Source organism: Heterodontus francisci, chromosome 3 (genome assembly GCF_036365525.1).
Source record: "Heterodontus francisci isolate sHetFra1 chromosome 3, sHetFra1.hap1, whole genome shotgun sequence".
In the NCBI taxonomy this organism is placed as follows: domain Eukaryota; kingdom Metazoa; phylum Chordata; class Chondrichthyes; order Heterodontiformes; family Heterodontidae; genus Heterodontus; species Heterodontus francisci.
In genome coordinates this window covers 81,068,750-81,212,928 of record NC_090373.1, presented here as the reverse complement: position 1 = coordinate 81,212,928, position 144,179 = coordinate 81,068,750, and the positions used below count along the sequence as shown (strand labels likewise).

Genomic DNA, 144,179 nt, shown 5'->3' with positions numbered 1-144,179 from the left:
ACCTTTCCCTTTTGAAATTTACTGTTTAATCTGTTTCCACCACCCTTTCAGGTAGTGTATTACAGATCATAATAGCTCGTTATGTAAAAGAGATTTCTCCTAGTTTTCTCCCAATTTATTTGCCAATTATTTGAAATCTATCTCCTTTAGTTACTGACCCTCCTGCCAGTAGAAACAGTTTATCCCTATCTACCAAAACCCTTCATAATTTCAACACCTCAACCAATGTCTCCTCAACCTATTTAAAGTCCCTCAACCTGGTATTCTGATAAATCTCCTCTGCACCCTCTCCAAGGCTTTAACATCCTTCCTGAAGTGTGCTGCCCAGAGCTGGATACAGTACTCTAGCTGAGGTCTAACTAGTGATTTATAAAGGTTTGCCATAACTTCCTTGCTTTTGTACTCTATGCCTCTATAAAGGCAAGGATCCAATGTGCTTTTTTGACAGGCTTATCAACTTGTCCTGCCACCTTAAAAGATTTGTGTATGTGAACCCCCAGGTCTCTCTGTTCCTGCACCCCCTTTAAAATTATACCATTTAATTTATAAATTGCAACTTCTCATTTTTCCTTTCAAAATCCATCATTTCACACTTCTCTGCGTGAAATTTCATCAGCCATATCTCTATCCATTTCATCTGTCTATGTCCTCCTAAAGTCCGCTACTAATCACCTCACTGTTTACTAGATTTAATACATTATGTCATCTGCAAACTTTGAAATTATGCCCTCTATATTCAAGGCTAGGTCCTTATATATCAAAATAAGCAGTGGTTATAAGATCGACCCCTGGATGACACCACAATTACATCATCACAGCCTGATGAACAACCATTCACCACCACATTCTGCTTTCTGTCTCTTAGTCAATTTTGAATCCACTCTGCCACTATCTATTTTCTACCATGGGCTTTAAATTTGCTAATAACTATGATACTTATCAAATACCTTCTGAAAGTTCATATATACATCAATTGCACCACCTTCATCAACCCTCTCCATTATTTCATTGAAGAACTCAATAAAGTTAGTTGGACATGATTTGCTTTTAACAAATCCATGTAGGATGTCATTTATTAACTCTTCTTCTTCCAGGTGACAATTTTGTCCCAGATTATGGTCCCTAGAAGTTTCCCCACCAGTTATGTTCAGCTGACTGGCCTATAGTTACCTGGTTTATCTCTTTTCCTTTTTTGAACAGTGGCGTACCATTTGCAACCCTCCCAGATCCAATACTACCACTGAGTTAACTCTGACACGTTTATATTGGCCTGACTACATAAATCTGTCACAGCATCATTACAGTCTGTTTCAAGTACTGGCACTGCACCATTTTTGTCGTGCTTCTCAGTATTCTCAGTATAATTTTCCAACATTTAAGTGAGCAGCTAAAACTGTCACAGGCCCAGTCATGCCTGCAGTTCCAGGCTATACAGCAGGTGGTGCTGTAAAGCCTTCCTGTCAACCCCACAGCCACGTCAGGTCAGCACAACTTCATCCAATCAAGCCAAATCTAGAGGGGAAACAACAAAAGATTTGAAAGATTCAGAGGAAATATGAAGCAAAACGAGCAGATAACATCAGTGAAATAGTAAAGAATACTATCAACACATAAGTTTAATAAAAAGTTTTAAAAAGGTAGGACTGATTACACAGAAATATAGAAAGATTTATGGCACAGAAGGAGACCATTCAGCCTACTGTGTCCATGCTGGCTGGAAAAAATATATCCAGTCTAATCCTACCTTCCAGCTCTTGGTCTGTAGCCCTGTAGGTTGTATCTTAAGTGCATTTAAGTATTTATTTTTTTAATGCAATTTCACCCATTAGGGCAGTACGTTCCAGATCCCCATCACCCTCTGGGTAAAAGAAAATCCTCAACTCCCCTCTAATTCTTATACCAATTACTTATAATCTATGCCCCATGGTTGGCTAACGGAAATTATCTGTTGGCTAACGGAAATAGATCCTTCCCATCCACTCTATCTAGCTTCTTCATGATTTTATGTACCTCAATTAAATCTCCTCTTAGCCTCCTCTGTTTCAAAGAAAACAAACCCAGCCTATCCAGTCTTTCCTCATAGCTAAAATTCTCCTTTCCTGGCAACATTCTCATTAATCTATTCTGTACCCTCTCTAGTGCAATCACATCCTGTAATGTGGCAAGCAGAACTGCAGTACTCTAGTTGCAGTCTAACTCGTGTTTTATATAGTTCTAGCATAACCTCCCTGCTCTAATACTCTAGACCTCGGCCAATAAAGGAAAAGTATCTCAAATTCCTTCTTGACCACCTTATCCACGCTGCTAACTTTATATACTCCAAGGTCCTTCTGTTCTTCTACACTTCTCAGAGTCCTATAATTTATTGTGTATTCTCTTGCTTTGTCTGTCCTCTTCAAATGCATTACCTTAAACTTCTCCAAATTGAAATCCATTTGCCACTTTTTTGCCCACCTGACCAGTCCATTGATAGCTTCCTGCAGTGTACAGCTTTCTTCCTCACTCTCAACCACATGGCCAATTTTCATATCATCTGCAAACTTCTTAATCATATCCTCTACATTTAAGTGTAAATCATTGGTACATACCACAAACAGCAACTTAAAGATGAAAAAGGAATTAATCTTGCAGAGAATGAAGAAATGGCATAGAGCCCTGAGACTTGAGCACATATCTCAGCTGAACACCCCAGTGCAGTACTGAGGAAGGACTGCACAGTCAGAGGTGCAGTTTTTCAGATAAGATGTTAAACTGAGGCCCCATCTTTCCCCGTTAGGTCATTCCACTGGCAGGAGGGTTAGGAACCAAAGGACACAGGTTTAAAATAATTAGCAAATAAATCCAAAACAAAAGATCTGATGGCACTCTTTCAAAGAAGAGTAGGGATGTTCTCGTGGTGTTCTGGCCAATATTTATCCCTCAACCAACATTATTATATTACATATTACTAAAACAGATTTGGATCATTATCTCATTGCTGTTTGTTTGTGCTCAAATAGGCTGCTGCATTTCCCACAGTACAACAGTGACTACACTTCAAGATTCAAGACTGATGTACTACAGGTTCTAATGTTGCTAGATGAATCTTGCTTGTTATTATTTTCTGTAATAACTCTATGTGCTGAAACCTGATAAACCTAATGATCAGTTTTAACTTGGGAAAGGAGCAGGGTTTTGGGAGCCGAAGTAGGCTGCGATTCATCCAGCTCCATGGAGCGTGAGGCCTCATTGCATGCCATGACAAGGACTCACCCATAGCCTGTCAGAATGACGAGAGAGCCGGCAAGTGAGAAGGAAAAGTTCTAGGTGTCAGGCCACTGCTTGGGACGCAGGGAACACTGATGGAAGGAAGGACCTGGGGAAAGGAGACCCAAGGGATCCTTGTGGGGGCAGGAGGAAGACCCACAAAGAACCTTTAAAGAGTAAGAAAAAAATAAATTTACCTGGGCCTTTTGTGGCCACAATACACAATACCGCCTACCATTTGCTTTCCCTGGTGCCTCTGAGAGTCTGCGAACCTAAGTTGGCCTGCAATTAAAATTGCATGCATGTCCAAATTATGTCACCAAACAACAACTTCACCATTTAAGTTAGGCCCCTGCTTCTCTGGGCTGGCCTCCCATGCCTGATGTAAGGTAAGTGACAAAGGTGGAAACTTGGCATGACCACCCCACTATATTAACCCCTCACCTGCATCATTCCTACAGATGCAGCAGGAGGAAGAGGTGAAGTATTTAAAATCAGAACTCCAGTTTGTATGAATGTATCCATCATAGAATGGCAAACAGAGGTGTGGAAGATAATCACAGGAATTCCAACATTAGTCAATGATAATTTGGTAGTTCTTGTAAGATCCCAGTGATAGACAGTGAAAATCTTTTCTGAAGTCAAATTGTTCCAGTAATCTGCCTGATATATTAAAACGAATAATTCTCACGACTGAAAAGGTCCATGTCTCCAATAATAAGGAAATATTTTAACTTCCCTAATATTGACTGGGACTGCCTTAGTGCTAAGGGATCAGATGGGGAAGAATTTGTTAAGTGTGTCCAGGATAGTTTTCTGAAGCAGCATGTGGATGGCTCTACTAGAGAAGGGGCTACACTCGACCTCCTCTTAGGAAATGAGGATGGGCAGGTGGTTGATGTGTCAGTGGGGGAGCACTTTGGGACCAGTGACCATAACTCTATGAGCTTCAAGATAGTTATGGAAAAGGATAGGACTGGTCCTCAGGTTGAAGTCCTAAATTGGGGGAAGGCTAATTTTGATGGCATCAGACAGGAACCGTCAGAAGTTGAATGTGAGATTCTGTTTACAGGTAAAGGGACGTCTGGCAAGTGGGAGGCTTTTAAAAGTGAGATAGGAAGAGTTCAGGGCCGGCATGTTCCTGTTAGATTGAAAGGCAAGGCTGGCAAGTTTAGGGAACTTTGGTTGACGAGGGACATTGAGGGTCTGGTCAGGACAAAGAAAGAGGCATTTGTCAGGTATAGGCAGCTGGGATCAAGCAAGTCCCTCGAAGAGTATAGGGGATGTAGGAGTACACTTAAGAAGGAAATTGGGAGGGCAAAAAAGGGCCATGAGATTTCCCTGGCAGATAAGATAAAGGAAAATCCTAAAAGATTCTATAAGTATATTAAGAGTAGCTAGGGAGAGAGTAGGTCCCCTTAAGGATCAGTGTGGCAATCTATGTGTGGAGCCATGGGAAATGGGCGAGATCTTAAATGATACTTCTCGTCCGTATTTACTGTGGAGAAGATCGTGGAAGCTAGTAAGTTCAAGGGAGGGAACAGCGATATCCTGGAGCTTATCAACATTGCAAAGGAGGAGCTGTTGGAGGTTTTGAAGCTCATTAAGGTGACTAAATCCCCAGGGCCTGACCAGGTGTATCCAAGGATGCTATGGGAAGCAAGGGAGGAGATTGCTGGGGCCCTGGCAGAGATTGTTGTATCATTGTTAGCCTCGGGTGAGGAACCGGAAGACTGGAGGATAGCTTATGTTGTGCCTTTATTTAAGAAGGGCAGCAGGGATAAGCCAGGAAACTCCAGGCCGGTGAGCCTTACATCAGTGGTGGGAAACTTATTGGAAGGGATTCTGAGAGACAGGGGATTTATATGTATTTGGAAAGGCAAGGTCTGATTAGGGATAGTCAGCATGGCTTTGTGCGTGGGAAATCATGTCTCTCGAATTTGACTGAGTTTTTCGAGGAGGTGACCAAGAGGATTGGCGAGGGCAGGGCGATGGACGTTGTCTACGTGGACTTTAGCATGGTCTTTGACAAGGTCCCGCATGGTAGACTGGTCCAGAAGGTTTGAACACATGGGATCCAGGGTGAGCTAGCAAATTGGATACAAAATTGGCTTGGTGATAGGAGGCAGAGGGTGGTAGTGGAGGGTTGTTTTTCAGATTGGAGGCCGGTGACCAGTGGTGTGCCGCAGGGATCAGTGCTGGGCCCTCTGTTGTTTGTCATATATATTAATGACTTGGATGAGAATGTAGGGGGCATGATTAGTACATTTGCAGATGACACCAAAATTGGTGGTATAGTGGACAGTGAAGAAGGTTGTCTAAGGTAACAACAGGATATAGATAAACTGGGAAAGTGGGCAAGGGATTGGCAAATGGAATTTAACACAGACCAAGTGCGAAGTGATGCATTTTGGGAAGCTAAACCAGGGCAGGACATATACAGTGAATGGCAGGCCCCTGGGGAGTGTTGTTGAGCAGAGAGACCTTGGGGTGCGAGTTCATAGTTTCCTGAAAGTGGCAACACAGGGAGACAGGGTAGTGAAGAAGGCGTATGGCATGCTTGCCTTTATCGGCCGAGGAATTGAGTACAAGAGTTGGGACGTCATGTTACAGTTGTACATAACGTTGAATAGGCCGCATTTGGAGTACTGTGTGCAGTTCTGGTTGTCACACTACAGGAAAGATGTGATTAAGCTCGAGAGGGTGAAGAAAATATTCACAAGGATGTTGCCTGGTTTGGAGGGCTTGAGTTATAAAGAGAGATTGGATAGGCTGGGTCTGTTTTCCCTGGAGCGAAGGAGGCTGAGACAGGACATGATAGAGGTATATAAAATTATGAGAGGCAGAGATAGGGTAGATAGCCAGAGTCTGTTTCCCATGGTAGGGGTGACTAAAACTAGAGGGCATAGATTTAAGGTGAAAGGGAGGGAGGAAGTTTAAAGGGGATCAAAGGGGTAAATTTTTCACACAAAGAAGAGTGGGTATCTGGAATGAGCTGCCTGAGAAAGTGGTGGAGGCAGAAACAGTAGCGACATTTAAGAGGCATCTGGATAGGTACTTGAATGAGCAAGGCATAGAGGGATATGGTATTAATGCAGGCAGGTGGGATTAGTATAGATAGGCATTATGGTCGGCATGGATGCGGTGGGCCAAAGGGCGTGTTTCTATGCTGTGACTCTATGACGCTAAAAAGCTAGTCTAATGATGGCCATGAAACCATTGGCGATTGTTGTAAAAACCCATCTGGTTCACTAATGTCCTTTAGGGAAGGAAATCTGCTGTCCTTACCTGGTCTGGCCTACATGTGACTCCAGACCCACAGCAATGTGGTTAACTCTTACATGCCCTCTGAAATGGCCTATCAAGCCACTCAGTTGTATCTAACTGCTATGAAGTCAATAAAAAGGAATGAAACTGGACGGACCATCTGGCATCGACCTAGGCACTGGAAATGACAACGGCAAACCCAGCCCTATCGACCCTGCAAAGTCCTCCTTACTAACATCTGGGGGCTTGTGCCAAAGTTGGGAGAGCTGTCCCACAGACTAGTCAAGCAACAGCCTGACATAGTCATACTCATGGAATCATACCTCACAGACAATGTCCCAGACTCCGCCATCACCATCCCCGGGTATGTCCTATCCCACCGGCAGGACAGACCCAGCAGAGGTGGCGGCACAGTGGTATACAGTAGAGAGGGAGTTGCCCTAGGAGTCCTCAACATCGACTCTGGACCCCATGAAGTCTCATGGCATCAGGTCAAACATGGACAAGGAAACCTCCTGCTGATTACCACCTACTGTCCTCCCTCAGCTGATGAGCCAGTACTCCTCCATGTTGAACAGCACTTGGAGGAAGCACTGAGGGTAGCAAGGGCACAGAATGTATTCTGGGTGGGGTCTTGAATGTCCATCACCAAGAGTGGCTCGGTAGCACCACTGCTGACCAAGCTGGCCGAGTCCGAAAGGACATGTCTGCTAGACAATATACTTGACCTCGTCCTCACCAATCTGCCTGCCGCAACTGCATCTGTCCATGGCAATATTGGTAGGAGTGACCACCACACAGTCGTTGCGGGATTTCATCTCCACCTTCACATTGAGGATACCCTCCTTCGTGTTGTGTGGCACTACCACCGTGCTAAATGGGATAGATTTCGAACAGATCTAGCAATGCAAAACTGGGCATCCATGAGGCGCTGTGGGCCATCAGCAGCAGCAGAATTGTTCTCAACCACAATCTGTAACCTCATGGCCCGGCATATCCCCCACTCTACCATAACCATCAATCCAGGAGACCAACCCTGGTTCAGTGACGAGTGCAGGAGGGCATGCCAGGAATAGCACCAGGCATACCTCAAAATGAGGTGTCAACCTGATGAAGCTACACCACAGGACTATCACCGTGCCAAACTGTGTAAGCAGCATGCAATAAACAGAGCTAAGCGATCCCATAACCAACAGATCAGATCTAAGCTCTGCAGTCCTGCCACATCCAGCCGTGAATGGTGGTGGACAATTAAACAACTAACTGGAGGAGGTGGCTCCACAAATATCCCCATCCTCAATGATGGGGGAGCCCAGCACATCAGTGCGAAAGAGAAGGCTGAAGCATCTGCAACAATCTTCAGCCAGAAGTGCCGAAGTGATGATCCATCTCGGCCTCCTCCTGAAGTCCCCAGCATCACAGATGCCAGACTTCAGCCAATTCGATTCACTCCGCGTGATATCAAGAAACAGCTGAAGGCACTGGATACTACAAAGGCAATGGGCCCTGACAATATTCCGGCAATGGTACTGAAGACGTGCTCCAGAACTTGCCGCACCCCTAGCCAAGCTGTTCCAGTACAGCTACAACACTGGCATCTACCCGGCAATGTGGAAAATTGCCCAGGTATGTCCCTTACACAAAAAGCAAGACAAGTCCAACCCGGCCAATTACCACCCCATCAGCCTACTCTCAATTATCAGTAAAGTGATGGAAGGTGTCATCAACAGTGCCATCAAGCAGCACTTGCTTGGCAATAGCCTGCTCAGTGACACTCATTTTGGGTCCCGCCAGGGCCACTCAGCTCCTGACCTCATTACAGCCTTGGTTCAAACATGGACAAAAGAGCTGAACTCAAGAGGTGAGGTGAGAGTGACTGCCCTTGACATCAAGGCAGCATTTGACCGAGTATGACATCAAGGAGCCCCAGCAAAACTGAGGTCAATGGGAATCAGGGGGAAAACCCTCCCCTGGTTGGACTCATCCCTCGCGCAAAGGTAGATGGTTGTGGTTGTGGGAGGTCAATCATCTGAGCTTCAGGACATCACTGCAGGAGTTCCTCAGGGTAGTGTCCTAGGCCCAACCATCTTCAGCTGCTTCATCAATTACCTTCCTTCAATCATAAGGTCAGAAGTGGGGATGTTCACTGATGATTGCACAATGTTTAGCACCATTCGCGACGACTCAGATACTGAAGCAGTCCGTGTAGAAATGCAGCAAGACCTGGACAATATCCAGGCTTAGGCTGATAAGTGGCAAGTAACATTCGCGCCACACAAGTGCCAGGCAATGACCATCTCCAACAGGAGAGAATCTAACCATCTCCCCTTGACATTCAATGGCATTGCCATCGCTGAATCTCCCACTGTCAACATCCTAGGGGCTCCCATTGACAAGAAACTGAACTGCAGTAACCTTCTAAATACTGTGGCTACAAGAGCAGGTCAGAAGCTAGGAATCCTGAGGCGAGTAACTCACCTCCTGACACCCTAAAGCCTGTCCACCATCTACAAGGCACAAGTCAGGAGTATGATGGAATACTCTCCACTTGCCTGGATGGGTGCAGCTCCAACAACACTCAAGAAGCTCGACACCATCCAGGACAAAGCAGCCCGCTTGATTGGCCCCCCATCCACAAACATTCACTCCCATCACCACCGCTGCACAGTGGCAACAGTGTGTACCATCTACAAGATGCACTGCAGCAAGGCACCAAGGCTTCTTCGACAGCACCTTCCAAACCCACAACCCCTACCAACTAGAAGGACAAGGGCAGCAAATGTATGGGAACATCACCACCTCCAAGTTCCCCTCCAAGTCACTTGGAACTATATCACCGTTCCTTCACTGTTGGTGGGTCAAAATCCTGGAACTCCCTTCCTAACAGCACTGTGGGTGTACCTAACCCACATGGACTGCAGTTGTTCAAGAAGGCAGCTCACTATCACCTTCTCAAGGGCAATTAGGGATGGGCAATAAATGCTGGCCTAGCCAGCGACGCCCACATCCCATGAATGAATTTTTAAAAAAGGGAAAAAAAAGATGCGGTCTCACTAATGCCATGTACAGTTGCAGCAACATTTCCCTACTTTTATATTCTATTCCTTCAGCAATAAATGTCAAAATTCCATTTTCCTTCCTTATTACCTGCTGTACCTGCATACCAGTTTTCTGCGATTCATGCACGAGAACACCCAGATCCCTCTGCACCGAAGCATTCTGAAGTTTATCTCCATTTAGATAATAATCTGCCTTTCTATTCCTCCGACCAAAATGGATAACCTCACACTTATGTACCAAATCCATCTGCCAAATTTTGGTTTATTCACCTAACCGATCCATATCCATTCGTAAATTTCTTATTTCCTTATTGTAACTTACTATCCCGCCTATTTTAGAGCTATAGTACCTTCTATCCCTGCATCCAAGTCATTAATATAGATTGTAAATAGTTGGGGCCCGAGGACCAAACCCTGTAGCACCCCACTAGTTACATCTTGCCAACCAGAAAAGTTACATCTTGCCAACAAGAAAAAGCCCCATTTATCCCAACTCTCTGTTTAGTTTAGGAGTTTCTAAAGTGGATAATTGCAGGAGAAAACTAAGCAACAGCCATTACTGTCTGACGCACCACATTTTTATTAAAAAACTGTTACGACCAGGTGAGGGGGGTCTAGGGGTTCCCTCTCAGCCTCTGCCTAATTTAACCGTAACAGGGTTTATTTTAAAAAACACCGTGTTTTAGCTTCCCCCTTAGTGAATCCTTGTTCACCGCTTTCCAATTGTAAGGCAAAGAAATCAATTCAGACAGGTTTTCATAGATTTTAAACAAGAAAGCTGGAAGTTTATTAATCTTAAAATCTAATCCAATTACCGACTACGAATATGCGATGCGACCACGCTAGCATGCATCAGCGATAAACACACACGCAGATAGAGACAGAAAAGTCGAAAAGAATAAAGGGGAAAAGTTTGAGGCAATAGATGGCTTTCTATTTTACTGTCTTTTGAGTTTGCAGTGAAGTCTTTGTTTGCCGGTCAGACTTTTAATTCGTTGGAGCCCAGTGCACACTTAAACTTGTTTCGAGGTCGGAGTCTTTTCTCTCTTGAGGTTTACGTATCTTCCGTGGGTCCGGTGGTTTGGGAGAAAGCGAGAGAGAGAGAGAGGGAGGCTTCCTTGTTCCAGCCTCCAGTTCAAACAGCCTTCTGCCTTACTCTGTGACACAATTCAAACAAAACCCAGGTTGCCCAGCAGGTTAGTTATGTGACTAGCTGGTTTGACCACTTCTGTTTGTGGATTCTGCCATCTTAGCAGTCATCCTGGAATGTGAGTGTCATCAGCTTCAATGTCTGGTGATCACAGCCCATTTTGGGTTAAGTGGACTAGGGAATAGTCCTTTGTCTCTCCAAGCACTGTCTGTAAGTATGCAAATGTTTTTCCAGCCAAATGTCTGGTGATTTTTTTTTTTAACAAGTCCTTTTGTCACTCCAGCAACAGTTTAAAATCAATGTTCATATGACAAAATTAATATGCCTCATTCTTGGCAGGTGGGGATCTGCATAACAAAACATTTAGTGGTATTGTCACTTTGACATCTTATAAAATATTTTTTAGATCCCCCATACCATTTCTCATAGTAAGTCTCTCTTATCTATCTCTACTGAGTCTGTGTTGCTACTTTTCTTTTTATCTTTCACATTCTGATTTGCAGTGTCACTCTTTTCTACTTATTTCTGTTTCTTCTCTCAGTTCTTTTGTTTGGGGTGGAAGTTGGTGGGGGGAGTCGGGGGTGGGGGAGGGCGGTAAGGGAGCTGTTGAGGGCTGCGGGTCAGATTTACCATTGGTCAGTATGGGAAGAATGGAGCTTTTTCTTCATTATTCATTCATGTATGTGGGCATCACTTGCAAAGCCAGCATTCATTGCTTCATACTTAATTGCCCTTGAGAAGGTGGTGGTGAGCCACCTTAAACAGCTGTAGACTGTGTGGTGAATGTACTCCCACACTACTGCTGTTAGGTAGCAAGTTCAAGGATTTTGACCCAAGACAATGAAGGAATGGCAATATAGTTCCAAGTCAGGATGGTATGTAATTTGGAGGGGAATTTGAAGGTGGTGGTGTCCCCATGCGTCTGCTGCCCTTGTCCTTCTAGGTGGTACAGATTGCGGGTTTGGGAGGTGCTTCTGAAAAAACCTTGGTGAGTTTCTGCCATGCATCTTATAGATGGTACACGCCGCTGCCACTGTGCATCGGTGGTGAAGGGAATGAATGTTTAAGGTGGCGGATGGGGAGACAATCAAGTGGGCTGCTTGGTCCTGGATGGTATTGAGTTTCTCAAACGTTGTTGGAGCCACACTCATTCATGCAAGTGGAGAGTATTCCATAACACCCCTGACTTGTGCCTTGTAGATGGTGGCTAGGCTTTGGAGAGTAAGGAGGTGAGTTACTTGCCACTGAATACACAGCCTCTGACCTGCTCTTGTAACCACAGTATTTATGTGGCTGTTCCTGTTAAGTTTCTGGTTAATGGTAAACCCCAGATGTTGATGGTGGGGCTTTTGACGATGGTCATGCCACTGAACGTCAAAGGGAGATAGATTCTCTTTTGTTGGAGATGGTCATTGCATGGCACTTGTGTGGTGCAAATGTTACATGCCACTTATCAGCCTAAGCCCAAACATTGTCCAGATCTTGCTGCATGCGGGCACAGACCTCTTTTGTATTTGAGGAATCACAAATGGTACTGACCACTGTGCAATCATTAGCGAACGTCCCCACTTCTGACATTATGGTGGAGGGAAGATCATTGATGAAGTAGCTGAAAATGGTTGGGCCTAGGGCATTACCCTGAGGAACTCCTGCAGTGATGTCCTGGGGCTGAGATGTTTAGTCTCCAACAACCACAACCGTCTTCCTTTGTGCTAGGTATGACTCCAAACAGAGGATAGTTTTCCCCCGATTCCCTTTGACTTCCAATTTTGCTAGAGCTCATTGATGCCATATTCAAGTCAAATGCTGCCTTGATGTCAAGGGCAGTCACTCTCGCCTCATTTCTGGAATTCAGCTCTTTTGTCCATGTTTGGACCAAGGCTGTAATGAGGTCAGGAGCTGAGTGGCCCTGGCAGAACCCAAACTGAGCACCAGCTAGCAGGTTATTGCTGAACAAGTGCCGCTTCATAGCACTGTCAATGATACCTTCCATCACTTTACTGATGATTAAGAGTAGACCGATGGGGTGGTAATTGGCCGGATTGAATTTGTCCTGCTTTTTGTGGACAGGATATACCTGGGCAATTTTCCACATTGTCGGGTAGAAGCCACGTGCAGCTGTATTGGGACTGCTTGGTCAGGGGTTCGCCTAGCTCTGGAGCATAAGTCTTCAGTACTATTACCACAATGTTGTCAGGGCCCATAACCTTTGCAGTATCCAGTGCCTTCAGTCGTTTCTTGATATCATGCGGAGTGAATCGAATTGGCTGAACACTGCATCTGTGATGCTGGAGGGCCTCAGGAGGAGGCTGAGATGGATCATCCACTCGGCACTTCTGGCTGAAGATGATTGCAAATGCTTCAGCCTTGTCTTTTGTACTGATGTGCTGGCCTCCCCCATCATTGAGGATGAGGATGTTTGTGGCGTCTCTTCCTCCAGATATTTATTTAATTGTCCACCCCCATTAACAACTGGATGTGGCAGGACTACAGAGTTTAGATCTGATCTGTTGGTTGTGGGATCACATTGCTCAGCTTATTGCATGCTGCTTCTGCTGTTTGGCATGCATGTAGTCCTCTGTTGCAGCTTCACCAGCTTGGCACCTCATTTTTAGGTATGACTGGTGCTGCTCCTGGCATGCTTTCCTGCACTCATTGAACCTGGGTTCGTCCCCAGGCTTAATGGTAATGGTAGAGTGGGGGATATGCCAGGCCATGAGGTTACAGATTGTGGTGGAAAACAATTCTGGTGTTGCTGATGGCCCACAGCGCCTCATGGATGTCCAGTTTTGAGCTGCTAGATCTGTTCTGAATCTATCCCATTTAGCACAGTGCCACACAACACAATGGACAGCGTAAAGATGGATCTTTGTCTCCACAAGGACTGTGCAGTGGTCACTCCTACCAATACTGTCATGAACAGATGCATCTGCGGCAGGTAGATTGGTGGGGGTGAGGTCTAGTAGGATTTTCCCTCTTGTTAGTTCCCTCACCACCTGCCGCAGGCCCAGTCTGGGAGATATGTCCTTCAGGACTCGGCCAGCCCGATCAGTAATGGCACTACAGAACCACTCTTGTTGATGGACATAGAGGTTCCCCCACCCAGAGTACATTCTGTGCCATTGCTACCCTCAGTGCTTCTTCCAAGTGGTATTCACCGTGGAGGGAGGGCGGTGGGTGGTAATCAGCAAGAGGTTTCCTTGTCCATGTTTGACTTAATGCCATGAGACTGCATGGGATCCGGAGTCAATGTTGAGGACTCCCAGGGCCACTCCCTCCCCAGTGTATACCACTGTGCTGCCATCTCTGGTGAGTCTGTCCTGCAGGTGGGACGGAACATACCCAGAGATTGAGATGCAGGAGTCTGGGACATCGGCTGTAAGGTATGATTAGGTGAATGTGAATATGCCAGGCTGTTGCTTGATTAGTCTGTGGGACAGCTCTCCCAATCTTAGCATGAGCTGCCAGATGTTAATGAGGAGGATTTTGCAGGATTGACTGGGCAAGGTGTGACGTGTTGTTTCCGGTGCCTGGGTCGTTGCCGGGTGGTCCGTTCCATTTTATTTTTATTCAACTCTCTGTAGCGGTTTTGATACAACTGAGTGGCTTGCTAGGCCATTTCAGAGGGCAGTTAAAAGTCAACCACATTGCTGTGGGTCTGGAGTCACATGTAGGCCAGATTGGGTAAGGACAGCAGATTTCCTCTCCTAAAGGACATTAGTGAACTTGACTACTGTTCTTAGAGCCACTTGGACCTCATAGATGTCCCGGTTACCTCCCTCCTGAGGGGGATAGTCATGAGTCAAGAGATATTGTAGAAAAACTCCCAGATTTCAAACTCCATCCCCTACTCCTTAATCCTCCTCCCTCATTGCATCACCTAACATATTGTATAACTCCTGCACACTATTATTCGTACAACGACAATCAAAAGATAATTTTCCATTTGCATCTTAGTCAACACAATTTATACCAGTTACAAGTTTGCAAGTTTTATAACTCTTGACATGCAGATCCCCCCAACTGCCACGAATGAGGCATATTCATTTTTTCATATGAACATTGATTTTGAACTGTCGCTGGAGTGAAGAAAGGACTTGTTAAAAAGAAAATCACCAGGCACTTTTGGCTGGAAAAATATTTGCATACTAACAGACAGTGCTTGGAGAGACAAAGGACTATTCCCTGGTCCACTTAACCCAAAATTGACTGTGATCACCAGACATTGAAGGTGAGGACACTCACATTCCAGGATGACTGCTAAGATGGCAGAATCCACAAACAGAATTGATCAAACCAGCTAGTCACATGACTAACCTGCTGGGCAACCTGGGTTTTTTTTAAATTGTGTCATAGAGTAAGGCAGAAGGCTGTTTGAACTGGAAGCTGGAGCAAGGAAGCCTCTCTCTCTCGCTTTCTGCCAAGCCACCAGACCCAGGGAAGATGCGTAAACCTCAAGAGAGAAAAGACTCTGACTGCGAAACAAGTTGAAGCATGCATTGGGCCCCAACGAATTGCAAGTCTGACCGGCAACCAAAGACTTCACAGCAAACTCAAAAGACAGTAAAATAGAAAGCCATCTATTGCCTCAAATTTTTCCCCTTTATTCTTTTCTACTTTTCTATCTCTTTCTGCGTGTGTGTTTATCATGTGTGCATGCTAGCGTGGTCGTGTCGCTTATTATTCGAGTTTCAGATGAATAAACTTCTACCTTTCTTGTTTAAAATCTAAGATAATTTGATGTCTGATTTGATTTCTTTGCCTTACAATTGGAAAGCGGTGAACAAGGATTCACTAAGGGGAAGCTAAAAACACCATGTTTTTAAATTAAACCCTGTTACGGCTAAACCAGGCAAAGGCTGAGAGGGAACCCCCTAGACTCCTTCTCATCTGGTCATAACAGAAATTTGGGGGCTGGAGTCCTGGATTTGACCCACAGACAAATAAGGAAATTGGAAGTGGGAAGCCAAATTGTAACCAATCAAAAAAGAGAAAAGATTTCAATACAGGTTTTATTGTGGTTGTGTGTTCTAGAATACTAACATGTCTGCAACTGAAGCTAGTAGCTCCCCAAACCAGGATGAAATAACTTGGGATAAGTTAAAAGCATTGTCTATGGAGGAGTTAAGAAAAATGGCTGAGCAGTGTGGGATCATTGTACATGGCAAGGCTAGGAAGTCTGAACTCATAAGGCTAGTGGCCAACTATTTTTCCCTTGAATCTGAAGAAGCAAAAACTGGGTTAGAAGCAGACTCCGACAGGGTATTGCTAGCAAAGATACAATTGGAACAGAGGAAACTTGAATTTGAGGAAAGGGAAAAAGAAAGAGAGACAGGAGAGAGAAAAAGAAAGAGTCTTCCAGAAGGAATGTGAAGAAAGAGAGAGGGAGGAGAGAGAAAGAGAAAGAACCTTCCAGAAAAAATGCCAAGAGAGCTGAAGTGGCTTGAGTTAACTAGAGGGCGACAGAGTAACCCCAGTGAAAGCATAGCCAATATGGAGGACCGTAATTCAGGGCTGGGTACAGAATTGTTAAAACTTTCCCAACTGATCCCAAGATTCAATGAGGGAGACGTGGAAGCATTTTTTGTGTCTTTTGAAAAACTGGCAAGGCAGTTAAAGTGGCCAGCTGAGGATTGGACTCTGCTGTTACAGAGCAAATTAACCAGAAAAGCCCATGAGGTTTATTCCATGTTGCCAGATGAGAGTTCAACAAATTATGAACTGACAACAAGTGCTATCCTCGGGGCATATGAGTTAGTACCTGAAGCCTATCACCAAAAGTTTAGAACCCTTAAGTAGCAAGCTGATCAAACTTATCTGGAGTTTGAGAGAAATAAGCAGCTGGCTTTTGACCAGTGGCTGAGGGCTGTTAAAGTACAGCTCAGCTATGAAAATCTCAGAGAAGCAATTTTGCTATAGGAATTTAAAAACCCTCTCCTACTCTCCATAAAGACGCATGTAGAGGAACTGAAGGCTCATCGAGCCCGGCAAGTTGCAGTTCTGGCTGATGAGTTTGCTTTCATTTATAAGTCGGTTTCCCAGGGGAAAACCTTTCCTAATCACCCCCACAAATCCGAAAAGGACAGAGGGTGGGAAGGTGATAGAAGCCTAAGCAGTCCTGGGAGAGAAGGAAAAGGAGGAGACAGAGGGGACTCTCCTCCAGCCAAAAAGGAAGGTGCTGTGAGTAGGAGTGAGACCCGGTGACCTGTGTGCTTCCATTGTAATAAAGCAGGGCATTTAAGAGCTGACTGCTGGAAACTAAAGGGAAAACCTGGAGGGTTAATCAGGGCACACCCACTCAGTGAAGATGGGACCCTGATGGAAAGTACAGCAGAACAAGCTATGGCTTTAACTGCAGTAAGAGTGAGACCCAGGAAGCTTACGGCTGCAAGTGCCGGAAAACTTAATAGGATTCCTGAAGGTTATCAAGGTTTTGTGTCTGAAGGGAGAGTACCTCTCAAGTTGGGTAAGCAAGCCCATAGTAATCCTCAGGGACACAGAGGCCACCAGATCCCTTTTACTGGGAAAAGGCTTGACCTTTTCCCCCAGAGAGTGCAATAAACTCCTGAATGGTATTGGAGGGCAGCGTATGCCTTTACCTTTACACAAGGTGCACTTGGAGTGCGACCTAGTTTCGGGACCGGATTTTCCCTAATTTGCCTGTGGACGGGGTTGACCTGCTCCTAGGAAATGATCTAGTGGGGATGAAGGTGGTAGCCCCCCCCCAGTAGAGAAAGAGAGACTGCAGGAGGTCAGAGAAACAGGGCAGTGGCAGGAGACAGTCCCCTGCAGTTTCTCTGAATGTGTAGTGGATCAAACCAGCTCCCCCAGAGGAGACTGAATTGGCACTGCAGGCAGATGACCATGAGGTCTGTCTGTCTGAGACTTTCTTTGGAAAGTTAGAAGATCCAGGGAATGAGTTAAATAGATCTTCTCTAGCTGAGGCTCAGCAAGCTGACCCAGTATCGTGAGAGTTAGCACAAGCTGCCCAGTCTGAAAGTGAAGCAGAGGGAGTCCCTGATTGCTACTATCTAAAGAATGAGGTACTGATGAGGAAATGGAGTTCTCCTCACAGACCTTAGGGCAAAGAGTGGACAGTGGTTAACCAGTTAGTGGTGCCGCAGAGGTACCGAAGAGAAATAGTAAGAATGGCCCATGAGATTGCAGTGGCTGTACATGTCGGTATACGAGAAACCAAAGACTGCATAAGACAGCAGTTTGACTGGCCAAAACTCCACAAAGATGTGGTGGAATACTGTAGGAGTTTCCACATGTGCCAGGTTGAGGGGAAACCCCAAACTACAGTAAAATCTGCACCCCTAAGTCCTGTATCGGTGTTTGGAGAGCCCTCCAGAAGAGGGCTGGTGAACTGTAAGGGACTCCTGCCGAGAACAAAAGGGGATAGGCAGGCACCAGGCTGGCAACAGGTTAGAAAGGAACATGGAAAAAGGGACCAAGAAGGCAGGTTAAAGGAAGTCTGGAAATAATCCTGAATGAAATCCCCTACTGTCCGGTCAGCCAACCCCGAAATGTTTGAAAAAATAGACCCCACATCCTCCTATGTAAATGCAGACGCTAGAAGCACCCCACCAGAGTTGCTAACAGCATTTACAGGCACCTGCAGAGACAAAGAATGTCCTCAACAGGACAGAGAAACTGTGAGGGTGATGCCTCACCTAGTCGAAGTGTTGCAGGGGAGTGCCATAGAATCTGGACAAATATCTGCAAGCAGGAGTGTCCCAGAGGACAACAGGAAGATCAACAAAGAGTCCACCCCCACAGTCAGGAGAAAAGGGAACCAGCCATCCCCTGAGGTGAAAAGCCCTTGTATGACTCATCAAGGCACTGAAAGAGTTCAGAATGGAACTGTCCACTGCCGCTGTCCATGAACCGAACTCCAACCTAAGTCTAATTAAACCTAACCCTCCCCCTTGCAGACCTCAACAAGAACAAAGACCCCTTTAGGCAGTCATGGAAATGAGCAAACTGAAAAAAAAACTGCCCCAAAAACTGCATGTTTATTGGGATGCCAGAAAGGGCCGTTTAAAGCAGCACTGCCACCAAGACAGGCTGTAACAATTGTCAGGGTTCTGAATGAATGAGAGAGATGCATGTGTGTTTTCCTATCCGTATCTTCTCTCTCGTCCCTTTTAATGAAATGATCTTTTTTTAAAAAAAAATAGCATTTCATTCCGTTGGGTGTGGAGGTGTCATGCAGTCCCCACCTGCCAAGAATGCGGCATATTCATTTTGTCATATAAACATTGATTTTAAACTGTTGCTGGAGTGAAGAAAGGACTTGTTAAGAAAAAATCACCAGACACTTGGCTGGAAAAACATTTTCATACTAACAGACAGTGATTGGAGAGACAAAGGACTATTCCCTGGAACACTTAACCCAAAATGAACTGTGATCACCAGACATTGAAGGTGAGGAAGCTCACATTCCAGGATTACTGCTAAGATGGCAGAATCCACAAGCAGAAGTGGTCAAACCAGCGAGTCACATGACTAACCTGCTGAGCAACCTTTATTTTTGCATTGTGTCACAGAGAAAGAGGCAGAAGCTGTTTGAACTGGAAGCTGGAGCAAGGAAGCCTCTCTCTCATAGAGTCATAGAGTTATACAGCACAGAAACAGGCCCTTCGGCCCAGCATGTCTGTGCCGGCCATCAAGCACCTAACTATTCTAATCCCATTTTCCAGCACTTGGCACATAAGCCTTGTATGCTATGGCGTTTCAACTGCTCATCGAAATACTTCTGAAACATTGTGAGGGTTCCTGCCTCTACCAACTCTTCAGGCAGTGTATTCCAGATTCCAACCACCCTCTGGGTGAAAAGATTTTTCCTCAAATCCCCTTTAAACCTCCTGCCCCTTACCTCAATCATGTCCCCCCACAGCCTTCTCTGCTCTAAGGAAAACAACCCTAGCCTATCCAGTCTCTGTTCATAGCTGAAATGCTCCGGCCCAGGCAACATCCTGGTGAATTTCCTCTGCACCCTCTCCAGTGCAATCACACCCTTCCTATAGTGTGGTGCCCAGAACTGTACACAGTACTCCAGCTATGGCCTAACTAGCGTTTTATACAGCTCCATCATAACCTCCCTGCTCTTATATTCTATGCCTCGGCTAATAAAGGCAAGTATCCCATAAGCCTTCCTAACCACATTATCTACCTGTGCTGTTGCCTTCACTGATCTATGGACAAGTACACCAAGGTCCCTCTGGCCCTCTGTACTTCCTAGGGTCCTACCATCCATTGTATATTCCCTTGCCTTGTTAGTCCTCCCAAAATGCATCACCTCACACTGCTCATGATTCAATTCCATTTTCCATTTCTCTCTCTCTCTCGCTTTCTCCCAAGCCACTGGACACACGGAAGACACATAAACCTCAAGAGAGAAAAGACTCCGACTTCGAAACAAGTTGAAGTGTGCACTGGACCCCAACGAATTGCAAGTCTGACCGGCAACTAAAGACTTTACAGCAAATTCAAAGGACAGTGAAATAGAAATCCATCTATTGCCTCAAACTTTTCCCCTTTATTCTTTTCTACTTTTCTGTCTCTGTCTGCGTGTGTGTTTATCGCGTATGCATGCTAGCATGGTCGTGTTGCATATTCGTACTCGTTAACCGGATTAGAGTTTAAGATTAGAGTTAACTTCTACCTTTCTTGTTTAAAATCTAAGAAAACCTCTCTGAATTGATTTCTTTGCCTTACAATTGGAAAGCGGTGAACAAGGATTCACTGAGGGGAAACACGGTGTTTTTAAATTAAACCCTGTTAGGGTTAAACCAGGCAAAGGCTGAGAGGGAACCCCCTAGACTCTTATATAAGCTGATTTTATATGCCTAGGAATTTAATTAAAATATAATTTTTAAAAAACTACACAAAAGGGACAAAATTCAGAATATATATTAGACCTATTTGTAAGGAATGTTGGTGTCTACACAGGAGGAGAGATCAGCAGCTTGAACTGAAGGAGTGAGACAGGAGAAGGTATCAGCATAATAAAAACGAAGTGCTGGAAATACTCACGAGGTTTGGCAGCATCTGTGGAGAGAGGAACAAGGGTTGGTGTTTTGGGTCAGATATAATTATTCTTCAGAACTGCGGTTCTGTTTTTATTTCAAATTTCCAGCGTCTGCAGTATTTTCCTTTTATTTAAGGGTATCAGCATAGGCTCATGAGTGAACGGAGAAACTTGCAAACGTGAACTTGGGAGAAGAATGTCATTAAGAATGGAGGTAAGGGCTGAAACTTCCAGCACAAACTCATGGAGGAGTGCTTCTACTATACAAGTCGCAAAATGTTTAGTGTACCTACCATTTAAATTCTGTCAGTGCCATGCCCCACTGCATCTTCAACATAACTATATACTCTCGGCCTATAATTATACCTGGTTTTGAAACAGATGGTCAGCTTTTGCTCATTTTCTAGGTTGGCACGTATGTGGATCCTCTAGATGATCATATTCCTTGTGCACCTCTGTTTCTGGGATGTTCAATCTAATATGACATTTTATGATAGGTCATTGACCTGAAACGTTAGCTCTGTTTCTCTCTTCACAATGCTGCCAGACCTGCTGAGTATTTCCAGCAATTTCTGTTTTTGTGGTATTTTATTCTCCTGGGATCCTGATATTTTATTTACATGGAGAGAGCCGCTGCCTGCTACCTGTTGTGAAAGAACAGTTATATCCTCTATGTACATTACAAATACATCCATTCAGAAGAATGCTCTAATATGGTGCAAAGTAAGTATGTAATACATTAAACAATGTTCGATTAAAGGTTTGTCAGTCCTCCATATTGATGTCTATCTTCTCATGCATCTGCAATATTCTCATGTAGACCTTAAACATTAACCAAACCTTCTCTTTCAGCTGCTGAGTAACTTGTTGGGTATTTGCAGCAATTTCTATTTTTGTTGCAAGCTTACAGTATTCACAATTTTCTTTTTTTGAGAATTAGTTTGTGTTATCTTGCCCATCACTCTGACTACCATAACCCTTGGCCAGATAAGTGATCAAAATTACAAGTTCAGCAAGTTACAATTTGGGAATTACTGCGCGGCTAAAATTAATTGAAGCTGCAATTACTGGGCTAACTGCTGATCTTCCTCCAGTGTGGTTAAAACTTTATTTCCCCGTTAGACTCACAGGAGCAAATGTGAAAAATCTTTATTACTGTCCAACAGCACTCTTCAGCCAAGTGAAATATCAATTGCATGACATTAGGCAGGTATTCAAATGAATGGCAGGCAAATTATTAACCCCATGATGTTGGTACACTGATTAGGTATCCTATTTTAACAGAAACATAAGAACATAAGAAATAGGAGCAGGAGTAGGCCATTCAGCCCCTCAGGCCTGCCCCGCCATTCAATCAGTTCATGGCTGATCTGTCCCAGGCCTCAACTCCTCTTTCGGACCTGCTCCGCATAACCCTTGACTCCCCAAGATTTCAAAAATCTATCTACCTCCTCCTTAAATACATTTAGTGACCTAGCCTCCACAACTCTCTGAGGTAGAGAATTCCAGAGATTCACCACCCTCTGAGAGAAGAAATTCATTTGCATCTCAGTTTTAAATGTGTGCCCCCTTATTCTGTAACATGTCCCCTAGTTCAAGATTCCCCGACTAGTGGAAACATATTCTCAACATCTACCGTGTCAAACCCCCTTAAAATCTTATACGTTTCAATAAGATCACCTCTCATTCTTCTAAACTCCAATGAATAAAGGCCTAACTTGTTTAGCCATTCTTGATAAGACAACCCCTTCATCTCAGGAATCAGCCTAGTGAACCTTTTCTGAACTGCCTCCAATGCTAGTATATCCTTCCTTAAATACGGGGACCAAAACTGTACGCAGTACTCCAGGTGTGACCTCACCAACACCCTGTACAGTTGTATCAAGACTTCCCTATTTGTAAACTCTCAACCCCCTAGCAATAAAGGCCAAAGTTTCATTTGCCTTCCTAATTACTTGCATGCTAACTTTTGTGTTTCATGTACAAGAACACCCAGATCCCTCTGTACTGCAGTATTTTGTAGTCTCTCTCTATCTAAATAATAATCTGCCTTTTTATTTTTCCTACCAAAGTGGATTACCTCACACTTTCCCACATTGAACTCCATCTGCCAAATTTTTGCCCACTCACTTAATCTATCTATATCCCTTTGCAGATTCTTTGTGTCCTCATCACAACATGCCTTCCCACCTATTTTTGTATCGTCAGCAAATTTGGATACACTACACTCTGTCCCTTCCTCCAAGTCATTAATATAGATAGTGAATAGTTGAGGCCCTAGGACCGATCCTTGTGGCACCCCACTAGTTACGGCTTTCCTACCTGAAACAATTGATAGACAGCAAGAATCAAGAAAACCTTTTGCTCTTTCTGGGCAGTTCAGATGAAGAACTACATCTGAAACATTAACCTCTTTATTCCTGTTTATCTTCAGCATATACTGTTTTTCCCCCTTTTCCCCATTGCATAATAGTTTTTTTATTCCATCAATACAAATTAATCAGAAATCAAGTTGTGCTGACATATGGTAAACTTTCTCAAAGAAGTTCCAAGAAGTGTTCTTTTCATTTCAGCCACCTTTTTACTATGCAGTTAGAAAACTCAAATTATGTGTGTTCAGTCATTTTTTCCCCTTTTCTCCCCAGAGTTCAACAATAGATAATTATAGAAATCTTGTCCCCCTGAGTCTAAAAAGATGCTCTGTTGTTATCCATATTCAAGCTCCTTTGTTGTAACCACAGAGTATTGACTACACGTTTGAAATGGGTTGCAGCTGAAAAAAACATGAACCACCTTAGCAGAATTTGATCTCTTAAGGGAATATTTTTCTTTTCTTTTTTATAAAGACTTAACTCTATACTTAATCATGTTTAACACTAGCCAATCAAAGTGGCAGGTGCACCTTATTTACTGGCAAATATGGTGCAACATAACAGGAATTACGGAAAAATAGCCAATCATGACACAGCTGTAGCGCTCATTTTGGACTTGTAAAGCAACTAATGTGCCGGCTAACTATGATAAAGGTCGCAAATATAATAAATCCAGCTGTGTCGTAAGCAAAAGTTGGAGCATTTTTAAATGATTACACACAATGTTTGATTTATCATTGGAACCTAAATGTTCTGCTGAAATTCTTAAATGAAAATCAAAATGGTATTTTAAGGAGCCATGGTGTGTGCCAATAAATAAGTAACTGGGTCAACTGTAAGTTGACTGTTTCATGGACCTGGAAGGAGATCTTCAGGACATTGAAGAACACTGCGATAAGACAGGAAGAACACAGTAAGTTCATCTGCCTTAACATAAAGAGGAAGCATACTTGTGTTTATGAACTTAAAAGTCATATACCCTGATATTCCTCCTGATAGCTCCTAGGGAACTCTTTGTTTCCTGGCACTGCAGAGAGGAGCAGGGACAGAGAGTCATTGGGTGCTTAGGAGCCTCAAACATTCTTGGACCAGAACCCCAAGAATTTTAAATCTGGTTCTGCAGGGAGGATTGAACAGCACAAGTTAAGGGAGGATGGAGAAAGTGCAGCTGGTCACCCATGATTATGAGTCCAGGGTAAGGCAGAGAGAAAGCTCAACCCTTACTTCACCGACCAAATTTTAAAATGCACCACATCCGAGGAAAGTATGTAAGTACTCTTCCTCTTTATGTTAAGGCATATGGTGGGGGAACACGGTGATTGGAAGGCAGATCTGCACCATACTTCATGAAAAATTAGATAAACTTATGGGGTAGAGTTTCTGCTTTGGGAGCATTGGGGTAATTGCACCCAAAAAGTGCTTGAAATTGCGCTGGTGAGGTTATGCTTCAAGTTTCCACTAATATTAATTTACATATTCACAAATGTTAAATCTTCTATGAACCAGCACAATTAGGCAGTGTAATAGCATGTAATTGGTTCTCTTTTCTCTCTTCCATTAAAAAGTATGCCTTGATCTATGTAATGGTTGTAACCTTGTGCATTTTTATTAATCCAGCTGAAAATGGGCTTATCACCAAAAATAAGCAATTTTCATAAGGGTGTCCAGTCCTCCATCTGTGAGTAATCAGTTTTAAATCAATGAAAATGACTTCAAAAATATATATACTGAACCATTTATTTGTTTAATTGTATACACTTGTTATGACCAGGTGAGCAATGTGTCTAGGGGTCTCTTGCTGTCTTCACCTGGTCTTATTGTAACAAGGTTTAATTTTAAGCACACTGTGTTGTGAGCTCCCTCTTTGTGAATAAATGAGCGCAAATAGGCTTTCTTTGGTTTAAAGCACAAAGATGAAATTTATTAAACCTTAAACTCTAATGCGATTAACGCCTATGGATATACGATGCACACACGCTAGCATGAACACGCGATATAAACATGCAAAATAGGGGCAGAAAAGAACAGAAGAAAAGATAAGTAGAACAGTTTGAGCCAATATCTTGTTACTGTTTCTCGAGCTCACTGTAGTCCTTGATTGAAGTTATATTCTTACGTTTCATTGGGCCCCAGTAATCTTCTTAAAACTTTGTTCACATGGCAAACCTTTCTTTTTTTGAGTTTCACATTCTTCAATAGTTTCCGTTCCCTCAAGAGATAGACAAGCAAAGGAGAAGTTCGTAGTTCCAGGAGAGCACATGGCGTTCTCTCAGTTTGGGAGTTCAAATTCAAAAAGCTCCCAGGGTGCTCAGCAGATTAGTCATGTGACTAGCTCCTTATATGGAACAGTCTCTTTAACATAAAAGCAAAATACTGCGGATGCTGGAAATCTGAAACAAAAACAAGAAATGCTGGATTCACTCAGCAGGTCTGGCAGCATCTGTGGAAAGAGCAGCAGAGTTAACGTTTCGGGTCAGTGACCCTTCTTCGGAACCCTCTTTAACATCCTTGGTTGGAAGTTCAAATTTCTCTGTCACAGCCAGTCAGCCATGTGACCAAAACTGGTCCGATCACTTCTGTGTATTGGAGGAACAGGAATTGGCTCCCTTTGTTTCCACGTTGTCTGGTACTATGCAAATGTCCTTCCAGTCAGAGATTGCAATTTTTAAAGTTTTAATGTTCATGTGGCGAAATAATGTGTGCCTCAGTCTTGGCAGGTGGGGGTTTGCCTGACATCTCCACACCCAGGGGAATGAAATGCGATTTGAAGAAAATGGCGCATTTCATTACAGAGTTTGAGAGAAATATAAGGTACAGAAAGAAAACCATGCATTTCTCTCATTCATTTCCATTTAGCAACCAGTCTTAAAGCTTATTAAAAATGGTCTGTTCTGGGTGCTAGGGCTGCTTTAATTTCCCTTTTTTTTCTCCAGGAGAGTGAGTAGAAGGGTGTGTCCATCCTGAACTCCCTGATTCATGCAAAGACTTTTGGCTTCAGGGAATGGGCGGTTCCCTTTTCCTCTGACTGTGGGGGAGGAGTCTCTGTTACTCTCCCCTTTCTTCTCTGGGACACTCCTACCTGCAGGTGTTTGTGCAGACTTAACTGCATTCTCTGGTGACACTTCAACGACGTGAGGCATCACCCTCAAAGTTTCTCTGCCCCCTAGAGGTCTCTCTTTGTCTCTGCAGGTTCCTGTAAATACTGTTAGCAACTCTGGTGGGGTGCTTCTAGAGTCTGCATTTACATAGGAGGGTGTGAGGTCTAACTTTTCACATTTTTCTGGGTTGGTTGATGGGGTGGTAGGGGTTTTTGTCCTGGATTCTTCCTGAACTTCCTTTAACCAGTCCTCTGGGTCTCTTTTTCCCCTTCTCTTTCTAAACTTTTGCCAGCCATGTGTTTGCCTGTTCCCTTTTGTTCTCGGCGGGTTTCCCTTACAGTTCACCAGTCCTCTGCTGGAGGGTCCTCCTAACACTGGTACAGGACTTAGGGGTGCAGGTTTCACTGTAGGTTGGGGTTTCCCCTCAAACTGGCACATGTGGCAACTCCTGCAGTACTCCAGCACATCTTTGTGGAGTTTTGGCCAATCAAACTGCGGCCTTATGTGGGTTTTGGTCTTTCGTATACCGGCATGTACAGCTTCTGTAGTCTTGTGGGCCCTTCTTAATATTTCTCCCCGCTACCTCTGTGGCACCACTAACTGGTGAACTACTGTCCACTCCTTGCTCTCAGGTCTGTGAGGAGAACTCCATTTCCTCATCAGTCCCTCATTCTTTAAAAAGTAGCAATCAGTGACTCCCTCTGCTTCATTTTCAGATTGGGCAGCCTGTGCTAACCCTCATAATACTGGGTCGGCTCGCTGAGCCATACCTAGGGAAAGTCCATTTAGTTCATTCCCTGGGTCTCCTAACTTTCCAAAGAAAGTCTCGGCCAGGCAGTCCTCAATGTCATCTGCCAATGCAGTCTCCTCTGGGGGAGTTGGTTTGATCACGGCCTGATCCACTACACTTTCAGGGATTCTGCAGGGGACCGTCTCCTGCCACTGCCCTGTCTCTCTGACCTCCTGCGGTCTCTCTTTCACTACTGGGCAGGGGGCTACTACCTTCACCCCTGCCAGATCATTACCTAAGAGCAGGTCAACCCTGTCCACAGGCAAACTAGGGACAATCCCTACAGTCACCAGTCCCAAAACTAGGTCGCACTCCAGGTGCACCAGGTGTACAGGTACAGACATACACTGCCCTCCAATACCAATCACCACCATTTTGGTGTTCACTGCACTCTCTGGGGGAAAGGTCAGGCCTTTTCCCAGTAAAAGGGATCTGGTGGCCCCTGTGTCCCTGAGAATCACTATGGGCTTGCTTTCCCCACTCGAGGGATATGGGGTTACTTTCCCTTCAGATACAAAACCCTGATAACCTTCAGGAATCCTATTAACTTTGCCTGCACTTGACATAGTAAGCTTCCTGGTTTGCAACCTTACTGCAATCAAAGCCACAGGCCATTCCATGTTTTCCATCAGGCCCTCGTCTTCACTGAGCGGGTGTGCCCTGATTAACCCTAACAGTTTCCCCTTTAATTTACAGCAGTCAGCTTTTAAATGCCCTGCCTTATTACAATGGAAGGACACAGGTCTCTGGGTCTCACTCTTGCTCACAGAACCTTCCTTTTTGGCTGGAGGAGGGCCCCCTGTGTCTCCTGCTTTCCTTTCTCTTCCAGAACTGCCTGGGCTTATATCACCTTCTCACCCTTTGTCCTTTTCTGATTTGTGGAGGTGATCAGGAAAGGTTTTCCCCTGGGAAACTGACTTATAGATTAAAGAAAATTCATCGGCCAGAACGGTTGCTTGCCGGGCTCCCTGAACCCGCTGCTCCTCGACATGAGTTTTATTGGGAGCGGGAGAGGGTTTTAAATTCCTCTAACAGGATTTCTTCTCTGAGAGTCTCATAGCTGAGCTGTATTTTTAAAGCCCTCAGCCACTGGTCAAAAGCCAGCTGCTTGCTTCTTTCAAACTCCAGATAAGTTTGATTAGCTTGCTTCTTGAGGGTTCTAAACTTCTGGCAGTAGGCTTTGGGTAATAATTCATATGCTCCGAGGACAGCATTTTTGGTCAGTTCATAGTTTGATGAACTCTCATCTGGCAGTGAGGAATAAACCTCATGGACTTTTCGAGTTAGCTTGCTTTGCAGTAAAAGAGACCAGGTCTCAGCTGGCCATTTTAGTTGCTTTTCCAGTTGCTCGAAAGACACGACAAATGCTTCCACAACTTCCTCATTGAATTTTGGAATCAATTGGGCATGTTTTAGCAATCTGGTACCCAAGCCTGAATTCTGATCCTCCATATTGGCTATCACTGCCGCCCCCTAGCTAACTCAAGCTGCTTCAACTCTTGTTCTTCGCATTCTTTCCAGAATATCCTTTCACTCTCTCTCTCTCCTCTCTCTCTCTCCTCTCTCTCTCTTTCCTTCTCCTGTCTTTCTTCCTCTCTCTCTCGTTCCTTCTCCTGTCTTTGTTTTGCTTCACATTCCATTTGGAAGGCTCTCTTTCTCTTCCCGTTCATTCTGGATAGCTCTTGCTTTTCCCTTTTCCCCTTTCCTCTCTCTCTCTCTCTCTCTCTCTCTCTCTCTTTTTCCTCAAACTCAAATTTCCTTTGTTCCAATTGTATCTTTGCCAAAAATACCCTGTCTGGCTCTGCTTCTTTAGATTCAAGGGAAAATTGGTGGGCCACTAGCCTTAGGAGTTCAGACTTCCTAGCCTTGCCATATGCAGTGATCCCACACTGCTCAGCCATTTTTCTTAACTCCTCCATAGACAGTCCCAAGTTGTTTCACCCTGGTTTGGAGAGCTACTTGCTTCAGTTGCAGACATGTTAGTATACAATCTCACACAACCACAAGAAAACCTGTATTGATTTGCTTTTTTTGATTGGGAACAATTTGGCTTCCCACTTCAATTTCACTGGTTTATCTGTGGGTAACCATCCGGATGCAAGCACCTAATATCTGTTACGACCAGGTAAGCAATGTGCCTAGGGGTCTCTTGCTGTCTTTACCTGGTCTTATTGTAACAGGGTTTAATTTTAAACACAGTGTTTTGAACCCCCTTTTGTGAATCCTTGTTCACAACTTTCCAATTATAAGGTAAATAAATGAGCGCAAACAGGCTTTCTTTGGTTTAAAGCAGAAAGATGAAATTTATTAAACCTTAAACTTAAACTCTAATACGGTTCACGCCTATGGATATACGACGCACTCACACTAGCATGCACACGCGATATAAATGTGCAAAATAGGGACAGAAAAGAGCAGAAGAAAAGATAAGTAGAACAGTCGGAGGCAATATCCTGTTACTGTTTCTCGAGCTTGCTGTAGTCCTTGATTGAGGTTATATTCTTGCATTTCATTGGGCCCCAGTAATTTTCTTAAAACTTTGTTCATGTGGCAAAACTTTCTGTTTTTGAGTTTCACATGTCTTCAATGGTTTCAGTTCCCTCGAGAGATGAGCAAACAGAGGAGATGTTCTTAGTTCCAAGAGAGCACATGGCGTTCTCTCAGTTCAAATTCTAAAAGTTCCCAGGGTGCTCAGCAGATTAGTCATGTGACTAGCTCCTTATATGGAACAGTCTCTTCAACATCCTTTGTTGGAGGTTCAAGTTTCTCTGTCACAGCAGTCATGTGACCAAAACTGGTCCGACCTGTGTATTGGAGGACCAGAGATTGGCTCCCTTTGTTTCCACATTGTCTGGTACTATGCAAATGTCCTTCCAGTCAGAGATTACAATTTTAAAAAAAAATAATCTGCGCCTTAGTCTTGGCAGGTGGGGGGGTTTGCCTGACACACTAATCAGTTTGTTAGTAAATTAAATATATTTTGATATGAAAAACTTTTAAAATGTGCCTACTAGTACCTGTGCGCCCAAGAAAATGAGCAGTATTTGAAGAGCCTTCCCGAACCAGCATAATCAACAGAATCTCGCAATGTTGACCTGGGGGTGTGGCCAGTTTTATGCATGGGGCCAGATGTAGGCAAAGTGAATCTTGAACCAGGGTAAAATATCATGGAAAACACGAATAGAAGTGGTTTTGGGTGGATTCTATTGTTATATGCCTGAGTTACGCTATTGTATAATTATTTATTGGGCATAATCTTGAACATAAGACACTCAAGCTGCTTATGGGAATGATCGGCACCAAGAGTATATATGAGGCAAATGTAAAACTTGAAACGCCTGTTTTTAGTTCAAGACAAAGTTCTTGTCTGTATCACAGAAGTACTGACCCAGTTCAACAACAACGGGTTAACAGTCACAGCAAATACTGCAACCTTGGCATGGTACCTAAGTCTGAGAGGATGGGGGGACACAAGGTTCTGATCAGGTGCTGGTGGATGCACTCAGTAATGAGGTTACAGGTACAGGAATTCCTTGGGGTGGCCAATTATTATCAGACAAATAAACTCTTGGGTTAGACATGTTATGTTACATATGTTACTATGTTACAACTGACCCAAAAAGTGAAGCTGAATCAGGTGATCTGTGAACGTGCTTGTCAGATTCAAAGACACTCCCTGTGCTGAAACAATGTAAACTAGTTCAGATTGTACCTGAGAATTTATTGGCCAAGCACATGGTTGTCCACCTGAGCCATAAGTCACTACTTTGAGAAATCACATACTTAGCAATTGACTATGTGCTTGACAATGTAGTTTGGGACTGCCACAATTTTGTCTGTAGGTTTAGAGCATTCAATTTACCGGATTCTATGACCACAGTCTCTTAATTTTGTTAAGACGAAGATGTGACAAGAATTCTCATTTGTTGCAATGGAGTATTGCACTACGGAGGTATAATATGGTCAATCAATATCATAGAATCTAAAAAACAGAAGTGCTGCCCAGCTTTCCACTAGCGAGGAACACTGTTTAAACTCTCATGGGTGAAATGTTAGCATCACTTATTGCAAACCTGTTTCCAGGTGGGGAGGATAATGGGACAAAAATTTAATTTTTATCTTAGTGGGGATGATATGATTGAAGTGATTAAAATTATGAAAAGATGAGAGAGGGCAGATTGTTTTCAGTAGTTAAGAAGTCTAAAAAGAGTTTAAATGCAAAAGATTTAGAACTGAGAGCAATAGAACCTTCTATGCACAAAGACTTGTGAGACAGGAACTATGTGAACATTCAAGGTTAGATTTGGGTAAAGGAAAAGGGAATGAAAGGGCACGGGAATAGGGCAGGTAAATGTTATTCCATCTATTTGCTTGTGTAAAGGGGAAATTCTAGGTGAAGCAAAGGGCCTATTTCTGTGTCATAACTTCTATGTCTATATATTTTCCAAATACATATTTAAATAAATAAGGTTTAAAATAAAAACAAAATGGTGGGTCAGAGGCATGCATTAAAGTAGTTTAAAGTCTGTGGGTTATGTAGTGGGATTGTTTCGATGAAAACCACTGCCATTTTCTCGGTTGGGGGTGAGGGGGGGCGTGCTCTCATTTAAATATACCTGCCATGCCTGCACCATGAAAGGAGCTTTCCAGGCACCTGCCTATCTGATGAGGCTGCAAAATGTGGCCTACCATCATCGCCTTGATAAGAAGGCATCAAGTCCATAACCTAGCCTCAATCCACAGGTGGGCCCCGCTTGTACCTTACAGTAACCAATAGGCTTCCTTTTATTGCATGTATCATCATTGCTGTTCCATTATGCCAGGGACAAGGAAAGTTCCAACTTGGGAATCACATCCCTAGCAATGGATTTTCTGACAAGAATGATTTTGCCTGGGACAGACAGAGGTTCTACGCTGCAGAAACTGGTGGCGATGACTAGAAATTGTTGTATCCATGTCCTGGCCTAACTTCCAGGTCTTCTGACACATACTTGCCAGAGCGACAGTGGGAATGCACCAAAAAGCCAGCAGAAATGTGGGGCCAAGTCTGTGAGAGCAAGGAGGGCTGTTGATCAGAAATTATCAAATAAAGGGCTTCCTTTGATGGAGGACAGTATAATTAAACTGTTATATGCAGCATTCGTGAGACTGCTGTAATTTTTGATTGTGATGTGTTGATAGGCCGTTTGAAAAGTAGGAAAGGAAATGCAACTGTTATAAGCCCTTTCCTAAGTGTAGATATTGTTCATAATCTGTTTGGTTGACTTATTCAAATGAATTTCTATACTTTAGAGAAGATCAGCACATAGCATGTTCCAGTTTGGCTGCTGGTTTATCATTGTGATGTGGGTACATTCAAGTCTGCGTGTATTTGGAGGCTTACATTTTCCACTTGTAACATCTCACGCTGAAAGATAAACCTTGAGAATGCAGACAGTTTACCAAGAAATAAGACCAGGTTCATCTGAGTCATCCAAAGAAACGAAGAAAAATTGGAAGGAGATTTCTGAAAAAGTTAGATTAACCTGTTATGGATTGCTTCTAGCTCTCCAAGACAAGTATTGTGCTGGTTAAAGGTCCGTTCTCCTTTAGTTGTAAATAAGTTTAAACAATAGTGTAGGCTGTACAAAGTAGTCTCTTGTTGTGACATCTTCTGTTTTCTGGGTTAACAGGAGGTGTTGTAGTGTAATGAGTATCTTACATGCTCTTTAGTATGAATTTGTCAATGAGTGGGAACAATTCTTAGATTTGAGCTATGCTAACTCAGTGGAGCAGAGAATAGAAGATGCAAAATTTTGTTCATAAGAGAAATGGTCGTCTTGTAGCAACTGTCATTTAGACAGGAAAAAAAGTGTTGAAGGAAGCACAAACCATAGCAACTTCTCTGAATGCATCCTTGAAAAGTGTTTTACTCCAATTCTTTCAGTGGCCACATTGGTTCATGCTTCAGAACTTCCTTAATTCTTTCAACCTTCACAGCACCTATTTATTTTATTATCCATGGGAAGAAAGCAGAGTTTCTGTTCTGTCAAATAGGAAAAAACACAAAATTATAGTGTTCTATAACAACTTGAGTTAAAATTAAAGATGTCTCTACTTCCTAAACTTCAAAAGAGAGCATAGAAAGCAGAAGCAGCATGCAATAGACAGAGCTAATCGATCCCACAACCAACGGATCAGATCTAAGCTCTGCAGTCCTGCCACATCCAGTCATGAGTGGTGGTGGACAATTAAACAACTTACAGGAGGAGGAGGCTCCACAAACATTCCCAACCTCTATGACGGGAGAGTCCAGCAAAAGACAAGGCTGAAGCATTTGCCTCCATCTTCAGCCAGAACTGTCGAGTGGATGATCCATCTCGGCCTCCTTTTGAGGTCCCCAGCACCTCGGATGCCAGTCTTCAGCCAATCCAATTCACTCCACATGATATCAAGAAATGGCTGAAGGCACTGGATACTGCAAAGTTTATGGGCCCTGACAACACTGGCAATAGTGCTGAAGCCATGTGTTCCAGAACTAGCCACACCCCTAGCCAAGCTGGTCCAGTACAGCTACAACACTGGCATCTACCCGGCAATGTGGAAAATTGCCCAGGTATGTCCTGTGCACAAAAAGCAGGACAAATCCAACCCGGCCAATTACCGCCCTATCAGTCTACTCCCGATCATCAGTAAAGTGATGGAAGAGGTTGTCAACAGTTCTATCAAGCAGCACTTGCTCAGCAATAATTGACTCACTGATGGTCAGTTTGGGTTTCGCCAGGGCCACTCGGCTCCAGACCTCATTACAGCTTTGGTCCAAACATGGGCAAAACAGCTCAACTCCAAAGGTGAGGTGAGAGTAACTGCTCTTGACATCGAGGCAGCATTTGACCGAGTATTGCATCAAGGAGCCGTAGCTAAACTGGGGTCAATGGGAATCAGGGGGAAAACTCTCCATTGGTTGGAGTCATACCTAGCACAAAGGAAGATGGTTGTAGTTGTTGGAGGTCAATCATCTCAGTCCCAGGACATCACTGCAGGAATTCCTCAGGGTAGCGTCCTTGGCCCAACTATTTTCAGCTACTTCACCAATGACCTTCCCTCCATCATAAGGTCAGAAGTGGGGATGTTCACTAATGATTGCACAATGTTCAGCACCATTTGTGACTCCTCAGATACTGAAGCAGCCATGTCCATATGCAGCAAGCCCTGGACAATATCCAGGTTTCGGCTGATAAGTGGCAAGTAACATTCGCGCCACACAAGTGTCAGACAATGACCATCTCAAACAAGAGAGAAACTAACCATCTCCCCTTGACATCCAATGGCATTACCATCGCGGAATCCCCCACTATCAATATTCTGGGGCCACCATTGACAAGAAACTGAACTGGAGTAGCCACATAAATGCTGTAGCTACAAGAGAGGTCAGAGGCTGTGAATTCTGTGGCGAGTAACTCACCTCCTGTCTCCCCAAAGCCCGTCCACCATCTACAAGGCACAAGTCAGGAGTATGATGGAATACTCTCTACTTGCCTGGCTTGGTGCAGCTCCAACAACACTCAAGAAGCTCAGCACCATCCAGGACAAAACAGCCCACTTGATAGGCACCCCATCCACCACCTTCAACATTCACTCCCTCCACCAGCAACTCACAGTGGCAGCAGTGTGTACCATCTACAAGATGCACTGCAGCAACTCACCAAGGCTCCTTCAACAGCACTTTCCAAACCCGTGACCTCTACCAACTAGAAGGACAAGGGCAGCAGATGCATGGGAACACCACCAACTGCAAGTTTCCCTCCAAGTCACACACCATCCTGACTTGGAACTATATAGCCGTTCCTTCACTGTTGCTGGGTCAAAATCCTGGAACTCCCTTCCTAACAGCACTGTTAGTGTACCTACACCCAAGGACGGCAGCGATTTAAGAAGGCAGCCACCATCACCTTCTCAAGGGCAATTAGGGATGGGCAATAAATGCTAGTCTAGCCAGCAACACCCACATCCCCCGAATGAAAAAAAAATTGAAATACAAGCAGGAAATACTCAGCAGGTCAGGCAGCATCTATACAGAGAGAAAGAAACTTAATGTTTCAGGTCAATGATCTTTTGTCAGAAATGGAGAACTAGAGATGTAACAGGTTTTAAGCAAATACAGAGCCAGGGCAAGATGGGAGAAGAGGAAAGAACTAAAGGAAAGGTCTGCAATAGATTGGGAGGCAGGGGAGGTTAAATGACAAACGGGATGATAGTGCATGCTAAAAGGGGGTGGTAAGAGGACAAGTAAAGAAACAAAAGTTGGGTCTAGAGGAGGTGTAAATGAGAAAAAGCAGAATCATTACCAACAGCTGCTGTCCAAAAAAAAAAAAAAATGGGGACAATGGTTATGATCTGTAATTGTTGACATCAGTGTTGGGTCCAGAATGTTGTAAAATGCCTAATTGCAAGATGAGGTGCTGCTCCTCGTTCCTTCTCGAGATGAGGTGCTGTTCCTTTCCAATGGAAGGTCACAGACCTGAAATGTTAACTCTGCTTCTCCCTCCACAGATGCTGCCAGACCTGTTGAATGTTTCCAGAATTTTCTGTTTTAATTGCTGTCCCTGAACTTCTGTTGAGCTTCATTGGAACAGTGAAGGGGACTGAGGACATAGAGGTTAGAGTGGGAGTAGGGCAGAGAATTGAAATGACAGGCACTTGCAGACTGAACAGAGAAGTTCTACCAAAATGCTCACCCAATCTGCATTTGGTCTCCTCAATGTAGAGGAGACCACAATTTAGTATATTCACTGCTCACAAGGCAGTCTTCACATCAGGGAGACCAAACTCAGATTGGCTGATTGCTTTGCAAAACAAAAGAACAACAATTTGTATTTATATAGTGCCTTTAATGTAGTTAAAGATAGATGAGCTAGTGGCACAGAGATAAATGGTTTAGATCTAATCGCATTACAGACACATAGTTACAAGGTGATCAAGGTTGGGAAATAAATATTCCAGGGTACACAACATTTCGAAAAGGCAGATAGAATGGGAAAGGAGGAGGAGTAGCCCACACAGTCAAGGATGACATAAGGACAGTAGTGAGAAAGAATCTTGGTTGAGAAGATCAGGAAGTAGAATCAATAAAGATGGAGATTAGGAATAAAAAGCATCAGAAAACACTAGTGAGAGTAGTTTACAGGCCCCCTAACAGTAGTTATACCATTGGACAGAACATTAACCAAGAAATAATTGGAACTGGTAACAAAGACAATGTAGTAATTGTGAAGGACTTTAATCTTCATATAGACTGGACAAATCAAATTTATAAAGGTAGTCTGGAAGATGAATTTGTGGAATGCTTTTTTGACAGTTCCCTGGAACAATACATTGTGGAACCAATCAGGAACAAAGCTATTTTACATCCAGTGTTGTGCAACGTGACAGGCTTAATTAGTAAAAGATCCTCTGGGGGAAAAAGTGATCATAACACAATTGAATTCCATAATAAGTTTGAAAGCGACATACTCTAGTCCCAAACAAGAATCTTGGACTTAAACAAAGTCAATTACATAGGTATGACAGGAGAGCTGGCTAAGGTTGATTGGGTAAATAGACTGAAATGTATGGTGGTAAATAAACAGTTGGAAACATTTAAAGAAATGATTCAAAATGTTCAACAAAAATACATTCCATTGATAAACAAAAGCTCAGCAAGAAAGATCCATCCATGGCTTATTAGGGAAGTTAAGGATAGTATTAGATTAAAAGAAGAGGCTTACAATGTTGCAAAGAATAGTAGTAAGCTTGAGGATTAGGAGTGTTTTAGAAACCAGCAAAGGGTGACCAAAACATTGATAAAAAGGAAAAATATAGATCATGAGAGTAAACTAGTAAAGAATATAAAAACAAATTTAAGAGCTTTTTTAAGTATATAAAAAGCAGGAGAGTAGCTTTCAGTAAGTTACAAGTTAATCCCTTTATTGTTTCGGAGGACCGGGGACTGCTGGGTAGGGGAAAACTATTTATTTGGGCAGTTTTAAAATCTTTGTCTTTTGCGAGGAGCAGCCTTGATAGAACGGGGTGCGGAGCGGACTTTCAGCTGAGCGGTCAATTTCAGTAAGTTACAAGTTAATCCCTTTTTTGTTTCGGAGGACCGGGGACTGCTGGGTAGGGGAAAACTATTTATTTGGGCAGTTTTAAAATCTTTGTCTTTTGCGAGGAGCAGCCTTGATAGTACGGGGTGCGGAGCGGACTTTCAGCTGAGCGGTCAATTTCAGTAAGTTACAAGTTAATCCCTTTTTTGTTTCGGAGGACCGGGGACTGCTGGGTAGGGGAAAACTATTTATTTGGGCAGTTTTAAAATCTTTGTCTTTTGCGAGGAGCAGCCTTGATAGAACGGGGTGCGGAGCGGACTTTCAGCTGAGCGGTCAATTTCAGTAAGTTACAAGTTAATCCCTTTATTGTTTCGGAGGACCGGGGACTGCTGGGTAGGGGAAAACTATTTATTTGGGCAGTGGCAGTACCCGAGACACTACACGTGTAGTGTCTCCCACCCACCCTCCTCCTCTAACCAAAAAAAAAGGACTCTAGGGTGTTGATAAGGTAAGCTTTTTATTTAAAACTTCAGTCCGTCGGATTGCTAAGCAAACAAGTTTTGACTTTTTTTTTTCGTTTGGTTTTTCAGTAGATTTATTGGGAATCTAGAATAGTGGGAATGGAGGTAAAGGCAGTTGTATGTTCCTCCTGCAGAATGTGGGAGGTAGGGGTCGCCAAGAGTGTCCCTGCTGACTGCATCTGCGGGAAGTGCACCCAACTCCAGCTCCTCGCAGACCGCGTTAGGGAACTGGAGCTGGAGCTGGATGAACTTCGGATCATCCGGGAGGCGGAGGGGATTATTGACAGGAGTTATAGGGAGGCAGTCACACCTCAGGTAAAAGAAGTAGGTAGATGGGTTACCGTCAGGGGAAGGAAAGGGAACCAGCAGGCAGTGCAGGGATCCCCTGTGGCCGTTTCCCTCAACAACAGGTATACCGTTTTGGATACTGTTGGGGGGGACGACTTACCAGGGGTAAGCAATGGGGTGCAGGTCTCTGGCACAGAGTCTGTCCCTGTTGCTCAGAAGGGAAAAGGGAAGAGGAGCAGAGCATTAGTCATTGGGGACTCCATAGTTAGGGGAACAGATAGGAGGTTCTGTGGGAACGAGAGAGACTCACGGTTGGTGTGTTGCCTCCCAGGTGCCAGGGTACGTGATGTCTCCGATCGTGTTTTTGGGATCCTTAAGGGGGAGGGGGAGCACCCCCAAGTCGTGGTCCACATAGGCACCAACGACATAGGTAGGAAGAGAGATGGGGATTTAAGGCAGAAATTCAGGGAGCTAGGGTGGAAGCTTAGAGCGAGAACAACCAGAGTTGTTATCTCTGGGTTGTTGCCTGTGACACGTGCTAGCGAAGAGAGGAATAGGGAGAGAGAGGAGTTGAACACGTGGCTGCAGGGATGGTGTAGGAGGGAGGGTTTTGGTTTCCTGGATAATTGGGGCTCTTTCTGGGGTAGGTGGGACCTCTACAAACAGGATGGTCTTCACCTGAACCAGAGGGGTACCAATATCCTGGGGGGGAGATTTGTTAGTGCTCTTCGGGGGGGTTTAAACTAAATCAGCAGGGGAATGGGAACCTAAATTGCAGTGCCAGTGTACAGGCTGTTGAGAGTAGTGAGGTAGGGGATAAGGTTACAGGGACGCAAGAGGGCACTGGCAAGCAAGAACTTGGTTTAAAGTGTGTCTACTTCAACGCCAGGAGCATCCGGAATAAGGTGGGTGAGCTTGCAGCATGGGTTGGTACCTGGGATCCTGATGTTGTGGCCATTTCGGAGACATGGGTAGAGCAGGGGCAGGAATGGATGTTGCAGGTTCCGGGATTTAGATGTTTCAGAAAGAACAGAGAAGAGGGTAAAAGAGGGGGGGGTGTGGCATTGTTAATCAAGGAAAGTATTACAGCGGCAGAAAGGACGTTTGAGGACTCGTCTACTGAGGTAGTATGGGCCGAGGTTAGAAACAGGAGAGGAGAGGTCACCCTGTTGGGAGTTTTCTATAGACCTCCGAATAGTTCCAGAGATGTAGAGGAAAGGATAGCGAAGATGATTCTCGACAGGAGCGAGAGTAACAGGGTAGTGGTTATGGGGGACTTTAACTTTCCAAATATTGACTGGAAATACTATAGTTCGAGTACTTTAGATGGGTCTGTTTTTGTCCAGTGTGTGCAGGAGGGTTTTCTGACACAGTATGTGGACAGGCCAACCAGGGGCGATGCCACATTGGATTTGGTACTGGGTAATGAACCCGGCCAGGTGTTCGATTTAGATGTAGGTGAGCACTTTGGCGATAGTGATCACCATTCGGTTAGGTTTACCTTAGCGATGGGCAGGGACAGGTATATACCGCAGGGCAAGAATTATAGCTGGGGGAAAGGAAATTATGACGCGATTAGGCAAGATTTAGGATGTGTAGGATGGGGAAGGAAACTGCAGGGGATGGGCACAAACGAAATGTGGAGCTTATTCAAGGAGCAGCTAATGCGTGTCCTTGATAAGTATGTACCTGTCAGGCAGGGAGGAAGTTGTCGAGCAAGGGAGCCGTGGTTTACTCAAGAAGTTGAAGCGCTTGTCAAGAGGAAGAGGGCGGCTTATGTTAGGATGAGACGTGAAGGCTCAGTTAGGGCGCTTGAGAGTTACAAGCTAGCCAGGAAGGATCTAAAGGGAGGGCTAAGAAGAGCAAGGAGAGGACACGAGAAGTCATTGGCGGATAGGATCAAAGAAAACCCTAAGGCTTTCTATAGGTATATCAGGAATAAAAGAATGACTAGAGTTAGATTAGGGCCAATCAAGGATAGTAGTGGGAAGTTGTGTGCGGAATCAGAGGAGATAGGGGAAGCGTTAAATGAATATATTTCGTCAGTATTTACAGTAGAGAAAGAAAATGTTGCCGAGGAGATTACTGAGATACAGCCTACTAGGCTAGATGGGATTGAGATTCACAAGGAGGAGGTGTTAGCAATTTTGGAAAGAGTGAAAATAGATAAGTCCTCTGGGCCAGATGGGATTTATCCTAGGATTCTCTAGGAAGCCAGGGAGGAGATTGCAGAGCCGTTGTTGTTGATCTTCAAGTCGTCATTGTCGACAGGAGTAGTGCCGGAGGACTGGAGGATAGCAAATGTTGTCCCCTTGTTCAAGAAGGGGAGTAGAGACAGCCCTGGTAATTATAGACCTGTGAGCCTTACTTCGGTTGTGGGTAAAATGTTGGAAAAGGTTATAAGAGACAGGATTTATAATCATCTTGAAAAGAATAAGTTCATTTGCGATAGTCAGCACGGTTTTGTGAAAGGTAGGTCGTGCCTCACAAACCTTATTGAGTTTTTCGAGAAGGTGACCAAACAGGTGGATGAGGGTAAAGCCGTGGATGTGGTGTATATGGATTTCAGTAAGGCGTTTGATAAGGTTCCCCACGGTAGGCTATTGCAGAAAATACGCAAGTATGGGGTTGAAGGTGATTTAGAGCTTTGGATCAGAAATTGGCTAGCTGAAAGAAGACAGAGGGTGGTGGTTGATGGCAAATGTTCATCCTGGAGTTTAGTTACTAGTGGTGTACCGCAAGGTTCTGTTTTGGGGCCACTGCTGTTTGTCATTTTTATAAACGACCTGGATGAGGGTGTAGAAGGGTGGGTTAGTAAATTTGCGGATGACACGAAGGTCGGTGGAGTTGTGGATAGTGTCGAAGGGTGTTGTAGGGTACAGAGGGACATAGATAGGCTGCAGAGCTGGGCTGAGAGATGGCAAATGGAGTTTAATGCGGAGAAGTGTGAGGTGATTCACTTTGGAAGGAGTAACAGCAATGCAGAGTACTGGGCTAATGGGAAGATTCTTGGTAGTGTAGATGAGCAGAGAGATCTTGGTATCCAGGTACATAAATCCCTGAAAGTTGCTACCCAGGTTAATAGGGCTGTTAAGAAGGCATATGGTGTGTTAGCCTTTATTAGTAGGGGGATCGAGTTTCAGAGCCACGGGGTCATGATGCAGCTGTACAAAACTCTGGTGAGGCCGCACCTGGAGTATTGCGTGCAGTTCTGGTCACCGCATTATAGGAAGGATGTCGAAGCTTTGGAAAGGGTGCAGAGGAGATTTACTAGGATGTTGCCTGGTATGGAAGGAAGGTCTTACGAGGAAAGGCTGAGGGACTTGGGGTTGTTTTCGTTAGAGAGAAGGAGGAGGAGAGGTGACTTAATAGAGACATACAAGATAATCAGAGGGTTAGATAGGGTGGATAGTGAGAGTCTTTTTCCTCGGATGAGGATGGCAAACACGAGGGGACATAGCTTTAAGTTGAGGGGTGAAAGATATAGGACAGATGTCAGAGGTAGTTTCTTTACGCAGAGAGTAGTAGGGGCGTGGAACGCCCTGCCTGCAACAGTAGTAGACTCGCCAACTTTAAGGGCATTTAAGTGGTCATTGGATAGACATATGGATGTAAATGGAATAGTGTAGGTCAGATGATCGGCGCAACATCGAGGGCCGAAGGGCCTGTACTGCGCTGTAATATTCTAATTCTAATTCTAATTCTAATTCTAATTCTAAAATAAACATTGGCCCCTTAGAAGCAGTCAGGAGAAATCATCATGGGGAACAAGGAAATGGCAGAGACATTGAACAAATATTTTGTGTCAGTCTTCATAGTAGAAGACACAAATTACATACCACAAATAGAGGGTAACCAAGGGGCTAATAAGAGTGAGGAAATTAAAGTAATTAATATCAGCAAAGAAAAAGTATTGGAAAAATGTAAGGGACTAAAAGCCAACAAATCTCGATGACCTGATGGCTTACATCCGAGGGTTCTAAAAGAGATAGCTGCTGAGATAGTGGATGTACTGTTTATGATTTTCTGAAGTTCCCTAGATTCTAGAATGTTCCCAGCGGATAGGAAGTTAGCAAATGTAACATCGCTATTCAAGAGAGGGAGAAAACAGAGAACTACAGGCCAGTTAGCCTGACATCAGTCGTCTGGAAAATGCTGGAATCTATTATTAAGGAAATCTTAACAATGCACTTAGAAAATCACAGTATGATCAGACAAAATCAATATGGTTTTACAAAAGGGAAATGGTGTTTGACAAATTCGATAGAGTGTTTTGAGGATGTAACCAGTAGGGTAGATAATCAGTAAATACTTGGATTTCCAAAAGGCATTCGATAAGTTGCCACACAAAAGATTAATACACAAGCAAAGTGCTCATGGAGTTGGGGGTAATATATTAACATGGATAGCAGATTGGTTAAGGGACAGGAAATAGAAAATGTGGATAAATGGGGCATTTTCAAATCAGCGGGCTATAACTAGTGGAGTGCTGCATGGATCAGTAGTGGGGCCTCAGCTATTTACAATCTATATTAATGACTTAGACGAACAGACCAAGACTCATGTATCTAAGTTTGCTGACAATACAAAGATAGGTGGGAATGTAAGCTGTGAGGAGGACGCAAGAGGGTACAAAGCAATATAGACAGGATAAGTGAACGGGCACAAAAGTGGGAAATGGAGTATAATGTGGGGAAATGTGAGGTTATTCACTTTGGTAGTAAGAACAGAAAAGCAGAATATTTTTTAAAAGGTGTGAGACTTCTAAATGTTGATGTTCAAAGAGACTTGCATGTACTCATACAAGGAAAACATAAAGTCAGCATGCAGGTACAGCAAGCAATTAGGAAGGCAAATGGCATGTTGTCCTTTATTGCAAGGGGATTGGGGTGCAACAATAAGAAAGTCTTGTGTTACAACCAGGGCTGGACGAGTGCACTGTCTTTCTCTAGTTCCACTTCTCCATGGGTCACAACATATATTTAACTATTTTACCCAGTTACCAATATGGCCAATTGTATACTTTATCTATTTTAGTTTCAGAATAAAATCCACCAACTGGGTGGATATAATATTGTTAATAAATAACAATATTATTAACTATTATAAAACAAGATTGATTCAATAAAGATGCAAAGCTTAGAAACACACAAGTTGAAATATGAAAGTTCCCTTCCAAAGTAAGCACACAAACACACACCAGTTAAAGGAAAAAATAAAGAAGATTTCTCTGCAGAGATCTCTTTACAAAAAAAAAGAACAAAAAAATACTTTGGCCAATTACTTGTTAATTCTTGAAGGAAAAGGATAATATATATGGTATATTCCCAGGTGGTCTCTTATTCTGGCATCCAAATATGCGTAGATGGTTATCACTGGGATCTTTTTTGAGCAGTTCTTTTCAGGTGACGTTGAGGGTTAGTCTGGCAGGCATTCCAGGAGAATCACTGCATCAGGGGTTTCAGCTATCACACTGGATTCTCAGGGTTTCTCAAAGAGGTGGTGGCTTCTCTCTTAGCAAGCTTATCACCAACTGAGCCAAAACAATATCCAAAATGAAACCAACTCTTGACCATCATAAATCTTGACATGTCACTTCTCTGTCAACAACCCCCCTAGTTAGAAGGGTCCTACTGTTTAGCTTAAGACATGTGACTTCCAGTAACTGTGTTTGTAAACAACATCCCCAAGTCCTTCCAGTGACCTTTTCTTTTAAAAATAAAAGTCCAGCATCTATGGAATCTCTTCAGTCTTTCAAATGTATCAATTTCCACAATTTTTAAACACGAGTCCTCAAAAATATTAAAAATGGAAGCACTTTAATGACACTTACTAAAATTTTACAGGGCTTTGGTGAGACCACACCTCGAGTACTGTGTGCAGTTTTGGTCTCCATATTTGAGGAAGGATATACTTGCCTTGGGGGCGGTACAGTGCATGTTTACTAAATTGGTTCCTGATGATAGGGTTATCCTATGATGAGAGGCTGAGTAAATTGGGCCTATGCACAATACTGAAACATAACCAGAAAGTGCTGGAAAGACTCAGCAGGTCTGGCAGCATCTGTGGAGAGAGAAACAGAGTTAACATTTCAGGTTGATGACCTTTCATCAGAACTGGCAAAGATTAGAATTGTAATAGGTTTTGAGCAAGTGAAATGTGGGCTGGGGAAGAACAAAAGGGAAGGTTTGTGATAGGGTGGAGGGCAGGAGATATTAAATGACAAAGATGTCATCGAATAAAAGACAAAGAGAGTAGTAATAGTTGTAGTAAAAGACAAAGCACTTGTCCAGAGTGTAAATGGCAGAATAATGAACAGCTCTGTCCAAAAGCAAAAACATGAAAAACAAGTTTAAGACCGGCATATGTTTAAAAAAACAATCAAAATGGGAGTCATTATCTGAAATTGTTGAATTCAATGTTGAGACCACAAGGCTGTAAAGTGCCTAATTGTAAGTTGAGGTGCTGTTCAGCAGGCTTGCATTGAGCTTCACTGAATCACTGTAGCAGGCCAAGGACAGAAATGTGGGCATGAGAGCAGGGTGGGGAAGGGGATGAGATGTCGGGGGGTGATGGAGAACTGGACCAGGCTGTCGCAGAGGGAATAGTCCCTTCAGAATGCTGACATGGGAAGGGCGGGAAGATGTGTTTGATGGTGGAATCGCTGGAGGTGGCAGAAATGGCAAAGGTTGATCTGTTGCATATGGAGGCTAGTGGGATGGAATGTGAGGACAAGGGGAACCCTCTCGTGGGGGTGGGGGAAGGGGTGAGAACAGAAGTGCGTGAAATAGATTGGACAGGGTTGAGGGCCCTGTCAACCACAGTGGGGTGGAGGGGGGGAATCCTCAGTTGAGGAAAAAGTAATACCTATCAGAAGCACTGGTGTTCAAGGTTGCATCATCAGAACAGACGTGACAGTGGCAGAGAAACTGGGAGAATGGAATGGAGTCTTTACAGGAAGCAGGATGTGAGGAAGTGTAGACGAAGTAGCTGTGCGGGTTGGTGGGCTTATAATGAATATCGGTAGACAGCCTATCCCCAGAAATGGAGACAGAGGAGTCAAGGAACGGAAGGGAAGTGTCAAAGATGGACCATGTGAAGGTAAGAGGAGGGTGGAAATTGGAAGCAAAGTTGATTAAATTTTCCGGTTCTGGTCAAGAGCAGGAAACGGCACCGATACAGTCATCAATGCACTGGAAAAAGAGTTGGGGGAGGGGCCTGAGTAGGACTGGAACAAAGAATTTTCAACATACCTCACAAAAAGACAGGCATAGCTAGGACCCATGTGGGTACCCACACCAACACCTTTTATTTGGAGGAAGTGAGTGGAGTTAACAGAGAAGTTGTTCAATGTGAGAACAAGTTCAGCCTTGCAGAGGAGGGTGGTGGTGGATGGGGACTGGTTGGGCCTCTGTTCTAGAAGAAAGCAGAGAGCCCTCAGACCTTCCTGGTGGGGGGTGGTGGTATAGAGAGATTGGACGTCCATAGAAAAGAGGAGGCGATTAGGGCCAGGAAACTGGAAATTGTTGAAATGATGTAGGGTGCCAGAAGAGTCATGGATGTAGGTGGGAAGTGTTTTTATTTCTGTTTTTATTTCAGATTTCCAGCATCTGCAGTATTTTGCTTTTATCTTACTATACTCTCTGGAATTTAGAAGAATGAGAGGTGATCTCATTGAAACATGCAAGATTCTGAAGGGGCTTGACAGTGTAGATGCTGAGAGGTTGTTTTCCCTTGGCTGGGAAGTCTAGAACATGGGGGCACAGTCAAAGGATAAGCTGTCGATCAGATAGGGCTGAGATGAGGGGAATGCCTTCACTCGAAAGGTTGTGAATCTTTGGAATTCTCTACCCCAGAGGGTTGTGGATGCTCCATCATTCAGTATATTTAAGGCTGAGATAGACCAAAACTCTGTATATCAGGGAATGAAGGGGTATGGAGAGTGGACGAGAAGGTGGAGTTGAGACAGAAGATAAGCCATGATCTTATTGAATGGCAGAGCAAGCTCGAGAACCTGTATGGTTTACTCCTGCTCCTGTTTCTTATGTTCTTATATAAAACATCCCAAGGTGCTTCACAGCAGCATTATCAAAATAAACTTACACTGAGGCACTTAAGATGATGGTAGGGCAGATGAAGTAGGTTTTAAGGAGAGTTTTAAAGGAAGAAAGAGAGAAAAAGAGGGGGAGAAGTTTAAGGAGGGAATTCAAAAGCTTAGGGCCTTGGTAACTGAAGCTATGGCCACCAATGGTGGAGTGATTAAAATTGGGGATGCTCAAGAGGCCAGAACTAGAGAAGCACAGATATCTTGAAGAGTTGTAGTGATGGAGGAGATTACATAGATAGTGATGCCATGGAGGGGATTGAAAACAAGTATGAGGATTTTAAAATAGATGCACTGCTTGACCGGGAGCCAATGTAGGTCAGCGAGCCCAGGGGCAGTGGGTGAATGGGACTTGGTACAAGTAAGGACATGGGAAGTAGAGTTTTGGATGAGCTCAAGTTTACGGAGGGTAGAATTTGGGAGGCCGGCCAGGAGTGCATTGGAGTAGTCAAGTCTAGAAGTTACAGAGGCTTGGATGAGGGTTTCTGTCGCAGATGAGCTGAGGCACGGGTGGAGTTGGGGGATATTACGGTGGTGGAAATAGGTGATCTTAGTGATGATACAGATATGCAGATATTGAACACCTTTGTTCAGTCCACTTGTGACCCTGAGCTTCTTGTCGACAGTTATTTTAATTTTCAGCTCACTTCCAGCCTGACCTCCTATCCTCGGGTGTGTGTCAACTGTGCCTCTAAGTCAGAAGTCCATTCCAGGGACTTGAACACAAACATCCAGGTTGACACTACAGTGCAGTACTGAGGGATTGCTGTACGATCGCAGGTGCCGTCTTTCAGATGAGTCGTCAAACCAAGGCCCTGCCTGCCCTCTCAGGTGGACGTAAAAATGCCATGGCACTTTTTTGACGAAGAACAAGGGAGTTATCCCTTGTGTCCTGAACAATATTTTAGCCCTCAATATACATCACAAAAACAGATTATCTGCGTCATTATCACAGGGCTGTTTTTCAGAACCTTCTGTGTGTAAATTGGCTGCCATGTTTCCTACATTACAACGGAGACTACATTTCAAAGGTACTTCACTGGTTGTAAAGCAATTTGGGATAACCTCCGGTTGTGAAGGAGGCTATATAAATGCAAGTTGTTTTTTTTCCTCCTACATTGTTCCAATGAAGCTCAACATATGAAGCAAAATGACATGAGGAAAATTTTTTTCATGCAGAGAGTGGTTAAGGTCTGGAATGCACTGCCTGAGAGTGTGGTGGAGGCAACTTCAATTAAAGCATTCAAAAGGGAATTAAACTGTTATATGAAAAGGAAGAATGTGCAGGGTTACAGGGAGAAGGCAGGGGAATGGAACTGAGTAAAGTGCTCTTTCGGAGAGCCGGTACAGACATGATGAGCCAAATGGCCGCCTTCTGCACTGTAACAATTCTGTGATTCTCAAGGAGTAGCACCTCATCTTGCATTTAGGGACTTTACAGGCTACTGGACTCAACACTGAGTTCCACAATTTCAGATCATAACTGCCCGTGTTTTTAAACAGCAGTTGTTGGTAATGATTCGGCTATTCCCATTTACACCTCCTCTGCATCCATCTTTTGTTTCTTTATTTGTCCCATTATCATCCCCTTTTCCCTTGAACCATGATCCCTTTTGTCATGTCATTTCTTCTGCCTTCCACCTTATTACAGACCTTCCATTTTGTTCATTCCTCCCCCCACTCCATTTTCCCTGTCTCTGTACTTGTTTAAAACTTGTTAAATGCCATATTTTTCAGTTGTTTGGAAAGTTCATTTACTTGAAATGCCAACTTTTTTCTCTCTTGACCGTTGCTGTCTGACCTGCTGAGTTTTTGCAGCAATTTTTGTTTTTATTTCAGATTTGCAGCATCCGCAGCAATTTATTTTTGTCATTATAAATATGAACTCAGTTCAGTTTCAGGACTTGACACGGGCTGGCAAAGGAATCATCTTTCATGTAGAACATTACATTAAAGTTAGAAAGGCTGTTTCATTGGAAAAATCTGATCACATGATAAACTGTGTAAGAAATACATTCCAGAAAAGACTTTCTAAACCCTTGTTTGTAACTGATTTTATCGTTATTGTTTATTAGGGAAGTACTAATATCTTGCTATGTTTCTACTCCTGTTATCTTAGTTGTAAATAAATCTGCCTGTAACTTTAAGCTGGAACACAATGGTCTAACCAATGGTTTGAATGGTATTTACCACCTTTTGGATTGACAGAAGAACTTACTGGACATTGCACATGGTTGATGATGCGATATAATTAAAGGATAATTGCTAGTCCCATGGCATGCTATCCTCATTCATGGCACACATAAAGGCATAGGTTTTGCTTTGTAGGAGATTCAATTCCCTTATGAAAACTATCTCTATGTGTGGCATAATGACTATTAGAGAACACCTGGATTGTAACACTACTCTCCAGCCTTACACTTCAAATCTTTATTTCCAGCTGGACTATTCTCTCTTTTGCTGTTCATCCCTTCAGAGTGTCATGAGAGAAAAAGACAAAACAAAATGAACTAAGATGTTAAACTGTAGAACAATCCTAAACAAATGAGGCAGCAACTATAAAAAAAGACACAAAATATTGTTCTTACAACTAATTTTTCAGAGTCCCCAAGTTTTATTCAGCTAAAGCAGGTTCATTGGTACTTAATTTCACAATAAAAAAATTTCACAGAAAGAGTATAAGTGTCTCAATTGCTTACTACATTACAACAGTGACTACACGTCAAAAGTACTTCATTGCCTGCAAAGTGCATTGGGATGTCTTGCATTGTGAACGGTGCTGTATAAATGTGAGTCTTTCTTTTTCTATCTTCTGCAGGATTAACAAATATTTTGATGGTAGTTAGCATAAAGGAATTTGGTCCTGAATCTACTTCATTTGTTTTTTCATGTTTCTTGTTGTATGATTGCCTTTAAGAGTGATGTTCCTTTAAGATCTTAGTATGGTAATAAGATAAGTACCAGGATGCAGTCATGTGACTGCAAGCCTGAGTCACTCTGCAACTGTAACATCTAGAGGCAGGTTCTGCAACTAGTTAGCTCTGCCCTGTACATAATAATTAGCTGTAGTAAACCTGTTTGACATCTTCAACCAACTGGACTCCACACATCTCATTTATGTTGCATCAGACAACATAAAAGAACTCATTATATGGTGGCAGCTGTGGTGAGAAGATAGAATTTAAGATTGAAGGCTACAGGTAAAACAGCTTTAAAAACTACCTCCCTATAGCTAAAAGAGAGAAAGTTTCAAAGAAATACTGGCCCAAACAGTGAAAAAAGAGAACTTACCTTGAGCTGTAGAAGACAGAGGTCTGACCGATAGGCTGCAAATCAATCACTTTGATCGGACGAGTCAGTGTGCTGTTGGTAGAGGAATCCCGGTTAAAAAAAACAGAAGCCTTGAAGTCCTTAAAAAATAGATTTTTTTTCAAAGCCTCCCTGGGAGAGTACAAAATACAATGAAGACTCAATCCCTTTCGTAGGCTGATCATGGTCGCACCATTACAAGAGGCATCTGATAGTGAAAAGCGTGGGAATCCTCCATGCATGCAACCCGCAACTAAAGCTATAAAAAGAAACCATTAAACCATTCGAATGCTGCAGAGCTTTCACTCGCTCAGCCAAAGTTTAAAAAATGCATAAAACCACTCAAGCCAGAAGAATTGCCTATTGACCAGCTGTATAAACAAACTCCAGCAGAAAAAAGGAGCTTGAAATGCCTGCACACCTGTGCAAACAGATAGAGTAGAGTTCTGGAAGCAAGATAAACAGAAAATCACTGCTAAACACCTGCTCCTGTCAATCAAAGCAGTCAGTCTAAAGAACAGAGATATTATTTTAAAGGGAAGACAGCACAGAGTCATAGAAAAAGTCTTAAAGCAAGTTTTAAAGCAAAAGAACAGCAGAAATGGATACCAAATTTCCTATCAATGAACTGGAAAGCCTTGGATATCCTATCCAAGTTCCAACTGTTCAAACAAAGAATGCAGTTATGCTTTACAGACCAAGTAATTGTACAACCAGAAAAAACAAGCTGTGAAAATACTAATATCAGTTGGAAATGAGGGATTACACAGAATCAATACTTCTGGATTATCTGAAGAGGACCAGAAAGATCCCACAAAGATATGGAATGTGCTGGATGATCATCTCCGATTATGAGTGAATTTTAGATTTCATCACCTGGAACTGATGGCCTACAGGCAACAGCCACAGGAATCAATAGACCAGTTCATCAGTAGATGCCATGGGGCAACAAATGTGACTTCTCAGAAACTGAGCTGTCGGACCGATTAATGGAGCTGGTGATTGTATCAACACCCATTGAAGCATTTCAGAAAGACCTCTTGGGGGAAAAATAAAGGTCACAGCATTGATGCACTACTGGAAGATGGCAGGAAAGATGAAGCCGTTGTAGCTGGACAACAGCCACTGCAAGCACTAGTTGCAGCCAATAGTATTGGCACAATAACCAGGTCAAAAAGAGCAAGCAAGCTGTATGGTAAGTGTGGTTGGTCCCACTCACCGTTTTTGGTGTCCTGCATTTCAAGACCTGTGCAAGACATGCGTTGCAAAAGGACACTAGGCCTATGCCAGAAATCTGGCTCCAAAGACACAGCCGGAAGTCATGGTAGAACACAAACAAACGGAAAACAGGGCAACTACAGCAAGGAAAGCGCCAGAGACTTGCGTAAATGCAAGCAGGTACACAAAGTCCACAGTGAAACAGATCTGAGACAAGACTCAGCGAGTAGTAGTTCTCAGACAGAAGACGAACAAGCATTCCACATTATGAACCTGACACATCACGTTGATGAAGTCAAACAACTGGAAGTTTTCACCACTATTAACATCATGTGCTGGCAAACATACACTCATGGTCAAGACTGACACCGGTGCTAGTGCAAATGGCCTATCAGTCTGAATCCTCAACGATATGTACTGGAGTCATTGGAAATCAATGATACAACCGACACTGCCAAGTTATCTGCATATAATTGGTCACCCATCCCTTGCAGTGGCACACTAACACTGCAGTGCAGCTATGGTAAGTCGGCATGGAAACCACAAGCATTCTACCTAGTAGACACGAGCGGACTAGCAGTGGCAGGACTACCAGTGTGTAAGGACCTCAGTGACATAACTATCCACAAGAGCATTGCCAAGGGGAAATCGCCAAGGACAGGATCCCGCTCGCATACTCTGACCAGCATCAAATGATGCAGTCTGGAAATGCAACAGCACAACTATGCCGCGCCTTCACTTCTGCTCTCTAGAGAACTGCCAGCACCACAACGAGCCAGAATGAATAGGTACCTCCATGAGACCAAATACTCTACCCCCAACAAGTCCTCGACCTTGGGCCCCAGGCCTCAGACATGGAGGATGAGGAGAAGCAAAGGACACGCAATGTCCTGAAGAGGCAGAGGAGGATGAGTTGAAGCATTGTCTATTGGCTCTTCGAAATGAGGTTTGAAGAATGACAAGGCCCCAAAAGTGGTCATCTTGAGAAAAGCAACAGAGTATGTAAGCAGGCTGAAGGCAGAGCAACAGAAAATGAGTGCAGAGAGGGAGAAAGAAAGAACAGCAACAGATGAGACACAAATTCCCCGAGCAAGAATTGTCAAATCACCGAGACGATATATGGACTTTTGAGCCTCTGTACTTGTAAATTTTATAATCTATATTCTGTAAATAATTTTGATATTATGTGTTTTTACTTTTAGCATATGAGACTTATCTTTGGAAAGAAGGGGGATGTTGTATGATTGCCTTTAAGAGTGATGTCCCTTTAAGATCTTAGTATGCTAATGAGCTATTTACCAGGATACAGTCATGTGACTGCAAACCTGAGTGACTGCAACTGTAACACCTGGAGGCAAGTTCTGTAAATAGTTAGCTCTGTACTGTATATAATAGTTAGCTGTAATAAACCTGTTTGACATCTTCTACCAACTGGACTCCACACGACTCATTTATGTTGCATCAGGCAACATAAAAGAAATCGTTACACTTCTCAGTCAAATTTAAAGAATGTGGTGAACCCAAACTTCAGCTCGTCCCATTTTAGGACAAAGAACAAAGAACAGTACAGCACAGGAACAGGCCATTCGGCTCTCCAAACCTGCGCTGATCTTGATGCCTGCCTAAACTGACACCTTCTGCACTTCCGGGGCCCATATCCCTCTATTCCTTTCCTATTCATGTATTTGTCAAGATGTCTCTTAAACGTCGCTATTGTATCTGCTTCCACCACCTCCCCTGGCAGCAAGTTCCAGGCACTCACCACCCTCCGTGTAAAAAACTTGCCTCGCACATCCCCTCTAAACTTTGCCCCTCGCACCTTAAACCTATGTTCTCTAGTAACTGACTCTTCCAACCTGGGAAAAAGCTTCTGACTATCCACTCTGTCCATGCCGCTCATAACTTTGTAAACCTCTATCATGTCGCCCCTCCACCTCCATCGTTCCAGTGAAAACAATATTAGTTTTTCCAACCTCTCCTCATAGCTAATGCCCCCCAGACCAGGCAACATCCTGGTAAACCTCCTCTGTACCCTCTCCAAAGCCTTCTGGTAGTGTGGCGACCAGAATTGCACGCAATATTCTAAGTGTGACCTAACTAAGGTTCTAACTAAGGTTAGAAGGAACACACTCTGTATTAACAAATAATCCTCACTCTTTCTCCCAAACATGTCGTGCACAACCTGAAACAACGCAGCCAGAAACGCTGGTCCTAGTGAGCTTTCCCAATCACCAATGAATCTAATTTCCAAACTTTTATGTCGGCATAGTTTACATTGTTGGTCAGCACAGACTCGGTGGGCCGAAGGGCCTGTTTCAGTGCTGTATCTCTAAATAAAATAAAATACTTTCCTCAAAAATGTGGAATTTAAATAAAACGTTTATCGATGAGATCTTGTAGGTTGAAGACCCTGCTGGTGCTTACACTGCGGTAGACAGAATTTATACAATTCGAAACCCAAAGAAATTGAACCCAAGTGTATTATAACTGCTCATCTATATACAGTAGCATCAGGACCATGAATGGAGATGGAATGTAGAGCTGTCAAAGGGCATAAGAAGTGGTACAGAAACACACAGACGCAAGGCCCATTTAAACATAGTGAGCTGCGTTTATTTTAAAATATTGTGTCAAAATGCCATATATTTACATATTAAAATCAAATGAAGTGGTTGTCAATCGTCATCAATGGGTGATCAGACTAGATATGGAACGTGGTATCTACCTCCCCGGGTCCCATTACAACAACCCCCCCCCCCCCCCCGAAAACGTTGCGCCGTGAGACGTCACAACGGGATCGCGGCGACGTGGCATGCCGCGTGTGGAGCTGGCGGCCTTCGGCCGCTTTGATTGGACGGAAGACAGTGTTTGAAAAGCGGCTGATTGAGGAACATTTTAACTCGTTATCGGCGCTGGCTTCGAGCTCGGAGGTTGCACCCATTCCCTGGCAACCAGCCCCTCCCCCTCCTCGGTAACCGGCCACCGGAATGGCGTCTGCTGGGAAGTGGGAAATTGTCAATAAGAAGAACAGGAAGGGCACTTTGACGAGAAATGAGAAGAAGTCGGCCCGGAAGGCTCTGTCCGAGAACATGCCTCGGATAGACCCAGTCCGTGAGTAACACCCACCTGTGTGCTATCGTGCGCCGGTTAGACCCACACTACACTGCGTGAAGCCTTCGGCCTTACGACGCACGTTACCGGGTTGCTAGCATGTTCTGTTCAGACATCCTAGTTTAAACTAAAAGCAAAATACTGCAGATGCTGGAAATACTCAGCAGGTCTGGCAGCATCTGTGGAGAGAGAAGCAGAGTTAACATTTCAGTTCAGTGACCCTTCTTCGGAACTGTCCTAGTTTAAACATCTGGCTAAATTTTTATTTGGGAAGTGTCACTTTAGGCTGTTTGTATACTCTGCCTGGACAGGTTAACATTTTGATGATTTGTATCAGTGTTACATGGTAGTTTCTTTAAAGCAATACAATAAATTCCGCAATTAGACTGAAGAACAGTAAATATTTTTTATATTGCTCTAATTCTGTGTTTCTGTAATAATACGGCAACATCAGTTCTTACTTCTCACTTGGTTACAGTATGTTCTAATCAGACCCTGAATAGTGGTGTTCATCTGTAAACTGGCATTTTGGTGAAGTACAAACGGTGCTAAAACCTTTTGAAGTGTAACGTTGCTTGTAAGTCTAATCCTTGTCCCCTTGAAATATTCTACATGTGTTTTCATTAAGCTGTTTAATATCTAGCCGAGGTATCAGAGCTCCGTTGGACTAGAATATTTTTGTGCAAGTTTTGTTCTGGGTGAATTGAGTAGAAACGTTTAAAAAAAAAATTGCAAACACTTTCTGAAATTCGCATGTTAATGTGAATTCAGTTCTGAGCATGTTGCCTTTTTCGATGGAGCTATTTTTCAATGTAAGATCAACCAAAGAGAAAAAGTTAAAATTGGTAGAGGAATTAAATTCTTGCTACAATGACTGAGGAATTTTCTAGAGCTGAGAACTGTAAAATGACTCTCGTGAATTACCATTCAAATGTTCACTTTAAATGGGTAGTAATTTCATTTGAATGGGATATTCTTGTAGTGAATTAAAATTTTCACTATTTGGTCTGTAATAGTGTACTTAATACTCCATGGATCATTTCAGTGCTGTGTGCCAAAAAACTTATGCTGTGTAATTTCATAGCATTCATTTTGTCTCATCCCTTTTGTGCATTTGCCATTTAATTGGAGAGTGGGTAAAGAAAAGATGTGGACAACATGACCCTCCTTTGGTGGTTGCTGTGGTTCTCTGTATTTTCTTTGCCAGTTTCTTTCTTCTGAAAATGGTGACTCCTTGCTGGGATATGTTTCAACAGCATCCTCTGATATTTTGTCCAGCTGACTCAATTATTCATGTAATTAGTAGTGAATGATGTTCAGGTACTTGGCTTCAGCCATCTTCACAACTGCGTTTGATTTGATGTCATAGTCATAGTTATACAGCACAGAAACAGGCCCTTCGGCCCATTGTGTCCATGCCGGCCATCAAACACCTATCTATTCTAATCTAATTTTCTAGCACTTGGCCCGTAGCCTTGTCTGCTATGGCATTTCCAGTGCTCATTTAGCTATTATATATTTCCACCAGTGATTGCTGGTTAGTTGATCTTGAGTGGGCTTCTCACTTTAGTGAGGAGAGGTGTGATCAATTGTAGTGTCAGTACTATTAGCCAGATTGAAATTCATGGCTCAGCTATACAAATTGCTTAACTTATTTATGTAAGCTATTTGTTGGATTTGCTGAGCTATTTAGTTTTTATTAATTTATGAAAGATGGTTCTAGGTCTACATCAGTGTTTTTAAAAAACAAAAAACAAAATCAGCAATATAAATTGGGAGACTACCTCCAGGAAGCTATCCCATGCCAGTTAGCACAGGATCACTCATGTAGACAGGTTAAGCGAGTGGACAACAAAGTGGTAGATGGAGTATAATGTGGGAAAGTGAGATTGTTCACAAACATATGAACATGGAGCACAAGTAGGCAAGTTTCCAATTTTAAGGCAAAGAAATGAGCACAAACAGGCTTTCTTTGGTTTAAAGCAGGAAGATTGAATTTATTAAACATTAAACTTAAACTCTAATACGGTTAACACCTACGGATATACAACGCGCCCTTGCTAGCATGCACATGCGATACACGTGCAAATAGGGACAGAAAGCAGAAGAAAAGATAAGTAGAACCGTTTGAGGTAATATCTTGTTACTGTTTCTCGAGCTCGCTGTGGTCCTTGATTGAAGATATGGTCTTGCGTTTCATTGGGGCCCAGTATTCTTCGTAAACCTTGTTCACGTAGGAGTTTTCCACTAAGTTTACATGTCTTCAATGGTTTCAGTTCCCTGAGAGATGAGCAGGCAGGAGAGGAGAGGTCTTCTCAAGCCAGGAGCTTTCTGATCTCAAGTACTGTTTTCGCCAATTTAAAACTCCGTTCAAACCTCTGCAACAGCCAGTTAGTCATGTGACTAAAACTGGTCTGACCACCTGTGTATTGGGGAAGCAACTGTCTCCATTGTTTAACACCGTCTGTAACTATGAAAAAATGTCTTTCCAGTCTAGGGCTTGCACTTTTTAAGTTTTAATGTTCATGTGGCGAAATAATGGGTGCCTCAGTCTTGAAGGGTGGGGGGTTTGCTCTAGCGGAGAGGACCATTACCAGGGGGAACAGATTTAAGGTGATTGGTAGAAGGATAAGAGGGGACATAAGGAAAACCTTTTTCACCCAGAGGGTGGTGGGTGTCTGGAATTCACTGCCAGGAATGGTGGAGGCAGAAGCCCTCAATTCTTTTAAAAGGTACCTGGACGTGCACCTGAAGTGCTGTAACCTGCAAGGTTATGGACCAGGTGCTGGAAGGTGGAATTAGATTGGGCGGCTAGTTTTTTTCCGGCCTGCACGGATGCGACAGGCCCTTCGGCCCACTGAGTCTGTGCCGGCCAACAACCACTCATTTATACTAACCCTACAGTAATCCCATATTCCCTACCACGTACCTACACTAGGGGCAATTTACAACGGCCAATTTACCTATCACCTGCAAGTCTTTGGCTGTGGGAGGAAACCGGAGCACCCGGTGAAAACCCACGCGGTCACAGGGAGAACTTGCAAACTCCGCACAGGCAGTACCCAGAATCAAACCCGGGTCCCTGGAGCTGTGAGGAAAGTGGAATTGAGGCTGGATATCAGCTATGATATTGAATGGTGGTGTAGGCTTGATGGGCTGTGTGGTCTACTCTGCTCCTGTTTCTTATGTTATCTAATCTAAAATCAAGACTTTTCAGAACCTCTTTGGTAGTGAAGTAACTAACTATATGGAAGTATTGATTTTTTAAAAATAATTTTCTCAGCAATTCAATTATCAATCGTTGAATCCAGCAAATTACAACCATTAAACTCTTCCTGCCTTCTGTGCAAATTTCAGCCACATTTTCCCCATCTTATTGCACAAATGTCTACCTCCCAGAGCCTGTATTAATGGCTGCTAGAGACTTTCTTTTGGACCTGCAACTTTTATATAGGTCCACCTCTTAGTAACCTGTCAAGTGCTTTGGTTGGGAGAGTTAAGTGGTGAATTTCACTGTCAAATGCAACAGTGTTTTTAAAATGACCAAATGTCACATGGTGCCTGTAAGAGTATTGCTTCTAATAGAACCCCCATCCCCCACCGCCCCTGTTGGCTGTTTTGGTTGTAATATGTCATGTCCTTGATCATCTCTGCTTTTTGTTCCAACCGGAAGATTTTAGTTTTGGTTTCTATCTGTCACGTTGAAAGATTCTGCCTGTTGAAGTATAAAAATGTTTTTTTTCTCTGCAGTCAGAATTAGATAATCCTCCAGTGAAAGTTGTGCAAAGCACAAGTCACAAATTGGTACATCTATTTGCAGAGCTGGCACTGTAGTAAATTTGTGATGATGCCATAACTTAAGCATTGAATTGAAAAATCTTTTATTCCTGCACACGACTCCAGCAAATTAACAAAGCATAAATGCATCTTCGTTTTTGCATAAACTCCTTTGTGAAGAATGCTGCTTGGGAGATGGGCTGCCTGTATAGACTTTTTCCAACAAAGTCGATAGATGGTGGATGTGTTGCCCTGGTACAGAAGGTTCTTGCTGTCTGTGGAGGGCTGCAGATTTACCTGGAATAGCTGATTTATGAACTTTTTCTTTGTGCTTCCTCCTCACTCAATCACTTCAACTATTGAACTTTTTTATGTAATGCAAGTATCCTGCAGAACAATTGCCATGCTTCAGGTACTGATGCACTAAAAGAAAAGAAAGAATTGCATTTATATAGCGCTTTTACCACCATCGGACATCCCAAAGTGCTTTACAACCAATGAAGTACTTTTGAAGTGTAGTTACTGTTGTAGTGTAGGAATCGTGGCAGCTAATTTGCAAACAGCAAACACCCACAAACAGCAGTGTGATGACCAGATGATCTGTTTTTTGTAATGTTGATTGAGGGATAAATACTGGCCAGGACACCAGAGACTCCCTTCTCTTTAAAATAGTGCCATGGGATCTTTTACATTGACTTGAGCAGGCAGATGGGGGACTCGGTTTAACGTCTCATCTGAATGACAGCACCTCTGGCAGTACAGCACTTCCTCAGTACTGCACCAGAGTGTTAGCCTCGGTTGTTTTGTGCTCAAACTCTGGAGTGGAACTTGAACTCCGAACCTTGTAACTTGGGTGTGACTGCTCTGAGCCAAGGCTTGAGAAACAATGCAGCATCATACTCTGTTACTCACCAAATAATTCTTGGAAGTATGCAGCTCTGACAGCATCAGTGAAAAGATAGGTCAGTGTTTCAGGTGTAGAGCTTCCATTAGTTCTGGGGAATCTATATCCAAAACACTTAATTTTCTTTGGGTGCTAATGGACTTGCTGTATATTTTCAGCATTGACTGTTTTTGTTTTCCTCAGCTGTTCAAAACTGTCGCTTTTCTCTTTTTCCAGTGTCACAACACTTTTTCTTTAAATTTTTCTCTCAGGCTGTAGGCAGCAATCATCATAGGAAGTTTACGTCACAGAAAGAGGCCACTTGACCCACTGTGTCTGGATCGGCCAGAAAACAAAAAGCCACCCAGCCTAATCCCACTTTCTAGTATTTGGTCCATAGCCCTACAGGTTATGGCACTTCAGGTGCACGTCCAGGCACCTTTTTAAATGAGATGAGGTTTTCTGCCTCGACTACCCTACTAACCTGTCATAGCCGCTAAGCGCATTGCACTGCTGAACTACAAGAAAGCCCCCAATGAGTTAACATCCGTAGCACTTAAAGCAGCCAGAAGCGCTGCACAAAGAACAGCCAGGCGCTGCGTGAATGACTACTGGCAACACCTATGCAGTCATATTCAGCTGGCCTCAGACACCGGAAACATCAGAGGAATGTATGATGGCATTGAGAGAGCTTTTGGGCCAACCATCAAGAGATCGCCCCCCCTCAAATCTAAATCAGGGGACACAATCACTGACCAACACAAGCAAATGGACTGCTGGGTTGAGCACCACTTAGAACTGTACTCCAGGGAGAATGTTGTCACTGAGACCGCCCTCAATGCAGCCCAGTCTCTGACAGTCATGGATGAGCTGGACGTACAGCCAACAAAATCGGACCTCAGTGATGCCATTGATTCTCTAGCCAGCGGAAAAGCCCCTGGGAAGGACGGCATTACCCCTGAAATAATCAAGAGTGCTAAGCCTGCCATACACTCAGCACTCTACGAACTGCTTTGCCTGTGCTGGGACGAGGGAGCAGTACCACAGGACATGCGCGATGCCAATATCATCACCTTCTATAAAAACAAAGGTGACCACAGTGACTTCAACAACTAGCGTGGAATCTCCCTGCTCAGCATAGTGGGGAACGTCTTCGCTCGAGTCGCTTTAAACAGGCTCCAGAAGTTGGCCGAGCGTGTCTACCCTGAGGCACAGTGTGGCTTTCGAGCAGAGAGATCGACCATTGACATGCTGTTCTCCCTTCGACAGCTACAGGAGAAATGCCGCGAACAACAGATGTCCCTCTACGTTGCTTTCATTGATCTTACCAAAGCCTTTGACCTTGTCAGCAGACGTGGTCTCTTCAGACTACTAGAAAAGATCGGATGTCCACCAAAGCTACTAAGTATCATCACCTCCTTCCATGACAATATGAAAGGCACAATTCAGCATAGCGGCGTCTCATCAGACCCGTTTTCTATCCTGAGTCATGTGAAACAGGGCTATGTTCTCGCACCTACACTGTTTGGGATCATCTTCTCCCTGCTGCGCTCTCACGCGTTCAAGTCTTCAGAAGAAGGAATTTTCCTCCACACAGGTTCAGGTGGCAGGTTGTTCAACCTTGCCCGCCTAAGAGCGAAGACCAAAGTACAGAAAGTCCTCATCAGGGAACTCCTCTTTGCTGACGATGCTGCATTAACATCTCTCACTGAAGAGTGTCTGCAGAGTCTCATCGACCGGTTTGCGGCTGCCTGCAACGAATTTGGCCTAACCATCAGCTTCAAGAAAACGAACATCATGGGACAGGACGTCAGAAATGCTCCATCCATCAATATCGGCGACCACGCTCTGGAAGTGGTTCAAGAGTTCACCTACCGAAGCTCAACTATCACCAATAACTTGTCTCTAGATGCAGAAATCAACAAGCGCATGGGAAAGGCTTCCATTGCTATGTCCAGACTGGCCAAGAGAATGTGGGAAAATGGCACACTGACATGAAACACAAAAGTCTGAGTGTATCAAGCCTGTGTCCTCAGTACCTTTGCTCTACGGCAGCGAGGCCTGGACAACGTATGTCAGCCAGGAGCGGCGTCTCAATTCATTCCATCTTCGCTGCCTCTGAAGAATCCTTGGCATCAGGTGGCAGGATCGCATCTCCAACACAGAAGTCCTCGAGGCGGCCAACATCCCCAGCTTGTACACACTACTGAGTCAGCGGCGCTTGAGATGGCTTGGCCATATGAGCCGCATGGAAGATGGCAGGATCCCCAAGGACACATTGTACAGCGAGCTCACCACTGGTATCAGACCTACTGGCCGTCCATGTCTCCGCTTTAAAGACGTCTGCAAACGCGACATGAAGTCCTGTAACATTGATCACAAGTGGGAGTCAGTTGCCAGCTATTGCCAGAGCTGGAGGGCAGCCATAAAGGCGGGGTTAAAGTGTGGCGAGTCGAAGAGACTTCGCAGTTGGCAGGAAAAAAGACAAACGCAAGGGGAGAGCCAACTGTGTAACAGCCCCGACAACCAATTTTTTCTGCAGCACCTGTGGAAGAGTCTGTCACTCTCTAGTATTGGCCTTTATAGCCACTCCAGGTGCTGCTCCACAAACAGCTGACCACCTCCAGGCGCTTACCCATTGTCTCCCGAGACAAGGAGGCCAAAGAAGACGACGACCCTTTCAGGCAGTGAGTTCCAGACCTCCTCCAACTTCTAGAAGAAAGGTTTTTCCTAATCTCCCCTGCAATCTACCAATCACTTTAAGTCTATGCCTGCTAGTCAATGACCTGCTAAAGTAGATGGGCCCTTCCCATCCACAGTATCCAGGGCCCCCTCAATTTAGTACATTTCTATCAAATCTCCTGCTAGCCTCCTCTGTTCCAAGGAGAACAACTCCAGCCTATCCAATCTTTCATAGAAACATAGAAAATAGGAGCAGGAGTAGGCCATTCGGTCCTTCGAGCTTGCTCTGCCATTCATTATGATTATGGCTGATCATCCAACTCAGTAGCCTGTTCCTGCTTTCGCTCCATACCCTTTGATCCCTTTAGACCCAAGAGCTATATCTAACTCCTTCTTGAAAACATACGATGTTTTGGCCTCAACTGCTTTTTGTGGCAGCGAACTCCACAGGCTCACCACTCTCTGGGTGAAGAAATTTTCTCCTCATCTCAGTCCTGAAAGGTTTACCCCGTATCCTTGGACTATGACCCCTGGTTCTGAACTTCCCCACCATCGGGAACATCCTTCCTGTATCTGCCCTGTCCAGTCCTGTTAGAATTTTATGTTTCTATGAGATCTCCCACCCCACCTCACTCTTCTGAACCCCAGCGAATATAATCCGAACCGACTCGATCTCTCCTCATACGTCAGTCCCACCATTCCAGGAATCAGTCTGGTAAACCTTTGCTGCACTCCCACTATAGCAAGAACATCCTTCCTCAGAAAAGGAGACTAAAACTGCACACAATATTCCCGGTGTGGCCTCACCAAGGCCCTGTATAATTGCAGCATGACATCCCTGCTTCTGTACTCGAATCCTCTCGTTATGAAGGCCGACATACCATTTGCCTTTTTTTTTTTAACCGCCTGTTGCACCTGCATGCTTACCTTCAGCGACTGTACCTAAGTCTCGCTGCATATTCCCCCTCAGTTTATAGCCGTTCAGATAATCTGCCTTCCTGTTTTTGCTACCAAAGTGGATAACCTCACATTTATCCACATTATACTGCATCTGCCATGCTTTAGTCCACTCACTCAACTTGTCCAGATCACCTTGAAACCTCTCTGCATCCTCCTCACAATTCCCCCCCCCACCCAGTTTTGTGTTATCTGCAAATTTGGAGATATTACATTTAGTTCCCACATCTATGTCATTAATATATATTGTGAATAGCTGGGGTCCTAGCACTGATCCCTGCGGTACCCCACTAGTCACTGCCTGCCATTTGGAAAAAGACCCATTTATCCCTACTCTTTGTTTCCTGTCCTCCAACCAATTTTCTATCCATTGCAATACACTACCCCCAGTCCCATGCGCTTTAATTTTATATGCTAATCTCTTATGTGGGACTTTGTCGAAAGCCTCCTGAAAGTCCCAATAAACCACATCCACTGGTTCCCGCTCATCAACTCTACTAGTTACATCCTGGAAGAATTCTAGTAGATTTATCGAGCATGATTTCCCTTCCGTAAATCCATTGCCGACTAGTCTATAATTCCCTGCTTTCGCTCTACCTCCCTTTTTAAATAGTGGGGTTACATTTAGCTACCCACCAATCTGCAGGAACTGTTCAAGTCTATAGAATGTTGGAAGATGACCACCAATGCATCCACTATTTCCTCATAGCTGCAGTTTTCCAGTCATGGCAACATCCTTGTAATTCTCCTCTGTACGCTCTCCAGTGCAGTTACATCCTTTCTGTTAGGAGGTGACCAGAACTGCACACAGTACTCCAGTTGTGGCTGTGGGATCGGAATTCCTCCCCACCCCAAACTGGACTTTGTGGAGTATGGGGAAGAAACCCTAACTCCCACGGACACTCTTACTGTGAATAAGAGCCTAACCTCAACACAAAGCACGTTCAGGCAGGCTGCATTCCGATGAGTCAATTTTCGAACATCACAAAAGAACTGATGCTGTGAAAGGACTGAAATTTGGGACATTATCATAAGTGACACAGCATAGCTGCCATCATGTTAAGTGATTGGGGAGGCCATTGTTACAACTAACTGGTCCCAGAGCACAGCATTCACTCCTGTCAAGACAGGAGAGAAACCTCTTTCATGGATATTGGCTTTGGAGCCTGGGTTACCTCACCTTGGTGGAGTTCATTGTTCTCGGTCAGGGAAATCACATCAGCACTAAATGGACCTGTCTGGACCAGGCAGGTAACAGAGGAAAAGGATTAAAAGGTGCTAAGTGCTGACCATGTAGCAGGATGACTTCAGGAGGTGTGATTATGATATTTCAATAAGGAGCATCATAAAAGGGACAAGATCGAAGGGTTTGGAGCTGCAGTTATGTGAAGGAACACCGGGACTGGTCTTCTGAGATCCAGGCCTACAATCAACATTGGTAATGACCAGCCGTGTGGGTGATTGTAAGTTTTTCAGTCAAATCTTGAAGGGGTTTGTTCAAGAAGGAGGGTCAGGAACAGTCAACCTGGCTCATGGACCTACAATTTGCACCGGAAGGACCAACTGCGGGGAGGGATTGTAAGTGATCAGCCAAATCCAAGGGGTATTTGGGGTTAAGAGTTTTAAAACTATTTTAAGTGTAGCAACCAAATCCTGGGAGGGTTTGGGTTTTGAATTGAGTGAATTTGGGGCAGAAACATGGGGTTTTGACTGTTTTTTAAAAAAAGGTTTAAATTAGGTTAGAGGTCTTTGTAACAGGGTGTTAGGAGGGTTTTTGTGTTTTTAAAAAAAAAACAAATTTGTGATTCAGCCTAACCCTGTGTCATATGCAATTTTGTTCTTGTAATTCCCAAAGTCCAAGAACTGTAGTAAGGGGGTACGGAACAGAACCTCCTACACAGCTAATAAAGGACAGGGTTCCATATGCTGCCTTAAGCACTTTTATCGACCTGTCCTGCTACCTTCAGGGATCTGTGGGCATGCACTCAAGTCTCTCACTTCCTATGCACCTCTCAGTATCCTCCCATTAATTGTGTATTTCTTTGCCTTGTTTGCTCTTCCCAAATGCATCACCTCGCACTTCTCTGGGTTAAATTCCATTTGCCATTTTTCTGCCCACCTGACCAGTCCATTGCTATCTTCCTGCAGTCTACAGCTATTCTAGTTATCAACCACGTGGCCAATTTTTGTGTCTGCAAACTTCTTGATCATTCCCCCTACAATTGCGTTCAAATCATTCAAATCTCACCACAAAAAGCAGGGGACCTAGTACTGAGCCCTGCGGAACCCCACTGGAAACGCCTTCCAGTCGCAAAAACACTGGTCAGCAATTACTCTTTGTTTCCTGCCACTGAGCCAATTTGATATCCAGCTTGCTACATTCCTCTGGATCCCATGGCTTTTTTTAACCAGTTTGCCATGTGGGACCTTGTCAAAAGCCTTACTAAAGTCCATGTAAACCACATCAACTGCACTACCCTCATCAATCCTCATTACTTCCTCAAAAAATTGAATCAAGTTAGTCAGACACCACCTTCCCTTAACAAATCCATGCTGACTATCCTTGATTAATCTGTGCTCTTCTAAGTGACCGTTTATCACGTCTCTCTGAATCAATTTCAATAATTTTCCCACTACTGAGGTTAGACTGACTGGCCTGTAATTATTCGGTCTATCCTTTGCTCCCTTTTTAAGCAAAGGTACAACGTTTGCAGACTTCCAATCCTCCGGCACCACACCTGTATCCAGTGAAGATTGGAAAATGGTCAGACCTTCCGCGATTTTCTCCCCAGATTCTTTTAACATCCTGGGGTACATTTTTATCCACTTTCTGGAATGCTGATCCCCTTAATAGTTTCCCTCTCCTTCATGTTTATCATATCCAATACTTATCACACCTCCTCAACTACAATGTCTGCATTGTCGTCCTCTTTTGTGAAGACAGATACAAAGTATTCATTAAGAACCATACTCACAATAGCAAGGCTGCTTTTATGATCCATCCCAGGTAGCTCTCAGGAGGTGGAACTCTGCTGCCTTCTAGAACCAATGAAGTCAGGTATTTTGCATTGGTCTTCATAGAGGATACAAGTAACATCCCAGAAGTAGCTAAGTCAGGAAATGGAAAGGAGGGAGGAACTCAAGTAAATTACAATCACCAGGGAAGCGGTACTGAGCAAATTGTTGGAGCTGCGGGCTGAAAAGTCCCCAAGTCCTGATGGACTTCATCCTAGGGTGGTTAAAAGAAGTGGCCAGTGAGACAGTTGATGTGTTGGTAAATAGTGACTGTAACTCCTTCATTCAAAAATGGAGGGAGACAGACAGAAAGCCGGAAACTACAGGTTAGTTAGCTTAATATCTGTCATAGGGAAAATGTTAGCGATTATTAAAGAAGTTAATGGCAGGGCCCTTAGAAAAATTCAACGTAATCAGGCAGAGTCAACATGGTTTTGTGAAAGGGAAATCATATTTAACCAATTTATTGGAGTTCTTTGAAGAAGTAACATGTGCTGTGGATGAAGGGGAATTGGTGTATGCACTGTGTAGTTAAATTTCCAGAAGACATTTGATAAGGCGCCACATCAAAGGTTATTGTGGAAAATAAAAGGGGGTAACATTTTGGTATGGATAGAAGATTGGTTAGGTAACAGGCATAAATGGGTCATTTTCTGGTTGGCAAGATGTAACGAGTGGTATGCCACAGGGATCTGTGCTAGGGCCTCAACTTTTTACAATTTGTGTAAATGACTTGGATGAAGGGACCGAAGATATAGTTGTGAATTTGCTGATGAGACAAAGATAGGTAGGAAATTTAGGTTGTGAGGAGGACATGACGAGAGAAAACAGTGGGAACAGAGCTTTAAAAAGCGTGCCAAAAGGAACAGAGTCGGAGATCAGAGAGGGTATTTTAAGGGAGTAAAAACAAAGAGGGGGAAAAAAGTGACATCACAGGAAAACTAAGTTCATTGGTAAGTAACTGCTAGTTGAATTACCTATTCTAAGTTGATTTCAGATTAAAGGTGAATAGGAGAAATATTTTACAGATTAAAAACTAAAGACTGGAAATTTAAAAAGCAAATTAAAATCTAATTAACTAAAATAGATGCAGGGCCAGGCGATGTACCTGCATGATGTGGGAGCTGGTGGACCCCATTATGGTTCCTAGTGGCCACATCTGTAGCAAGTGTTGGCTGCTCGAGGAACTCCGGTTCAGAGTTGATGAGCTGGAGTCTGAGCTTTGGACACTGCGACGTATTGGGGGGGAGAGTTACCTGGAAGCTGTGTTTCAGGAGACAATCAACCCCTTTTAAATTAACTCCCTTGAATTCGGCCAGGGGCAGGAGGGTGTGACTGAGTGATATAGGTAGAGGGATCCAGGAGGTAATGTTGCAGGAGCCTCAGCCCTTGTCCTTGTCCAACAGGTTCGAGATTCTTGCTCCCTGTGTGGACGAGAGCAGGAACTGTAGGGAGGATGAGCAAACTGACCGTAGCACTGTGGTACAGGGAGCCATTCAAGTGGGGGGAGAAAAAAGAAATGTAGTCGTAATCAGGGATAGTATAGTTAGGGGCAGGGACACTGTTTTCTGTGGCCAGAATCGAGAATCCTGAAGGCTGTGTGGCCTACCTGGTGCCAGCATTCAGGATATCTCATCTGGGCTGCAGAGGAACTTGGAGTGAGAGGGGAAAGATCCAGTTGTCGTGGTCCACATAGGTACCAATGATATAGGGAGAATGAGGATAGAGGTTCTGTTGAGGGAATATGAGCAGCTCGGGGCTAAATTAAAAAGCAGAACCAAAAAGGTGGTAATCTCCAGATTACTACCTGAGCCATGAGCTAATTGGCACCGGGTCAATAACATTAAAGAGGTAAATGCGTGGCTCAAAGATTGGTGTGGGAGAAATGGGTTCGAATTCATGGGGCAGTGGCATCAGTACTGGGGAAGGAGGGAGCTGTTCCGATGATTCAGGTGGAGCCCGTCCCATGGTGAGACCAGAGTCTTGGCGAATCGCATAACTTGGACTGTAGATAGGGTTTTAAACTAAATAGTGTGGGGGGGGGGGGGGGGGGGAGGGTGGTTCAGTTGCATGGAAAATTGGGAAGTTAAAGGAGAAGGTAGGAGTGCAGGTTAGTGATGAGGTTGAATGTTACTAGAAAATAAAAGGTAGGGACAGAATGTGTGAATGTCATATTGCACCAAGGAATCGTACAAGAGTAGAGAAATTTGATAATAGAACAAACTTAAAGGCTTTGTATCTGAATGCGCAAAGCATTCGGAATAAAATGAATGAATTAACAGCACAAATAAAGACGAATGGGTATGATTTAGTGGTGATTACTGAGATGTGGTTGCAGGGAAACTAGGTTTGGGAATTGAATATCCAAAGGCACTCAGTATTTCGGAAGGAAAAGGAGGTGGTGTAACTTTGTTAGTAAAAGAAGAGATCGATGCTGTAGTGAGAAATGATATAGGCACTGGAGATCAAGACGTAGAATCAGTCTGGGTAGAAGTAAGAAATAACAAGGGAAAAGTCCCTGGTGGGAGTCATCTATAGTTCCGCAGTGGGGCACAGTATAAACCAGGAAATACTGGGGGCTTGTAAGAAAGGTACGACAAATAATCATGGGTGATTATTAATTATTTTTAATATGCATATAGACTGGATTAATCAAATTGGGAGCCGTGAGGGAGAGTTCATTGAATGTATTTGAGGTTTTTCTTTGGAGCAATATGTTGTGGAACCAACCAAGGAACAGGCTATTCTAGATTTGATATTGTGTAATGAGGTGGAATTAATTAATGATCTCATAGTTAAGGATCCTGTAGGGAAGAGTGATCATAGCATGCTAGAATTTCAAATTCAGTTTGAGAGTGAGAAACTGGAGTCCCACACTAGTGTTCTGGAGTTAAACAAAGGTAATTACATAGGCATGAGGACAGATTTGGCCCTAATGAACTGGGCAGGAAGACTACAAGGTAGGACAGTTGATGAGCAGTAGAAGATGTTTAAGGAGATATTCAATTCCTCCCAACTAAAATATATTCCAGAGAGGAAGAAAGATTGTCAGGGGGGGAAATCATTCATGGCTAAGCAAGGAAGTTAAGCATAACATAAAGACACAAACTAAGGCATACCCTATTGCAAAGGCCAGTGGCATGCTGGAAAATTGGGAAACTTAAAGATTAACAAAGGGTTACTTTATAAAAAAAAAAGTAATAAAAAGAGCAAAGGTAAATTATGAAAGAAAACTAGCGCAAAATATAAAAACCGATAGCAAAAGCTTCTATAAGTATATAAAAGGGAAGAGAGTAGCTAAAGTGAATGTTGCTCCCTTGGAGGATGAAACTGGGGAGTTAATAGTGTGGAACACAGAAATGGCAGGGACACTAAATCAGTATTTTTGCTTCAGTTTTCACAGTGGAGGACACTAGTACCATCCCAATGGTAACCGGTAATGTAGAGGTTATAGAAAGGGAGGAACTTAGAATAATCATCACTAGGGAAAAAGTACTGAGCAATCTATTGGGATTGAAGGCAGACAAGTCCCCAGAGCCTGATGGCCTACATCCTAGGGTCTTAAAGGAAGTGGCAGCAGAGATAGTGGATCCATTGGTTATAATCCAAAATTCCCTGAATGAGGGGAAGGTTCCATTGGATTCAAAAAATGCTAATATAATGCCCTTATTCAAAAAGGGAGGGAGGCAGAAAGTAGGAAACTATAGACCAGTTAGTTTAACATCTGTCATTGGGAAATTGTTAGAATCCACTATTAAGGAAGTAATAGGACATTTAGAAAGTCAAACGCAATCCATGAGAGTCAGCATGGTTTTATGAAGGGTAAATCGTGTTTGACTAATTTGCTAGAGTTCTTCGAGGATGTAACAAGTAAAGTGGATAATGGGGATCCTGTAGATGTAGTATATCTGAACTTCCGGAAGGCATTTGATAAGGTGCTGCACAAAAGGTTAATACACTAGGTAAGACCACATGGGGTTAGGGGCAATTTGTTAGCTTGGATAGAGGATTGGCTAACCAACAGCAAACAGAGAATTGGGATAAATGGGTCCTTTTCTGGTTGGCAAGATGTAATTAGTGGGATGCCACAGCGTTCAGTCTTCAGGCTCCAACTATTTACAATCCATATTAATGACTTGGATGCAGGGTTACAAGGTACCAAAGTCAGATTTGCAGATGACACTAAAATAGGTGGGATAGTAAGTTGGATTAAAGAAGTAAGAAATTTACAAATGGATATGGATAGGTTAGATGACTGGGCCAAAATTTGGCAGATGGAGTTTAATGTGGATAAGTGTAAGGTTATCCATTTTGGTCAGAAGAATAGAAAGGCAAATTATTATCTAAATGGAGAGAAGCTTCAGAGTGCTTCGGTGCAGAGGGATCTGGGTGTTCTTGTGCATGAATCGCAGAAAACTAGTATGCAGGTGTTCAGGCAAGCAACTGGAATTTTGCATTTATTGCTAAAGGAATAGAGTATAAAAGTAGGAAAGTGTTGCTACAACTGTATAAGGCAGTAGTCAGACCGCACCTGGAGTATTGCGTACAGTTTTGGTCCCCTTAGTTGAGAAAGGATGTAGTTGCATTGGAGGCAGTTCAGAGGAGGTTCACTAGATTGATTCTAGGGATGAGGGGTTTGTCTTATGAAGAGAGATTGAATAGTTTAGACCTTTACTCTCTAGAGCTCAGTTGAATGAGAGGAGATCTAGTTGAGGTATATAAGATAATTAAGGGGATTGACAAAGTAGAAGTAGAGAGGATGTTTCCTCTGATGGGGTAATCTAAAACCAGAGGTCATAGTTTTAGGACAAGGGGTAGCAGATTTAAAACCGATGAGGAGAAATTACTTCTCTCAAAGGGTCGTGAGTCTGTGGAATTCACTACCCCAGAGTGCGGTGGATGCCAGGACGTTGAGTAAATTTAAGGAGGAGATAGACAGATTTTTAATTAGTAATGGGTTGAAGGGTTATGGAGAACAGGCAGGAAAGTGGAGTTGAGGCGGAGATGAGATTGGCTATGATCGTATTGAATGGCAGAGCAGGCCCGAGGGGTTGAATTGCCTTCGTGTGTTCGTGTGATTTCTAGCTAGGTTAACTGAGTGGGTAAAGATATGGCAAATGGAGTATAATGTGGGAAAGTGTACAATTGTCCATTTTGGCAGGAAGAATAAAAAAATATTAGCTAAATGGTGAGAGATTGCAGAGCTCTGAGATGCAGAGGGATCTGGGTGTCTTAGTGCATGAATCACAAAAGGTTAGTAATTAGTAACAAGTAATTAGGAAAGCTAAGAGAATGTTATTGTTTATTGCGAGGGGAATTGAATACAAAAGTAGGGAGGTTATGCTTCAGTTATACAGGGCATTGCTGAGACCACATCTGGAGTACTGTGTACAGTATTGGTCTCATTTAAGGAACGATGTAAGTGCGTTGGAAGCAGTTCAGAGAAGGTTTACTGGACCAATAGCTGGAATAGGGGGGTTGTCTTATGAGGAAAGGTTGGACAGGTTAGGCTTGTATCCACTGGAGTTTAGAAGAGTAAGAAGCGACTTGATTGAAACGTATAAGTTTCTGAGGGGTCTTGACAGGGTGGATGTGGAAAGGATGTTTTCCTCTTGTGGGAGAATCTAGAATGAGGGGTCATGTTAAAACTAACACCGTGACTCCTGACAATGCAGAACATGCGCAGAGCGATCGGATGTCATCAGTGAGAATTTGCCAGCATGAATGTGCGCTGACATCACCACCCAATGCTGCCCTTACCCCTCAATAGCTGCGATTGCCGGCTCCATTTCCCTCCATCAGTACCCCGCTCCCTACCGCCATCCCCGCTTCAGTGGTCCCTTTCAATTTCCTGCTCCATCCCGTCTCACCGCTGCCTTCTCTCAGCCATTTGCTCCCAATCCCATGGGGAACAAGACACTGGAGTGAGTGGCCGAGAGGAGGGAAGTGGCACGGCCTGGAGTGAGCACTGGGAGAGTGGGGAGAGAACATCCACGGGAGGATGCGGCAAGGGCGGTATCGAGTGGCTGAGGAAAGACAGCAGTGAGCAGACAGGTGCGGAAGGGAGCATCGATTGAAGCGCGATGGCAGGAGGGAGTGGGATACTGTTGGGGGTGGGATGGAGGCAGCGATCACAGCCATTAAGGAGATTTGGGTTTGATTTTTTGTTTTGACAAATTGAGCAGTGCCATCTTTATTACTGGCGGCTGCTTGAGATGTCACAAACAGTGATGTTTCAGTGAGGCTGCATTTGCGCGTGTGCCAGCACTGTGCTCCTACTGGTTGTGTTGTCAGCAAACGTAGCCTAAAAATAAAGAGTCGCCCATTTAAGAGGAATGAGGGGGAATTTTTTTCTGAGGGCCATGAGTCTTTGGAATTCTCTTCCTCAAAAGGTGGTGGAAGCAGAGTCTTTGAATATTTTTTGAGAGATCGTTTCTTGGGGGTGCAAAGTTATTGGGGGTAGATAGGGATGTGGAGTTGAAGTTACAATCTGATCAGCTGTGATGATATTGAATGATGGAGCAGGCTCGAGAGGCTGAGTGACCTACTCCTGTTCCTAATTCATATGCTCGTCTGAGTCCTTGTGGTAATTGTGCTCCCACAATCGTCCGTCCTAGGAGAACATTTCAGGAGCTTGTTTTTTAAAAAAAAAATTATTTCATGGGATGTGGTCGTCCTGCAATAATGAAGGCATAGTACTGTGTGTTCTCTGGACAACCAGTTGGTGAAGGATTGTACTGGAGCAAATCTTTACTCAGTCTTACATTTATTTTCGGAGGTATATGCTTGTAATGTTTAACTTTAACTCAGCCACCCACCAGTTTCAATAATTGTCTTTATGCTCAAATGAAACTAAGTTCATGCCCACCATCTGCTATTATTTAATGCAATTAATATACAATTAACTGTTTAAAATTGAGGTAGTATGTGAATTGGAGAAAATTTGAAAATTATTTTGCACTGATAATGTTGCTTTTCTTGGCCTTGGTGGTAAAGGTTGGGCTGGGAGGTGCTTTTAGGTGCAAACTTTGAGAGTTGCTGCACTGCTTCCTACTGTAGGTAGTATATACTACAGCCACAGTGTATTGGTGGAGTTCTTTTTTTAATCCGTTCTTGGGATGTAAGCATTGCTGGCAAGTTCAGCATTTATTACCCAGTAGGAGCATTACTGCTGTTGCGGTTGATGGTGTTCCCATGTGTCTGCTGCCCTTGTCCTTCTAGGTGGTGGTGGTAGAGGTCGTGGGTTTGGAAGGTACCACCAGAGGAGCCTTGGCGCGTTACTGCAGTGCAGCTTGTAGATGTAGACACTTCTGTCACTGCACAGGGAGTGACTTTACGGTAATGGATGGGGTGCCAATCAAGTGGGCTGCTTTGTCTTGGATGGTGTCAAATGTCTTTAATGTTGGAGCTGCTCCTGACTTGTGCCTTGTAGATGGTGGACAGGCTTTGGGGAGTCAGGTGAGTTATTCGCCACCGAACACCCAGCATCTGACCTACTTTCCTAGCCACTGTATATTTATGGCTGGTCCAGTTATGTTTCTGGTCAGTAGTCACCCTCAGGATGTTGGGGGTTTCAGCAATGGTAATGCTGTTGAATGTCAAGGGGAAATGGTTGGATTCCCTCTTGTTGGAGATGGCCATTGCCTGGCACTTGTGTGACCTGTATGCTACTAGCCACTTATCAGCCTGAATGTTGTCCAGGTCTTGCTGCATATGGGCACAGACCACTTCAGTGTCTGAGGAGTCATGAATGGTACTGAACACTGCAATCATCAGTGAGCATCCCCACTTCTGACCTCATGATGGAGGAAGGGTCATTGATGCAGCAGCTGAAGTTGGTTGGGCCAAGGACACTACCCTGAGGAACTCCTGCAGCAATGTCTTGGGGCTGAGATAATTGGCCTCCAACAACCATAACGATCTTCCTTTTGTTCTGGCTATGACTCCAACCAATGATTTCTCCCTGATTTCCATTGACTTCTGTTTTGCTAGGACTCCTTGATGCCACACTCTGCCCTTGAGATCAAGTCGCATTTAACAATCACTCTCTCTCACCTCCTAGAGGATAGTGCTGGGGGGACAGATTCACAGCTGCTTTATTATATTGTCTTATGGCCACTCTTCAGGTGAGTATTGGTATTTGGCTGCAGGGACATAACCACAAGCCTGACGCTGTCCTCACTTAGTGTCCACACAAATCTACTGTTGGAGCAACAAACTTCTTGAAAGCTGGTCTTCTTGGACTGAGGTCATTTACCAACTTTAACAATTGAAAGTGCATCTAACTGTTCTAGGCAGCTATGGAGAACCAGAGGACGCCAATCTAAGATTAATAGCAAAAGAACCAAAGTCGACATGAATTTGTTTTACACACCCCGACTGTTTAGTATCTGAAATGCAGTGCTTGAGAGTGTGGTGGAGGCAGATTCAATTGTGGCTTTCAATAGGGAATTATCTAAAAAGAGAAAATTTGCAAGGCTACAGGGAAAAGGTGGGGGAGTGGATCTAGTTGGGTTGTTCTGGCAGAGAATCGGCACAGACATGATGGACCGAATGACCACCTTCTGTGTTGTAACCATTCTATGATTGTGTGGTACCTGTACTGCCAAAATAGTAAGTTTTAAGAATATGACTTGGGAAATAAAATATTAATTCAAAATGCTCAGCACTATCTTTCTTTCTTTGACCCTTTACAGAAGCTAGAATTGAGCTCCAGAAACGAAAGGATTAAAACTGTTCAATTGTTGTCTCTCACTTTTTAGATTTCTGTATCCTCTGCAATGTTTACCACAAACCAACACAAAATGCCAGTGTAACTCAACCGCCTGTGTTGATAGAGCACCTTTTAATGTCATAAAACCTCCCGAGGTGCTTCACAGGAGCATTATCAAATAACTCTCTAAATTACCATACTGGACAGCTGAGTCTTAAATCACATAGTTATCTATCTTTTGTGACTAGAAGACTGGCTGATTTAATGTGAGCATCAGCATCAGGCACTTGTCGATAGGTAAAATCTTTAGACACCTGACTGCACTGATATCTGAAAAGTAATGCATTTTCTCAGTTCTCAGCATGATGAAATCTGGTGAGTAGGTGTAGATAACCTCCCATTATAACTTTCACATTTTCAGAGAATATATTCACAGCATGGGGAGGGGGAAGCATCTGACCTAGAATATGTACAGTTATTCAGTTGTGGACTGCCTAACCCATTTTGTCTCTGGAGCTAAGATTCCAAGTCTTTTATTTTTCCTTTCCCACGGTTGATAAAGAAAATTGAGCAAAACTTCAGGACATTATTCTTAAACTTGCACCTTACACTGTACTGGAGAAGTTGCCTCCTATGACTTGGCACAGTCCCAGCAGTTCACAAAATGCCAGACTGCAATCTGCATTATTAGCTTTTATTCATGTTCTCCCTTCAATTCCTTGCAACTCTTCTTAATCAGATATTGATGCTGCTTTTTTTCCTCTTTTTTTTTTTTCTTTTTCCTTTCTCCACCCCTGCACCCCAAAAAAACTTATGTTGAGTCTTGTTTCAGGCTTGTTAGTTTTATCCTTATTTCACTTAGTTTGTACTCCGATTTTAGTTGAGTTGCTTTTACACTACCTTTTAATTGTTTTAATGTCTGCAACCTCCAATCAGCAATTTTTGTTTTTGTTTGCCAACCCATGCTCTTTTTAGTCATGCAAGGCTTAGGTTGTCACTCTGGTTGGAGATATTCCTGGAGGCTTGATCATGTGTCATCTGGTCATATGACATGCTCACTGTTTCTTTGAACATTTTTATGCAGTAAATGCAATAATTTTAGGACCTCCACAGTTGAGTAACTTTGCTGGCAACTTTGTGCCAGTAGCAGTTGTGCAAGACGTTCCAAGAACCAGGAAACCACCTGTGAAGGATGCAGAATGTACACTGGCACAAACCATGTATGTTTTTGTCCTAGGTAGCTAGCTAGCATAGGCCTCTGGACAATCCAGGCTGATTGGCAATCTTGCATCGAGGTACAGGTACCTCCAGTTATGAGATCCAGACCTGATGTGAAATGTAGCTTTGTGTAAATCAAAATTGCAAATTTTCCAACTTTTTCAGGAGGGAGAAAGTAGGTGTTAAGCTGAAATCTGCTTGGTACCCTAGCCATCTAAAAAGACAAATAAGAAATAGCCAGGAAATTAATAATATCAATGAGGATGAGTACAACAGTGACTGAATTGTGTAGTAGCACAGAGCAGGTCTAGAGACATTAATTAAAATAGTTTAAACAAAGTACTAACTAGATTCTAAAAGAGGGGGAAATATGAGTTATTTTTAAATCATGGCAGCTGCAACCTGTTGCTTGCAGTTCCTGCACCATGTGAGAACGCAAGGTCACTTCATGTGTCTTGGGCAACCACGTGTGTAGGAAGTGTTTCCAGCTGCTTCAGCTCGAGCTCAGGATTTCTAAAACTGTGGGCATCAGGGAGCAGGAGAGTTTCCTGGATCCTACTTTCCAGGAGGTGGTCACCCCACAGGCAGTAAGAGCTCAGGATACTAGGTGGGTGACCATCCACAAGATTACGAAGATGCAGGAGTCTTTGGGGTGTGTGCCACTCAAACAGGGACTCGGCTTTGGAGTCGATACCCTGAAGGAGTGCAGTCTTGACCGTGGCTCCAATAGGCAAGAGGGAGCAGCATGATACAGAGAAGTAGTTCTTATAGGAGATTTCTTGGTCGGGGGCAGACAGGCATTTCTGTAACTGTCATCGTGAGTCCCGCATGGTGTGTTGTCTCCTTCGTGCCAGGGTAAAGGACATCACTGAGAGGGTGCAGGATATTCTGCAGGGGGAAGGGAGTGAACCAGAAGTTGTGGTACACATTGGTATTAACAGCATTGCAAGGGCAGGTATTGCGGTCCTATCGCCAGATTTTCAGGAGCTAGGTCGGAAGTTATAGGACCTCAAAGGTAGTAATTTCTGGATTAGATCTGGTGCCATGCGCTAGCGAGAGTAGAAATAGGAAGATGGTGAGGATCAATGCTTGAGGCATGGTGCAAGATGGTGGAGGGGCTTCAGATTCTTGGGGCATTGGGACCAGTTCTGGGCTAGAAGGCACCTATTCAAAAGGGACAGGTTGCACCTCAACAGCACTGGGACTATTGTGCTTGCTGGAAGGTTCACTAGTGTGGTTGGGGAGGGTTTAAATTAAGTTGGCAGGGAGATGAGCACCAGCAATACTGAAGTAAAAAAGAGGAATAAGGTGCATAAAGTGAGTGTTGGACAGTACTTGAGGGGAGTAGTTCTGTATTAGATAGGAGCAGACTGAAGGGCTACGAGAAATGCCAAGACAGCATTACAATGCATGTATGTAAACACACCAAGTGTAGTGAATAAGGTTGGTGAGCAATATGGGAATATAATGTAGCAATAACAGAAGTGTAGCTTAATGATGAGGTGTGGGTGCTTAATATGCAAGGGATATAAAATGTTCAGAAAAGATAGGAAAGGAAAAAAAGGGATGTGGGGTGACAGTATTGATGAGGGAAGACATAGTAGTGTTGGAAAGAGGGGATGCCCTTGAGGCAAGGACAGAATCTATTTGGTTAAAGTTGAGAAGCAAAAAGGTTATAAATCAGGCAACTAGGGATATTCTATAGGCCTCCATATAGAGAGATTGGGAAACCAGATGTGCAAGGACTATAGAGTTTTGATATTGGGGGACCTTTAAATATCCATTAGGACAATGTTAGAGTCAAGGAAAAGGGGGGTGGGGGGGAGGAATTTCTGAAATTGTTCAGTAGACCCTCCGCTATCGGTATGTTCTCAGTGCAACTTAGAGGCATTGTTGGATCTGGCGTTGGGAAATGAGGTGGACCAAGTGTCTGGGGGGAGCACTTGGGTAAGAATGATCATATCATGAGGTTTAGAATCGTAATGCAGAAAAGCAAGGAACGATATAAGGTAAAATGGCTAGATTGGAAGAGCACTAATTTCACTGTGATCAGGACAGATCTAGCTAGGAAAAATAATGGAACTAAAGACTGACAGGAAAAACTGACAGAACAATGGGTTATCTTTAAAGAAGAGATGCTTCAGGTACAAGATAAGTACATTCCAACAAGGGCGAATGGTAAAAGAACTAAAAACAGGGCTCCTTGGATTATGAGGGAGATAGAGATTGTGATGAAACAAAAAAAGGGTATATGATGCATGTCAGGTGAATTCTTCAAGTGAGAACCAGGCCAAATACAATAAGTTGAGAAGAGAGCTGAAGAGGAAAATAAGACTGACAAAGAGAATGAGAATAGAAAGGCAGTCAACATAAAAGGGAACCCAAAGATCTTACTGGCATATATATATAGTCAGATAGTAAGAAGTGGAATAGGGCCTATTAAAGACAGAGTAATATATACTTGAAGGCACAGGGCAAGGCTAGAATACTTGGAGTACTTTTGAATCAGTGTTTACTAAGGAAGAGGAATCTGACAAAATATCAGTAAAAGTGGAGAGAGTAGAGGCAACAGATAGGCTAAAAATTGATAGGGCGGTGGTACTGGAAAGGCTGGCTATGCTTAGGGTAGATAAGTCGCCTAGTCAGGATGGCTCGCATCCCAGATTGCAAATGGAGGTGGTGGATATGGCAGGGCTTGCCATAATCCCCCAATCTTCCATGGATATGGGGGAGGTGCCAGAGGATTGGAGAGTGGCAAATGTGACGTCCTTATTCAAGCAAGGGTGTAAGGACAGTCCTAGCAACCACAGGCCAGTTAGTTTAACATCAGTGGTTGGGAAGATTTTAGAAACAATAATCGGGGGGAAAAAATCAACACGCACTTGAAGAGGCTGGAGTTAATTAAGGATAGCCAGCATGGATTTGTAAAAGGCAGATTATGTTTGATGAATCTAATTGAATTTTTTGATGAAGTAACAGAAGGTTGATGCAAAATTTGCCAATGATACCAAACTTGGAGTGGCAAACAATGGGGATGATACGAACTGCCTGCAACAGGAGATAGATAAGTTAGCAGGATGGGCAGACAAGTGGCAGATGGAATTTAATACAGACACGTGTGAGGTGGTGCATTTTGGCAGAAGGGATAGGGTGTAGCAATATAGACTTAATGGTACAATTCTAAAGTGTGCAGGAACAGAGGACCTTGGGGCTGCATGTGCATCTTCCTTTGAAGGTGGTAGGACATATTGAGAGAATGGTTAGCATATGGGATTATGGGCTTCATAACTAGAGGTATTGAGTACAAAAGCAAGGAAGTTATGCTGAATCTTTATAAAGCTCTGCTTAGGCCCCAACACCACAATTTAGGAAGGATGTAAAGATCCTTGAGAGGCTGTAGAGGAGATTTACCAGAATGGTTCTAGGGATTGAGGAATTTTAGTTACAAGGGACAGCAAACATTAATAGGAGTTGTTTATAGACCACCGAACAGTAGTGGTAATGTGGGGCATGGCATTAATCAGGAGATTAGAGAAGCATGGGTAATACCGTAATCATGGGTGACTTCAATCTGCATGTAGACTGGGTAAACCTAATGAGCACTAATGCTATGGAGGAAAAGTTTCTGGAGTGTTAGGGATAGTTTTCTAGAGCAGTATGTTGAGGAACTGACGACAGAACAGGCTATTTAAGATCTAATCTTGTGTAATGAGAAAGGGCTAATAATTTTTGTTGTATAAGTACCTTTAGGGATGAATGACCATAAAATGATAGAATTTTACATTGTTTGAAAGTGAGGTAGTTCAATCTGAAGCCAGGGTGTTAAATTTGAACAAAGGAAATTATCAAGGTATGAGGGGCAAATTGACTGAAGTGGATTGGGAAAATACATTAAAAGGTATTACAGTAGATAGGCAATGCATTTTCTTTAAAGAAATCTTAAATAGTTTACAGCAACTATACATTCCTTCAGGCACAAAAACCCCCAAAGCAAAGGCAGTGAACTTTGGATAACAAAGGAAGTTAAGGATTGTATAAGATAAAAAGAAAAGGCCTATAAAGTTGCCAGAAATAGTAGTAAACCTGAGGATTGGGAGGATTTTGGAATACAGCAAAGGAGGACCAAAAAACTGATGAAAGGAGAATAGAATATGAATGTAAACTAGCAAAAAACATAAAAATGGACTGTAAAAGCTTCTATAGGTACATAAAAAGGAGAGGTTTGGTTAAGACAAAAGTGGGTCCATTACAGGCAGAGTCTGGGGAATTTATAATGGGGAATAGAGAAATGGCAGAGTAGCTGAATGGTTACCTTGTGTCTGTCTTCACTGAAGAAAATACAAGAATTCTCCCAGAATTAGAGATCCAAGGGGTTGGGGGGAATGGAAATTAGTATTAGTAAGAAAGTTGTATTGGAGAAATTAACGTGGCTGAAGGCTGATAAGTCCCTGGGATCTGATATTCTACATCACAGAATGTTGAAAGAGGTAGCTGTGGAGATAGTGGATGCATTGGTGATTGTCTTCCAGAATTTATAGAATTCTGGAACAGTTCCTGCAGATTGGAAGGTAGCAAATGTCACCCTGCAATTTAAGGGAGGGAGAGAGAAAGCGGGGAATTGCAGACCTGTTGGCCTTACAGCAGTTGTTGGGATGTTAAAAGAGTTGATGAAGGGGAGTCTGTGGACGTGGTATACTTGGATTTTCAAAAGGCCTTTGATAAAGTCCCTCACAGGAGGTTGGTTAGCAAAATTAAAGCACATGGGATAGGAGGTAATATACTGGCATGGATTAAGGATTGGTTAACGGGCAGAAAGAAGAGAGTAGGAATAAATGGGTCATTCCCATGTTGCAGGCTGTGACTAGTCAGGTACTGCAGGGATCAGTGCTTGGGGCCCAGCTGTGCACAATATATTTCAATGATTTGGATGTGGGGACCAAATGTGGTATTTCCAAGTTTGCAGATGACACAACTAGGTGGGAATGTGTATTGTGAAGAAGATGCAAAGCGGCTTCAAAGGGATTTAGAAAGACTTCGTGAGTGGGCAAGAATGTGGCAGATGGAATATAATGTGGAAAAATGTGAGGTTATCCACTTTGGTAGGAGAAGCAGATGTGTAGAGTATTTCTTAAATGGTAAGAGATTATAAAGCATAGATGTACAAAGGGACCTGGGTGTCCTTGTCAATAAGTTACTGAAAGCTAACATGCAGGTGCAGCAAGCAATTAAGAAAGCTAATGGATGTTGGCCTTTATCGCAAGAGGATTTGAGTACAGGAGTAGCGAAGTCTTGCTTCAATTATATAGAACCTTGGTTAGACTGCAACTGGAGTGCTATGTGCAGTTTTGGGCCCCTTACCTTGGGAAGGATATTATTGCCCTAGAGGGAGTGCAACGAAGGTTCACCAGACTTGTTCCTGGATGGCGGGACTGTCCTATGAGGAGAGATTGGGGAAACTGGGCCTGTATTCTCTAGAGTTACGAAGAATGAGATGCGATCTCATTGGAACCAACAAAATACTTAAAGGGGTAGATGCAGGTAAGATGTTTCCCCTGGTTGAGGAGTCTAGAACTAGGGGACACAATTTCAAAATGAGGGGGAAGCCACTTGGCACAGAGATGAGGAGAAATTCCTTTACTCAGGGTTGTGAATCTTTGGAATTCTCTACCCCAGAGTGCTCTGGAAGGTCAGTCATTGAATTTGGTTAAAGCAGAGATTGACTGATTTTTTTCTAAATACAAATGACAGACTGGGATGTGAGGATAGTGTGGGGAAAAGGCATTAAAGTGATAGCCATGATCATATTGAATGGCACAGCAGGCTCGATGGGCTGAATGGCCGACTCCTGCTCCTACGTTCCTAAGGTTAGGTTGGAAAAGCTAGGGTTGTTCTCCCTGGAGCAAAGGAGATTCAGGGGAGATTTGATAGAAGTATATAAGATTATGACTGGCTTAGGTAAGTTAGACAAGGAAAAACTGTTCCCATTAACTGTACAAGGACTAGGGCGCGCAAATTGAATGTTTTGGGCAAAAGATGCAGGGGAAATGTGAGGAAGAACTTTTTTACGCAGCCAGTGATAATGACCTGGAACTCGCTGCCTACAATGGTGGTGGAAGTGGAGACGCTCAATGAGGGGGAAGCCACTTGGTATTTCAAAAGGAAATTGGATGGACACTTGAAGGAAATAAACTTGCAGTGTTATGGAGATCGAGCGGCAGAGTGGAACTGACTGGATTGCTCTGCAGAAAGCCAGCATGGACTCAATAGGCCAAATGGCCTCCAAGGTTGTAAATGATGCTATGACTCTACACAGGCCACCAATGGTAGATCATACAAAATGTACAGGATGGTAAGCTTGAAAATATTTCTATGTAATTCTGCTTACTAGCTTCAGAATTTGCAGGCTGCACTTCTGATCAAATAGGAACTTCCTTGTGGCTAGCAGGTCCCACTCTATATACTCCATAGTAACTTGACTGGACTGTGTAGGACCAGCTATCAAGAAATTATAGACAGTTTCTTAGAATGGCAGACAGGGAATGGCTGGGAGCCTAGGACAGCTGCATGCAGAGCATTGACCATCAAGGAGGCAGATTCCAGATATGATGATGGTGCTAAAAAGTGAAAAAGGCTTTACTTTTGTGTCAACAGTTCTCGCATGAGATGCATATAGGGGTGAAGCACAGATGGTTCTGTTGCAAGCAGCAGTGCCCAAGAGCCATTCTGAGATTTCATGATGTTTGGTAATCCTACTTAGAGACTCAAAGGCTGCATGTGCAGTTAAGAGAAGCATCAGGGGGCAATAGAAGTATGAATTGAGAAACACTAGCAGTTCTCAATGGAACCTGGAGAGGGTGACTTTGCTAGCAACTTCTTTAATTTAATAGTCAGAATTCTAATTTCGGAACAAAGGTCATGCTTTTCATCTCTTTCCAAGCTTGTACAAATATGAGACCTAGTCCTCTGCAGCCTTAACCCAAGGATAATTTTACACGTACATGTTTTCATCAGTCTATCTGGTCAAGTTTTTCCCACAAAGGTATGCAGGCAACTGGTTGGGATTGCCAAAATACAAGACTTTTTTTTTTTTAAATTTGTGTAATCTTCGAGGCACAGGTTTTCAGAAATTTCTAGTTTCACCATGAAAATACTGTTGTAAAGAAGTGAGTGCAATTTTAATTGCTGAAGTAAAATGCAGCAACAGTTTGTTTTATTTTACGTAACTAATTGCCACTGTACTCGGGGAGTGTCTTTTACGTCGTCGGGACACTCCCGTGCTTTCGAACCAGTGGAGTACTTTTGATGTACAAGTATGTGTATGCAAATGAGGAATTTGCATATACTAAGTTCCCATGAACAGCAAGTGAACTGACCCAGAATTGATTTAAATTGAGGGGAAAATGCTTTTGGGCAGTAGGAGACCTTTTGTTCTTTGATTAAAGCTAGTGGATATTTTACATTGATCTCAGCAGGCAGACTGTTTTGGCTTCTAATAAATTCAAACAAACTTTAAAGTGTGTTTCTAGGTTTTGCACCGTTTGATCTTTTAAATTTTATGCTTCTCCTGAGGTGGGGACCTCTGCCAATACTCACTTTGTTCAACACTTACACATGAAATGCCAGCACTGGGTGGAGATACTGGAGTTGAAATTCCTGGAGGCCTGCTGCATTGCCAGTGGGATGGGACTTCAAAGAATGCCTTGTCCCTATCCCAAGCCTTTATGCAAATGAAATGTGACTGCTATTTAGTGGTCCCAGGTCTCTGTCCTTTCGGGTGGGGGTGAGTTTGAAAGAGCACAGGATATTGTTAAAATGGCCCCTTTGAGAGCATGAGGGACAGGCTGTATTGGCTAAAGGTTTTTTAATATATTAAAATGTGATTTTTCACTGCTGCGTTCCTGATCCACACATTTGTGATCCCCCTCAATTGGGACTGCCAGGAGTACTTCTGTATCTTACAGGTGTACTTCATAAGGCATGCAAATGAGGAAATACTGGTGGGTGATGTCATCTCAGTACTGTTTCTTCAGTTGGGTGATTGCCAGAAGCACGTGCTGCCCCTTGCCCCCTCAATTTCTTATGGGTTGGTGGCAAGGACACCACATTTGGAATATATCACAGTAGTGTTGTCCCTAGTGTGGATATTTTGTGCCCTGTAACCCTCAGTATAAAACCATTCCCCTCATACTGCTAGTTACCAAACAACATTGTCCAATGGAAGTTTGTTTGAGTCTTTCTCTGCACTACCTCTTCTAATAAATTCAAACAAACTTTAAAGTGTGTTTCTCGGTTTTGCACCATTTGATCTTTTAAATTTTATGCTTCTCCTGAGGTGGGGGACCTTTGCCAATACTCACTTTGTTCAACACTTACACATGAAATGTCAGCACTGGCTGGACAATGGAAAATAAAAATCTCTTTGCGACTATAATTCAAGAACTGTCATATGGCATTGTGGGTTTATAAAACTTAAGCGTTAGAAAATTCCCTGTTTTGCCAATATTTTTGTGTTGCTGCACTGAGGCTATTGCAGCTGTGTTTCTGCTACTGGAAAGCTCCCATTTTCTGGGAGCTACATATTATAGGCCTAGATTGTACGTACTTCTGTATTTTACCCAGTGGTAGATGTATCTGACCAGAGCAAACATTTAGGATTCTACATTTGGGAGGAGATAAACATACATCACTTGGAGATGTGGATAAAATATTTCTTATGGAATTTTCCACCCAAAGACCTATGGTTAGTTTAGGTTTATTCAAAAAATCAGAGCCCCTTGCCCAAGAAATTAGGGCGGCGCAGTGGTTAGCACCGCAGCCTCACAGCTCCAGTGACCCGGATTCAATTCTGGGTACTGCCTGTGCGGAGTTTGCAAGTTCTCCCTGTGTCTGCGTGGGTTTTCTCCGGGTGCTCCGGTTTCCTCCCACAGCCAAAAGACTTGCAGGTTGATAGGTAAATAGACCATTATAAATTTCCCCTAGTATAGGTAGGTGGTAGGGGAATATAGGGACAGGTGAGGATGTGGTAGGAATACGGGATTAGTGTAGGATTAGTATAAATGGGTGGTTAATGGTCGGCACAGACTCGGTGGGCCGAAGGGCCTGTTTCAGTGCTGTATCTCTAAATCTAAAAAAAAAATCTAAATTAGCTACCCTTAACGGGAAAAGAAGTGCTTTGCTGCCTTTTTCACCTGAGCAGACCCACACTGCCATTTGTTTTAATGCATACTGCTGTTTATCCTAAATACTTAATAGTTCAATGTTAAATTTATCACTCAGTAGTTTTTTTCAATGGTTGGGAGTAGTGGGGAAAATGTAGAGCAAGTACACTTAACTGAAAATGAAAAATTCACTTTGTACTCTTTTTTTTAAATTTAATTTAATTTTGTGCAAAAAAAAAAAATAGTCCAGTTCTGCATTTATTGAAGGTTTGCTGTTTCCTGTTGCATTGTTATTACCAGGGGAGAGGGATCTAGGGGTTACTTCTCAATCTTTTCCTGGTTTGACTAACGGGGTTTAATTTTTTAAAACACCGTGTTTTTAGCTTCCCATCTGAATCCTTGTTCACTGCTGTCCAATTGTAATGGCAAAGAAATCAAGCAGATAGATTTTCTTTAAACTTACACCTTTCTTGTTTAAATCTATTAACCTTGAAAACTCTTAATTCAGTTAAAACTACTAAAAATGTGACGCGACCACGCTAGCATGCATAAGCAATGAACGCACACACAGATAGAGACAGAAAGGGAGAAAGAATCAAGGGGAAAAGTTTGAAGCAATAGCTGGAGTTCATTTACTGTCTTTTGAGTTCGATGTGAAATCTTTGCAGTTAAATCATGCCATCTCGTTGCACTCTTTTTAACTTGTTTCAATGGTTTCCTGTCTTGGCTTCGTTTCTTCTGTGGGTCCCTGTCTTTTCTCATTTGTCTTCAGATTGCAGTCTGACCCAAACTGTTCTGTGAACACAATTCAAATCAAACCTGAGCCAGCAGGCGAATCATGTGACTAGCTCCCCACCTGGATTGTTTGTGGATTCTTTCAGTCTCAGTAGACATCCTCCAGTCGGGGGTCTGGAACACTAGCTTTCACGCACTCAATGTCTTTTGATCAAAATCCATTTGGTTAATTGAATCAGGGAGCAGTTCCATTGTCTTCTCCAGGCAACTGTCTCTTTAGAATGCGAATGTTTCCAGCTGCTGTCCTTTTTAGAATGCAGGTGATGCCATATTTCCAGTCCAGTAAGAGTTTAAAATTAATATGTCTAATTGGCATTTGTGGTTTTCCTCACATGCATGCATTCATCAGCAACCAGATTTGATGTAGGATGCTAGATCATATACTCATTTTCCTCCAACTGTTTACTCCTTCCCTAGTCCTGTAGCATTTTCTTCATGAGATTAAGCAATGATCTCTCAGGCTGCTGGCCTGAACGAATGTGTAGAAAAGGCATCACATGATTTTTCTAGTCACTTAGCAGCTTGATCTTGTTTGCCTCGGTATTTTCAGGATAATACCTCTGGGCCTTTTGCCTCGCCGAGGATTGGACTGCTGTACTCCACAAACCTGTACCAGCTCTGGGGATTGCAGCATCAGTAATCATGTGCTTTTTAAAACATATTTGTGGTAATCCTGTAGACACTCTGCTGTTGGAGCACTCTGTTGTCTGGAGTTTCCAGCAAATGTTGGTTACTTCTTAGTAAATGTTACTCCAGGTTTTCAAACTTTATTATAATAAAAACAAGAAATGCTGGAAATACTCAGGTCTGGCAGCATCTGTGTTGAGAGTAGCAGAGTTGACCTTTCAGGTCAGTGACCCTTCATCAGAACTGACAAATATTAGAAATGTAAAAGATTTTAAGCAGGTAAAGCAGGGGTTGTGGCAAGAGATAACAAAAGAGAAGGTGTTGATAGGACAGGGTCACAGAGAATAACTGATCAGAAGGTCATGGAACAAAGGCAAATGGTATGTTAACGGTGTGGTGAAAGACAAAGCATTAGTACAGAGAGGGTGTGAATTGACTATAAAATGAATAGCCCTGGCTCCAAGCACGAACATTAAAAATAAGTAGGTAGGCACAGTAGAAACAAACTAAAATAAAATAAAGAAAAAATAATAAAAAGTGGGGGGGGGGGGGGGGGGGGGGGAACGGGACTGTCATGCTCGGAAATTATTGAACTCCATGTTCAGTCCGGCAGGCTGTAGTGTGCCTAATTGGTAATTGAGGTGCTGTTCCTCGAGCTTGCACTGATGGTCACTGGAACACTGCAGCAATTCCAGGATAGAGATGTGAGCATGAGTGGGGTGGGGGGGTGGTGGTGTGGGCGGTTGTTGAAATGCTCTCATGCTCACAGCTCTGTCCTGGGATTGCTGCGGTGTTCCAGTGAACATCAACGCAAGCTCGAGGAGCAGCATCTCATTTACCGATTAGGCACGTTACAGCTTGCTGGACTGAACATTGAGTTCAATAATTTCAGAGCATGATTTGGGGGTTGGGGGGGGGGCCTTTTTTTCTTTTCTATTTGTTTCTGCTGTGCCTACCCTTCTTAATGTTTGCTTCTCTCTCCACAGATGCTGCCAGACCTGCTGAGTATTTCCAGCATTTCTTGTTTTTATTTCAGATTTCCAGCATCTGCAGTATTTTGCTTTTATTTCAAACTTTATTCTTTTTCCACTGTCAATGATACTTAGTCCTTCTGCTCTTCTCCTGGGGATCGTTTGGCTCCTGATGAGTTTTCTTTGGTCTTATTCATTAGTACAGGTTCTTGAACCTTCTCACTTCAAAATAAAACTTAATGTATTGAAGTGGCGAAAGTACAAACAACATTCTGCACTTTATTTTAATCATTTCTCTTTCCCACCCAAATAAGAGCAACCTAGCTAACATTTGAGTGCAGATAGTGAAGGTGGAGGCAATGAATTTGTTTTCTTTCCCTCCTACCTTCCCAATTCCAGGATATTCCACTTGATTTGTAGCGTCCATGTTAATGCCTTAATGATATTGGGTAGCTCAGCACATGCTAAGTGGAAATTTGCCCAATGGAGATTTTGGTGTTTTGTGTGTTTCTAAATGAGTTTTTGTGAGAAATTGACTGGAAAGTTAAACAAGGATTGTGCTTCCTGAATTGTGACTATAGAATATCTTGATATCCAGCCTTTATTAACGAGCTAAATCCCAGTTGAATTCAGTTGTGTTCAGTGCCATGCTCCGAACCAAAAGAAAATTATCTCAAACCAAACTTTTATCAGCAATATTCTGTTGACACTGAAGTGTGGATTTCAGGTATGCATGGTGACAGGGAAATTGTTAGTCAAATATAATTGCATCTGATAGACTAACATTTTTTTTTCCTTTCTTAGCTCCTTTGAAACCTTCTGAAACCCTTTTTGAGCTTGGGTTTGAGAAAATGGGGAAGAAGCAAAACAAAGAGCAAGTTCCTCCAGTATCCGCTCCTGAGCACCCGCAACAGAAACCAGCCTCTGGAGGAAAGGTGATCAAGAAACCCAGCAGTGATGCAGGACTGAAGCACAAGAGGTTTCCTTCTTTGGAGGCTGCTGTTAAAGCTGTACGTGCACAAAATTTTTTTTTTCATATTTTCCGATCTGGCCTTTCAATTTTGTAGATTTCACTTGCTGTACTAAACTAATTTTAGGTAGAAACCTATTAAATTCCAATTTGTCAATTTTAAGGAAATCTATCAATTTGAGCTTCACTATTTACTCTTCCCACTTTAAAATTTATTAAATGCAGCTTGAGTTAAATAATTTTAATAATGGACTTTTGACACCTCTATAATCTATGTAACCTGACCAATATAGAGTCTTTGGGCATTCAGCCTCATTTCACCCCAATCTTTGAACCATGTTATTACAGTTTTTGTGTTGTGCTAATGAACTGTTCTTGTGATTTTGATGCCCCTATTGAAATTGGAGAGCTTGAGCCCCAACACTTAGCTCTTCAAATGGACTATTACCTCAGCTAAGCTAAGTTCCTGCTGCAGCTTGCTTTGTCTATCCTCTTTTACCTGCCTTTAGCCAAAAGTACTTGCTGGAAATGTCAGAACATTGTGCAGTGTTGTCTAATCATATAAATTGAAGTTGTTACCATATAATGTTAAATGTAGATAATTTCTCTGCAGCTTGATTTGAAAGAACTTCAGGACCAGCTGGATAAAAGCCTGAACTTGTTTCCTGGAAATCCATCTGTCTGGGTGAAGGATTTGGCTGGATACCTGAATTATAAGCTACAAGCACCAGAGACTGACTCTACCCTCAGTTCATATTCTTTTGGTCAGTTGGATTTTAACATTAACATTATATTGGCACTTAATATTTTCTGCTAACCCCCTCACCATATGAATTTACATACGTTACAGATACAATCATGTGTCATTTATGCACTCTGGCGTGCAGCTGGCACTTGCAAGAAGAAGAAAATCTATTCCATGGAGTTCTAAAGTTTTTAAGGCTGATTTTTAAAAAAAAAATTGAGCACTTCTGCTTGGACCAATAGTTACCTTTTTGGTTTTGGCGAAGGTGTTGCAAAGTCACCACAGAGTAAACATGTGGCCTATTCATAAATGCAAGGTTCATTGTGATTTCTAAACATGAAGGTTGATCCATTTCTTAGAAGACCAGATTGGGCATGTCCACTGACAAACTCTGGGTTTGCTGTTGGACAGCTTGAGACAGAGAAGGATTTAGCTTTCATGAAAGCAAGATACTGCAAATATATTCCATGTTCCAGTAACCATTACAAATAATAAACTAGCTTTTGGCAACTACTGATTAACATCATTTGCTGAAAGTTAGTTTGTATTAGATATGTGCCCTTATCTTTATTTTTGACCAACTTGTTAATTATTTGCTAATTTAAGGTCAACCTGTCTGATGCAGCACATTATTTCACTATCAAGATGCGTTCAGCATTGCAGGATAATTTTGCTTGAAAGTTCATCTTTATTTTGCTTATTAATTCATGAGAGCTCTCCTTTCTTCATCTTGCGCCATGTACCAGATCTCCAGCTGACCAAGTGGATTTCTTGTAAGCTCTTGATTGTGGATTTCAGGAGTTAATGAGATTGACTTGTGTGACTAGCACAGTGATGACATTTTTAAATAATTTGCTATTTTGTCTCCCTTCTGCTATGTAAGCACCTGACCTCTTCAGTCTCTCTTGATGCATGGCTAAAACAGAAACCTAAGTACCATCATACTGGTATGAATATTGTTTCTTGTTGGAGCTGGTTATCTTTAAATACATCCCGTTTGAGCTTCAAGTGATTAAGTGAGTGGGCAGATGGAGTTTAATATGGGAAAGTGAGAGATCATCTGCTTTGGATCCAAGTACCGTAAGTGTATTTTCTAAGCAGGGAGAAGTAGAAACTAGATGAACACGGGGACTGAGGTCCAAGTATCGAAGTCACTAAAAGCTAGTGAACAGTGTTACGAACAGGTGGAAAGGGGTGTTGGTGATTCCTACTGTTCGCCTCCCAACTGACCACAATTGTGTTTTGTTAGTTAGTCCCTGAGTGTTCTTTATTTGACGCTCATGCGCGCGCCCTCGCTCGCGCTCTCCTCTTTGTTTCCCCCCCCCCCCCCCCCCCCCCCCCCCTCAATGGACCAGGATGTGCAGTCCCTGGCTATCTATTTATTGATGTCTACTATTCCATTATGATGTGGCTCCTTCACGCTTGTTTACTTTTGGTTTGGGCTGAGAGTCCATCTGCCTCCAGAACCCTTTGTTCATGTAGCTAGAAGTCATCAGTATGCAATAGTGCTTTCATTGGGCTTTTCCAGAGCCATTACAGACAAGGTTAACAAGGTCCATTGTTGCAGACAAGTTTGTAGATTCCCAGTACGAGGGGTCACATGACTGCTACTCCATTTGACTCTGGTACTCGTGGTCATGTTCTTGTGGTTTGGTTTAATAGTTGCCTTCTTAAATTCATAATTATTTCATCTCCTTCTATGCATGACAACAAGTATCAAAAAAAAAAGCTAATGGAATGTTGCCCTTTATCTTGGGTACTGGAATACAAAGGGGTGGAAGTTACTTTTAGAAACTGTGCGCAGCTCTGGTTAGACCACTGCTGGAGTATTGCATTCAGTTCTGGCAACCCACCTTAGGAAGGATATAATTGCCTAGGCGGGAGTGCAGTTGAGATTCACCAGTATAATAGCAAATCTAAAAGGGTTACATTATGAGGACAGTTTGCATAAACCAGGCTTGCATTCCCTTGAATATAGACCATTTGAGGTGTTCATGATGATCAAAGGTGATGGGGTAGATGGAGAGAAACTATTTCCTCTAATGGGGAGTCCTAAACGGGGTGGGGGGAGGGCGGGTGCATAACATTAAAATGAAAGTTAGGCGATTCAGGGGTGATGTCAGAATGCACTTCACACAAAAGGTGAAAATCTGGTGCTCCATCCCAAAGGGTTGCCTAGGCTCGGTCCATTAAAAATTTCAAAATTGAGAATGATGTTGGCCAAGGGTATTGAGGTTACAGAACCAAGGCAGGTAGATGGAGTTAAGATACAAAATGACCATGATCTAATTTAATGGCAAAATAGACTCCATGAGCTGAATGGCCTACTCCTATATTCCTAATCTTGTCATTTGCTGTAAACCAATACAAAGAATTAAAAAAAAAAAAATCCTTTTTTGAGGAAAGCCTCAAGTTGACGATCTGTCAGGATCCTTCTCAATAGGAGAAGATTGTCATTTGCTGTTGCCTCATCACTTGACAGCAGCTGTTCGCGTTCAACCTTGCATGAGTTGCATGTTGCCATGGATATCTGATCACTGCACAAAATTTAAATCCTAAATCGGGAGCTGACTTGTTGTAAAAGAAAGTTCCAAGAAGATGTGTTTTCAAGCAAAGAACAGTACAGCACAGGAACAGGCCATTCGGCCCTCCAAGCCTGTGCCGATCTTGATGCCTGCCGAAACTAACACTTTCTGCACTTCCGGGGCCCATATTCCTCTATTCCCTTCCTATTCATGTAATTGTCAAGATGTCTCTTAAACGTCGCTATCGTATTTGCTTCCACCACCTCCCCTGGCAGCAAGTTCCAGGCACTTATCACCCTTCGCCTCGCACATCCCCTCTAAACTTTGCCCCTCGCACCTTAAGCCTATGTCCCCTAGTAACTGACTCTTCCACCCTGGGGAAAAAGCTTCTGACTATCCACTCTGTCCATGCCGCTCATAACTTTGTAAACCTCTATCATGCCGCCCCTCCACCTCCGTCGTTCCAGTGAAAACAATCCGAGTTTTTCCAACCTCTCCTCATAGCTAATGCCCTCCAGACCAGGCAACATCCTGGTAAACCTCCTCTGTACCCTCTCCAAAGCCTCCACGTCCTTCTGGTAGTGTGGCGACCTGAATTGCATGCAATATTCTAAGTGTGGCCTAACTAAGGTTCTGTACAGCTGCAACATGACTTGCCAATTTTTATACTCTATGCCCCGACCGATGAAGGCAAGCATGCCGTATGTCTTCTTGACTACCTTATCCACCTGCGTTGCCACTTTCAGTGACCTGTGGACCTGTACACCCAGATCTCTCTGCCTGTTAGTACTCCTAAGGGTTCTGCCATTTACTGTATACCTCCCACCTGCATTAGACCTTCCAAAATGCATTACCTCACATTTGTCTGGATTAAACTCCATCTGCCATTTCTCCGCCCAAGTCTCCAACCGATCTATATCCTGCTGTATCCTCTGACAATCCTCATCATTATCCGCAACTCCACCAACCTTTGTGTTGTCCGCAAACTTACTAATCAGACCAGCTACATTTTCCTCCCAATCATTTATATATACTACAAACAGCAAAGGTCCCAGCACTGATCCCTGCGGAACACCACTAGTCACATCCCTCCATTCAGAAAAACACCCATCCACTGTTACCCTCTGTCTTCTGTGACTGAGCCAGTTCTGTATCCATCTTGCCAGCTCACCTCTGATCCCGTGTGACTTCACCTTTTGCACCAGTCTGCCATGCGGGACCTTGTCAAAGGCTTTACTAAAGTCCATATAGACAACATCCACCGCCCTTCCCTCATCAATCATCTTCGTCACTTCCTCAAAAAACTCATAGTAAGACACGACCTCCCCTTCACAAAACCATGCTGTCTCTCGCTAATAAGTTTGTTTGTTTCCAAATGGGAGTAAATCCTGTCCCGAAGAATCCTCTCTCATAATTTCCCTACCACTGACGTAAGGCTCACCAGCCTATAATTTCCTGGATTATCCTTACCACCCTTCTTAAACAAAGGAACAGCATTGGCTATTCTCCAGTCCTCTGGGACCTCACCTGTAGCCAATGAAGATGCAAAGATTTCTGTCAAGGCCCCAGCAATTTCTCCCCTTGCCTCCCTCCGTATTCTAGGGTAGATCCCATCAGGCCCTGGGGACTTATCTACCTTAATGCTTTGCAAGACACCCAACACCACCTCCTTTTTGATAATTCCTTGTGTGTGAATGCTAGTTCCAACCAAGCCGACATCTAGCACAATTAACACTGATCAGTTCATTATTCTTGGCACAGATGTGCTGCAGCTATACTGCTCTAGTGTAAAGGCATACCTCTTGGTAAGTTTATCGGGATGGTGGAAATATCTTTTGTTAGCCTGATGTTGAGATATAGTTCCATGGATACTAGGAGCTCTCTGGTATTTTTCCTTAATGGCTGTTCTTTGTATGTCAGTGTTTGGCAGAAGGGTATTGAACCTGTACCATTGTGATCAAAATAATGAAAGGCTTAAATGGTTATACACCAATTGGATCCTAAAGCAGTAATAAACACTTTGTATTTTTGCTTGTGTTTCATGATGTCCAGACTTGCAGTCTGTCTTCAATTCTATTTGTTGAGCATGCCTCCTTTTTCAAGTGTTTAAAATTCTACTTGCAAGAGCCAAGAATTCTTAACTAATTTTTAAAAGAGCACTTTAAAAAATCTTTTTTAATAGACTATCCATATAGCCTTGCTAATAAGGAGCTTCGGAATATTATCAAATCACTGCTGGGAAAAACATCAGACAACCTAGAGCACTTCTTTGATCACTGCATCTACACTATGTTGCGAGAGCAAGATAAGGCTGCAGGTAATAACCATTTCAGTACTTTTTTTTTTTAAAGAGTGTCATTATAAATGCAATGTTGGATTCAATTAAAATGTCTGAGCATTCACTTCAATTCAACTTGAAAGCATTTAACAAAATATTGTTCAACTTGATGCCAACTTTTGTTTTTCCTCTGACCATTTATCAAGTCTCGTGGACTGTGGTCTTGGATTGTGTACAAGGCTTTAGTATCAAATCTTCAATTTGGGCTACTTTATATTTGCAAATTCAAAATGGGAAAACTTTAAGTTTAAAACTCTCCTATATTTAAATGTCCATTTATAGCATCTCGCAAAAATTATTTTCTAAAGAAGTTATTAAGCAAGTATAAAGCCATCAACAACTTGGGTTATGTACAAACCCACAGGCTTGAACAGCTGTCTGAGTGAAAAGATGTACTGTTGATTTCACAGTTGTCCATTGTTCTTCATGCGTTTTGAGTATCAGTAAATGTGATGTCTCACAGGCAATCACGTTTCTAAGCGTTTAATGATATGCTTTACCAACTTACTAGTGTTTTTTGTAATCATTCTTGGGATGGCAAAGCTGGCATTTATTGCCATTCTCTAGTTGCCTGAGAAGGTGATGGTAGAGTCGCCTAGAACCGTTCTCCTAAAACTGTTCCAGTGCCTGTGGTGAAGGTGTTCCCAATGCTGATGGGGAGTTCCAGATTTTGATCTAGTGGCAGTGAAGGAATGGCTGTATATTTAAGTTGGTGTGTGTAGTTTGGAAGAGGACATTGTGGGGGGGTGGGGTGGTAATGGTGTTTATAAGCACCTGCTGCCTTTGTCCTTCTCGATGATTGAGGCCATGGGTTTGGGAAGTATTGCCGAAGAAGCCTTGGTGATTTGCTGCAGTGCATCCTGTAGATGGAGCATGAGCACACACAGCAGCTATACTATACCAGTAGTAGAGGGAATGGATGTGCAAGCTAGCTGAGTTGCTGATCATGCAGACTGTCTTGCTTCCTGAGTATAGTTGCAGTTGTACACATACACGTGAGCAGAGTATGGCTTGTGCCTTGCAGATGGTGGCAAAGCTTTGAGTTGGGAGGTGAGACACTTGGCATAGAATACCCAGCCTCTGATGTGCTCTGGTAGCTACTCATTTACCTGATTCTGGCTTGGTTTCTGGCCAAGGACAAACCCCATGAAATTAACATCGGACTCTACAATAGTTATGACATTGTCAAGAGGAGATGGTCATTGCCTGTTGCTTGTGTGGCACAAATATGTCTTGTTACATCTAGATATTGAGCTCGTGCTTCCCTGGACTGCTTCATTATCTGAGGAACTACAAATGGAGCTGAATACTGTACAATCGACAGTGAACAGCTCAACCTTTGACCTTGTGATGGAGGGAAGATCATTGATAAGGCAACTGAAAATGTTGGGCATGGGACACTGCCCTGAGCAACTGTTGTTGAGATAATTGACTTCTTTCCATCTTCTTTTGGGAAAGGTATGACTCCAACCAGTGGAGAGTTTTCCTCTGGTCCGCATTGACATCAATTTTGCTAGGACTCCTTGATGCCACACTTGGTCAGTTGATGCCAAGGACAATCACTTTCAGCTCGTGTCCATGTTTGGATCAAGGCTGTAATAAAGTCTGGAACAGAGTGGTCCTGGTAGAACCCAAACAGCATCAGTTAGCAGGTTATTGGTGGGTGAGTGCTGCTTGCTATTACTCTGCTGATAGGGCAGTAATTGAACAGGTTGTGATTGTCCAGGCATATGTGCTTTCCACAAATACATATGTCTGGCTAGAAGGATGTTACCTGGGGTCAGTGCTGGGACTACTTGTCCTGGTTTATAGGGGACATAACTTCAAAGTTTGCTGATTACATGGAATGTAGTAAACTATTAAGATAATAACTTCAGGAGGACATAGCCAGATTGGTGTAATGGGCAAACACATGGCAGGTGAAAATTTTAATGCAGAGAAGTATGAAGTGATGTATTTTGGTAGGAAAAATGAGGCAATATAAACTAAATGGTACAATTTTAATGGGGGATGCAGGAACAGGGAGATCTGGGGTGTATATAAATCTTTGAAGGTGACAGGACAAGTTGAGGAGGCTGTTTAACATGGCATATGGGATTCTTATCTCTATATAGAAGCATGGAGTACAAAAGCAAGGGGGCAGGGGAAAGTAGTATGCTGCAGGCTGATGTGGTAGGCACTGTCTGAAAGAGGGGTGGAAGCAGACTATCCACTTCCCTTTTGAGAATTATTTAATTTTGTGAGGAGGAAAAAATTGCAGGGCAATGGGGAAAGAACAGAGGAGTGGGACTAATCAGATATCTCCTTCAATGAGCTGTCACGAGCACAATGGGCCAAATGGCTTCCTTCTGTGCTCTGATTCTATACAATGTCAGTGTTGTAGCTGTACTGGAACAGCTTGACTAGAAGCATGGCTAGTTCTGGATCATGTGTCTTTGGCACTGCAGCCTGGTGTTGGGTCTCAGTGGACTCTACTGTTTCCTGACGTGTGGAGTGATTCTAATTGGCTGGAAAATGGCATCTGTGATGGTAAGACCCTCGAAGAGGCCACGAAGCATCATTTATTCTCCACTTCTGGCTGAAGTTGGTTACAATTGCTTCATCCTTATTGGTTGCACTCATGTCTTGGGCTTCACTATCCATTGAGGATAGGGATGTTCATGGAGCTTTTTTTTTCTTTTTCCTTGATTTACTTAATTGTCGACCACTTTGCATTACTGGATGTGGCGCAACTGCAGAGCTTTAACCTGATTCATTGGTTGTGGGATTGCTTGTCTCTGTCCATAAGCGTAATGTTTCACTGTTTTAACATGTCTTCTGTTGTAAATTCTAGTTGGCAGAATATTTTGTCTGCAATTCCTCATCTGTAAGATTAATCTGCAGTCAACCATTGATTCTGTCCTACTAACAAATAGACTGGAGCAGAACTAGTTTATAAATAACGTATTGCTCTATAGACTTCAGTGCTGATGAGCAACCTGGTAATGCATGTGGCCAAAGGAAGGCATGTCTATGTATCAATACATAGCAAACATTCTATTTTTAAAAAACTTGTCTCTTTCAGGTGAATCTCTGCACGGCTACAGAATTTGTATTCAGGCTATATTGCTGGACAAACCTAAAATTGGAACAATGAATCTAGGAAAGGTAAGCACAGATTGCACAAAATGTTACTGCTTTGTTTTATGTTTTGTTTAAAAGCATTTATGTACAAGTGGTAGCAGGTAACATATTGCAAACTTAAGCAGGACAGCCAGCACAGATTTAAGAGTAATTTGTTTCACTTTTTTTGAAGAATTTTATTTTTGTATAGGTTAAAGGAATGCAACGGGAATAGTACAGCATATGGCTTTTCAGAAGATATTTAATATTTCTTATGAGGCTCATTAGAAAAATGCAGGCATCTGGTATAAGAGGAAGTGTAGCAGCACGGACAGAAAGTTTGACAGTAAGCTGAGATTAGATAAATGGGTGTTCTGACAGAGATGGGTGAAAATTGGTATGTTAGTTCAACTTTTGTTCCTGGATATATAGATGATTTGGACTTGGGCATGCCACCAGACTGAGAATAGCCCCATAATCTGAAAATAATGCACTAGAGACTGTAGTTGGCAAACCCTTTTTCCTCCCTTCCCTCAAAGGTGATCAGGACCACAGTGCTTTCAGGGTAAAACTAATTATCAAATTTAACCCCAAGATACTTGTAGTACAATAAGCATATGTAAACTTATGGAAAAGTATGTGTTAGCCTCCTCTTGTGGGTGAGGCAGTGGGTAACTGGGTACCACTGGGCCGCTCCTCCATTACTACAATATTAGATCTATCCCTGCATCATATTCTTAACAGTCAAGGAATTGAAATTTTAACCAACCCGGCAGGTAAGATGTGTAAACTGTAGTCTTCTAGCCACCTGATGGCTTACTTTTGACACTTAACTCCACTTCCCACTTCGAGCTATACTCCCATTGAAGAAGATGAATTTTGTCTATTTCAAAAGTCTGTGGTCTAACTAGCAATCTAGCCTCATAAGTTTTGGAGTACATGCAATGAGAGAAACAAAGAAGGCTGGCCACATTTTCATTGTGGTAGAAGGAGAATTTTGTTTTCAAGTTGAAGCTGATTTTAAAGTGATTTAATGTTCCCATACAGAAATTGGCCCTATTTTATTAAGGGCAAAAATTTTTGTTTTTGCTTAGTCACTACTGTGACACACCCAGCTAAAGGTACAAAATGTTCTTGGACAAACTATGCTTACAACAGTCTCTTTTTTTCAGAGCAAAGTACTGATGGCCGGTACACCCTTTTTGGTTAGGAAAGGCGCTGGACAATATGTAGAACTATGGGACAAAAGTAGCAAACAGTCCATTAATTAGGCAAATTTAGACAGAATTGCTCCTTGTGCCAAATGTAATTGAGGAATAAGCAATAATTAAGTTTTTAATCTGCAGCATGTGATAATTTTGCTCAGTTCACTCCTTTAGGAATTTTTTTTAATGGAGCCTGGGAGTAAGGGGTTGTTTTGAGTGTGCTGGTGACCAGGAACCTTGCCCATTACCTGTGCAGATTTTATGTTGAGTGCTGCTAATCGGTGAGGTTCTGTACTATCAGAGTGTACTCTAATCAGCACCCCACCCTTTAAAAGAGTTCTTGATACTTAATGGCAAGTTTTGGCTAAACTGGCAAATGATTTACCTGAATTTTGTGAAGTTGCAATAGTTTATGAAAAGAAATAAAATGTCCTGCTCACGAGTTGAATTACAGTTTAGCTGTTGGTGTAAAAATATAGAATATGCATAGAGCTGATTTTCCAAGAGCTGCTTACTACAGCAGTGTGACCGTTTATCATTCTTCAGTGTAAGTGAAAAATTGGTGTTGGATGGCAGGACTTCTGGGGTGGTGTTTATACAACTTTGAAACTGCCAGGTTTTAATAGATTTGTGACCCATTAATTTGTGTGACTGGCCTTTGTTTCATTTTACCTTTGCTGTACTTTTTCAAAGAAGTAGTGAGGGGATGAGTGGTAGAATGGACTAGTGAATAAGTTTTTAGGGCCCTAGTGGGGGGGGGGGGAAAAACCAATGTTTTTTCCTCTCCATACTTAATGATTCACAAATATAATTTCAACTTTCACAAAGTCCAGTGCCTGGGAATGCAATTTTGTTTTTGGTTTTTTTACAAAGCAAAAAGGACTTTCTCTTGTTAAGCTCGTTGCAGTCATCCTGTATTTTATTTTGCTTTGCAAATATTTTATTAGTGTATTTTTAATTTTTCAGTACCTGGAATTACTGAGAACCCAGCATAACAAACCAATTAAATGCCTCAGCATTATGTGGGCCCTAGGGCAGGCTGGGACAGATTTGGCAGAAGGATTGAAGGGTAAGGAATCTATGATTAACTTGGGATATTTGGAAGTAGTTTAATGCTATCTGACTTAATTCACCATATTTCTCGAATTCTCATTCTTGGGGTTTCTGAACTTCGACAACTGCTGCATACATTTTAATGTTTTAAAAAATCAGTGGAAACTCCTAATTGAAAATAGATTAATTAGGATGATCTTTATACAAGGTTTCTCTTTTTTTTTTCTCCAAGAATTTGAGAAATTCATATTTAGATTGAAACAATTTTTAGTCCAAGGAATTCTTTATCCATTTGCAATATAGTCTTGTCTAGAAAAGCTGTTCTTGTCTTCTCATTTTAGTATGGCTTAACATCATGCTTCCTGTACTGGGTGTCAAATCTCTTTCTGCCTATGCAATCAGCTACTTGGACAGATTGCTAATGTGAGTACACCCAGAATCTTTTTAACTTTCAAGATGTGGAAAATCTGTTTCGAAATCCATGATGACTGTCTTGTATAGCTCAACAATATGTAACAGGAATTTCAGTACAGAAGATAGCCATTTGTTTTGCCCATGAAGTTATTTGCTGCTCTTTTCCTCCACCATTTTAACATTTGTGTAATATTGTAATTGACTTCACTTACCACTTTTGTGTGATTGATTGAATACTTTACAAGTATCTGGCATGGGTAGCCCAGTGGTTGATATTGGACTTATAACCCAGAAATCTTGAATTCAAATCTTATTATGGCAGGTTGTGAAATTGAATCCAGTAAAGTCTGGTAATTTGTGGACTGACCATGGAATTTGCTGGATTGTTGTAAACTCCAACTGGCTCACTAATGTTCTTCAGAGAAGGGAGAATTCTGAGCTACCCAAAGGCAGAATAGACAGACATGGCATTCCTACAAGGCATCCACCTTGCCTCAACATGGAATGGTGGATGGAACAAACACAAATTTCCCTCTACTTGCCCCAAATAGAAGTGGTCATGCTAATCACTAAAAACCTCCTTTTATTCTGGAGAGGATGGCTGTTTCATCCCAGTAAAAGATCGACTAACAATAGAGACCAATATGATCATTTAGTAGCTGTTACTCTACTCCATAAGTCACATCTACATTCTTTGTACATGTAGAAAGCACATTATTCATGGGACGAGACCTTTAACTATGTTCTTCCTTCCACTGGAGATTGCAGACTAAAGCTCAGTAACTCCTGGTCTAGAATGATGGACAAAATGTTCAGTTACATTCCATTTCTCAGTGTCTCATCTTTTAAGATACAAACTTCAAAATTAAATGTCATTACATGGTTAATCTCTTAATATCAGCTTTGTTAAGCAAGGTACATTAATTAAACCTTCGTGATTGCATCTCTTCCCTTCTATATTATTTTCAGGATGCATTCCAATCTGTCCAAGGGATTTGGAACAATTGGACCAAAAGACTTTTTCCCATTGCTGGACTTTGCTTACATGCCTAACAACTCTCTCTCACCCAAGTAAGTTAGAATGCCATTTCTGATCATATTTTAATAAAAACTGCAGGTCACTGAGTGTTCTGTTTGAAGCTGTTTCATGACTGTTAGTATTTTTTTTTTGCAATTGCATATGGGTGCAGATTAAATGTACACCAAAAATAGTGTGAATATTTATTGTGCATTCAAAAATGTAATTCTATTTCTGCCTGATTCCCAAATGACTCCAGCAAAAATACGATCGATCTTCATATACATGCTGTCCAAACCAGTCTAGTCCTATTCCATGAATAGCTCCCTGCCAGTATATTAACTATATAATAGTTAGTATTTAATGATGGCTTCCACTGTCCCTAGAATCTTCAATCCACTCTTCAACCAGATATTTATTTGTGACTTTTTTAAACAAGTTAATGGACATAACCTTAACTGCCTTTTGTTGTTGAGTTTTGTGATTTGTATCTACCCTTTTCTGGAGAGGGGGAGCACTTTAGGCTAGTAACATTTGTACTTGCACCATCTCATTCCGCCCTTGAGAGGCAAAGCTAAATATTTACATTATCTGTGACTTCAATACTTAACAACAAAAATAAGTTTAGTTCTGTGAGCTTTTCTCAAATGTTGGAGCCCTAAGTCCCAAAAATTATTTTTGTTACTGTTATGCAAATTGTCATAATACATCAATATCCTTTTAAAGGTAGGAACTCAATTGCCAACAATATTGTAAATACATCATATACTGTATAGTATATAATCTGCTTTGAACTTGTCAACTGAACAAGGTATTGGATTGCAGTAATCTCAATGTAATCCTTGTGCATCCAAATAGTGATAAAGTTCCCAAACTTGTCTGTTAGTCTTCTGATGCATTCTAACTTATTTTCAGTTTGCAGGATCAGTTGCGCCATCTTTATCCTCGGCTGAAAGTATTGGCATTTGGTGCCAAACCCAACTCTACACTGCATACCTACTTTCCCTCTTTCTTATCACGAGCAACACCCAACTGTCCTCCAGACATGAAGAAAGAGGTGAATGGTGTTAAAAGACCCTATTTTTACTGTAATAATGGATTTTTGATGCGAGAAAAAGAAACTAGTTTTGGTTTGGTGGTTCCTATTAATGCATTCACAATATTTAACTTTTTAAAAAAAGACAACAGCTCAATCTTGTGCCAGGCTTATGCAAATTTGTTGCATATTTTATTGATTATAAGGTTGAGGGAAGAATGTTTAAAATTCCTGGAATTTACTGAAGACTGTGCCATTGAAATAATATCCAACTCTTGCAAGTTTTTTTTTTTTTGTTTTAATACCAATCCAACTTCCAATCCATCTGAAGTATCTTTTAAAGAAATTACTCAGACTTCATAATGGGGGTGTTGAGTTCTTGATATTCCATAACTCCATATCAAGAAATGTATTGAAAATAATAGCTGTGTATTCTGAAAGGAAGCGATTTAGTATTTCAAATTATTTTTGATCTTTAATGAAATTTGCCGAGCTTGCAAAGGAGCTTGAGCTGCATAGGTCAGGAAAATCGCAGGTTCATGACTGCAATGCAGTTACTCTTAAACTGCTCTGGTGAAATTGTGCAGGTGTAGACACAAGTGAGCTTGATGTCCCCCCACTCTGCCACATTCAAAAATCCTGTGCACGTTCACTGTCTAGGCTCATTTGAAGAATATATAATTGGGTAAAGAACCAGAGGGTGGTTGATTCCCATGACATTTTACCTTTGGTCAGCGCTTTTGGGAGAAGAGGATGGTCGAAATGTAGCATAATAAATGAGCAAGAAGCAAGTGTGCAGTTTTATTATTGCTTATTGCATTATCTGTTTACTGGGTGTCTCAGTTGTGCTAGCTGAGAACATAACCTATGGCTGATCAATTGGAAAATTATGTATTTTTGTAGTCAGTCAAGCCATTGATGAAGCAATAAGCTGCTAAGTAGTCTGAATCACATTTTTTTTTTTGTGAATTGATATAAATGAAGCTAACAAATGTCCCTCTTTCTTAACTTTCAGCTCTTAAAATGTATGGTTGAATGCTTGACCACTGATTCTAACAGTTTCAGTGTTTGGAGACAGCTGTACACCAAACATCTCTCTCAGTCCAGGTGATTAGTGCAAAAACTTGCATAGAGGAACACAAGAATGGTGGTATGGAGTAATTGTGATGGGCAGATGTCCTAGTATTTTTTTAAAGTAATTTTCCAAGTGCACCTGTATGTAGATTTAAATTGGCGTAAGCAGCTGGTTTTGTCAAACCAAGTGATATTACTAATTGGACTTCAAGTTTGAGAATGACCTGATCTTTTGTGGTTGGAATTTCTGTTGTAGCTTCCTATGAATATTTTGCTTTAAGTTTAAATGCATGTTTTGATAACTCCAGAGTATGGTTCTGAATCGTTTCTTTTCTCTGAAGTTTTTTTTAAAATCATCATGCCTAATTTTCCAGAGCTGGCAGCAATATTTGGATAACTGCAACAACAGTTTCCTGAGCCTATTTAGTATGGCAAGCAACAGAATTATTTAGGATTCTCCTGTTTCCCTGCAAATTATTAATTTAGTGTTCTGGGACATTCCACTTCAGTTGTACCTAATGAAGAATCCTGGTTCTATTTCTTCCAATTAAGAATGCAAATATGAATTTTCAACAGCCTGAGGTGGGTCTTGGTTTGCATATTGTACGGGCTGTCCCCAGCTATACTACTTGGTAACATTTCAGTATTCTGACCTGAAGATATTCTTTGTTAAAATCTTAAAGGCTCATTTTTAATCTGCAAGTAGATGCAGAAGCTTGCAATGCGAAGGAGTGAATTTGCAGAGTTTAGAGAATGAACAGTGGTTACTGAAGCACTCTGGTATTTTGGTGATTTGCCTCACCCTGCAGAGCTACAACAGGACAATTCCTTTCATATGTCTGAGTTTCCTTTTTTTCTCGTAGGAAAATCAATATAAAGGGATCATGCTGATATTTTTACTTTTTAATAGTATGCAAGGTGTCACAAACATAGCAATTGTTCTCATGAATTTGCATTTCCATTGCTGACATCCAAAATTCTATTTAGCCAGACGCTGCTAATTTAAAGTAAGCTACATCTTTCTATTTTGTTTTCATTCCAACATCTGATAGTATCCGGTGTTCCAAACATTTAGCTCCCTTTACAATATCTGTGATCTATGCTGAAAGCCTGCTTCTGTATCTGGCAGTCTGCAGAAGCAACACTTTAATGCTATGTGGGTTCCTTCATTCAGTTTTAGGTCCTTCAATCAAAGAATGGGACAAGGTCCACAGGCACATTCAGTCCATTCTGTTGCTCTGTTCAGTCCGCTTCATTTTCCTTGGGGGAATGTTCTACAAAATCTATCTGCAGTGTTCAGTCACTTCCTATCTATACTTATAATCTGAATCAGATAGCCAATTTGGTGTTTTTTTTTAAATGTTGGCACAGCGTTAACTGCTTAAACTAAGCCTGTTTTGATTCATCACGTTGTTCAAAAAAATTCGTTCCTGTCATTCTGTTGGAGGTAGTTTAATTTTATAACTGAACCAAAGGGTACAGTGTGTAGTCCAAGTTAAATCGTTTTTTTCTGTTTTATATAATTGTTCCTTTGTTGCATTTTTTCCCCCCCCCCAACTACCAAGGTTGGATTTGCTGGTTTGTAATTCCTGATTTCATGTCTCATTTCCTTTTTGAATATTACATAAACATTTACTGTCCTCCATTTGTGTTTGTAGCATCTATATAAACAATTTTGTTTTTACTGGAATATCAGGTGCAATTAATCAATTTCAAGGCGAATAGTATGTTGTCTATTTATTAACTGATTCTTTTCTTTCAGTCTGCTGCTAAATAATCTTCTGGAAACTTGGGACAACACTCCAGTCAAGGTAATTTTGAGTTACTTTCCACTGCAGCTGCAGCTGTTCACTAAGCTGTGCAGCCAGAATATGAACCATCTTTCTTTCTTTGTTCAAGTGTAGCTTTTTTTTTTTTCAGTGTCTTTTTTTGCCAGGAGTAATAACTGCAACCATCCATTTTCCTTCTGCCTTTACTGGAAAACCCCCATTCTTCCATCTAGCCTGGATATTCAGTGGATTGGGAAGGGGGTTTTCTTGCAGGCTGGTATTCACCCAAAGTTCATTCAATTGGATGTTCTTCCCTAACTTGAAGTTTGGCATCTGATCTCCGAAACAGCTTTGCAAATGTAGTGGAATTGCTCTGAATTGTATATACCTGGCATTTCTGCAATAACTAACAACCAATCTCCCATTGTGCAGAGTTGGTAGAACTGTTTTGTAAAGACTGTCTTCTGCCATGTAACAAGAACCTAGTGCCATAGGATCATAAGAAATAGGAGCAGGAGTAGGCTCTTTGGCTAGTCAAGCCTGCTCCACCATTCAAAGATCATGGCTGATCATCTACCTCTACACCATTTCCCCCCCCCCCCCCCCCCCCCACTATCCTCATATCCCTTGATGTCATTAGTTAAACATAGGAAATAGGAGCAGGAGGAGGCCATTTGGCCCTTCAAGCCTGCTCTGCCATTCATTATGATCATGGCTGACCATCCAACTCAGTAGCCTGTTCCCACTTTCGCCCCATACCCTTTGATCCCTTTAGACCCAAGAGCTATATCTAACTCCTTTTTGAAAACATGCACTGTTTTGGCCTCAACTGCTTTCTGTGGTAGCGAATTCCACAGGCTCACCACTCTCTGGGTGAAGAAATTTCTCCTCATCTCAGTCCTGAAAAGTTTACCCTGTATCCTTGGTCTATGATCCCTGGTTCTGGACTCCCCCACCGTCGGGAACATCCTTCCTGCATCTACCTTGTCAAGTCCTGTTCGAATTTTATAGGTTTCTATGAGATCCCCCCTCACTCTTCTGAACTCCAGCGAATATAATCCTAACTGACTCAATCTCTCCTCATACGTCAGTCCTGCCATCCCAGGAATCTGTCTGGTAAACCTTCGCTGCACTCCCTCCATAGCAAGAACATCCTTCCTCAGATAAGGAGACCAAAGCTGCACACAATATTCCAGGTGTGGCCTCACCAAGGCCCTGTATAATTTGAGCAAGGCATCCTGCTTCTGTACTCAAATCCTCCCGCTATGAAGGCCAACATACCATTTGCCTTTTTTACCGCCTGTTGCACCTGCATGCTTACCTTCAGCGACTGGTGTATGAGAACACCCAGGTCTTGTTGCATATTCCTCTCTCTGTTTATAGCTGTTCAGATAATCTGGCTTCCTGTTTTTGCTGCCAAAGTGGATAACCTCGCATTTATCCACATTATACTGCATCTGCCATGCTTTAGTCCGCTCACTCAACTTGTCCAAATCACCCTGAAGCCTCTCTGCATCCTCCTCAACACACCCTCCCACCCAGTTTTGTGTCATCTGCAAATCTGGAGGTATTACATTTAGTTCCCTCATCTAAAGCATTAATATATATTGTGAATATCTGGGGTCCTAGCACTGATCCCTGCAGTACCCCACTAATCACTGCCTGCCATTTGGAAAAAGACCCATTTATCCCTACTCTTTGTTTCCTGTCTGCCAACCAATTTTCTATCCATCGCAATACACTACCCCAAATCCCATGCGCTTTAATTTTACATGCTAATCTCTTCTGTGGGACTTTGTTGAAAGCCTTCTGAAAGTCCAAATAAACCACATCCACTGGCTCCCCCTCATCAACTCTGCTAATTACATCCTCGAATAATTCTAGTAGATTTGTCGAGCATGATTTCCCTTTCGTAAATCCATGCTGACTCTGCCTGATTCTACCACTGTTCTCAAGTGCTCTGCTATAAAATCTTTGATAATGGACTCTAGAATTTTCCCCACTACTGACGTCAGGCTGACTGGTCTATAATTCCCTGCTTTCTCTCTACCTCCCTTTTTAAATAGTGGGGTTACATTAGCTACCCTCCAATCTGTAGGAACTTGTCCAGAGTTTATAGAATCTTGGAAGATGACCACCAATGCATCCACTATTTCTAGGGCCATTTCCTTAAGTACTCTTGGATGCATACCATCAGGCCCTGGGGATGTATCTGCCTTCAATCCCATCAATTTTCCCAAAACCACTTCTCTACTAATATTGATTTCTTTCAGTTCCTCTCTCTCTCTCGCTCTCTCGGCCCTTTTGTTCCTCAACATTTCTGGTATGTTATTCGTATCCTGCTTTGTGAAGGCTCCAGATATATCTCGATTTCTGTCTTGAACATGCTCAATGATTTGAGCTTCCACAGCCCACGGGTGGAGAATTCCACAGATTCACCACCCTCCTTTGTAAAGAAATTCCTCTTCACTTCAGTCTTAAATGGCCTTCCCCTTTTATTCTGAGACTCTGACCCCTGGTTCTAGACTCACCAGCCAGAGGAAACATCCTAGCCACATCTACCCTGTAATGCTCTAAGAATTTTGTAAGTTTCAATGAGATCACCTCTTCAAAACTCCAGAGAATACAGGCCCAGTTTCTGCAATATCTGCTCATAAGAAATTCCTGCCATCCCAGGGATTCGTCTGGTGAACCTCTGTTGCACTCCCTCTATGGCAAGTATATCATTCCTTAGATAAGGAGACCAAATCTTTACATGCTACTCCAAATGCGGTCTCACCAAGGCTTTTTTTCAATTGCAGCAAGGCATCTTTACTCCTGTACTCAAATCCCCTGGGAATGAAGTCCAGCAAAGCATTTGCCATCCTAATTGCTTGCTGCACCTGCATACTAGCTTTTAGTGACTCCTGAACAAGGACACCTAGATACCTTTTGGACATCAACACTTCCCAACCTCTTGCCATTTGAGAAATACTCTTCATGTCAGTGTTTTTTCCTATCAAAGTGGATCACTTCACACTTAATCACATTATTCCATCTACCATGCTCTTGCCCATTCGCTTAGCCTGTTCAAGTACCCTTGAAGCCTCCATGCATCCTCCTCAACTTGTATTCCCACCTAGTTTTGTGTCATCAGCAAATCTGGAAATATTACATTTTGTCCCCACACCCACATCATTTTATATAGATTATGAACTGTTTGCAGTACCCCACTAGTAACATGTGGCATCCTGAGAATGACCCATTTATTCCTACTCTCTGCTTTCTGTGTGTCAACCAATTCTCAACCCATTGCAGTATATTCCCCCGCCCCCTCCCTCCACCAATCTCGTGTGCTCTAATTTTGTTTACTAACCTCCTGTGTGGGACCTTTATCAAAAGCTTTCTGAAAATCCAAATACACCACATCTACTGGTTTCCCCCTTATCTATACTACAAGTAACATCCTCAAAAAAACTCCAACAGATTTTCAAACATGATTTCCCTTTCACAAATCCATATTGATTCTGCCCAGTCATATCATTATTTTCCAAGTGTCCAATTATCACATCCTTTATAATAGATTCTAACATTTTCCCTACTACTGACGTCAAACTAACAGGTCTGTAGTTCTCTGTTTTCTCTCTCGCTCCCTTAAATAGTGGAGTTACATTTGCTGCTTTCTACTGCTCCTTGATTGTAATTGGTTTTCTCTCCTTTTGGTTTTTACATTTCCTGAACACTACTAACTGTACTATTCTAATAACTCAATCTTTTTCTGATTAAATGTGATTTTTTTTAAAATTACCAATGCTTCTAATTTTGTGTTGCATATCTAATTCCTTTCAGGTGCTGTATATTAGTCTGACATTTACTTTCTTTATAACTGCTACTTTAGAAAAAAAATGCTTTCAGATTTGTATTGCAATTCTAATTTATCAATTGGACTAGTAATTTTTAAGGTGTTTGCATCACTTTTAATGTATGATAAAGCTCCATTTTGAATGTAGAGTCTGATCCAGACTATCTGTTGTTGAGGGCACAATGGTGCACTCGTATTTTTCTTTAGTCATGTTATGTGAGTGGTTGATGGTCAGCGCAGACTCGGTGGGCCAAAGGGCTGTTTCAGTGCTGTATCTCTCTCTGATCTCTATGACCTTTTATGTGCCCCACTGTTCTATTTGCATCTCCCTGTGGAGAAAGCTTGCCCTCCAGCTGGGAAATTGAAACAAGTTCCCAATCCAAGTGTTTTTGAGTGCACTCTGTCACCAATTAGAAAGGGTTGACTGCGATCATGCTCACACTTCTCTAGCAACATGCACATGTTTTACATAGATTACAATGCTGAAAGAGTCAGTGGTGTCTATATTCCAACTGAGCAGTAGCTGTAATCACATGTGGCTGCTTTGTTCTCATCTCCCTTCGTTCCCTCCCACCTATTGACGTGGTGACAATGTGGTAGTTTACTGTTTTTCTGTGCACAAAGGCACGAGGGCAAAAAGGAACATTATTTCTATTTTGGAAATAAAAGGGGATTGTGTATTTTTTTTCCCAAACATTTTTGAACCATTGGAAATTGTGACTAAACAAGTGATCTTGTTGAATTTTATTTTTATGCAATAGTGTCATTTTTATTTTTAAAGAACTTGTTTGCTTTTTATTTTCTTAACTTGTAAAAGAGACTCCAAATAGTGCATTATGAAACATTTTCATGGAGGAAAAAATAATTGACAATGGGGGGGGAAACTCAACGTTAAGTGACAGGAGCTATGGACAGTGATTTTATGAATGAGCTCTGGATATACAACCTCTAATTTAGATGGGTATATTTCTGTGTAGCCTATATTTTTACATTGGGCTAAATGAGTTTTTAACATTTGAACATTCTTAATTTCAGGTGCAGAAATCTCTGCAGGAAACTGTGCGTTCATTTAAAGTTACAAATGAAGAACTGTCCAGCAAAGGTGCCTCAAATTCACAGGAAATAGGTGCTTGCAACACTGCATGCAATGTAAGGAAATTAAATTACATGTAATACTTGCTGTTTAAAAGTTAGAATGGAGAAATCTACATATTCCATTGTTCGGTTCAGGACTGCTCTTCCCTGATTTCTGCTCTGGACTTTCCAGTTGTAGCCTGAGAATCTCCTGCAATGGCTTTTCTTCCTGCTGCCTGCCCCCTTTCTTCCCCCCCCCCCCCCCCCCACCCCACTCTTTTGCCTCTGGGATCTATCCTTGCCCGTCTATTTCTCATCCACATGCTGTTCCTTGGCAACAACATCTGATGACATGTCCAGTTCCACACGTACACCGACAACACCCAACTCTACCTCCCCTTAACTACCTCAGTTAGGTTGCTTTTCTGACACCCAGTCCTGGGTAAGCTGAAATTTCCTTCATTTAAACACTGGGAAAATTGAAGCCATTGTCTTTGGCTCTCACCATAAACTCTGCTCCCTGGTCACTGCCTTAGATTGTTCACAATCCTCACATGCTTATTGATCTTAAACTGAGCTTCTAACCCTATGTCCTTTTACATCACAAAGGTCGCCTACTTCCATTGCTAATATTGCTAGTTCCTGTACATACCTTGATCTACTGCTGCTGAAACCCTCATCCATGCTTCTGTTAACCCCCCGCCCCCACTCTGACAGAACTATTCTAATGCGCGCTCATTTTCTCACCCTCCACAAACTGGAACTCTGCTGCCCAAATCTTAACACTCAAGTCCTGTGATCTCTATTCCATTGACTTTTTTTGTTTTAACTAAAAGAAAGTATAATCCTTGTCTTCAAACTCCTCCATGGGTTTATCCCTCCCTATCTCTAACCTCCTCCAGCTCTACGACCCTCAGAACACTCTGGCTGCATGCTGGACCTTCAGCTATCTGGGCCTTAAGCTCTGGAATTCCCTTCTTAAATCTCTCTCTCCCCTTTTTCAAGGTGCTTCTTTAAAACCTACCTCTGACCAAGTTTTTAGTCACCAGTCCTAATAATTCTTCCTTTGGCTTGGTGTCAATTTTTCTCCGATAATGCTCCTGTGAAGCATTTTGGGATGTTTTACATTTATAAGCATTATATAAATTCACGTTGTCATTGCTAAATCACAGTTACTGGTTTCTGCTGTTCCCCCTAATTAAGGAAGTCTTTTTTTTGTTTTTATAAGCATTGTGACAGTAACTCTCTCTTCTCTCAATTTTCAAGAACCTCCTGCAGAAGTTGAGAGGTGCTGGCTTCCCTTGGTTTCGTCTATTGCTTGTGCTAATGATTTTTGCTGCAGGCTTTGTGATGCATGACATCAGAATACATGGATCCTTCAATGGTTAGTAAAGCTATGAATTGTCATTATTGAATGTTACTACTTTTGATGAAGTTTGCTTCAACTGAAGTATTTTAAAATCAAATATTTGATCTCAATCAATGATTGCATTAAGATTCAATTTTTTTCCCCAAATCCAAAGGATGGGGAAAAACATGAGAACCTTAATCATGGGTTTTGATATTTGTAACTGATAAGTTCATTAAAAAAAAAGCACTGAAATATCTGGCTGACTTATTCAAAGCTAAACATCTGTAGCCTTAAGCTATATATATAGCAAGTGGTTGATTCTGTTTTGCTTTAGTTTTGTTTTGGTTATTTTAAATCTCTAAGGGGATTTACTGTGTTGCTTATGGCTGGAGTGATCCACTTTTTTTTTGAAGGAAAAATTTGCACTGGAATCCAACTCCTTTGAATTTTACATAAGTTGTATGTATTTCTCTTGAATATTTGAACAATATGTTGAACCAACTAGGGAACAGACTATTTGACTATTTTCAACCTAGTATTGTGCAGTGAAAAGGTTAATTAGTAGCTTGTAAAGGAATTTCGAGAGTGATGCGGTTAAGACTGAAACTTGGGTCTTAATTTTACACAAAGCCGGTTATGGAGGTAGGAGAGGTGAGTTGTCTAAGGTAGATTGGAAACTGGATTAAAAGATACAATGGTAGATAAACAGTGGCAAACATTTAAAATTATTAATTTTCTATGAATATACATTCCCTTCAGGAATTAAAAACTCCACTGGAAAAGTGGCATAACCTGAGGCTAACTGGAAAAGTTAAGGATAGTATTAAAAGAGGCTTACAATGTTGCTGAAAAGAGGGGATTAAGCCTGAGGATGGGGAGCCTTTTTAAAAAAAAATAAAGGCAAAGGATGACCAAGAAATAGATGAGGGAGAAAATAAATGGGGAAACTAGCAACAAATACAAAAACAAATTTGAAGAGCTTCTATAAGTATGTAAAAAGGAAAAGATTAGTGAAAGTAAATGCGAGTCCCTTGGAGAGTCAGGAGAAATTATTTGAATAAGGAAATGACTGCCACTAAAGATTTTACTTGTCTTCTCGAAATTGTTGGGAACCAAGGATCAAATGAGAGGAGTTTAGGTAATTAATGGTAATGAAATAGCACTGGAGTAATGAATGAGAGTAAATGCTGGCAAATCCACTGCACTTGATGGCCTACAGCATAGGGTTTTAAGGGGTGGGTACAGAGATGGTGGATATATAGGCTTTGATCTTCTAGAATTCCCTATATCCTAGAACTGTTCCCACAGATTGGAAGGTAGCAAATGTAACACCAGATTAGAGCTCATGGGATTGGGGGTAATAGTATGGATTAAGTGTTGGCTAGCAGATAGAAAACTGAGTCGGGGGAAAAAAACTGGCTACATTCAGGATGGAGGGGTGTAACTAGTGGAGTGCCTCAAGGATCACTGCTTGGGCCTCAGTTATTTACAGTCTATATCAATGACTTGGATGAGGAGACCAAGTGTAATATATTGAAGTTTGTGACTATATGAAGCTGTGAGGAGGACATAATCTATATCCCTTTACAGCTCCTTTTAAGTGGGCAAAAAGGTGGCAGATGGAATATAATGTAGTGGGAAGAATAGTAAATCAGAATTAAAAAAAAAAAAGGTATATGTTGGGATTCAGAAGGATTTAGAGGTCCTTGTAAACTTTAATATGAAGGTTCAGCAAGCAGTTCAGAAGGCCAGTTATATATTGGCCTTTTATTGCAAAAGGGTTGGAGTAAATACTTAAGTCTTGCTGTATTTGTACAGTGCTTTTGTGAGATGACATCTGGGGTATTGTGTGCCATTTTGTCATCACTTAAGAATGTATATCCTTCCTTGGAAGGGGTGCAATGATTACTCACCTAGATTGATTGCTGGGTTAAGAGGGATTGTCCAGTAAGGAAAGATTGAGTGGACTAAGCCTATATTCTCTCTAAAATTTAGAAAAATGAGGTAATCTCATTGAAACAAAATCTTGAGGAGCTTGACAGGGTCGATGTTGGGAGGATGTTTTCCCTGGGCTGGGGCATCCAGAACTAGGATCACAATCTCAGAATAAAGAAATATCTTCACTAAAAGGTTATGTATCTTTCGGAATTCTCTGCCCCAGAGAGCTGTGGATGCTTAGTGCGCTTCAGGTGTGGTCTCACCAAGGCTACAATTACAGTGAAACTACTTTACTCGTGTACTCCAATCACTTTGTGGTACCCTGCTAGTCACAGGCTAACAACCTGAAATGGCACCTAAATGTTTCTTCCTACTATTTTCTTCCAGCAACATATTACCCTCATCCCGTGAGCCCTAATTTTGTGTAATAATCTCTTGTATGGCACCCAATTGAATGGATTTTCAAAAAAAGTGCATACACTACATCCCTCTGAGATATCTGCTCATCTGATTCTGGTCATAGTCATAGAATTAACCAGCACAGAAACAGGCCTTTCGGTCCACCGTGTCTACACTGGCAATCAAGCCTCTCCTGAGGAGCCCTGATTTTTAATCGCTCCACCATTGGTGGCTGTGCCTTCAGCTGCCTAGATCCTAAGCTGTAGAATTTCCCTCCCTAAATCTTTTTTTTTTCTCTCACTGCCACCCCTGCCCCACCGAGGACCTCTTCTTGAAAACCCTCCTTAATCTACTTATCTACTTCCATTGGCCAAGCTTCTGGCCAACTGCTCTGATATTGCCTTATGTGGCTCGGTGTCTAATTTTGCTTTAAAATTTTCCAGTGAAAAGCTTTAGGATGCTGTTTTATGTTAAAAGGTACAATATAAATATTTCTTCTCCCTTGTCCCCTGCTAGTTGCAACCCCATAACTCTTAACTTTTTTTTTGTCAAACACAATTTCCCTTTCATAAATCTGTGACTAATGAGTTTTTTAAGTGCCCTGTTACCACATCCCTAAATTGATTCTACCATTTTTCCTCCTTTCTTGAACAGAGGGGTTATTTTTACTACTTCCAATCCATGTGGACTGTTTGTGCTGAACATTTCTTTGTACTTAAAATTGTGCAGTCTATTTGCATGGGTTATGTTGATTTTGGGCAAATTTCACCGAAACAGCTAGTGCAATCTAATGGCAACTCTACCCCAAGGTACTTGAGGACTTGAAGTTGGCAGTCTCAAAAGTAAAGTCACTTGGTCCAGGTGGGATGTCTCCTGAGTGAGTCACAGTTGAAATTTTGGAGGCTCTGGTCACAATCTTCTAATTCTTTGGATAGGGGTGGTGCCAGAGGATTGCAACTGTTTCACCCCTGTTTAAAGAGAGCAAGGGAGAGGGATAAAGGCTGACTGGCTTATAGTTGCCAGCTAACGCTGGTGGTGAGGAAATTCCTGGAGACATTAATATGTGGCAAATTTAACAGGCAGTTGGAAATTTATGGACTAATAAATGAAAGTCAGCATGGGTTTGTTGGGCTAATAAAGTTTAATCATATTGACTTGATTCGAGTTCTTCGAAGTAATCGAGAACGCTGATAGTGTGGTTGATGTATATATGGACTTTCAAAAGGCATTTGACTAAATACTACATAACAGACTTGCCAACAAAATTAAAGCCCATGGGATTTAAAGGAATAGTGGTAGTATGGATGCAAAATTGGCTGAGGGACAGAAAGTACAGTATTGGTGAACAGTTGTCCTTCAGATTGGAAGGAGGTAGATAACTGTGTTCCCAGAGGTCAGTGTTGGGACCACTGCTCTTTTTGATAATGACCTGGACTTTGGTGTTCATGGCAGAACTTCAAAGTTTGCAGGTGATGCAAAATATAGAATGTTGTAAACAACGAGGAGTATAGTAACAGACCTCAGGAGGACATACACTGATGAAATGGGTAGACACGTAGCAGAGAAAATTTAACACCGGTATCAAATGATGCATCTTGTTAAAAATGAGGATAGGCAATATAAACTAAATGGTACAATTTTACATGAGTTGCAGGAACTAAGCCAGCGGGTGTATGTACACAAATCTTTTGAAGGTGGCAGGACAGGCTGAGAAGCCTATTGAAGCATATGGGGTCCTTTTTTAGTTTGAGGCATACAGTACAAAAGCAAGGAAATTATGCAAAGCTTTTGCAAAACACTGTTTGGACCTCAGTTGGCGTGTTGTGTTCAATTCTGGGGACCACATTTTAGGAAAGATGTGAAGGCTTTATAGAGGGTGCAGAAGAGATTTTACTGGAATAGTGCTAGGAATTGGAGACTTCAGTTATGTGGAGAGACTGAAGTTGCTCACCTTAGAGCAGAGAAGGCTAAGAGGAGATTCTTCCTGTAACGGAAGGATCAGTACCCAGAAGACCTAGATTTAAAGTGATTGATTCTTTTGCCAGAGGTGACTCAAGGAAACCCTTTTTATTTACAGTGAATTATTGTGATCTGGATTGTGCTTCCTGAAAGGGTAGTGGAAGCAGATTCTCAATAGTAACATTCAAAAGAGAATTGAATACATTATTTGAAGGGAAAGACTTTACAGGACTATGGGAAAAGAGCAGGAAAACATCAACGTCAGTCTCTGCTAATGAGCCTTATGAATTGGGCATTGAGTTTTGAAAAGCTGGGGTGCTTGTGCATTTGTCTTCCTTTACAACCTTATTGAAGTAGCTGACTTCCACTGGTAGCACAACTCTTGAATCCAAATTTAGCATATTGTCATATCTTTTTGCAATTTGCAAGATTGCATTGAGAGTAATACTGAAATGGTGTTCTTTTAGCTTTTTGATGAAAAGCTTGTTTTAAAGATATTTGATTAAAGAGTAATTTAAATGTGTGGAAATATGACTTGCTTAAATTGGTATATTTTAACTTTTAATTTTCGATCTTGGGTACTACCAGTAATGTGTTCACATGCATGATTCTTTGTTTATGGTCAGAGCATCTTTATGTTGGAATTGTAGCACTTTTCTAATCACGAATGATGCTGCATTCAAACTGGATGCACATATGGGCACATAAGTGCAGTTGGTTATGCTTTATATTTGAGAACTTGGGAAGTGCAGAGCTTGCTTTTGATTATTTTTCACAAAAAATTCCAACAAAATCCTCAAACTGTTCCATATGCCTGCTTGATGGGCTAAAAGTTGGGAGATACAAAGATTTCTAGCAGACTCCTTCCAGGCAAATAAAGTTTGAAAGCTCTGTAACCATGACAACATTTCAGTGCTGTAAATGGTCTCCACATCTGGCTGCAGGAGTGTGCTGTTTGGTGATGGCTATTAGGAATGTAAGTTAGGCTGGCAGTCTTCAGCCTGGTCCAGATAAACTCTACCTGTACACATACATGGCAGTAGAGTGTGCCTAAAGTGGAATTACTCCACCGCCATCACCTGAAAATAGAATTTTTTTTTTAACAAACATCCAGCAATGGGCACAGCCACTGACCTAATATGCAGATCAGCTTTAAGTAATTGGCAGGATTGTCCAATGAGATCGTACAAGAACAGCGAGCACTACCTATTTTACATGGGTGCTCAGCCCTTTGGGCACTGTTCCATGTCTCAATCACATTATGGGAAGGCTTTCCATCAACATAAAATTTGTCATGAACTTTGCATGAGTTTTCTGTAGGATCAAAGCATTTCAGGACCACATTGGCACACTATGCCTAGTGGTCCCCAGGGCTCTGTAGTCAAAAACGTGGAGAACTGATGTATTAGCTCTTTGGGAAATTTTAAACAGCAGGACCTGCAGCTTGAATTATAATTGAATTGAATTCTGTCTCATATGTTGAGCTGAACACTGCTCGGGGCATTTTCATAAGCTGCTACACTCACTGATTTGAACTAGTTGCAACCACTGATGCCTGTTATGGAGAAGTATGTGCATACCATTATTACTGACTGATCATTGATTCTATTTAAACACTTCCTCCTTAGCATCGTCTTCTGCTCATGTCCTACAGCAGTCAGGGGTGATGTCTGTGTCTCAGCAGGCTTGGAATAAAATATCTTATTATTCCAAACAGGGATACAGGTTAGTGCAATGTGGATGTGTGTTTGATCAAGATTGCCACCCTTTTTTTTTTCAGCTGTTTATTCATGCAAAAGAAATTTGAACAGATGTACGCTTGGATTTTCTCCCATTATCTAATACATATCACAAGTCTTTCATCTTGCCCATGTTGACTGTTAGTCACACATACTTCCCGTAAGGTGTCTCAGTTCACCATTTTTTCAGTGACCGAATTTCTAATGTCCAGAATAATATAAAGACATTAAACGTTACACTAATACACAATTTAAGCTTGCCTATAGAGGTTGTCTTTTTCTTTTGTCAAAGTACCTTTATTGAATATTTGACAGTGTAGAGGCATGAAGTAAAATGTCTGATCTTTAACTTGAAGCATTGTAAATTACATGACATACCCCACTAAAACAACGATGTCACAGGAGAGTTACTGAAATTGTGATTTTTGAATTGGTCAAATCGAGTTTTTATTACAGCATTGTGGGAGTGCTAGTGGAATTTTCAGCATTTAATTTTATGCTTTATATCCATATTTTTCAAATCTGATTTTGGCTTTGATCTTTTTTTTGTAAAATCCAGGTACACTTGTAGATGGTATAGCTAATTTTGCTAATTGGTAGCCCTGATGGGGGAGGTTAATAGGATCTGGTAGAACTCGAGGGGTATAAAAGATCTGAGCCTTGGGGAGGGTGATTCATGGGTGTAGGAAGGAGATTCTTGGGAATGGAATTGTTGAGGTGATTCTGGGTGGTGAGCCCATTTGAGGCGTGTCCCAAAATCTTGCTGTAGTGGAAGGCATGTCCTAGGATCTGCTGAGTTTTTGGGAGGAGGGATGTTGATCCTGGAGTATAGAAGTGCTGGAGAAGGGGTTCAGTTTTTGGGAGAGGCATACTTTCAGATTCTACCCAGCAAGTAAATCTGTACGTGATGTATTATAAAGTAATTTTCACAATTGCATGCATTCAATGCACTTACTCAAAAAAAACTTGTAGGCAGAAAATGCAATTGACTTGCGGCAGTCTCGGAAAGCCCCAGTTGTCACTTTATAATTGCTTTGTTTAGTTGTCCAGGCTTGCTTGTAACCCTGTGTTCACAAAACTGTTGGAAGTCTATGAACTATTCTAGTCAGTATGACTCTTCAATATGGTGAATACTAATTACTTGTCAAAAAGTAATTAATCTCTGAATCCTTAAACATAAATTCTATGATCGTGTCTCCTTTTTCCAAAGATTCATCTGTTGTCATAGAATCACAATAGAATTACAGAATGGCCTCATTTTGTGCTGTAACCATTTGGCCCATCATGTCTGTATCAGCCCTCTGCGAGACCAACTCGGCTGGTCCCACTCCCTGTAGCCCAACAATTTTTTTTCTCCAAATGCTTTTCCAAAAAACCATGATTGAATCTGCATCTGCCACACTCTCAGGCAGTGCATTCCAGGTCGTAACCATACGCTGTAGTTTTTCTTTTTTTCCCCTTGTGCTGCTGTTTTGTCTCATACATTTTAAATCTGTGTCCTCTGGTTCTTGACCCTTTGCCAACAGGAACAGTTTCTCCCCAAGTACCCTGTCAAATCGCCTCTCAACCTTCTCTAAGGAGAACAATCCCAACTTCTCCAGTCTATCCACATAACTGAAGTCTCTCAGCCCTGGATTCATTCTCAAAACTGTTTTGCACCTTCCCTAAAGTTTTCACATCCTTCCTAAAGTGTGATGCCAGAATTGGACACTACTCCAGTTGAGCCCAAACCAATATTTTATAAAGGTTCATCATAACTTCCTTGCTTTTGTACTCTATGCCTCTATTTATAAAGCCCAGGATCCTAAATGATTTCTCAACCACTTTCTTAACCTGCAATAAAAGCAAAATACTGCAGATGCTGGAAATCTAAAATAAAAAGAAATGCTGGAAATACTCAGCAGGTCTGGCAGCATCTGTGCAGAGAGAAGCAGAGTTAATGTTTCAGGTCAGAGACCCTTCTTGAGAACTGACAGATATTAGAAATGTAAAGGGTTTTAAGCAAATAAAGCAGGGGTGGGGCAAGAGATAACAAAGGTGAAGGTGTTGCTAGGACAAGGTCACAGAGAATAACTGACCAGAAGGTCATGGAACAAAGGCAAACGGTATGTTAATGGTGTGCTGAAAGACAAAGTGTTAGAACAGATAGGGTGTGAATGACTGTAAAGCACAGAGCACTCCGAGCAAAACATAAAACAACACATAAAAAAAAAAACAGTGAGTAAGCACAGTGGAAACAAACTAAACAAACTGAAAAACCTAAAATAAAATAATCAAATAAAAAAGGAAAGAAAAAAAAAAATAACTAAGCATAAAAAGGGGGACCCGTCATGCTCTGAAATTATTGAACTCCATATTCAGTCCGGCAGGCTGTAGTGTGCCTAATCGGTAAATGAGATGCTGTTCCTCGAGCTTGCGTTGATGTTCATTGGAACACTGCAGCAATCCTAGGACACAGATGTCAGCATGAGAGCAGGGAGGAGTGTTGAAATGGCCGGTAACTGGAAGTTCGGGGTCATGCTTACGGACTGAGCGGAGATGTTCCGCAAAGTGGTCACCCAATCTGCGTTTGGTCTCCCCAGTGTAGAGGAGACCACATTGTGAGCAGCGAATACAGTACACTAAATTGAAAGAAGTACAAGTAAATCGTTGCTTCACCTGAAAGGAGTGTTTGGGGCCTGGGATAATGAGGAGAGAGGAGGTAAATGGACAGGTATAACACCTCCTGCGATTGCAGAGGAAGGTGCCATGGGAAGGGACGAGGTGCTTGCGGTAATGGAGGAGTGGACGATGGTGTAGCGGAGGGAACGATCCCTTCGGAATGCTGACGGGAAGGGAAGGGACGATGAGTTTGGTAGTGGCACTATGCTGGATGTGGCGGAGGATGATCCTTTGGATCTGGAAGCTGGTGGGGTGGAAAGTGAGGACAAGGGGAACCCTGTCATGGTTCTGGGAGGGAAGGAAGGGGTGAGGGTAGAGGTGTGGGAAATGGGCTGGACATGGTTGAGGGCCCCGTCAACCACAGTTGGGGTGGGGGGGGAATCCTCGGTTGAGGAAAAAGGAAGACATATTAGAAGCACTGTCGTGGAAGGTAGCATCAGAGCAGATGCGTCTGAGACGAAGAAACTGGGAGAATGGGATGGAGTCCTACACGAGGCAGGGTGTGAAGAAGTGTAGTCGAGGTAGCTGTGGGAGTCGGTGGACTTATAATGATTATTCGTAGACAGCCTATCCCCAGAGATGGAAACAGAAGTCGGGGAAGGGAAGTGTCGGAGATGGACCATGCGAAGGTGAGAGAAGGGTGGAAATTAGAAGCAAAATTAATAAAGTATTCTAGTTCCGGGTGGGAGCAGGAAACAGCACTGATAGTCATCAATGTACCGGAAAAAGAGTTGGGGGAGGGAGCCTGAGTAGGACTGGAACAAGGAATGTTCGACAGATCCCACAAAGAGACCGGCATAACTGGGACCCATGCGGGTACCCATAGCAACACCTTTTACTTGAAGGAAGTGAGTGGAGTTGAAGGAGAAGTTGTTCAATGTGAGAACAAGTTCAGCCAGTTGGAGGAGGGTGGTGGTGGATGGGCCTCTGTTCAAGGAAGAAGCGGAGAGCCCTCAGACTGTCCTGGTGGGGGATGGTGGTGTAGAGAGATTGGACGTCCATAGTGAAGAAGAGGCGGTTAGGGCCAAAAACTGGAAATTGTCAAAATGATGTAGGGCGTCAGAAGAGTCATGGATGTAGGTGGGAAGAGACTGGACCGGGGAGAAAAGATAGGTTGATAGGTAAATTGGCCATTATAAATTGCCCCTAGTATAGGTAGGTGGTAGGGAAATATAGGGACAGGTGAGGATGTGGTAGGAACATGGAATTAGTGTAGGATTAGTATAAATGGGTGGTTGATGGTCGGCACAGACCCGGTGGGCCGAAGGGCCTGTTTCAGTGCTGTATCTCTAAACTAAACTCAAGATAGGAAGAAATAAGTTCAGTGGGGAAGGAGCAGGCAGAAACAATGGGTCTGCCAGGACATCCCTGTTTGTGGATTTTGGGAAGGAGGTCGAAGCAGGCTGTCCAGGGTTGCGGAACCATGAGGTTGGAAGCTGTAGAGGGAAGATCTCCAGAGGACATGAGATCAGTGACAGTTCTGTGGACAGTAGCTTGATGTTCGGTGGTGGGGTCGTGGTCTAGGGGGAGGTAGGAAGATGTGTCTGAGAGTTGGCGCTCAGCCTCTGCAGGGTAGAGGTTGGTACGCCAGACAACAACAGCACCATCCTTATCTGCAGGTTTGATGACCATGTCGGGGTTAGACCTGAGAGAACGGAGTGCGGCAAGTTCAGAGGGGGGCAGGTTAGAGTGAGTGAGGGGGGCAGAGAAATTGAGACGACCGATGTCTCGCCGACAGTTTTCAATGAAAAGATCAAGAGCGAGTAAGAGGCCCGAGGGAGGGGTCCAAGTAGAGGGGGAATGCTGGAGGCGGGCGAATGGGTCCGCTGGTCGGGGGCAGGACTCCTGGTCAAAGAAGTGAGCCCGGAGGCAACGGAAGAAGAGCTCAGCGTCATGCCGAGCACAGAATTCATTTGAAGTGGGGGCGTAAGGGGATAAAACGGAGTCCTTTGCGTACAGAACGTTCAGCGTCAGAGGGGAAGGTCAGAGGGTATAGTGAATACACGGCAAGGGGTCAGATCAGAAGGGGTGGGGTCAGAGGGAAGTGAAGGGGAAGAAGGATCTGGAGGAGCATTAGTCCCATCAGCTGCTGGAGCTTGCGTTCCTTAACACCTGAAAGGAAGGAAAAAAGTTTTTGTTAATGCATCAGATGAGACGAAGGATGAAATGAAACTGCGGAGTGGAACAGCTTTGAGCTGAAGTGAGGCGGTGCTTCTAGAGAGAGAGAGGTCCAGTGTGTACATATGGCGGCACATGGCACTGAGTGTAGATCTCAGGATGCGGCGAGAACAGCAGTCCGCGGAGTGTTGTATTTCTCGGAGATACCTGTAATCCTGGGTGGATTCAAAACACGAAGGATGAAACTTCAGTTGGAATCCAAGTGGAATAAATCTGAGCCGGAGACGGTCACTGAGGAAGAGATGTGGCTGTGAAATGCTTAGTTGTTTTTCCTTTTTTATTTGGTCTTTCAGTTTTCGTTTGTTTCCACTGTGCTTACCCACTGTTTAGGTTTTTTAATTTTTTATGTTATGCTTGGAGTGCTCTGTGCTTTAGTCATTCACACCCTATCTGTTCTAACACTTTGTCTTTCAGCACACCATTAACATACCGTTCGCTTTTGTTCCAGTTATTCTCTGTGACCCTGTCCTATCAACACCTTCACCTTTATTATCTCTTGCCCCACCCCTGCTTTATTTGCTTAAAACCTTTTACATTTCTAATATTTGCCAGTTCTGAAGAAGGGTCTCTGACCTGAAATGTTAGCTCCGCTTCTCTCTGCACAGATGCTGCCAGACCTGCTGAGTATTTCCAGCATTTCTTGTTTTTACTTTCTTAACCTGTCCTGCCACCTTCAATGATTTGTGCACATATACCCTCAGGTCTTTGTGTTCCTGTACCCTTTAGTTTATATTGCTTCTCATTCTTCCTACCAAAATATATCACTTCACACTTCTTTGCATTAAATTTCAACTGCCATGTGTCCAGCATTCCACCAGCTTTCCTGTCGGAGGTTAAACTGACTGGCCTGTAGTTGCTGGGTTTATCCTTACACCCTTTTTGAAAAAGAAATTCTCCAGTCCTCTGGTACTACCCCAATATCGAAGGAAGATTATAGCCAGTACCTCTGCAATTTCTATCCTTGCTTCCCTCAGCATCCTCAGTTGCTTTGGACCTGGTGACTTATCAATTTTTAAGTACAGCCAGCCTTTTTGATCTTTCTCTTGATCAATTTTTAACTCATCCAGTATTTCCACTACCACCTCTTGGTATGACTTGGGCAGCATCATCCTTGATAAAGACAGATGCAAAGTACTCATTTGGTATCTGTCATGCCCTCTGTCTCCAAATGTAGGTCTCCTTTTGATCCCTAATCTTCCTCGCCCATCCTGTACTCTATGGGCCTACAGATGATTTCAAGATTCCCTTTAATGTTAGTTGCTAGTCTCTCCTCATACTCTCTTTGCCTCATTTCCATTTTATTTCCCCGCTGAAGTTTCTATATGCAGCCTGGTTCCCACTTGTATTATCAATCTGACATCTGTCATACGTCCCCTTTTTTTGCATTTTACTCTCTCCCTTTTGTCATCCAGGAAGCTCTGGCTTTGGTTGGCCTACCCTTTCCCCCTTGGACTGTACCTCAACTGTATGCCGACCATCTCTTCTGTCAAGGCAGCCTATTATTCCTTGACGGGCAAAACTGTAAATCTTTCTTTCATTCCAATTTAGCTGGGACTGATCTGTTCTCAACCCACTGAAATTGGCTCTTGTCCAATTACGTATTTTTACTCTAGATTGCTCTTTGACCTTTTTTCCATAGCTAACCCAAAACTTGTGCAATGACTACTGTCTGACATTTGATCCACCTCATTTGCCCAGAACTATATCCAGCCATGCATCCTTCCTTGTTGGGTTGCTAACATAATGATCAAGAACATTGTCCTGAATACACTTAAACTCTTCCCCTTCTCTCTGGCCTTTAGACTGTTACTATTCCAATCTACATTAGGATAATTGAAGTCCCCATTATCGCTACTCTGTAGTTTTTGCACCTCTAAATGTTCTTGCAGATTTGCTCCTCCTATATCTTTCCCACTATTTGGCCCATAGAGTAGTGTAACGCCACCTCTCTAACAAAATAAATTCTGCCTTTGACCCCCTTGGACATCCTTTCTGCACTGTAATGTTCTCCTTTAATCAATATCGCCACCCCTCCTTTTTTTTTCCCCACTATCCTTACTAGTACCCAGTCCTGCTTTCTTTTGAGCCAGGTCTCTGTTATTGTAATGACATTATATTCACATGTACCTGCAGCTCGCCACGCTGTGTGTGTTTACCTCCATGTGCTGTATACCTAATTGAGACCTTCTTGCATTTGAGGTGGGGTCAGACTAATACCTTACTATTTCTTACTCTAATGCTATTTGTCTCTCCCAATCCTTCATGCACCTTTTTATTTCTCTCTCTATTACTACTGTCTGGTTTCTGATGTGTCCTTATGCTCCTGTTCATTATTTTTACAGTTGGATAGAAAAAAATACTCCTCTTTACTACTCTGAGGCTGTGACAATGTTTGGGCCAAACCTTGAGCTGGTTTGGCGAAGGCTGACTGAGTCAGTTGTGTATACAAAGGAGAAGTTGTCTAGTCATATTGTATGGATCATTGAAAATCTACCCAAGCTTACTGAGTGGGTAAGTGCAGTGTGTTTACAATGACTCTATTTGTACATTCTATGTGTCTATTTGAACAGGTTCACCGAGGTCCTTTTTTTCCTTAAGTGCATTACTACTAACCAATTAATGAAGGTATCCCACCAGCATTCAGATCACTAGAGGACAATGGTGGGAGGTGATGAAATGTTTTATTACCTGCATCCCCTTCCTCCACCCCCTTTCTTCCCCCCCCCCCACCTCCCCCCCTTTCCCACCAGCATCCACCTATCCCTGAGCAGGGGCCCTAACAACCCCACTGCCTTGAGTGTCTCGGGAGAGGCCAAGGATAAGGGAGTAAACCCGAACAGAAAATCCGGAGCGGAACCCCAAAGGCGGTCATGTCACCTTTGGCATGTTTCCGGCAGTTCCTGCAGCTATACAGACGTCGTGCTCTGCACTCCTTTGGACCCCACCAGGAAGGCCGAGAGGGGGGTTTTGACGCTAGGGCAACTTGCAACCTCCATACATCCGCCCAAGCATGCGCCATAGAGAGGTCACTCCATAGTCGCCTCACAGCGACCAAAACAACACTGAAGGCAGCAGTTAGGGGTGATAAGTCCAGCTCAATTGGTGTAGAGATTGGGCGCCACTTGTTGCCTTTGTCGGTGGGAGAGGTCATCGCATCTCACTGGACAGCTACCGCCCGTCTCAAACCGGGCAGCCCCCTGTCAGTAAAGTTCTGTCCCGCCACAGTCCACCTGCTTCAATGCGTGTTTGGAGCTCAGGGTCATTGCCCGAAAAGTGGACTGCAACACCGCACCAAACAACACGACCAAAAAAGGAAAGAAGGTACCAGCCCTTCGTTTTGCAAGCTGGAACGTCAAAACTGTGTCCTGCCCAGTCGGAAGACCTTGCACAAATCAACGATTCTCGGAAGACCGCCATCATTAACAACGAGCTCAGTAGAGTCGATGTGGACATTGCAGCACTTCAGGAGACACGCTTCCCTGCGAGCGGATCTCTGAGAGCAAGACTACACCACCTTCTGGCAGGGTAGGGACCCTGAAGAACCAAGACAGCATGGAGTTGGCTTCGCCATCAGCAACTCTTTTCTCAGCATGATAGAGCCACCTTCAAATGGCTCGGAACGCATACTGTCCACCCGACTGCTCACCGCCTCTGGTCCAGTACACCTACTTGGCATCTATGCTCCAACACTCTGCTCCCCACCTGAAACTAAAGACCAGTTCTACGAGCAATTCCATAATATTATTAATAGCATCCCCAATACCGAACATCTGTTCCTGCTGGGGGACTTTAATGCCAGGGTTGGGGCCAACCATGACTCATGGCCCTCCTGCCTTGGGCACTATGGCATTGGAAGGATGAATGAGAATGGACAGAGACTGCTTGAGTTGTGTACCGATCACAACCTCTGCATCACCAACTCGTTCTTCCATACTAAACCCTGTCACCAGGTTTCTTGGAGGCACCCAAGATCCAGCTGGACCTCATCGTCACAAGGCGAGCCTCTTTAAACAGCATTCAAACCACACGCAGCTTCCACAGTGCGGACTCTGACACCGACCACTTCCTAGTGTGCAGCAAGGTTAGACTCAAACCAAAGAAGCTGCATCACTCCAAGGAAAAGAGCTGCCCGTGCATCAACACTAGCAGAATTTCTTATCCACAGCTGTTAGATAAGTTTCTAAATTCCATAAGTTTTAAGGTACTTGTGGATAAGGATAAGAGTAGTCCTTGGGGGAAGGCTAATTATAACAATATTACGCAGGAACTGAAGAATTTAGATTGGGGGCGGCTGTTTGAGGGTAAATCAACATCTGACTTGTGGGAGTCTTTCAAACGTCAGTTGATTAGAATCCAGGACCAGCATGTTCCTGTGAGGAAGAAGGATAAGTTTGGCAAGTTTCGGGAACCTTGGATAACGCGGGATATTGTGAGCCTCGTCAAAAAGAAAAAGGAAGCATTCGTAAGGGCTGGAAGGCTAGGAACAGACTAATCCCTTGAGGAATATAAAGACAGTAGGAAGGAACTTAAGCAAGGAGTCAGGAGGGCTAAAAGGGGTTATGAGAAGTCATTGGCAAACAGGATTAAGGAAAATCCCAAGGCTTTTTATATGTATATAAAGAGCAAGAGGGTAACCAGGAAAAGGGTTGGCCCACTCAAGGACAGAGATGGGAATCTGTGTGGAGCCAGAGGAAATGGGCGAGGTGCGAAATGAGTACTTTGCATCAGTATTCACCAAGGAGAAGGACTTGGTGGATGAAGAGCCTAGGGAAGGGAGTGCAGATCGTCTCGGTCATCTCATTATCAAAAAGGAGGAGGTGTTGGGTGTCTTGCAAAGCGTTAAGGTAGATAAGTCCCCAGGACCTGATGGGATCTACTCTAGAATACTGAGGGAGGCAAGGGGAGAAATTGCTGGGGCCTTGACAGAAATCTTTGCATCTTCATTGGCTACAGGTGAGGTCCCAGAGGACTGGAGAATAGCCAATGTTCCTTTGTTTAAGAAGGGTAGCAAGGATAATCCAGGAAATTATAGGGCGGTGAGCCTTACGTCAGTGGTAGGGAAATTATTAGAGAGGATTCTTCGGGGACAGGATTTACTCCCATTTGGAAACAAACAGACTTATTAGCGAGAGGCAGCATGGTTTTGTGAAGGGGAGGTCGTGTCTCACTAATTTGATTGAGTTTTTTGAGGAAGTGACGAAGATGATTGATGAAGGAAGGGCAGTGGATGTTATCTATATGGACTTCAGTAAAGCCTTTGACAAGGTCCCTCATGGCGGACTGATACAAAAGGTGAAGTCACACGGGATCAGAGGGGAGCTGGCAAGATGGGTACAGAACTGGCTCTGTCATAGAAGACAGAGGGTAACAGTGGATGGGTGTTTTTCTGAATGGAGGGATGTGACTAGTGGTGTTCCGCAGGGATCAATGCTGAGACCTTTGCTGTTTGTAGTATATATAAATGATTTGGAGGAAAATGTAGCTGGTCTGATGAGTAAGTTTGCGGACGACACAAAGGTTGGTGGAGTTGCGGACAGTGATGAGGATTGTCAGAGGATACAGCAGGATATAGATTGGTTGGAGACTTGGGTGGAGAAATGGCAGATGGAGTTTAATCCAGACAAATGTGAGGTAATGCATTTTGGAAGGTCTAATGCAGGTGGGAAGTATACAGTAAATGGCAGAACCCTTAGGAGTATTGACAGGCAGAGAGATCTGGGCGTACAGGTCCACAGGTCACTGAAAGTGGCAACGCAGGTGGATAAGGTAGTCAAGAAGGCATACGGCATGCTTGCCTTCATCGGTCGGGGCATAGAGTATAAAAATAGGTAAGTCATGCTGCAGCTGTACAGAACCTTAGTTAGGACACACTTGGAAAAAGCCCTTCAAAACACTCCTACAGGGGATGCAGAGACCAAGTGGGCCCACATCAGAGACACCATCTATGACTCAGCAATGACAACCGATGGCAAACGTGTGAAGCAGAATGCAGACTGGTTTCAATCTCACTTTGAAGAGCTGGAACCTGTCTTAGCCGCTAAGTGCATTGCACTGTTGAACTGCAAGAAAGCCCCCAGTGAATTAACATCCGTAGCACTTGAAGCAGCCAGAAGCGCTGCACAAATGTCTACTGGCATCACCTATGCAGTCATATTCAGCTGGCCTCTGACACCAGAAACATCAGAGGAATGTATGATGGCATTGAGAGCTTTTGGGCCAACCATCAAGAAGATCGCCCCCCTCAAATCTAAATCAGGGACGCAATCACTGACCAATGCAAGCAAATGGACCGCTGGGTGGAGCACTACCTAGAACTGTACTCCAAGGAAAATGTCACTGAGACTGCCCTCAATGCAGCCCAGTCTCTGCCAGTCATGGATGAGCTGGACGTACAGCCAACAAAATCGGAACTCAGTGATACCATTGATTTTCTAGCCAGTGGAAAAGCCCCTGGGAAGGATGGCATTACCCTTGAAATAATCGAGTGCCAAGCCTGCTATACTTTCAGCTATCTACAAACTGCTTTGCCTGTGCTGGGATGAGGGAGCAGTACCACAGGACATGCGCGATGCCGATATCATCACCCTCTAAGAACAAGGGTGACCGGGGTGACTGCAATAACTACCGTGGAATCTCCCTGCTCAGCATAGTTGGGGAAAGTCTTCGCTCAAATCGCTTTAAACAGGCTCCAGAAGCTGGCTGAGCGTGTCTACCCTGAGGCACAGTGGGGCTTTCGAGCAGAGAGATCCACCATTGACATGTTGTTCTCCCTTCGCCAGCTACAGGAGAAATGCCGAGAACAACAGATGCCCCTCTGTTGCTTTCATTGATCTCACCAAAGCCTTTGACCTCGTCAGCAGACGTGGTCTCTTCAGACTACTAGAAAAGATTGGATGTCCACCAAAGCTACTAAGTATCATCTCGTTCCGTGATAATATGAAAGGCACAATTCAGCATAGCGGTGCCTCATCAGACCCCTTTGCTATCCTGAGTGGTGTGAAACATGGCAGTGTTCTCGCACCTACAGTGTTTGGGATCTTCTCCCTGCTGCTCTCACATGCGTTCAAGTCCTCGAAGGAATTTTCCTCCACACAAGATCAGGTGGCAGGTTGTTCAACCTTGCTCGTCTTAGAGCGAAGACCAAAGTACGGAAAGTCCTCATCAGGGAACTCCTCTTTGCTGACGATGCTGCATTAACATCTCTCACGGAAGAGTGTCTGCAGAGACTCATCGACAGGATTGCGGCTGCCTACAACGAATTTGGCCTAAACGTCAGCCCCAAGAAAACGAACATCATGGGACAGGACGTCAGAAATGCTCCATCCATCAATATCGGCGACCACGCTCTGGAAGTGGTTCAAGAGTTCACCTACCTAGGCTCAACTATCACCAGTAACCTGTCTCTCGATGCAGAAATCAACAAGTGCATGGGAAAGGCTTCCACTGCTATCTCCAGACTGGCCAAGAGAATGTGGGAAAATGGCACACTGACACGCAAGACAAAATTCCGCGTGTATCAAGCCTGTATCTTCAGTACCTTGCTCTGCGGCAGTGAGGCCTGGACAACATATGTCAGCCAAGAGCGACGTCTCAATTCATTCCATCTTCGCTGCCTCCAGAGAATCCTTGGCATCAGGTGGCAGGACCGTATCTTCAATGCAGAAGTCCTCAAGGCGGCCAACATCCCCAGCATATACACCCTACTGAGCCAGCGGTGCTTGAGATGGCTTGGCCACGTGAGCCGCATGGAAGATGGCAGGATCCCCAAGGACACATTGTACAGCGAGCTCGTCACTGGTATCAGACCCACTGGCCGTCCATGTCTCCGCTTTAAAGACGTCTGCAAACGCGACATGAAGTCCTGTGACATTGATCACAAGTCGTGGGAGTCAGTTGCCAGTGATCGCCTGAGCTGGCGGGCAGCCATAAAGGCGGGGTTAAAGTGTGGCGAGTCGAAGAGACTTAGCAGTTGGCAGGAAAAAAGACAGAAGCGCAAGGGGAGAGCCAACTGTGTAACAGCCCCGGCAACCAATTTTATCTGCAGCGCCTGTGGAAGAGTCTGTCACACTAGAATTGGCCTTTATAGCCACTCCAGGTGCTGCTTCACAAACCACTGACCACCTCCAGGCACTTACCCATTGTGTCTCAATGAGGCCAAAGAAGATGATTTGTAAGTAATTCTTTGAGGGACCATTGCGTAGCACCTTTTATAGATTCTGGCAAATTGATCAATTAAAACATGTTTCTGTTACTGTTCAGTACAGATTTGTTTGGCTTTTTTTGTTCTTGCTAGTACAGTGACTTGCACACTTAATTTTGCAGTGATGAATTGACGAGATCACTGGTTTTCCCCCCCTCTTTTTTTTATTTTGGTTGTTCCATATGAAATTTCAATGATTTTGTACTTCTGTGACTGCTTTTTGAACTGCAATGTGCAAAGTGGGAATCCACAATCTCCATTCTCATTCCCATTTCAGTGGCTTGGAGCAAATTATTGGGTTTTTGATGTGCAAGATCCAGTTTCCAATCTCTGCAAAATGATCTGATCTGGGAGACTGAGTGCTAGACTGTTAAATCCCAGGCCCATGTTGTGGAAATGATGGCTCCCATCAGAATGCTAGCCATTTGTCGGTAAACCTTTTAAAAAGAAGACTCCAGGTAAAGGTGACTGATCCTAATGGCTCAGCATTTCTTTAAACTCGCAAATTTTATAAAAATGCTGGCAGTGTAATTCCCTCTTTTTACGTGTTCCAGGTTCCCTTTTTGTGTATTGAACTGTAATAATACCCACAGAGACACCGAAGAAAGCTGTGCTCTAATCACATGACACTGCTTTTCTTTGTTTCTATAGGAGAGTAATAATTGGAAGACATGACTTTATTTGTACTCTGTCACTTCTTGGACTCATGAAAAACTGGGTCCTGGACAGTCTGAAGCATGGATTTAAGTTGCTTTTTTTTATATTTTTGTGTCAGAGTACCATGATTCACTTTGTGCTTTTTTTTTTTACAGCTTCATTCTAATCTTCCAGATGCAGTGTTGCAGCTTGTAGAGTATGTCAAGGAATTCCTTCTCTTTGTACATCAGAATTACCTATTTCCAGCTTTGGAATATATGAAAATGGTGATGAAACAATGGTGGAAACAGCTTGTTAATTCTTGCGAGTAAGTATCTCTGTTTTGTGTTTACTTAGTTCTTTTTATTTTCAAACTATTCAAATGCCAGCAGTCTGAAGCCTAAGTTTTCTTGGTAGTAAGGTGTCTACCTGACTTGCTGTTGCTTATATAGAGTGTACCTTAACTATTCTCTTGGGTACAGTGGGGATGTCCATATGGTAGATCTGAACACCTTGCACTTTGCTGATGCTACACAATATCTGTTATAGGATTGCACAACTGGGGTGCAACAATAGTACCCCACTGCAATCTGATCTTTCAGTACGTGCCCTTGGATGTGCTGCTTCAAATAAGGAATTCTTAGTGATTCGAGGGTAGATATGAATTGCTAGGTTGCTTTCTTTCACAAGCTGCATGTGAACATGGAGTCACAATCAAACTAATTCCATATACTTGGCTCGTCACATTTTTCCTCAAAACGTGGGAGGGGGAAAAATAAATCACGTGCCTTGTTCCTTCTGAAGGCTACCTTTTTAGCATCTCTTTTATTTAAAAACTGACCACGTGCATTTTTTTTTTTTTCAAAGTGATTCTTGACGCAGCCGACCGCTGATGTCATCAGACTGTGCTAAGATGCGCACATGCGCAAACGTGCTCCTGCTTTCTGCGCATGCGCTAAATTTCGCATTGCCAGGACTAGTTGGTGCATGTGCAGATGACGTCATTGTGTAATGTGGGGTAGTTGGGGTGGTGGGGAAAGCGGAGCGGAGGGTGAAAGTGGAGAGTGTGCGGCCGAAGACCTTGGCGGGTGTGCTGTCCTCCTTCGCCACCCCCACCCCCGCTCCCTCCGGCCGTTGTGTGCTGCCATGTGTTTACATTGCCTTTGTGTGATTATTTGAGCAGTGCCGTCTTTAGTCCTGGCAGCTGTCTGTGACGTTTTCAAGGCACAGGCTGCATTTGCGCATGTGCTAGTGGTTGCGTTGTCAGCAAATGCAGCCTTTTTTTTGTGCTTTTGGGTACAGACTAAGTTTTTAGACCTTGGCATCTCTGTTCTAAACTTGATTGCCTGTTTCTCCCCTAGTGTCTTGCAAATTGATTCACTGTTAGGCTTGTTATGGGATACATAGGATCATAGAATGGTTACTGCACCGATAATTGCTCAGATAATTGTCCAATTCTCTTTTGAAAGCCACAATTGAATCTGCCTCTTTCAGGCAGTGCATTCCAGATCCTAACACTTCGCTGCATAAAACGTTTACCCTCTGTCGCTTTTGCCAATCACCTTAAATCTCTGTTCTTTAGCTTTCGATCCTTTCACCAACAGGAACAGTTTCTCTCATCTACTCTGTCCAGACCCCTCATGATTTTGAACATCTCTATCAAATTTCATTATTTTCTCCAAGGAGATCAGTCCCAGCTTTTCTAATCTGTCCATGTAACTGAAGTTCCTCATCCCTGGAAGCATTCTCGTGAATCTTTTCTACACCCTCTCTAATGCCTTCACATCCTCAAAGTGTGGTGCCCAGAACTGGACACAATACTCCAGTTGACCGCTAACCAGTGTTTTATACAGGTTTATCGTAATTTCCTTGCTTTTGTATTCTGCCCCTACTTGTAAAGCCAGGATCCTGTATGCTTTATACACCTCTTTCTCGACCTGTTCTCCCATCGTCAGTGATTTGTACACTTATACCCCAGGTCCCTCTGCTCCTGTAATGCTCCCCCACCTTAGAACTGTACCCTTTATATTGCCCCTCCTTGTTCTTCCTACCAAAATGAATCACTTTACATTTCATCTGCTACTTGTCTGCCCATTCCACCAGCCTGTCCAAGTCCTCTTGAAGTTTATCACTATCCACCTCAGTTCACAATACTTCCAAGATTGTGTTGTCTGCAAATTTTGAAGTTGTGCCCTGTATGCCCCAGTTTAGGTCACTGATATATATCCGGAAATACATAGGGCGGCACAGTGGGGCAGTGCACTGCAGCCTCACAGCTCCAGCGACCCGGGTTCAGTTCTGGGTACTGTCTGTGCGGAGTTTGCAAGTTCTCCCTGTGACCACGTGGGTTTCCGCCGGGTGCTACGGTTTCCTCCAAGCCAATGACTTGCAGGTTGATAGGTTAATTGGCCATTGTAAATTGCCCCTAGTGTAGCTAGGTGGTATGAAATATGGGATTAATATAGGATTAGTATAAATGGATGGTTGCTGGTGGGCCGGAGGGCCTGTTTCAGTACTGTATCTCTAAATTAAATAAAAATAAAATTCTCTCTCTCGCCCTCGGGTCTGAGAGTTTAAAGTGGACATCATTCCTCAATGAATGTGACAATCTTGGCTAATGGGCTTTTTTTTAAGATCCAGAGTGACCCATCTGCCTTCAATACATATTTTTCATGGCTGGTGGCCTTTTAAAACCTATTTGAATTAATTTTGTTTTCAAACTTAACCCTACAACAATTCAATCCCACAATCCTTGCATGAAACTGATATGCCAAATATTTACTAATTCTTTTTGAAGGAGAAAAAAATTGCAGGATATAGGGAAAGAATGGAGGATTGGAACTAACTGGATTGCTCTTTGGAAGAGCCAGCGCAGACTCTTTGAACTGAATGGCAGCTTCCTGTGCTATTCCAAGATGGTCATATCCTTATGTGACACCCGCCATTAGCACACATTGGAAAATCATGCACTTTATCCATAAATATTTGCTTTGACCTCAATTGATAAGTTCTCCTCTTGTTTGGAACAATTACATCTTTTTCTATAATGGTTACTCTGTAGGGTTAAAGTGCCCAGTAATACTGAAACAAGGCCCTGTTCTATGTAAGCTAAATTAAAATCCGTAAAGATTACCTAACCTATAACATCAAATTGAATGGAAAAAGACACAAATTTAATCTCTGGGAGAAACATTAAGCTGCTAAATGAACATTGTGGTGAGAATGGTCTAATATTTCACTTTGTAGCTCTTCTTGAAATTCGAACTATTCAGCTTTGTGGTGCTCACACAAGTTCTGCCTCACCAATACCATATTAAGGTTCTCTTTCAAGTCCAGTCAGGTAGCTTGCTTGCTTGTTTGCTGTTCTCTAATGAATCAGAAATACTACTCCGATAGCAATAGGCAAGCGGTATTGCTGCCCCTATCACCAGTTTACATTGCTGCTAAATGACTGAAGGGGATTGTTACGACCAAGGTGGGAGTAATGCACTGTTAATTGAGTCCCACTGCTCCACAGGTCACAGCACATTAGTAAAGATTCCTACCCACTGGAAAAATAGCCAAATTAATCATCCCTAGAATAAAGCACGCCAAACCAGGTTTCTTTAAACAACAACAAAATTAACTATTAATAAACCAAGTTTAAAACTGAGGTGAATCTATATGTATGAAAAGATTTTATAACTCAATCTTCCTAACCCTCATGCACACATATGCATTCAAAAATCGGTTAACTGGGGGAAATGAAAATATTTAATTTTTTATGGCAGTTGCTCGAGAATAAAATAACTGGGTTGTTTCCGGATTGGTGAGGTGACCTAGAGTTGAATAGTCAGATGCCACTCAAAGTCGCCAGGTGAAATTAATGAACAGGCTGTGGTGGGCCGGCGTCCAAGGTAGTTTGTCTGCAGTAGGCGTCGCACAGATCTTTCAGCAACAGGTCTATTTAAATTTTAAAATAGCAGTCTGACAGTAGAAACTTTCTTGTGTTCAGCAACTTCCAATAAACAAAAATCAACAGGACTTTCTCTCAGCAAAGGAGCCATCTCCACAGAGCATAGCAATTACAGAATTCACTCGAGGCAGGGGTTCTTAACTGGAGGCAACAGCAATGTGCCACACCTGAAACACAGGCTTCCTTTCTCCAAAGCAGTGTTTCTCCAGAGTGCAGCAATTCCTGTTTGCTTTGGGTCTCTTCCTATCTTCAGGCATAAATAGCAACAAGAGGTTTAGCTCCCAAACATTAGATTTGCAGCTCCTTCAAAGTTATTTTGACTTCATGAAGAGATTAGAATTTTACTTGATACAGGAATTATTTTTCGAGAAAGAGTTATCTCAGGGCTGTATTCCTAGCCAGTTTCCATCAGTAACTCTTTGAGCTGCTCACAGCTCCCCTGGTCACTTTTCCACTGCAAAAATGAAACTGAAAGCCCCCAACAATCCAAATCACAAGACTGCTGTAAATCTTTCTGGTTGCTTGGAAACTGGTCTGGCAGTCTGCACCCTGCAAACACTAAGCCTCTGCAGTCATTTTTTGTCTTTTTTTTTCCAGATTTAAAAGCACAGAGACCTCCTGGTTTTTTTTTAAAAACCCTTATGACAGGATGCAGTGTCATGATTGCCTGTTTTTCTGTGGTGATGACCTGTTCATACGTCTTGCATTGCTAAATAGGTTGCATTGTTTTTTTTTGAATTGAGGAATAGCTGGTGCATCTACAGAGAAGTGAGTGGAGACCATGAGGTTTGTCGTGCAGAATTGCTGAGTGCAATGAAGTATTTTAAGTTTTTAAATAAAATTATCAGAATTTTTGTTTTCAGCTATAAACAGGTTGTGATGCTTTTAGAATACTGAACTTTAATTGGTGGTACTCCACTTAAATTTGTGATTACAGTTTGATTGGAATGACAATTAATCAGTCTGATGTGGTCTGAAAATCTGTATTTAATATGTTTATGCTACATCTTACCTGTTTGCCACAATTCAGGGGTGAAATCAGTTGGGACTGTATGAAGAATCATTTTGTGAACACCACACATTTAACATGGAGTTATCTACAGAACACTATGACAGCTGTCAAAAACTGGGCCGCCTCTATGATCTCCAATTACTAAATAGCAAGAAGCATATTTGCCATGCTATTTTGGGAGCAGCAATTGTCCAGTTGACCATTCTTAAGAGTTAACTATATATTCTCTGCTGTGGAGAGGATTGAGAATCGATTGAACTAAAAGTACAAACGCCACTTAATTCTTTGTTTTTGTTATAACAATTTTTACCTATCCAGTGCACGTATTTTGTACCCACTCTTTCCAAAGCTCTTAAAGATGTTAACTGTTGTCCTCTATATTGACTTTACACTTTCTTTCTGCACATTACAACATTGGATGATAAACTTAAAGCTGCAATGTTCAGAAATGTTTAATGTAATAACACAGCTGTTCATATCTTGCTGCAATAATTAGACTTAATTTAATCACTGTTTAATAAGATTACAGTATTTTAAAAACAATTCAATGTCCTACAAGCCAGCTATGCTCAAAATTTAATGCGACAACTTGTATATTTTTAAGTAACTGCAATATTAACAGCTGATGGCTAACTTGTGTAGTAGTCTTGCAGTGGTTTATGTTTCCAGTTACCATAGTAAAATAATGAGTTAAAGCCATTTGCAAGTACTGCATGCTGTTAAAGTTTTGTGTAAATATTTTGTGAATTCAGGTTTAGCTTTTTTAGTTAAACAGTACTTAATTTCTTTGGCTATAGCTACATTTAATATAGATTGCCAATCTTTTTTTGTGTCTGCCCACAATTTTTAAATTGGCGAACCAGTCTTCTAAGCAATGTACCATTCTAATTTCAGGTTGCTTCTATTTATGGACATTATAAATACTGATGCATTGCCTGAAATCACATTTTTGTATTGCCCTATCATCTGGTGGTAATTACATTACGTTAAGAATCCACCTTTGTTGAACATTAACATCAGAAATCATCCTGCTACTAAATGGCCTAAAGCTCCTGTTCTTCAATAGTAGTCAAACAATGAATGTACAACCAGCTTCATTTCAACCATGTCCATTTTAAAGGCATGACTCTGCTACACTACTACACTGCCATAATCTTCCTCAGTCTTGGCAGAGTTTTTTTTTTAAAGTGCTGTATGCAGTTTCTATCATGCTGTAATTGTATCAGTTACCAGTCCATAAATCCAGAGGTGATAAAATGGAGTTAAGATAATTGCCTGACTTAACTGCACATACCGAAAGAGCAAATTGTTAAATGACATTTTGTCAGTTATCTTACCAGTGAAGTTGCTGCTGTTATCCTATTCTAGCTTATCCCTTTTGTGTCCAATCTTTGGATAACAGTTAAGTTTTGTAATGCATTGACTTGCACATAGTACAGGACTTTACACCCAGAATCTCCAGTTTTTCTATAACCTTGCTTAATGAGACAATTCCTTTGTATGGCATTCAAATTCCTTCTGATTTAATACATGCTCAGGTCAAGTCAGTGTATTTGATCTGTGTGCCTGACAGTTCCTAAGATCATAGCTGTTGCATTACATCTGGAATACTGAAGACAATTTATATTAAAATAAACTTTTGCATCAAGAAAAGTTATATTGTGGCTCAGTTTTTAGATACAATTTGCCTGATGATCTTGGTTTTTGACTGGTAATGTGTTTATAAAAAAAAAAAAAATTATTTCAAGCATAACTGTAGGGTCTGCATGATTGGCTTAGTGGCATCATTACTTTAAATGGTAGAGTTCCAGACTCTTGGGTCTGCCCAATTCCTTGTATGTGAATGATTATCTTTATAGTTAAAAGGAATTCCTCTAACTGCCACTCTACGTTTTGAAGATTCCTTTTATAGGCAGTTGATTTTTTTTTTAAGGGAGTACCATCTTCATTAACCTAGCAATTTATTTTCAGTTACAAATGTAATACATTTATAAAGTAAATGCAATGCGCATCGGTACTTGACCTTATTAAAAAGACTTGCATTATTCTTTTAACCAATCTGAAGTTTGTCAAATGCTTTATGAATACATTTCATACTTTCAAAAGGAGACAGAAGTAATCAGGAGGTACTTGCAGAAGTATTTTTTGCTCCATTTGAGTATCATTTTTTCCATTAGTTTTGTCATTACCAACTAGCTTCAGAGTAGCAACTCCAACAAATGTCCTTCCAAATAAATGTTGCACATAAATTAATGGGAAAAGGGCAGGAGGACTATATTCGGTGACGACTGCATAAGTCTTTATGAAAATGTAGCCAACATTTGTACTGTTTAACTAATTTGGAATAGATATTTCAAAGTTTGAGTATGGTTTATAAGTGTAGCATATAAATACCTTTTAAATTAGCAGTTATATTAAGTTGTTTCCAGTCTTTGCCCTTTTTCTTAAAGCCCTTCTCCCTCATTCTTTCTTCATCTATCCAAAGTACTAAAAGCAAATTTATTTTTGTTGTCCTTGTTACAAGGTATAAAAGTTGTTTGGCACATCACTTGGCTCCACTTGTATTTGACAAATACTTGTTCTTTGCTTTTGAGGTGAAATGCTGTTACCTTGTTCATTGATTAATTTATTAAAGGGTAGTCTTAACCCAAGGAAATTCTATATGTACATATTAATTATGGGACCAAAGTGCTGATTGAGTTAGTGAACCTTATGCAGACTGGCCAAATAAATGTTAATTCTGCTGCAGGACATGTGTTGTCTCAATGTAAATTTCAATCAGGATTTTATTTCTGGTGGAAAAATAAAAATGGTATTTAATCAATATGTTTTGACTTATGCCACTGCAACTTTTCAATATTCCTTCATCGATGTAGAATTTTGCACAGCAGATTTGACTATAGGAAACTGTACTTCCCTGGGCATGATTTTAAATTGCCTTTAGACAGGTGGAAAAATTGCTGTCACTGGCTGACCAGCTAGTTGAGTTGTTACATAATGATAGATGCATCTAATTGTAGTTTGGTCTCTGCACAAATAGGATTATCTTCATTTTCAAGAGAATTTTTTTGCTAAGATTTTTATCACCCTACTTCCTACATGGTCCACACTGATCCATGTATTTCACAGCTTGATTCTAGTGACCTTTTTAGCTGTTCCTTCAAAGGAAATATTACAAAGACTGGAGACTGTAGTGAGTTGTCACTTCTGGCTTGTGAGGTAGTCTGCTGGGAATGAATTCCTGGTTGTTGACAGGAAATCAAAGGATAAATCCCCATTACATAGTTGGATCTGCTAAACTGAACATGTGACTGAGCCTTTCCTCTTGGTTGTAATTAAATCTTACTGTGCAAAAAAGGGTATTTCAAAGTTTATACTATTCATTCACTATTGAGGGAATGTCAATGAGTTCAAAAACAAACCTATTTCTTAAATGGTACTGGTAATGCTCATTGAGGCTATGAGAATCGAGCTTCAGTGGCCAATTTATATAGCATTCACAGGATTCATGGGCAGTACCTTTTTTATTAAGGGAATAAAATTTACTCAGCCACAAGCTGTAAGATCTGGGGTTTGCTTTAATTCTAAGACTTAAGTCAATTACAGTTACGGTCTTGGTTGGGAGAGCAGATCTAAAAGGGACATCCAGCTCAGACTAGTTACAAAATCATGTGGGTACGAGGGTGCTTTCACAAACCAAGTTTTCCACAATAAGCACAAAATCGTGATACTTGGCAAAAGGCAGTGATTAGCAGTTGCATTCACAAAGGAACACCAGTCCTCAACATCTGGTGAACTGTGGTGCCTTGTCTCCTTGATTGAAGTCTATTTTCTGTCGTCTTGATGCGTGCTTTTGGGGTCTTGCAAGTTCATTCTTTATACATCATTCCCAGCTTGGTTCTATGCCATATAAGGTAAAACCCTGTTTCTGTTCATCTGATTGGTCAGTCGTTATCTAACTGCCCTTCCATGATGGTAGTTCAAACCTTGTTTAGGTCATTGTCATTCGAGGCGGGGGGTCTCCAGATTCGTGTTGCCTTGCTGTGTATTCATCAATGATGACTCAAAATTGTGCGCTTGTCCTGTTTTACGGCTATTTGGTTAGACATGTTTACAATCTTTACTGGTTAAAAAGCTAGCCGTCTCCACATTCTAACAACTTTTAAATGAAGGATCTTTACGTGTTCTGAATTAGTCCTTTTTATCTCTTCTCGACATGTCATGACTTGTACAGAACCCTAGCTACCATTCAACTGAGCTTATCCATCATGCTTTGTGATAGTTAAAATTGTATTCTGTATTTAACAGATATACTTAAGGATATGACAACTAAGTTCTCACAGTACTACAATAAACTCAATCCTAAAAAGTGCTGGTGTGAAAGGTTGCATCATCAGAACAGATGTGACGGAGACAGAGAAACTGGGAGAATGGAATGGAGTGAGTCATTGGAGGAAGCAAGATGTGAGGAAGTGTAGTCGAGGTAGCTGTGTTGGTGCATTTACAGTAAGGTCGGAGACCTGAAACATTACCTCTACTTCCCTCCATGGATGCTGCCAGACTATATATTTTCAGCATTTTTTTGTCATTATTTAAGATTATTTCCAGTATCCACAGTACTTCCCTCTGTTTCCAGTCACTCAACCAACCTCATCCATGCTGCTACTGACCCTTTTTATTCCAAACGCCTTTTGGAAGTCCATGTACACATTAACTGCATTACCCCCTGGATTACCTGCTGGATTTCCTTAATTAATCCACATTTGTCCAAGTGACAGTTAATTTTGTCCTGGATTATCATTTCTAAAAGCTTTCCCACCACTGAGGTTATACTGACTGGTCTATAGTTGCTGAGTTTATCCTTACCCCTTTTTTGAATAAAGATGTAACATTTGCAATTCTCCAGTCCTCTGGTTCCAGCCCCATATCTCAGGAGGATTGGAACATGATGGCCAGTACCTCCACAATTTCCACCCTTGTTTCCCTCAGCATCCTCCAATGCATCTGATCTGGTCTTGTTAACTTACCAGTTTTGAGTAAGTACAGTCAGCCTTTCTAGCCTGTATCTTAAGTACAAAGGTTTGGCAGCATCTTTCTTGTTAAAGACAGATTCAAATGACTTATTTAGTACCTCAGTCATGCACTCTGCTTCCATGTGTATATCCCCTTTTTGATCCCTAATTGGCCCCACTCCTCTTGCTACGCTTTTACTGTTTATGTCCTTACAGAAGGCTTTTGGATTCCCTTTCAGCTGTCTGTCTCTTCACCCCTCTTACTGCTTCACTTTCCCTCCTGAATTTTTCATATTCAGCCTGGTTCTTGCTTGCATTATCAACCTGGCATCTGTTATAAGCACCTGTTTGCTGCTTCATATTCTTTATCTCTTTTATTATCCAGGAAGCTCTGGCTTTGGCTGCTTTCCTATTTCCCCCTGTGGGAATGTACCTCATCTGTACCTGAATCCCCTTTCCTTTCAAGGAAGCCCATTGTTCAATTACAAGCTTGCCAAGCTTTGATTCCAATTTACCTGGTGCAAGTGATGACATTATGACAGACAATTTTATCAAGGAGCCCTAGCAAAACTAGAGTCAATGTGAACCAGGAACACTCTCTGCTGGTTGGTGTTATACTTGGTACAAAGGAAGATGGTTGTGGTTGGAGGTCAATCATCTCAGTCCCAGGACATCACTGCAGAAATTCCTCAGGGTAGCGTCCTCGGCCCAAACATTTTCAGCTGCTTCATCAATGAGCTTCCCTCCATCATAAGGTTGGAAGTAGTGATGTTTGTTTGCTGATTGCACAATAAATGCTGGCATAGTCAGTGCTGCCCACATTCCCCGAACAAATAAATTGTTCTCAACCCATTGAAATTGGCCTTCCTCCAATTAAGTATTTTTTACTTTAGATTGCTGCTTGTGCTTTTCTTTAGATATTATGAACCTCATCATACTATGATCACTGTTCCCTAAATGTTCCCCACCTGACAGTTGATCCACTTGTCCCACTTCATTCCCCAGAACCAGATCTAGCAATGCCTCCTTCCTCATTGGGCCAGAAACCTTCTGATCAAGAAAATTCTCCTGAACACACTTCAGAAACTCTTTTCCCTCTGTCCTTTCTATTACTATCTCAAACTATATTAGGATAATTGAAGTCCCCATTATCACTTCTCTACAGTTATTGGGTCCCTCTGTAATTTCACTACTAATTTGCTCCTCTATATCTTTCCCAGTCGCTAACCGCCTATAGCATATACCCAGTAGTGTAATGACACCTCCTATTTAACCAAACACACTCTTTCTTTCATCCCTCCAGGGCATCCTTTCTCCTCAGCACTGTAATATTTTCTGTAATCAATACTGCCACCCATTCTCCTATCTTTCCTTAACACCTTGCATCTGGGAATATTTAGTACCCAGTCCTATCTTTTTTTGAAATAAAAACAAAATGCTGGAAATGAATCTGTAGAGGGAGAAACAGTTATTTCAGATTGAGGACCTTTCATCAGAAATGAGAAAAGTTAGAGATGTAATAGGTTTAAGCAAGTGAAAGTGGGGGAGGGTAGGAAAAAGAACAAAAGGGAAGGTCTGTGATGGAAGACAGGAAAGATTAAATGACAAAGTCTGATGCCAGGCAAAGGGACAAGCTGAAAAAAAATATTTTGAGGTGCAGATGGCAGAATCATGAAAAGCTGCTGTCTGAGAGCAAAAAAAAAACAAATCCAGCAAAAAAAAACACGAAATAGGGCAGAAGTTATAATCTGAAATTGTTGAAGTCCAGATGTTGAGGCCGAAGGCTGTGAAGTGCCAAACTGAGCTTTGTTGGAACACTGTCAGCAGCTGAGACAGAAAGGTCAGAGTGGGAGCGAGGTGCAGAATTAAAATGACAGGCGACCAGAAGCTCGCAAATAATTGCAAACGGAATGGAGGCGTTCCACAAAGCGTTCGCCCAGTCTGCGTTTGGTCTTCCCGATGTAGAGCAGAGCGCATCGTGAGCGTCGAATACAGTATATTAAATTGAAAGTACAAGTAAATTGCTATTTCACTGGAAGGAGTGTTTGGGGCCTTGGCCCGTGAGAAGGGAGGAAGCAAAAAGGCACCTGTGGCATCTCCTGCACTTCCATGGAATGATGCAGTGGGAAGGGGAGTGATTTATGAGTAGACCAGGGTGTTGTGGAGGGAACGATTCCTTCAGACTGTTGAAAGAGTTGGGGGAAGAGTGAAGATCTGTTTATTGCTAGCGTCATGGTCGAGGTGGCAGAAATGACAGAGGATGATCTATCGAATACAGAGGCTGGTGGGGTGGAAGGCGAGGACAAAGGAAACCCTATCATGGTTCTTGGAGGGAGGGGAAGGGATGAGAGAAGTGTGTGAAACAGAATGGATACAGTCAAGGGCCCAGTCAACCACCCTGGGAGAGACTTCTCAGTTGAAAAAGGAAGACCAGTTCGGAAGCACTGGTATGAAAGGTTGTATTGTCAGAACAGATGTGATGGAGACTAGGAGAATGGAATAGTCCTTACAAGAAGCAGGGTATGGGGAAGTGTAGTCAAGGTAGTTGTGGGAGTCATTGGGCTTATAGTGAATATTGGATGCTTGCCTATTCCCAGGAATGGAGACAGAGAAATTGAGGAAGAAGAGTCGGAGATGAACCATGTGAAGGCAAGAGAGGGGTGGCAATTATAAGCAGAGTTAATGAAATTTTCCAGATCAAGGTGAAAGAAGGAAAAATGTACCAGAAAAAGGAATGAGGAAGAGGGTGTGAGCAGGACTGTAACAAGGGCTGTTCCACATATTCCACAAAAAGGCAGGCACAGCGAGGATCCATGCAGATTCCCATAGCAACACTTTTTATTTGGAAGAAGTGAGTGGAGTTAAAGGAGGAGTTGGTCAGTGTGAGAACCGGTTAGCCAGGCAGAGGAGGGTGGTGGTTCAGGGGGACTGTTTGGCCCTCCATTCAAGGAAGAAGCGGAGAACCCTCAGACTGTCTTGGTTGAGGTGGGGTCTTCGTTATCGCCACAACATCACCAATCTTCCTGTCGCAGATGCATCTGTCCATGACAGTATTGGTAGGAGTGACCACCGCACAATCATTGCGGGACTTCATCTCCACCTTCACCTTGAGGATACTCTCCTTCGTGTTGTATGGCACTACCACTGTGCTAAATGGATTTCGAATAGATCAAGCAATGCAAAACTGGGCATCCATGAGGTGCTGTGGGCCATTAGCAGCATCAGAATTGTACTCGACCACAATCTGTGAAGTCATGGCCCGGCATATCCCCCACTCTACCGCTACCATCAAGCCAGGAGACCAACCTTGATTCATTGAAGAGTGCAGGAGGGTATGCCAGGAGCAGCACCAAGCATACCTCAAAATGAGGTGTCAACCTGGTGAAGCTACACCACAGGACTATCTGCATGCCAAACTGCATAAGCAGCATGCGATAGACAGAGCTAAGCAATCCCATGACCAATGGATGAGCTAGAAGCTCTGCAGTCCTGCCACATCCAGCCGTGAATGGTGGTGGACAATTAAGCAACTAACTGGAGGAGGTGGCTCCACAAATATCCCCATCCTCAATGATGGGGGAGCCCAGCACATCAGTACGAAAGAGAAGGCTGAAGCATTTGCGACAATCTTCAGCCAGAAGTGCCAGGTTGATGATCTATCTCGGCCTTCTCCTGAAGTCCCCAGCATCGCAGATACCAGACTTTCAGCCAACTCGATTCACTCCGCGTGATATCAAGAAATGACTGAAGGCACTGGATACTGCAAAGGCTATGGCCCCTGACAATATTCCGGCAATAGTGCTGAAGATCTGTGCTCCAGAACTTGCTGCGCCCCTAGCCAAGCTGTTCCAGTACAGCTACAATGCTGGCATCTACCCTGCAATGTGGAAAATTGCCCAGGTATGTCCTGTTGACAAAAAGCAGGACAAGTCCAACCCAGCCAATTACCGCCCCATCAGCCTACTCTCTATCATCAGTAAAGTGATAGAAGGTGTCATCAACAGTGCCATCTAGCGGCACTTGCTTAGCAATAACCTGCTCAGTGACGCTCAGTTTGGGTTCTGCTAGGGCCACTCAGCCTCTGACCTCATTACAGCCTTGGTTCAAACATGGACAAAAGAGCTGAACTCGAGAGGTGAGGTGAGAGTGACTGCCCTTGACATCAAGGCAGCATTTGACTGAGTATGGCATCAAGGAGCCCGAGCAAAACTGAGGTCAATGGGAATCGGGGAAAACCCTCTGGCTGGAATCATACCTAGCACAAAGGAAGATGGTTGTGGTTGTTGGAGATCAAACATCTGAGCTCCAGGACATCACTGCAGGAGTTCCTCAGGGTAGTGTCCTAGGCCCAACCATCTTCAGCTGCTTCATCAATGACCTTAATCATGAGGTCAGAAGTGGGGATGTTCGCTGATGATTGTGCAATGTTCAGCACCATTCGTGACTTCTCAGATACTGAAGCAGTCTGTGTAGAAATGCAGCAAGACGTGGACAATATCCAGGCTTGGGCTGATAAGTGGCAAGTAACATTCGCGGCACACAAGTGCCA

General features: G+C 42.7%; 1 protein-coding gene across 1 annotated transcript; it reads left to right on the top strand.

Annotated features, from left to right (window-relative positions):
- Positions 1–53,323: 53,323 nt before the first annotated feature.
- Positions 53,324–137,442, top strand: tmem214 (transmembrane protein 214). The gene is made up of 17 exons (XM_068023780.1): positions 53,324–53,630; positions 87,231–87,436; positions 88,010–88,160; positions 92,849–92,983; positions 96,069–96,151; positions 98,278–98,380; positions 98,706–98,787; positions 99,748–99,849; positions 100,712–100,853; positions 101,848–101,939; positions 103,669–103,717; positions 108,552–108,665; positions 109,857–109,974; positions 115,866–115,962; positions 123,158–123,326; positions 129,828–129,979; positions 134,637–137,442. Exons 1-17 carry the CDS (start codon positions 53,507–53,509, stop codon positions 134,761–134,763), a joined length of 2,046 nt encoding a protein of 681 aa, XP_067879881.1. The 5' UTR covers positions 53,324–53,506; the 3' UTR covers positions 134,764–137,442.
- The last annotated feature ends 6,737 nt before the right edge of the window (positions 137,443–144,179 follow it).

Excerpts from the sequence above, each read along its gene's own strand:
- tmem214 (XM_068023780.1), top strand. The coding sequence starts at position 53,507 with ATGGCGTCTGCTGGGAAGTGGGAAATTGTCAATAAGAAGAACAGGAAG. Across the intron at positions 109,975-115,865 it reads AATACATGGATCCTTCAATG|CATCGTCTTCTGCTCATGTC; the intron begins GTTAGTAAAGCT and ends CTTCCTCCTTAG. Across the intron at positions 115,963-123,157 it reads TATTCCAAACAGGGATACAG|TTGGATAGAAAAAAATACTC; the intron begins GTTAGTGCAATG and ends TTATTTTTACAG.